Raw genomic sequence first — 144,179 nt, 5'->3', positions numbered from 1 at the left:
CCAACGTTCATTTTCAAGTTTTTGGTGTTGGAGACACAAGTAGAAATAGTTAGAAACCAATAACAGAAGATTTTAACAGACCACTCTCGTGGTCACGTACAAAATAAGCAGTAGTATGAAAGATTTGAACAGCGTACACATAAGGAAGATCAGATCTTGAGGGTAAACGCTGAAATGTACACGTCAATAAGGGAGAATCTTCCTTTCCTCTCAAGCACACCAGGAATCATTCATGAAAATTGAAGATCCACTATTTCAGAAATAACATATTAGGTTCCATAAAATAAAAAGAATACAAATGACAGTCTCAGCTCTTCTTGCAATAAAATAAGAAATAATCATAAAATAAAAAACAAGTCCTTCTCTCTGAAATTTAAAAACAACTCACTTGACAGTCTCAAGTGAAAATTAAAATATCAACCAAAGTTGCAGAATTCAAAAAACATTAGAGAAACTGCTACATATCAGAATGTCTGGGATATATAATTAAAGGGGGTCAGAGGACAATTCATCGCATTATATATTTATGTCAATAAAAATGATGCCATGAAACCAAATTCCCACCTCAAAAAAGTAGGAAAAAAACTAAGCAAAAACAAAGCAGAATAGAAATAATAAAGATAAAAGCATAATGAGTGAAATTCAAACCTAATACACATTTAAATTAATAAGTAAATCAAACTATTGTTTCCTTTTTTAAAAAAATCAACAGATAAACAAACCACTAGGTAATGTAATCAAGATTAAAAGGCTGGGGGTAGTGGGAATTGGGGAGAGGATACAAATACATAAAACAAGAAATGCCAAGTGGAAAATCATGAGTTAGTTCTAGGCACGTGGACTTTAATAAAATACTTGGGGAAGATCCAAGTGAAGACGTCCAGTAAACGTATGGACATAAACTCAGAAAACAGGTCCAGTCTGGAAATAGTGAGGGAGTGGGTGAGAGTCCCCAGGTGGGAAGACGATTGGCTGGCTATATTTCCTGTTTACTCTCAGGTCCATCCTCTGCCCCTTACCTGCTGACTATAGTTCAATTCCCAGGTGTCATATACTGCTAGCTTCTGCCTGGCTTCACCCAGTGAGAGACCCTGGAAGAGACAGGACAGAGAAGGGAAAAGTCAGGAGATTGATTCCTCTACCTCTGTTTGTAGTCACTTCTTTAACAGTGGCTGCAGCTCCTTCTGTGGCTCCAGCTCCCATGAGTAGCCCCGGCTCTGGAGCTTTGCTATTGCCACCTGCTCCATTATTCCTCCAGCCCAAGGAGGCATGGAGGTTATCTGTTATGCTACTCTCTGGGTTGCCTCAACTGCCCCCCACTTGACTTTGCAGCTCCCCCAACCCCTTTATAACCAGTTGCCCTTATTAACTCCTTCCATTGGGCTATCGGCATTGGTTCCATTGCCTGAGTGGAGCTTGTGTGTCAGCTTCTCACTGCTGAGCAAGAAGGGAAGAACGCAAAATGCAAATTGGGGAGCCCCAAGCTTCAAGGGTGAGACAGAAGGAAAGGAGTTTTTGAAGGAAATAGAAAAGGAGCCATCACCAAGGCAGGAAGAAAAAAAGAAGCTGCAGTTGTTTCCGTGATTCTTCTTGTTTCCTCCACAACAAATGTATATTTTAATTAGTGTCTCCCAGAAATACAATGTTGAGAGCCAAAGGAGTGTGGGGCAGGGAGAAATCCTGGGGATGCCTCCCAAACTCCTCCACAGGAATGTTTGTGTCTGCCAGCACCCAGGGCACTAGCTGTCTCTTAGAACAGGGACCGTCCGCCAGACATAATATTTAACTCAGTGGCTGGGGCGGGCTGTGTTTATAATCTTAATAACACACCAGCTTAACCAAGTCAGCCTTACTACCTTAGCTATCATTTAATTGCCTGTGGTTTATATCTTGCATATTCAGTGGTGATGTGATTGAAAACGTAACGATTGAGCCACTTAAGCAAGGAAAAAAAGAAGACAAATATTAGCACACATTGCATGAGAAACCCAGATTAAATAAAATAATTTTACATTTCATCAGACGTTTTTCCCCCCAAGCTACTGAATAAAGCTTGGGCACACATGCCACGAGGAAATTCTCTCCGATCTGAGCTTAACTGTGTGTTTTTTCCCCATCGATGGATTTGTATAGCTGTGCTTATAAAACCGGCTAATGAAATGTGGCTCATTAACCTGTATTTATCTGTGTGGAGTACCTGTTGATCCCTGATGTTTCTAGAATTGATTATCTCCTTCCAGGTGCATCTCAAAGAACCCTGGGCTGAGTAGACTTTAATGGATCTGTTGACATTTCCAAAGGATTTTAAATTCCAATCCCTCTTCCCTGGCCACCAGTCCCATCTATTTTGCTTGTTCCCTTGGGAGTTTCAAATTGCTTTATCTTTGCCCCCAAGCAGAAACTATGACCTAACAGGGAACTTTGACCTCCCCAGGGCTGCCCCGGAGCTTCTGCAGCCCATCAAAGTGGTATGGTGGTCTCAATGACAGATGGTACTTACTGCAGTCAGGAAGTGAGTAAAAATGAATTGTGCTTTCAGGAACTGTGCCATGTGGTCACTGAAGGAGGCAGAGCAGGTCCCATAAAAGGCAGAGCCCACGGGACACCCAGTGGCTCTGTCCGTTGCTGCCCACGCTTCCTGGGCAGTACCCAGGGCTGACTTGCTGGCTTAGCAGGTGGATGCTCCATGAGGCAGGGGCTCACTCTGCTTTAGCGCTCCCAGACCCTGGCCCATCGTAAGTGCTCATTACTCATTGAATGACTGAATTAATGAACCTTGAGTGGCACTAATTTAACATATTTAGAATGACAGTCCTAAATATAGGCTACAAACTTCCAAATACGAAAAGAATTAAAAATCATGTATGTCCCTGCCTTTTCTTTGGAGGTAAACACAGCGTCAAAACCAGCCTCTGGAATCAGACAGTCACTCCACATGTATAAAAGCATGGCTGAGTGGGTGACTTAGCATCTCCAGGACTTTGTTTCCTCGTCTATGAAGTGGGGATAATCATGGTAGGAACATTAGAGGGTTGTTGCAAGGGTTAGATAACATAATACATGTTATATATTAACAGGAGTAGCAGCTCTCAATACTGGGGGTGCCAAAAAAATGTGTACACCTGACTTGTATTCACCTTTTGTTATCTGTATATATTGAGTATTACAGTTTTTTCCTTTCTTAAAATGTGTATACATTTTTTGGCACCCTCTGTACATAAGTTATGGTACTTCCCTAGATTTGTTGAGGAGATAACACACACTCTTTAAAAAACTTTTTTAAAACAAAAGCTTAAAAAGCAAAAGAATGTTCCAAAGGATGCTTATTTAATTCAGAAATTAAAAGTATGCAGAATTAGCCCACTGCTGACGCTGCCAAAAAGGAAAAAATTGTGTCCATGAGCAAGTGACCCAGAACCATAATATTTTCACAACTGAAAAGTAAGACTATAACCTACCCCCTATGATTGTTTTTAAGATTAAGTGAGACATAAGACATCTGGTATCATTCCTGGCACGTACTAAGCACTCAATACATCTTAGTTCTTTTCACTTCCTTTAGTCAAACTCATATTCATAATAATCACTCTATAAATATGTAGAGAATAAAAACAGAATTCACCATTCAAGACACTTACCCTTAACCTGGACACAATCTAATTATTCACCATCCATTTTTCTTCCATAGACTCCAATTCAGCATGTAATTTTTGAGTAGCTGTTATGTTCCAAGTACGGTACTAGACAATTTTACATGTATCCTCCAAAAAAGCTGTGAGAGTCGATTTTCAATTATGCAGTTAGAAAGGCCTACATGGTTCTTTCTGTGTGTTATTCAACACGGGCCCATTTGCAATTAGGAACTCAAGAGTGACTTTTGGATGATGAGAAAGATCTCAGAGAATCTCAGACTTGAAAGAGAGAAGAAAAGATTGGAGGAAAGTGCAGTTGCCCTCCCTTTTTATCATGATCCATAGGGGCATTAATAAATGTGCCCTTTTTCATTCAAAAACCATTGATTAAGCCCCTGGCATTTATTATGTACCTGGCAATGGCTAAGCACTGGGCATATTGCACTAATCAAGAATGACAAGTTTTCCGCTCTCACAGAGCTTAATTTGGGGGCAGGAGACATCAAAAATGCATACAGAATTAAACAAGATAATCTCGATAGTGGGAAGTGTTATAAAGAAAATAAAACAGAATGAGGAAGAGCGCCCAAGGGTGGGGAATTACTTCAGGCATTTCACGGAAAGGAAGGCCTGCTAAAGGGTGCCATCTGGGCAGAGACCAAGAAGGAGCCAGCAATTTGATTCAGGCAGAAGAAAGGTTAGAATAAGGACCCTAAGGAAGGAAAGCAACTAGCATGGGATAAGAACACGTAAAGGGCCAAAATGGCCTGCAGAATGAGAAAGCATCATTTGTAACATGTCTGGATTTGTGACATGCCAACTCAAGAGATGTACGTGGTGACGGAAGTCAGGCTGTATCCATCATCACCCTCAAAGACCACCTTTCATGCAGTGTAACCGCCAGAGGCGCCTCAAGGCTCCTGGCAGGTTGTGTCCATCACCTCCCTTACCTCATATCCCACTGCCCTGCTCTCCTTTTCTCTCCACTGTAGCCACACTCTCCTCCTTGCTGCTCCGTTAGCATGTCAGGCAAACAACCACCGCAGGATCTTTGCACTTACTTTTCCTGATATCTGGAAATCCCGTCTCTGAGATACCCATCCACATGCCTCCCTCGTTTGCCTCCTTAGGTCACCACCCAAATGTCATGTTCTCCCTATTAGCTTGCCTAAGGGTCCATATGCTACTAGTCATGGATCTAAATTTCTCTAACACACTATTGGTTCATATTAAACCCTACAGACAAAATTCCAGGGTCTTTTTTCTTTTTCTTTTTCTTAGAGGAGCAAAATTTTGTATTAAAGTGAAAGTACAGCTCTCTTACGAGAGGGGTTACCTGACACTGGGATGCCCCAGGGTCTTTTTTCACATGAAAGACTGAACAGGTTGGTTAGCAGCCAGTCTTCCACTTTGATTTGAGGGGCTGGAAATAAAGTTAATGCACACGCCCATCATCTGGATTCCAGGCCTGCTCTTTGCTGTTCTTACATCTTCATTCTTTTCTTCAGCATCGTACGCCTTCCTCCAAGCAGAGTATTGGCCATAAATATGATGAGATCAAGTTCTCCTCTCTCTGCCAGATCCTCAAATGTGTGCAACTGGATAGACCAATGGCAAGATCCTTGGGACTCATTGCCAAGAGTTAATACACACTCTTCGGAGACAGGTTTTTCAATGGCTATGAAATCACCAAGTTTAATACCATTTATTTGCCATAAAGTCTCAAATATACTTTTCAAATCTTAGCTTTTTCTGGAGAGTCCACATTTGTTCATCACGCTGTTTATTTGATATTTTCACTTGGATATTAGGTAATCTCAAGCTCAACATGCCCACAAAACTCCCCATCTTTCCCACCACAGTAAAAGATGGTTCTGCCATTTTTCTCATGCCAAAGAGCTAGAAGTCACCCTGCTTCTTCGGTTTTCCTAATCCAGTTCAACCCATGATTAAGTTCTGGGGAATTCTGCCCCTAAAACATATCACAAATTCACCTCCTCTACCACCACTCTAGTCCAACATGGCAACTTCTTTCACCGAGAACAGCAGCCTCCCGGGCTCTCTACCTGTTGGGCCACTCCAACCCATTCCCAGCACAGCTACCAGTGTGATCAAAACAAAACAAAACAAATAAAATCCATATGATTATGTCACTTCCTTGCCTAAAATCCTTCAATGGCTTTCCTTGCACAATCAGATGAAATTCTAAATCCTTACCTTGGCCTCACAGCCCAACCTAACCTGAAGCCTGTCCCTGCCCTCATCTCCTTCCACTCTTCACCTAGAGGCTCATCTTAGCTTCTAGATCGTACCTTAAGTCTTTTTTTTTTTCCTTAGAGAGATCCTCCTTGAGCACCCAGTAGTCCATTCATTGCTCTCCATCACATCCTCCACTTGAAGTCCTTTCAGGGATGACATATTGACGTGTTATTGTTCATTTGTATATTGACAGTCCCCCTGACTAGAACGGAAGATCTCTGGGGACAGGTAACGTGTCTGACTTGTTTAGTGCTGTACTCCAGATCCTGGAAGAGCACATGTGATGTAGCAGGTTCTCAATAACCATTGATGGACGACAGAACACTGCTCAGCCGGCAGATGCCCACCTTGCACACAGCAGTATCACAAGAAACCAGGTCAAGGGAAGTTAAGATACACTAGTTTATTGCATTCCCTTGAACTTCCAGGCTAATAATCATTAAAAACAAAGTAGAAAGAAATGAAGTTATTTCTGCATAGCTTGTTAGCTCTTGGATCATTGCATTCTTTATTCAGTGCTCACTAACTAGCTGTTTATTAATCTATTTTTCCTTTATTGGTTTTCTTACATTACAAAAGCAATGCATGTTCATTGAAAAAAATTCTAATAACACAGAAGTGTGTAAAGAGAAAAAAACCTATGTCTGTCCTCTCCTCCTGTTCTTATTTCCCAGGTGTAACCTCTGTTAACAGCTTGATAAATAGCCTTCTTTTTTTCCTATGTATATACATGTGTGTGTGTGTGTGTGCGCGTGTGTGCGCGCGCATATAGTGAGAGAGAGAGAGAGCGCGAGAGAGACTCCTATGTATATGTAGCTTTAAGACAAAAATACGAGTGTGTATGTATATATACATTTTTCACTTACCATATGGTAGGCATTTTTCTATGTCCATACAGATTGAGCTACTATAATATATATTTAATGGTTAAGTAGAATTCCATTGCATTCATTAATTTATTTATTCAAAATATGCGTAATTATTTTATGAGCAAAGAAATAAAAATGTGAGATTATAGTTAAACAAAATTGCAAAATATTGATAGTTGTTATAGCCTGGTGATGGCACACGGATCTTATATTATTCATTCTACATTTACGTATATTTGATAGTTTTCATAATGGTTATATTTAAAAATAAATACTAAGCAAACCTCATATTAATGCTGAATTACTGAATGCTCTCCTCTGAGATCATGAACAAAATAAGGATGTCTGATATTACCACTTCTTATCAACATTGTAGTGAAGGTCCTGGGGACTCTAATAAGGCAAGAAAATAAAAGGTATAAGAAATAAAAACAGAAAGAAAGAAAATAGTAATTATTCATAGATGACATCATTTCTTATAAAGAAAATCCAAAAGAATCTACAAAGTGTTAGAATTAATCAGTGAATTTAACAAGGTCTCTGATTACAAGGTTGATACAAAAAGTTCAAGTGCATTACTATCTACCGGCAACAAAGAAAAAGAAAATGAATTTTTAAAAACCTACTGAAAACATCATATACTTAGGAATAAATACTGTGAAAGATATGTAAGCCTTCTACAGTGACAACTATACGACATTGAGAAAAATTAAAGAAAATCTCAAAACAATTACTTACTAAGCACCTTTATGCTGTATGTCAGAAACTGGTAGACTGAGGCTACAGTGATAAGTAAAAACAAGACACAATCCCTGTGCTCTTGAATTTGCTGTCTGGTGGATTGACCAATATTCATCTGATAACCATGCAAATTAATGTAATACTGCAAATGTGGAATGCGTTACAGGAAAAGGTAGAGATGGGATTTGACCTAATCAAAAGACAAGGGAAGAGTTCTCAAGCTCAGCTCTAAGGGAAGAAAATGAATTAAATCAATGCAGGGAAAAGAGCATTTCAACAAAAGGAACTGCTTGTGCAAAGAGAAAAAATGAACCATAATTAAATCAACCATTCTTGATATGTAATGTTTATTTAGGTCATGTGGTAGACTGTCTGCCAAAGAGACTGTAAAGATTCCCCTCCCTTGGGTTATACCCTACCATATAGTCTCTGAGTTAGGCCATACGACTTGCTTTGGCCAGTGGGATGACTGTAAATATTTATGCAAACAGAGACTTAAACAATGTTGTACACAGGATTTCTGTTTTTTGCTGCACGTAGAAACCTGAGACCACCATGTGAACAAGCTCAGGCTAGCCTGCTAGAGGATGAGAGACCACATGGAGCAGAGAACACCTGTCCCACCTGACTATCCAGCATGCAAACCTCCACACATGTGAGGGGGTGTGGACTCCTAGATCATCCAGCTGCAAGCCAAAACACCAGCCAACCTCAGATAGAAGAGCACCAAACAGAGACCAGGCAAGTCAGCAGTGAGCAGAAGAAACACCCAGCCAAATCAGAATTATGAGCTAAATAAAATGGTCATTGTTTTAGGCCACAACATTTTGGAGTAGTTGTTAGGCAGTAAAAGCTAACTGATGCAGGTGAACTGTAGTTGTTGGTCTTACAAGCAGTGCTTTAGGAAATGCCTTTGCATTTACATCTTGGTGCACCTGGCACAGACCAAGCCCCTAGTAATTCATACCATTATTGGCATTAAGATAAATGAGGAAGTTGCACAGATGAGGAAACTGAGATGCAGCTACATTGAACTGAAACACGAAACTCAGGCACGGGCAAGAGGATATTTGGAATTAGTATCCAGGTCTTCAAATCCCACTTCAACATTCATGTAAATCCATCATGGTCCTATCTTGCTCGTGGAGAAAAAGCAACACATTTTTCAAAGTCAAAAATCAAAAAAAGTTCAAATTCAGTTTGCTGGGTTACAAGCAGTCTACATTTTTTTTTCTTTAAAACTCGTCCCTTTAATCCTGACAACAAACCTGAGCTTGTCAGACTTTTAGGAAGAGCGTTCCAACAAGAAAGACCACTGGGTAGGCTGGCTCCAGTTTCAAAAGAGAAATGCAGTAGACAAGCATTTTTCCTGACCCGACTGGTCCGATAGTAGCCAAAATCACAAAGGGCCAAACAAAGATGATGAAGTCTCTTCAGCCGGAGATGGCAAAGTTTGTTTTGTTGTCCAGTCTGGGGAATTACCAAATACTGTTTTCCTGGAACCTGGAAGGAGACTTAGGCAGACAATATGAATTTCAGGAAAATATTTTTGCCATTAATTATGTCATAAGCAAAAGAGTAAAATAAACTGTTTATTATCACATATAAAATGCTTTTGATCAGTCAACTGAAAAACTAATTTCATTTTCTCATTACACTGCCTCAGGCATCCTTTAACGTCAATTTTTATTATAGCAAAAGCAAGGAAATTAAAATGATCAGTTACGGTGCAGAGAGAAACATTTGCTTCAGAATTTTTAAAAGTAAGAGTAATAAAACACTGAACCTCATTATCATTTATAATAATCACAAGTCATCTGGTGAGAGAGAAATTCTGCTCCAAGGATCTAGAGTACTGCCCTACCATCACTCTCTCCTTGAGTCCTTGGGACCCTCAGGGTTGGTCAGCACTAAAAGAGATGCTAGGGGTCCTGTCCACGTGTCTAGAAGAAATTGAATTTCCAGTCCAACTGGCTCAAAGTTTCACAGATGGCCCAGGGTGTAAGAGGGCTCCATTTCTATGCAGGGAAATTAAAGAAGAAAGCTATTCAGAGAACTGGGAAAGCATGGCCTTGGTCTCAATCCTTTGGCCCAACAGCTGATCTTGTGAAAAGAAACATGATTCAGTAAAAACCAAGACGTTAGAAGATGTGGTTTCCCAACTGGGCCCCACCCCTTACAAACTCTGTGATCATGAGTACCATTCACAGACTGAGTGTCCTGAGTTAATATTTATAAAGTGTAAACAAGGCTATGTATGTGAACGCACTTTGTAGAGTAATAATCAAAGCCTAGTTCATGATGGTTTTCAAGATAATTCTGTGGCTGGGTAGACTTGGTACTTGGTGGCTTCTAGTGGAGAATCCTTGACTGTGAAGAGAACTCTTGCTTTGTAGCTATAGGAAAAGGAAGCTACTCAGGTAGGAGGGGGACAGAAGAGGGAGGAAAAAGGCTTTGGCAAGGGGATGATGGCAGACCCTCATTGATGGCTGACCCTCAATGGTCAGATTGAATGACCTGGTTGAGGGTGCCATAGAAAGAGGAATAGGGAAAAACTGAAAAAGCTATGACTCCATGAGACTTGGGTGAACGTCCTGATCTAAGGCCAGGGTGACAGAGCTGTTTAGGGGCTGTGTCCTCTCTGACCCACTTCTACACACACACACACACACACACACACACACAATGCAGCCCTGGCAGTCAGATGCAGTTACATTTCACGGAACACAGACAATGATGCAAGCCTTGACAAGATGACGAAGGAAGAAGGAATTGAGAAGACTTGCTCTTCGGTACATATAACCTTCCCTGGCTTCCCCTCTCAAAGCTGGGAACGTCCTAAAAAGCTCAGACAGAGTTCCCTTATCATGACTGCTGTGGCTGGTAAGAGAGATGCATCTTAGCTTAAGCCAAGCAACCTGTCCACTCTGGTTGCCCCGTGGAGAGACCGCTATCCTAAGAGTCAGACAAACACCTCCATTTTCCCAAGCTGTCCAACAGAGCTCATTTTTGAGCAGGTGCATTCCAAGCAGATCTATATGGCAGGTAAAGAGACAAAACATGTCTCAAATAGACCTTACCCTCAGGGAGTCAAAAAACTCTAGCATGAAGCACCTTCAAGAGGATATAGAAAATACTGAGTGTGTGTGTGTGAGTGTGTGTGTGTGTGTGTGTGTGTGTGTGTGTGTTAGGAAGGACTGACAATGTATTGGGGGGCAGTAGGGGTGACAGCTTGAGGGTGTCTTCTCAGAGGTTCGGCGTAAAGAAGAATGAAGCATGCTCCAATATATAAGACCTTGTTGTTGATAAGTCTCCTTTGTCTAGTTTGTCCCCTCGTTTCCGAGAAATGTGTGTTGGGTGCATAAGCTTACTGACCTCTAACAAAGGCCTTGTGATGGGTCCGCATCCAGACGCTCCAACAGCAGGTGTCCTGCCTCTCTGTCGGCTTTCCTGGTACCAGCTCCATCCCCAGGCACACTGTCCCATCTGGCTGGTGACCAGGAGTTCCAATCTTGCATCCTTCTAGCATCAAGAGAAAGAGGGGTTCTCTTTTCTGACAGTTCAAAGAAAAGTTCTAGAGTGGCACATCTTTGACCCTGGATGGCCAGGCCTGGATCAGATGACCTTTCCTGCGGCTGAGGGAGGATGGTTCCTCAAGGAAAAGAAGGGGGCCCTTGCTAGAAAGGGATGGCATAGAGACAAAGTCAGCAGCTGGCTCCATAGCACCAACACCCATGCTTATGCCTCACCTTTTCCAAGCTTAGAAAGTTAGGGCTGCGTTTGGAGGAGGGAGGAGATCGGAGGGCAGATCCTAGATCTCCTCATGCCTGTGGCATTCAACAGGCGCACACAGGTACAGGGCGAGTCCAGGACAGCCCTGTTTTTCTCCAGCCAAGCTCACCCAGCCTGATGAAAAGGACGATTAATCCAGCTGCCTCTCAGGAATCCACCAGCCCATTTGGTAACCATCTGCACTCCTCATTCCACAGGGCTGCCCAAATTAAAGAGGCCTGTATTTGTTTTTTTGGAAAATGTTATGATTTTTCAAGTAAACAGTAGAAACTTTATAAAGCCATGAGATTTATTGAAACTGCCAAACTGTCTGGCCTTGATCAAACTGGTTGATGCTGGTTTCAATGTGTGCTCCGTTCTCTGCATTTTATTATTGTAAACAACAATTTTTATTTATTTTTACAGGACCAGAACGTCTCTTTATGTTTTTCACGTATTATTTTACTTGATCCCCCATCAAATCCACGTGTGGAACAAGAGTAAGTCCTATTGTCAGGCCTGGCTTGTGCACCGGGACAATGGCAACCTCTGCGGTTATGGGTTTCCTGAACTCAGCTTAGTGCCAGGAGTGTGGGTTTGGAGCCCAGCTCTTCAGGTTGAAAACTGTGTTCGTTCTGGGGTGGCCTGTTGTGCCTTGTTTCAGCTTACAATTGAAATACCACTCATACCCTTGGCCTCACCGATCACCAGTCCAATATTTAAAAGAAGGAATAAGTGAAAGAAGCAGTCGTTCATTATTCACACGTGAGATTTGTGCCACTTCTGACCTGGACAGCCAAGGTCATTATATTCCATTATAATCAACCAGTGGAGTTATTGCTTCTGTAGAAAAAAATACTGTTGGAAACACATGGGTAAGATACACAGATGAATAAGAAATACTACTCATCCTTATAAAGCGTGGTTCTAGTTGTGAACACAAGACAGACTTGAGAAAAAAATTATAGATACTTTTGCAAATGTTATAAAAATTGAGAAAGATCAGTGGATAGGTACACATTAAAAAGCTTGACACAAAAATAAATGAAAAAGTGGCCCTATACAATCCATGATAAAATTCCACACAAACTGTACGGAGGACAAAGGAGAAAAGGTTCAAAGCAAAGATAACATCTAAAAAACCACCCTTTAAAAGGCTTTCCTTGCCAAACCAAGCAAGTTAAATGACAGCAAATCACTTGAAGATCAGAGTTTTCCCCAAGACCAGGTCAAGACTTTGGTTCTCTTAAAAGCATCGTAAACCCTCCGCCTTAGGCCATTTATGAACAATTAGACATTATTTTTTTAACGATTAGTTAATGAGGTCCTAGGGTTCTCGAATTTGGAAGTGCATGGGCTTGTCATGTCTTTATTAGTGAATCATAAGCCTCAGGAGGATATAAACCTGTTTTCTACCTTTTCTTCCCCTCCTCACCATGCCTAGCAAGAGTGTGTATCCACAGCAAAAGCTAACTCCTATGAAACTGGTATTAAAATAAATCGAATTTAGCTAATGAGCTCTAAGTACATGGCGGCTTTAACCATGTCGTCTTTAGGGCAAACATTTCTTGAGAGGCTGGCATGACTTAGAACTAAATGGGGACCTTAGAGTGAATGGGAAACAGGCCACCACAAATTCAAGCTACTGCCAGCAGCAGGCTCTCATTTTTCCATCACATTGGGTTTTCCACCTAGCACCCGATGGAGCACCTGGAAAGAGGGAGAGATGAGTAGCTTGGCTGACCACAGGCTTAACTTTAGACCCTTGGGGTAAAGGATACCTTTAGTAACTCTCAGGGGCCTCTGTTCTATGCTTGGTGAACTTTCCTCGATGGCCATTTGAACCAAGAAGGGACCTCTTTCCCATGGACAGGCAATTCAAAAACAGAATTGAACACCAAGGTCTATGGGAAGATGCACCCGAATGGGAATTAGCCCACAGGATAAATAAAATAATTGGAATCTTTTTATTAAATTCCATGCTTCAGAAACTTTAGTTTTTTTCTCCGCCTCTACTCTGTAAATGCTTCCACTTGTGCTTGTAAGATCTGTGCTGAAACTACCTTAATAAATTATTTCTCTTCCGAGCAATGAGTTGATCCAGCCTTGTTTGGTACATCTGTTATAACATATCACAGCCTCCCATAATTACTCTTTTATTTAATTCTACACATTCTGATGAGCAGCATGTGTTCCAGGCAAGCACTAGAAGGGTGGTAAGTGTCCTTCATTCAAAAAGAGTTCTTCAGAACAGTATGAAGTGAAATTAAAGTAATTATTAAGTCATAGAAACTAAACACAACTCCAGTCAGCCAAAGGGCTGGCAAATAGCTAGCACACACAGGAATAAGTTTCAGAGCTTCTTTCTGAAATAATTCCTAGTATCTGCTTCTTGATAATGACACACAGTAAGTGAAGAGTCAGGAAAACAGAGTGGAGGACTGCTCTAAGATTTAAAAAGAGCCTTCTCCCAAACACGGATGGAAACTAGAGAAGCAGTAGTCTTAGAGAAGAAGTAATGTGTCTGATACTGTGGCTGGACAAGCTTGTCTTCTTTAGCCCATCTCTTTAGCTCTCATGAATATTCTGTGGGTCGAGCAGCTTTTAGTATAAAAGAGACCATTAAATTCAAGCTTTTCACCATTGCATCACTTGCACCAGAGTGCGTAATAGGGCAGAGGGCAATAGACTGAAATTAGATTGTAGCAGAACATGTGTACTGACCTTTTCTCAGAGCAGATCTATTTACTTTATGCAGCAGTTCAACTTGCAGGAAGTGATGTTCTTCTAGCTGGAGTAAAGGTTAAGAAACATGTGCATCTTAATTCATCTGGATTTCAACTCTGATCTAGTCTTCTGCTTACTACACAGACCAACATGTATTGGCGTCAACAAAACTGAGAAGGCAAAATTGTTTTGAAGTTAGTGATACATTGTCTCCTCTATCACTGAGTGCAATGTGTCTCCACGTAAGCATCAGTGTTAATAGTGCCTGGGCTCTTGTTAGAAATGCATGTTTTGAGACCCTATGCCAAAACTGTGGTGTCAGAAACTGTATTTCAATAAGCTGCCCCTGGTGACTCTGGTGCACACTAATGTTTGAGAACTGTGTGTGTGTGTGTGTGTGTGTGTGTGTGTGTGTGTGTGTGTGTGTGTTAACCCTCTGGGTGTTTTTAATGCACAGCCACTGATGTAGTTCATTGTTTCTGAAAAATGTGGAATGCAGCAGATATCACTGGTAACACATAAATAGATAAGTAGATAAGTCACTTTGGGTGGTCTGGGGGGTGTGATTTTAAATGGCACTGGAATGTAATTTTAAATAATATTGAATCCCTTAGTGAGAAAGTTAATCATTTTCAATCTATCTTACTTGCCTATTAGTATTAATAGGCGCCCTAACCTCTCTCTAACACTTGGTCATCTCCCTTTTAAATAAAAGCAGGTTAGGTCCCAGGCTCAGAATCTTTAGCATTTAACAGTATCAAGAAAGAATATGATTAATATCATTCAATTTTATTTGGGATGACCTTATAGGGTGCTATTTACCTCAAATAATACCAGTTTTCAATCTATGATACTGATATAAATTTTACTTTTAATTACATTTTTATGAAAGGAGAATATACCGATTTAAAAAGAAATACTAAGTGAATCATTCAAACAATATAGCAGAAATGACTCTCAGGAACTCACTTACAGGACAGGGAGAGAAGGCAATTTCTAGGGCACTACTTGGTCAGTACAGATTAAGCTTAATTTCCAACACAAGCTCAGCCTGTATCTCCAGGCCTTGACCTTCAGAAAAATGTCCTGAAGCGTGAGACATTTGCCATCAGTAAAGAAAAATTCCATTCTGGTTGCTACATAATTTGCTAAGATAGAAGAGTGACTCATACATTTTGGAACAATTTCTAATCACAACATTTGAAATCAAAAGTGTTCTGAATACCAAGAAAATAAAAATATCAAACATAGTTTATTAGTGAGACACAGTCAAGATGACAGACTAGGTAAATGCTGTACTCACCTCTCCCATGACCATCTCAAAATTACAACCAAACTACAGAAAAAATCATCATGGAGAATTTCCTGAAATCTAGCTGAACAGAAGTCCTATAACTGAGGATATATATTAGAAAAATATCTTGGTGGTTGTTACAAAATAGTCATTACAAAATGTTTAGCATAGTCAATAGTCAAAGTTTAGCATAGGGAATGTAGTCAACAATATTATAATTACTGTATATGGTGCCAGATGGGTACTAGATTTATCAGGGTGATCACTTCATCAGTTATATAAATGTCCAATCACTATGTTGTACACCTGAAACTAATATAATATTGTATGTTACCTGTAATTGAAAAGTAAAATGTTACTACGAAATAAAATAAAATAAAGAAAAAGAAAAAAGTACATTACTAAAAATTTGGATTAATTGAACTTGGGTTGGTCTTAAAAAAAACCTCATATTTTCTAATTTTTATAAAAGCAAGATGTTTTCCAATATAGCATCTGAAAAAAAAAAAAAAAAAAAAAAAAACAGAAAGAAGAAAATGCCACACCATTCATACTTATATCCCTAAAAGGGACTATTAAGATTTTGGGTCAATTTCCTTCTAGTCTTTTTTTCTCCATGACAATCTATGTACAATTTTGTGCATGATAGTGTAACTTTTCCTTTTATGCTTTAACGAGGATTTTATTGTGTGGATAATAAAAGAATAAATAAATGACTTTATCATAAAGGTTTCCATGTCCAAGTTTTCAGTATAAAATGTGTATCACTTAGGTTGCTTTTGGCTAACAAATAACAGAAAACCTAACTCACATTGGCCAAAACAATAAAGATATTTCTCATGCCACACAACAGAAAGCCCAAAGTAGAGGAGACAGCAAGATTTTGACCAGCTTAACAATGACATCAAGGATCTAGATTCCTTTTTTTTTTTTTTATAGGAGGGTGCAGCTCACAGCGGCCCATGTGGGGATCGAACCGACAACCTTGGTGTTATAAGCACAATGCTCTATCCAACTGAGCTAACCGGTCACCCCAAGGATCTAGATTCTTACATCTTCCCGGTGTGGGCTCCATCTCAGACAGGTACCAAGGGTTCAACAGTTCTAGGGATCCAGGTCAGCTTCCCATAGAAGAAGAAACCAGTCCCTTCCTTTAGATCTTTCTTTGGAAAGAGAAAACTTTCTGCAGAAATTTGTCCAACAGACTTCTTATGAGATGGAGTTGAATCTCATGCCCACTTCTGACGTAGTCACTGGTCAAGGAAAAGGGCTTACCTGGTTGATGTACAACAAGCACCTTGGGAGGAACGCATGTTGGTGAGACAACTGCCTTTCCTTCCAAAAAAGAAAAAGGAAAACAGATAGGGAAGTCTTTTTTAGTATATTGACATAGCAAATAGTGGTGCAATGTTTAAAGAAGATATTTAACATCGCTCAGTGGCTAATTGCTTTCACATAGTGCATAAAATCTAACCAGCCTTTGGATAACTTCAAGTTCCTCTGTTTTGTTCCACTCTGTTTCTCTAGGTTTATTTACTCACCATTTACAAGGTAATTTTACATTCTAATCTTCTTCCATGAACACGTTTTCCCCCAATGATGTCCTTGTAATCATGTTTTACTTCAACTCCTACTCCATAACTAACACCCTCACTCTCCTATATTTCTAGAACACCTCTTAGTTAAACAATTAAGTTTGTTGATTTACCTCCTATAGCATGTGTTACATTTGTCTAACATCTACTCCCCGCATCCGTCTACTGATGGTACCCCACATTTCCATAGAGATACATTGCTCCCCTCCTTTCAAACCACATGATTAATCTCTGCTCAACAGAGAATAAGGAAGGACCAGGCAGCTACAACAGCTACTTCAGGGATGGACTCATGACCCAGTCAGAGTCCACTGGGCTGAATTCAAGAACGTTCAGAACTATTTGGAAGACAGAATTTGCTTTTTGGTGGGGTTGCTGATGAGATTTAAAATCCTGATGCACATCTTGGCAGACATCTTGCTACCAAAGAGACAGCCTGCCTAGGAATGAAGTCAACACAAGGTAAAGCAGATGTAAATCAAGAGATGGAGAAGACAAGACCAAACTCAGAGAGCACCACTGGACACTTTGGACACTGCTACCTCTGGGTTTTTCAGACCTGAACTAAAGCATTCCCTTTTTTCACTTAAGCCAGTTTGAATTTGATTCCATCACTTACAACCAAGAGAGCGATGGCTAACATGGCTCCTCCTTCAGCAGTCTAATTCTGTTCATCGTTAAAGACTCAGTTCAAGTGCATTGCCATATTCTCCAAACAGTGTTCCCCATCCACCCTAGTCTTCACTTTCTCTCTTCTGAATATATAGCACCCAACCCATAAACAGTTCCATCTGCTTTATGGTCTTTTGTGTCCTTTTTTGAAAATGAGTTTTATCCTAAGTACAATATTGTATTGTTTCACAGGTCTTTAGTATTCATATCAAGACCTGAAACAGAGCTTAGCACATAGTAGGTACTCTCTAATTTATTGTATGACATTTCTAAAAAAAAAAAAAAAAAAAAAAAAAAAGACTTAGAGATGCTTGTAGCATTCTTGGAAAGGGACCAAGATGCTATTAGACTTTTTAAATATCATTTGTGAGTTTCTGTCATTTTTCTGCTGTGACTCAAGAGGACACACCTATTTCAGTCTCTGAGGGAAGTTCTCAAAAATAGAGACACCCAACCACAGCAAACTTCTACGTAAGTTGAAGAAACAAAGAAAAAAATATGAAGCCCAAAACATCACTCATTAAATTAATAGAGACCAAGATGAGAGATGAGTCATCAGGAATGACAGTCACATGAGTTTGCTGATACTGAAGCCCACATCAGGCAGAGTTAACTATCTACTCTTGGCAGTATTAGACAAGAGAAGCTTCCCCAAGAGTGAAAGGAGAAGCAGAGAAATTATACACCCTGTGAACAGCTCACTCCCAAGAGGAATAAAATCAGATAACAACCTACCATACCCAATTATTCCCCTCATATTTACAATCACCATGTCATTCTACCTCTTCCCAGGAAAGGGATGAGGCAGGAAAGACCAGAAGTGCCACATCTGAGGAGTTCCCTCCACTTTGAAGGAAACATCAAGGACAAGGAAGAATCATTCCCCTCCCTCAATACGTTTTCATAGACACTTACCTCAGTCATACCTGAGGAGCATGTGACTGATGCTTGCTGATGGTCTCGTCTTATATTCCTAGTAAGGAAGAAAATTCCCAGAGATTTTGTGGAAATGGTCTGAGACTGGGTGATACTACTGGGGAGAAGTAGACACAGTGTCACTTCATATGAAAAATTTCTCTTCTTTCATTATTTTAGTCCTGGCTTTTTCTCCTTCAAAGTTTGCTTTCTAGATCTTTCTTTTCTGTTTCTGGGAGTATGCTGAAGATGAATTTTATGCTTCAAGAAGAGAGTTGATGACTCATGGAAAGTGTAATTGACAAAGAATTGGCATGTTTTTCACTCTCTTTTCTTTCCCCCATCAACTGAGTAAGATTAGTGTCTTACATGGATTATTTTTTCAATAATAAGGAAGAGTATGTTGGCAACAAATATTGCAAAACAGCAACATCATAAGCTTGCTTAACCACCCAGTGGAAGATATTTTCAACTTGAAAAACTCTCTCTTGTTCCAGCAAACCAAGAACCTGAGTAACAATTACAACTGAAATCATTAAACATTAGCTTTTTTTTTTTTTCCCCTAGAAATCGAATCCCCTAGGATTCTTAGAAGGAAAATCAGAAACATTAGGGGAAGACCTTACATAATAACCTTTCTGTAAATCTTGGATGGCACAAATGATTTTGTGAGACATTTAAGTCAAATGTCATTAATCAGAAATGACAGTCTTTATTCACATATATTTGACTGAAGCTGCATAATTTTAGACTCCAATAGGTCTAGATAAATGACCCTAAGTATTATACTTTTTCAAATTGACAATGATTGATGATGGAGGAAGAAACCGAATGCTGAAAAGAGACCCTGAAGTAAACACTGAAAATCAGTCATGCTACTTTGAGGGGGGAAAAAGTTTGAGGATTTTCTTCTTCAAGATATTTCCTCTTCCTTAGAACCTCTATCTTTTTAATTTTCAGTTTAATCATTTGAGCATTGACATATTACAATGAAAATATCAATGTAAAGCTGAGATTGATTTAGTTAAGTTTGTTTAAATTGTCAGGAAGAGAAGATAATAATGACTAATAAAAATTTATCCACTCAACAAATATTTCCTGTGACTGTTACATACCAGGTACTAGTCTATATATAATATTCAGCAGAAACTAAGGTGAAAATAGTTTTAGTTCTTTGGGAGCTCACATTTTAGGGGAGATACACAGACAATATCTAAGTAGACAAATAAATGAGATCATTTCAGAGAGAGCTACACTGCACAAAGGAAATAAAATGGAGTGATTTAATAGAAAGTGATGTAGGAGAGGGATTTCATTTGAGAAGTCAAGGAAGGCCTCTCACAGGAGATGACATTTTAGCTGAATAGGAGCTAGTTTGTCAAAGAATGTATTATGCAGAGGGAGCAGCAAGTGCAAAGGCCCTGAGGCAGGGACAAACTTAGCACATGGAAAGAATAAAAGGGAGGCCAACATGATCTCTTCAGTAAGTAAGAAGAGAGTGGTAGTAAATCAAGACATCGAAGTAGTCAGGGCCCAGATTGGTGTGTTAGTCTATATAGGGTTTTAATAAAGCAGAAGGAGGAGTCAATCTCATTAAAAGAACATCTATCATTCATTGGACCCATAAGAGCAAGGCATTGAGGCTGACACACTACACTTACATTATTACACAACCTCCTTGCAAAGAAAGGGTTATCACTGTCTATTAAAGAAATAACAGATCTGAGCAAGATCACAGAGCTGGAAAGTAATAGAGGCAAGGTTCATATTCAAACTTTAGTTCATCTAGTTCCAAAGTCAAAACCTTACCACTACCCAACACTGAGTCCTATCATCTGTATTTTCTTATTGTCCCAGGCACATTAAAGGAATGAATACACATATATCCCGGGTTGTAATACATAAGAATGTTTATTAGTAGCAGATAGTGGGGTCATTCATAAGGTCCATCTCAAACGTTTTTGTGGGTTTTTTTTTTTTGCTTGATAATTGTTTGAGGCTACTTCTTACTAATTCTTCCTGGGGAATAGCTTCCCTAGATGACGTGAGTGGAGCCTTTGAGTTCTCAGGTGTTATCAAACAGCTATTCACTTGTTCATTCATTCATCTGTTTACCGAGAGGCCACTATGGTTGTAGATACTAAGGATATGATAGTGAATCAAAAAGAAAAATCCCTCTCCTCATGACGCTTACATTCCAATGGAGACATTATCTACGTGTCCTAATAAAACTGAAGTTCTCCACCAAAGCTTTCCACAATGCTGGTGTTCTTCCATTGCTACCATTTCTCTGCAAAAAAAAGACAAAAAGATATATGTGCTAACTACCCCAGGCATCATCATCACCATCATCAAGAAACACAAATAAATTAAGATAAAACACAATACCCCAACTCCTCACCTGATAAAAGCAGAATATAATACATAGCAAGATTGATGTATAAATTTTCCAACATCAGTTATAAATTAACATTTTTTAAGCATATACTATGGTCAAAAGTGCTACATAGGAAAAAAAGCTACAAAAATTAATCACATATAGCACCTGCCCTTTATGGGCGTACAGATCAACCAAGGATTGGGAAGAAAGAACCAAGATCAAGGTCTCAGGTAGTTTTTCTGTACTCAGCCTCATAAGTTTCACCCTATGCTTATACTGCTCAGTTTTTAGCCAAGGACTCAAGGTAACACCTATGCAAAGTGTGGGAGCTCTTTCAAGGAATACTCCCTCCTCTCCAGTACTCGGCCTAGGCCTCTCCAATCTCCAGTCTCTTTCTCCTCAAGTCAGTGACACTGCTTTGCTTTCATTCCGTTTCCCCACACTTTGCAGTAAGCCATAAGAGGCCTCAGGCAGAAAGTGTTGGGGATTGTTGGTCTCACCTCATTTGTCTCCCCTCTTTCAGAGATCACCGTCTTGTGCCATCTGTCGTCCAATGTCTGAAGCCATGATGCAGGGGGAGTTAGGTAGCAATTACTCTGTCATGGTCAGATGTGGAAGTCCAGCACCACTGATACCAGAGAACAGTTTGGAACACATGGCAAATAAGTTTTGACAGAAAAAGGTGCACAAAAGATCTCTCATCGGAAGCAGTATAAGCTTCTGGTTAGGAAAATGATCTTTGATGTCTGACCAATCGTGGTTCAAATGGTAGATCAGCATTTTGATGACCTTGGGGAACATGATTTATTATTAATCCCAACTCTTTCATGAGGTTAAAGTAAAGATCAAATGTGATAATGCACAGTACGCCCATAGTATAATACTAGCACAGAAAAAGAACTCAAAGAATATTCGTGAAAAAGAATGATGCAAATAACAACCGGGTAATGACTGAGTTAAAAAGTCTTGTGAGATGCTTCAAATAGCGAGAAAATAAAGAATCCTGCAGGCATACAAATGAAGAGCTTGGCACGGCACATAAAGGAGAGAGGACATCAAAAATTTTAAACTCCATCAGCTTTCCCACTGTTGCCTCTGACCTGGTGCTCATACCAGTAAAATATGACTCACATGATCTTTCGATGGCAGGAAAGTAAGAAACAAGAAAACAACCTGACAAAGAACGAGCAGCTGGCAAGCAGGAGCCACGTCTCGCTCACGCAGCACAACATCTTATTCGAGTGGGGATCCTGTACGCAGCATGGAATGTAAGAAGAGCATGTGAAAAACCACCATTCATTCGCTCAGTCAGTAAATGTTTAACGACCATCTACCCTACCTGACACTCCAGGTTGCCTTCCAACAGGTATTGTGATGCCCTTATCCATCCCCATGACAGATGCTACCAACGACCGATCCCTATTCTCCCAGGTTCCCTGGCAGCTGGGCACGGTCACGTGATCTGGATCTGATGTGAAAGACATTAATTTTCCCCTCCTTTCCTTCTTTGAATATTCTCACGTGAGGCCTTGATGCTGAGGGTACAATAGTCATATCAGGAATTTGAGGTGCCAAGTCTGAATGTGAAAGCCAAGAAACTGTAGACAGTGGGATGGATGAAGGGAAAGAGCTAGGATTCTACGTGCACTGTTAAACAACATGGCCAACCGTGGAACCACTGACCTCCAACCTCTTATTATGTGAGAGAAGTCAATGTCTTCATTTTTTAAGTCCAGTAAGAGTGGAATTTTCTCTACGTTTCAGATGCAATCATTTAGACACCACAGAGACTACCAAGATGTCAAGTCAGACACTCCCACGAGAACCTTACAACAGGAGGCTAAGAAATGTATACAAATAGCAAAAAAATTTAAATAAAGATTTTAAAAATGAATCACAGGTAAGAAGTAAAATGTCCAGCTGGGTAAGTCTTGGAAGTCTTCGCAAAATAAATAGACTTTAAGCTAAAATTCTGGTTGAACCTGTAACATAATTCATGCAAAGTAGAACCTAATAAGTGAAGTGTCTTAGAGAAGTATAACTTACTCAGTTTAAAGTTGGCAAAGGGAAAACAATATCCTTGGCACTCTTCAAGGCACTCTGGGACACAGGGAAAAAAATAAGATATGTCTCCGCCTTCAGGCAACTAGGCAACTTCAAACCTTTTTCTGGTGGTTATCAAATGTGAGCATTTCTGAAAGACGAAAGCACGTTAGTTTTCAAAATAAGATTATAAAAGTCTCTTTGCCTTGGACATGAGATCTGAGGAGCAAGGACAAGAGGACCTCCTGGGCAGTTTCCAAGAAAGGTTTGCCGGCATCTGGGGGGTGGGGAGGTTTCCTGGCTTGGCCTGTGGCACCTCAAGGGACTTCTCTGCCATCCGGTGGGATGAGCCCCACCTTCTGTAGTGAGCTGTGAATCTCAGGCTTGGGGAAGCTTTCTCCCAAACTTATTCCTTCAGTATTTTTTTTTACTGTATAATCCCATGTTCAGAACCAATGTTGAAAAATACCGGGGTAGTGATTATTAACAGTGGGGAGATAGGTAGATTTCTGGGCTTATGGAAATAGTCCATTTCTTCGTCAGGATTTTAGTTACACCAGTGTATTTGCTTTTCTCAAAAAAGTTGTTGAGCTGAATAAATGTCGTTTGGGCAACTTTTCAATATGTACATTATACTTCAAGTAAAAAGTTTTCTTAAAAAACAATGGTGTAAACTATGTAGGTAAACATAGACCCTTTAGAATAAGACTCCCTATCTTCTAGTCACTGAAAGGCTGAATGGTTTCAATGCCCTTCAATACTCTTTAGAGATCTGTTTATCCCTTGGTAGCCAGTCCCCCCAAAGTAGTTAATAATTATTTTACATTATACCTTCCTAGTTCAAATTACTGGACGGCTTCTTTCTCCTGACTGGGCCCTGATTACCCACACTATCTTATATCCCCACCCCAATATCCTGACTGGAGTATTGCATTGTTCACTAGGGTAATAAAAACGCTAAGTAGCAATCCAATTTTGTTTCATTAAGAGTTTCCTAGGTTCATTCGACCACAAGACCTTTGTACAGCTGAGTATCTGTTAGTCAAGTTCCTTACAGTACACCAGTATTCCACAGATCAGTGTGGGAAACGCTGCTTTGGGGACTCATGGCTAATCTAATTAATGCCTCCTAAGAAGGTGAAAGTGCTCACAGCCTCCAAAGACACTAATTTCAATTCAATATGTTATTGAGTATCTAAAGTGTTCAGGGCACAGCACCACTAGAAAGCTGACAACAAATGGAAATGTGAATATGAAAAAGGCCATAGGGAATTTTAGGATGCTGTGGAAAAAGAGAGGGGGGAGCAACCCATTTTGACAAGGGGAAGTATCAAGACAACATTTTTGGAAGCAGGGACTTATGAATTCAATCTTAGAGGATAAGCAGATTTTGAAAGATATGCATATAATGAAGTGGGAAAGGGGAGAAAAAAGCAGGCAGAGGAATAAAAGAGGAGTATTAGTCAGGACTCCCAGCTATGAGTGACAAAAACCCAACGCAATGACTTCAGTAGAAAAGGGAATTTATTAGCATGAATACCTGACAAGTCCAAATCATGCTGCTGGCACAGCTGCATCCAGAGGCCTAAGTCATGTCACCAGACTGAGATTTCCTCTTGAATCTGTTGGCTTCAAAAGTTAGTCTTGTTTACGAGTTCACAAGTGAAATCATTTAACACACGATAAATAGAAAAGGCTTAATTAACTCTAAGGTACACATCAACCTTGCCAGACTAGCAACAGCGCTGGGGTGGAGAAATCCATAAGCAGGGAGCTAAAGGCAGAATCACAACAGTAGAGACTTCAAGGATTGAAGCGTTTCAGAATTCCTGGGGTTAATTCCACTCTGGTATTTTGTGAGCAACATTAATTGATGGCACTGCGATGGGGAGAAGCATAGAGGTGACAGGAGGACAAGATGGCCCTGCATCCTGAAAATGGGTTCATATAGCGGATAGTAGACAACTGAGGTCTCATGCAAAGAGAGGGACATGTAACACTGTCCCACGTGAAAGGTCTTTCTCAATTTCTCTTTACCCAGGAGAGTTCCTATGAGATCAACACACAAAAACTGCCACAATGCCGATGGACCCTGGTGAGGAACTGCTTACAAGATGCCCACATGCTTAATATCATGACCGATTCTTGCTGATATACAGCCAACTCATTACCTGCCAAATATCCAGGCTGTGTTCTCCCGGCTGGACTTGATAGCAGGCTGCCAGTGTCAGAGGGGACAATAAGGCTGTCCAGGGTTGAGGAAGAAGAAGAAAGGATTGATATACGTATTTCAGTTACTCTATAGCACGTTATCTTGGGTCACCTAGAGTCATACTATCAGGCAAGTGCAAGCTGGTATTTTTAAGGAAATGTACAGTGACTTAGAATCCCATCCACTACCAGATACTGGGGAAGGGTTGGTGAAAGCTATTTGTAAGGTTTGGCTCTCAGGAACAGAGAAGAAAGTCCACCAGTGCTATAGAACTTGATTCAAGAAACTGATGTCTTTTTGCAGTTATCTCTTATGCTGGGACCCTAAAACATGCATGCATACATCCCTCTTATAAAAAGATTCCTTCTTACAAAGAATGTCCATTTTGGAAACCTGTGCTTGTCTCATTGCTATTAATTTGGAGTGCACTGGGTTGTAAATTTCCCCATGCTGATGACTGACGTTTCGCTGGAGATTTCTGGTTAAGTAAAAAAACTAGCCAAGTTACATGACCATTACAGTTTGACCCTTTGATAAGAATATCCATGGGCACTTATCAGACTCGCCTTACTTAAGTAGGTAGAAGCTACCTACCAATGCCTGGGAATTAAGAGACTTTGAACAAAAACAGAACTCACTGACTATGTGCTCGAGGAGAACGCATTTGACCTGCTGGCTTTTCTTGACCCGACTCTCAAACAGAGGATCATGGTGCTTTTCCAATTCAGCCACGTGTTTATCTCATGTATCAATGTTACATGCAAAGATGAACATTTATTCTCACACAAAAGAGATATTGATCAAGAAAGCCTGGGTCAGCGACCACTTTCTGAAAGTAAAATGATAGAAAGCAAAAGAAGACATCAGACATATAATAACAGGACACGTGGGTCTGCAAAAGCAAAAGCTACAGTTTGTCCATTTGCTTAAGGTGTCAGAGTCCCTCACTTATCATGTTTTTCTCCTTTCCAGGGCAAATGAACGTAGGGCATACCATAGTATGGAATCTTCTTCAACCAACTAATGGGCTTATTCCATCAGCCCAACTGCTTCCATATCCATTGGTAGCTCCTCCCCTCGGCTGATTTCAACATGTAATACCCTTTGGCTGATTGCTCAAGACACGGTATATTTCCAAATTCGTAACCTTTCATTGTAAATGATGAAAAACTAACTGGTCAATTTAAAGACAAAAGAGCACGTATTGGGCTTATTTATGGAATGACAAGTTGCAGACTCACAAGAACTTGGGAAGGAAAAACCAAGCTGACCATGGAGATGTCATAGTGAAATGCCTAGAGCTTCTCTAACAAGTGTTTCCCAAACCAACCTGGTATCAGGAATAATTTAACAGTGCTTGTTAAAACTCTGATGGCTGGGTCTAATCTAGACCTGCCAAATCTGAATTTTTCAGGGCATAGCCTGGATTCTACATACTTAACAGAAAAGACCAAGAAACACTGTAATGTGCTAACATTAATTACACTCCATGGACCCTCAGGTTTGGCTCCAGTTGACAAATTCCAGGGAGCGATAATTTGATTGGTTCACCCAGAGACAGGTGTCCCTGGGCCATCAGCTATGGCCAGAAGGGCTGTGTCAGAGAACCCTGTCCAATGTATCAGGAGGCAGTGCCGGAGAAGGAGAAATCATGGAGAGCAGGGCAACTACTGCTAAGCCATGCCTATTACCAATAAAATGAACTGTGTACAATTCATTATCAGGTCTTTATGATTCATTTAGAATCCTGAAATACTATATCAACATACTTTTTAATTGTGAAATATAACAGTGCTGGAAAATTGGAGGAAATATCCCACTGGCAAATTTGACCTGGATCAGGAGTTTGCACGGAACAAGTAGAAAGAAATCAAAACACAGTGCTGTGCAGTGACCAATGCAACATCTGGGACATCACTTATACTATGGGGGGCCAACCCTTCTCCCCAACCCTCTGTCCCCAAATTGGAGTCCATCCCTTTTGTGCTCTACATAAAGCATCCAGTCAGTGCACAAGCTTGGGAAAGCCCCAGCACCTCATTCTCAGCTGGCTTTGAAGGGTTACCTTCCACATCGTCCGTTCTTCCCCCAAGAGGCTCCATAGGGACTGATTTTGCCAAATGACGGCAGCTTTATAAACAGTCTTCTCTGTCCACAAGGTCTTAGTTACAGCAAACATTCAATAGGTGGTTTGCTGCAGGCATACTTTCAAATGCCAGAGAAGCATCTGACAGTGTTGGATGTTTGAAGGGCTATTGTTAGGAAGATTAAGTGTTGTCCCATATTCAATCACTCATTCAATAGCTATTCAATCATTTATTCACTAGCCACACAGGGAACTTAGTGAGAGGAGGCAAGTGAGGTCCGGGTATTTTGGTGGGTTTTGCAGAGAAGTTCTCTCCTTATTTTATACATAAAACCAAGGACAGAGAATCTGAACAACAGGCAGGTTATGGCCTCCCTTTGAGGGACAGGCATTGGAGTTCACTCTGGGCAATGTCTTCACTTAAAAAGCAGGCCGAGAACAAGAGTACACATTCCCAAAGCCACAAAATTGACTATGTTGGCACACACAAAAGGCAAGTTGCCTCTTTTCCCAGACTCATGGTGGATGCTTTATATCAGCCAACTCTGCGAATTTCCTTTGCAGAAAGTATTTTACGTGTACTATTAGTGCCACCCATCGTGCGCTCACTGTTCTTCTGGCAACAGTACGCAGGTTTCCCACAGGGAATCATCTCTCCCTGTTCTCAGTCCATGTACTTCTAGTGGAGCTGAATCCATCCTCTCCAGGGATGAACAGATGACCTGAGCCTAGCCAATCAGAACAGGGCATTACGCTAGTCCACAGTGATTGGCTTATGCTTGGGCACAAGACTCAATCAGAACCAACTTAACACAAGGAGACTTCATGGGATGGTGAGAGAGGAGTACATTCTCTTTTCTGCTGGCAAGGCCAGCAGTAGGATATGGTGAGCTGGTGCTTCCAAGAGTCAATGAGTAGATCCTGATGATGCACATGCCACAGTAGATGGCAGAGCAAAGGCAGGGAAAATGGGCCCTGATGGCTTGTTGGTGCTCTTGGCAGCAGCTGTGCCTGAGGCCAGTCCTGTCTCTGGATTTTTCAGTTATATGAGCAAATAAATTCCCTTATTTTCCCTAAGCCAATTTGACTTGGGTTTTTATCTCCTGCAATTGAGAGTTCTAATTAAAACAGAAATGAACAGAATAATGTATTTTATTAATTTTATTTCTTTAAAAACTACATTTTGAACACCCGCTGTGAGCTTCGAAAGAAGTAGAAGACATTGTCCTTTCACCAAAAGTTGTTTGGCCACTAAAGGAAGAGACAATGCTCAGACATACACGAGGTAGTCACTTCTACTTAAAGCAATAAAAAAAAGTTAAGTTTTGACAATCAAATGATATACAAAAGGGTTGAGGTGATGCAAAAAGAAAGATCAGTGTGGAAGGCAGAGGTTGGGTTTTTCTGGAGGTGAGATAAGCTGGGTCAGTGTTAAGTTTGGCATTTCTTTCCCCTTAGCCAGCTGGGCCTGGGCCAAAGGGTTTAAGCATAAGACAGCACTAAGAATACTAGTCAACTTTGCGATCCTTTTATGGGGCCCTTGGAAAACTGTCGTACAGGATGGCCCACGGGGTCTCAGCAATCACTTCCCACACAAGAACACAGGATATGGTGAGACCAAAAAGGAACACCCATGGAGCCATAGATAGGGGAGTCATACCACTATATTCTCGCTGGCGGCTGGGTTGGAGACGCAGGAAACAGGAGCCACACAATTCTCAACCCTCACTGCGCCGCTTGCAGGCTCAGCCACCATCTTCTTGCTAGCCCCCATTTTCCTGCTAGCGTAGCCACAGCAGTTACATTAGTGGCCAATGGCTCACTGGTTACAGCTGATGGCCATCCAATCACAGTTGGTGGCCACTTACTACCTGAGCCAGCACCTTTCTATGTGAGGCCGAGGGCCTGGAAACTGCTTTCTGGGGCTCTGTCCCCACAGAAACCCAACCAATTCAGCTTCCCCTTCTCACGTGCTCTTTAGTGAGTTGAGTTTGGGGAACTATCCCAATGCTCCCGAGGTCAGATCAGCTGGAGTCATTGCCATCCCCTGTGAATACTGTTGAAAACTGTACTACTCTTAAACCAAATGTCTTACCGACTTCACATGAAGATTATCTAGAAATGAGTCAATTAACTTCTTTAAGCGTCAGCTGTGGACCCAGCGCTTTCCTTGGTGGTGAGGGAATTCAAATGTTCGTGTACGAGACATGGGCCCTAGATTTCATGAGCTTTCAAGTCAGTAGAGACCTACACAACAAATCAGATAATCATTACGGGCTTATTTGTGTATTAACTGAAGTGCAGTGGTCCATTCAAGACCAGGGTGGCCAGAATGTCAGGTGATTCCAAAGGCTAGGTTTGCACCTTGGGCTATGAAAGTCCAATAGAGGGCCTTACAGAGGAACACTCAGTTTATCGTTGTGGATTATGCGGGGTTTACTGAAGAAGGTGTCTGAAAGTAATATTTGGAAGATACAGCCCAGAAGGATGGCGGATGCTCTGCTTCTACTTGTAAGAGCCCATCAGATGGGAAAACATGCCTGAAGTGCCATTGAAAGCGTTTGATGAGTTTGGCTGGCCTTCTCAAGTCTCATGGAAGATGGTTAATGAGATGTGAAGTCCCTGCATGTTGGACCCTGAACACATTTCTTCTTTCTAACCTTCCTAGCCTTGCCCTACTCATTCAAAACCAGCAATCAGGGCAATGATGGGACAAGCAACTGCAATGCAATTGCTTCAGGTACAGGAAGTCAAAAGCCTTCAAGGGCAAGTGACTTGCCCCTGCTGTGGCCATTTCCCTGAGTCACCTTACTCTCCCACATCCGAATGTCCATCCAAGACTGGAAATGCCATTACCTCTTCATAGCATCTCATCCTAGCAGATTGTGGAATGTCCTTCTTTGCCCAGGAGGAGTGGGTGGCTTGAGGATATGTATGTTCAGCCTACCTTTCGATGTGCCCAACAGCCTATTACAACTGTCACCAAACGGTTTTGTCATTACTTTTATCTATAATTTCCTAGATCTCCTTGCTTCTGCCCTTGCTGCTCTATAGCATATTCTCAACCCAGCATATTCTCAACCCAGCAGCCAGACTGATTTGTCTCAATAGAAGGCAGATGGTGTCATTCTGTCTGCTGTTCAAAATTCTCACTCCCTTCCTCCAAGTAAAAACCCCAATCCTAATAATGGCCTAGAAGAGCCTAGACCAGTGGTTCTCACGTGGACAGGAAATTAACAAACTCTAGGGTGGCTTAAAACAAAAACAATGTCTGTGCCACACCCCAAACCAACTACACCAATCACTGGAGCTGTTATTTATTTTTAAAGGTTCCCCACGTAGTTCTTTTTTATGTTATTGTTATTAGGGCACATTTTGTATACAAAACTACACAAAATAGCACACTGACCTCCTTGTATCCGTAACCCAGCCCCCACATCTCTCAGCCCGGGGCCAACGCTACTCCCCCCACATCCCATCCTCTCCCCCCATCAGGCACTGTTATGGAGCAAACCCCAGACATCACCGCATTCTATCCATAAATATTTCAGTATGCAGCTCAAAAAGTGGACTCTTTTTTTTCCCAACGTAACCACAATACTATCATCACACTTAATGAATGAACAGCTGCTGTGATCCATTGTGACGACGGAGAAGCGCCACCCTGCACAGCCTGCCTCCCCCTTTCCCACTTGGACCTCCTCTGCCTGCTCCCACGTTCACCACCCTCCAGCCATGCAGACAGCCTTGAGCCTCTGCACTCACCATTCCCGCTGCTGGATGCGCTTTGCCCAGATGGACACAGTTCTTCCCCTCAGCCACTGTCACTCTCTCAGGGAGGCTTTCCTTGACAACTCTCTTCACACTTGTAGTCCAGCCTCTCCCCACCCGTCCAGACCCTTTCTACCCCTTTCCTACTCCCTTTTATCCATTTCACTTTAGTAGATGCCCACATACTTGCTGAATTAATAAAACTATATCCCCCATTAGAACAGAACTCCATGACAGAAGGCACCACATAAACATTTGCAGAATAAATGCATAAGTGAATAACTCAACATTATTATTAATATTATACTTACATGTGCGCCAATGAGAGGCTAGGATAAAGCAAACAAAGTCAAATACATACTCTATCTCATAAAGCTTAGAGAAAAACCATAAAACTTGCAAATGAAAAGGTAAGAGTGATTAAGAAGTAATGTATTCACAGTGAGCTATTAAGGGAAGCGAGGGTGTAAGAAATAAAATTCTAAGCTCTCCACATCAGAAAGGACAACTGTTCTCTTTTATGAAATGTGCCTTGGGCTGCTTGGACCATCGAATAAACCAGGTTGGTAAAAAGCGGTACCATAGAGTCATAAAGAAACAGTTGCAATATATTGGTCAAGTTGAGCAGTACATATATACATCTGCATAGATTTCTACGTTCTACATAGAAGAAAAATAGTGTGACAGTCCAAGTCCAAGTAGGCAAAACCCTATGTGTCCTTGCTCGCGAAGCATCATATTCTTTTGCAGAACCTGATTCTGGAGTTCACTGTATATACTGCTGCCGTCATGGAGTCAGACACATTCTCCAGGCACAGGAAACAGCAGGACAGTGGCGAGTCTCTGAAAGTCTGGAGCTGCACACTCAGGCGGAAGACGGGAAGGCACTAAAGCCGTACTTCACTGCCTTCATCCTCCAGAGCCCGTGAGAGCCACTGGAAACAACCCCTCTGGAAACCATACCTAAAACATGCTTGAAACAGTAAGGATTGGCCTCTGACCTAACAATGGAGCGAACTCCTCACTCTTCCTGGCTGCTGAGGTCCAGACACCATGCTTGTTACCTGGCAGATAAATATGCAAGGGCACCGTCATTCTAGCAACAGGAGCTGGGCTTGCACGAGTCATAGTCTCCAGCCTGGCCCTCACTCCTCCACATTAGGAATCATGGGAATTAGAGGTATCCGGGCCGACAAGATGCTTCTCATTTCTCGGTGATGCACAGTGCACATTGGACCCCCACCACAACTGTAACAGGCTCATCGAAGCATAGCAATTACCTTTGAGAGCCACAGGTAACAGTGCCACCCACGAATGGAAGGAAGGGGGCCACAAGAGAGCTGCATTCATTCCAGGCCCATTACGTGTTTTAGAAAACAAGACTTTTGCTAAGGTCATTTGTTCTGAAATTTACATCCCATCCTCTGTTCCCTGCAAAAAGAGGTGCCGAGCCCATGAGCGCAGGCCTACTTTCTAAATGCAATTAAAAGGAAATGCAGTTTTGCTTAAAACTCTCAGGAGGATTTTCTTTTGGGTTGTTTTGTGGCTCAGGGGGTGATGGGGACACAGGCCCATCTTTTCTTCCTGTTAGAAGACATAAGCGTTTACGTACGTAATGATCGGAGGTCTACAGATTCACTCATTGCATCCAGAAACATTAAAATAAGCATTGTGTCCATGTACCCATTGCCACAATTTGGCCCAACAGAACTTCCCTTTGCTGGCTTGGAGGAAGCTGAAAAAAAATATGGGTCCCTTCCAAAGAAGACACATTTTCTTCTCGTTAATTGCTAAAATACTGCTCTCCACACCCACCCCTTCACTTGGGTAGCCTAGTGTAGCTGGCTCCTGAAGTCCCATGGGCACCTAGGAAGTAAGGGCAACTGGTTCTCCGAAGGATGCAAGGACTGGTGTTTTATCTTTGCAACTTTGCCAAACCTTGTATACGTTTGCAAACACTACAAAATATGTCCCGATGTTTACAGCATATGTCTCTTATTGTTAAGAACTATTGTGAAAGTATGAGCAGAGTCTATTTCTTAAAATATTTTTATATAATAGTTATGGCATCCAATTATACAATAGTAATTGTGAATAATTATACCAAACCCCAGTCTGTTTTATGACTACTTCTCACGCTGAGCTCATATACTCTATATAAACACCATCTGTATCAAACATAAAACTCTCAGAACACAGGCATACAGAATGCAGCTTATTAGTTCTGGGGCCAAGCAGTTTTGTGGCTGTTGCCCAGTCCCCCACCTCGTCCTCCCCAAACCACATGAACCCAGCGATTTCCTTCGTTCTGTTTCTTTGACTTAAGGCCTAGTTACCTGGACGTGCAGGCTCATTGCAGGAATCACGGCCCACGTGACCAGACCACTGCCTCACTTCTGCAGAGGTTTTGTTTAGTACTGAGTACGTTTAATCACTCCGCAGAGTTCGGTTCATTTCCTATACGTGCAGTTATAGGTTTCAGCGCGTGAAGTCAGCCAAGAGTGGTGCTTCTTGAATTTCTTTTGGGGAAACGCTGTCGAGGTGTTTGGGTACTAGGCTTTTCCTCTAGAAATCCCAAAATGAAGCTCTCCCCCTGAAGTGGCCCCTCCCTCTGTAAACGGTTTTAACAATGAAAGAGAAGAACAATTTAAAATGAGTCTGATGTCTGATCGGTTTGGGGTTAAAAAATGTAAAGCTCTATCGACAGTTACCTAACCTATTCAAGAGTCTGACCATCCCGTTGTGTTCAAAACGGGAACACAGGACGTATTTCGTCCCTAACAGGCTAATGAATTGTTCTTTGGCAATAAACAAACTTCAGGCACACCCTACAAATAAACAGAAATTTCTTCACAGGAATGAAGCCCGATTCAAGAAAGATAATTTGTGCCCGTTCTAAAAAGTGATTTGGCTTTGACCGGTTGCTTATGTCCAGCAGCTGACTGAGCACAAGAAAAGCAAATACCATCGCCATTTTTTTCACATATTTAAATCTTGAAGCATTTCCCTGATAATAGTCCCGATTACGTTGCTCAGGAAGATTTTAGGATGTAAGTGGTGAGAAGACACACTTTTTTTGGGGGGGTAAGAAATTTCTACCTCCAAATAGTGTAAGCGACCATGATTATGTTTTCTACATGTGAAAGGATAGAGCATTTCCCTTATGGAAGTAGATTCTGCTCTGCAAAGAACTTGGACTGTCCTTGCATTTGTTGGCCAAAATATTCTGAACATTACATTAAAAAGCTGCATGCTAGGTATGCCAGCATTTGGACACAATTTATAAAAATGTTATTATGGAGAAAGTGGGGTAAGTCCTTCCAGGTAACTGTCCAAACATGCAAAGATGGATGTCTTAATTTGGCATCCAAAAAAAGCACACAAAAGGTCAGACTATATGTAGGTAATTTCCTCAGATGCTATTATTTGTCCCCTGGGACTGCACATACTCAACACCAATTATAGAGGAGAGGCTTAAGAATGAGCAGAAAGGGTGAGGGGGGAACAGCAGGCCCGAATCATTTGGACCAAGATCCTGTATCAACTTTGCAAATTACCAATTAAGGCAGGTTTAGAACATGGCATCATTTTCGCTCATTGTGACAAACTGAAAATTAAGGCTCTCTCTGCATGTCACAGGGATGACATATAACAAGGAATGTTACCAAAAGAATCTTACTTGGTAATAATCTATCCTTAGACACAAGGCAAGCCGGCCAGAAAGAAAACATAGGCCAAAAATATGAAAATAAACTGAAGACCTGGAACTCCAAATAACCAGAACTCTGTTGACTCTGGGTAAGTCACTCAAACACCCTGCAAATGACAGGCCCCAAAGATTCATTCACCACAAGGCTCGTGCCTGGTCTTCTAGAGGAATATGGTAGAATTGTCACTCAGTTCTGTTCCATCTTAACAAGTGACTGTTTGCCAGGGAGCTTTAGCGCTTGGTTCATTTCAAGTAAAGACAATAATCAAGTCTCAGGGGAGGATTAGAGGCCCTCACCTCTGTATTTCCTTTGCCAAGTGGAGGCCTGTGGTAGGACACACCCCAGTTAGCAAGGAGTGGGGTCCAGGAAACGGAGCAGTGACTCAGGAAGCTGTACCAGGGTCACAACTGTGAGATCCCCAAGGAGATGCGTTCCCTCCATCGTCACTGACTCCCCCTGCTCAATAGTGATTCACCGCATTCCTTAAATAATGCAAACAAGACACACCTACCTGATGTTCACCCATCTGAATCTTCCTTAAAACCTTTTCTTTTTTTTTTTTTTCCTTTTTAAACATGTAGAGCAATATCATGCTGTAGCACTTTTGTGGCACCTCCAGCCCTAGCAGTGAAACACCACAAGTCAAAGCTGTTTGCCTGAATACAAAATAATTAGAGAGACCTTGTTAGAGAAAACAACCAGACTGGTAAGTATTCACACCGAAAAATGGGCCATGTGGCATTACGCCCCATTGAGGACATGGGTTAGGTGGCATTCTCTCTGGTTTACTGCCTGACGAACCATGAGGAAAACATGGATTATTCTCCCTGGTATTATGGTGGATTTCTGTCATCTATATCACGTACTTAACCACACATATTTATTCACATATCCCATATACAAATATGATAAATATAAATATGTCAAATATATATGCCATACGTATACAAGTTTTAGGAGGTAAATGAAACAACAGGAGACCTAGAGTGAGAAAATTTTCATTCCACTTCTGACTGTGCCTCCTATAAGCAAAGAGATAGTAGAAGAAGGCACAAGTCTGTGCCTCAGTTTCCTAATTTGTTACACGAGGTTAACTCCTGCCCTATCTAGAGAAGGCACGGAATGAGGTCATCTACAGAAAACTGCTTTGAAAAGTACACAGCATCACGCAAATGCTGGGGATAATGAGGTACTCTACAAAAGAGCATTATTCCTTTGCTAAGAAGTGTACACCCACATTCACGTTTTCTATCTGTGAAGGTCCTTCTTTGAAATTAAATTGAGACCATAACCAACAGCCCTCCCAGTGCTGCCTGAGGTTTATACTCAGCAACAAAGCAAGGGCTTCTTTTCATCATTCATCACATTTGAGTTCAAGCACCGAGAGGTACTTTTTACCAGTGGTGAAAATAGCTTTCTTTTCACAGCAGAAACCCAGAAAATGATCTCCCTCTTGATGCTAATGTACGGATAAGGCTTATTCTACAGTTGGCACCAAAATGGCCTTGATTTGGCTTTGTCGACAGTGTGTTCTTGCACCAGGAAGACGGGAGCGATGAGAGAGAGAGCACGAAGCTTCATTTATGCATGAGAATAATTCAAATAGAGATACATTTTCAAACGGGAATCTTGTTCCACTTTTCTTTCAGCTTTTAGTGCCAGCTGGATCCTCCGTGCTCGAAAGTAAGTTAAAATCCTTCCTGCATTCAGTCAACCCTGATCATACCTTCCTTCCTCAGATAGCTTCAGTGTGTTCTGAGTTAAGCGCAAGTCCCCAGCCAGGCATGTAAGACTCCAAACTTCCTTTCTAGCACTTTCTTCTGCTCACCTCCCCCGAAGTACCATCCATTTGCTGTTCTCTGCTGCTGTGGATGGTGCGTGTGCTTTCAACATGGATGGGTTTTGTCCTGCTGCCTTGTCTGAAGGTATTTTCTACTTCTACAAGCATATGACTTGCATCTCAGCCTACTGCAATCCTACCCAAACTTCAAGGCACATCTTAAATGCCATTAATTCCATGCAGCTTTCCCTAACACCCTTATCCAATTCCAACCTCTTCCCTTTCCAAATAGATTTTAATTTCCTCAGATTATTAAAAAAAAAAAAAAAAAGAAAGAAACCACAACCACCACCCACATTTGTTTGTGTCTTTTGTTGGCACACTAATCATTCTGTCTGGTGGGTACATCTCCCCTTTGCAATAAAAAAATGAAGGCTCCTTAAGTTAAGGGTGGCTTATTTTTTTGAGTATCCATTATGGAAAATTTCAAACATAAACAAAGTAAACAGAAGGCCTTGTTTATTTTTGCATCTCCTTTGGGACCTATCACAGTGTTTTGCATGTAGCAGAAGTAAATTTAAGTAATTAGGGCCTGAGGCAAATGGAGCTGTCTGTCTGCATATGTAACTCCATGTTTCCTGGATGGTTAAGCTTTTCCTTGGTTACATATTGGCACACACATCCCACACACCTGTAGGATCAGTCAACATGGGTTAAATAAATCCTGTCACCAACTTTAAAATTCAGGGAACGTGTTTATCCTTAAGGTTACTTCAGATCGTCAGCAAAGCTAACTATATTTGAGGGGATGAGGTGAACAAAAAAAAATGTATACAATTAAAAATATTTTCTAAGAGAATTCTAATCTGGTTGTACATCTCTGCAGGGTTCCTAGTTAGACACATTTCTTTCAAGTGTGCAAATTTTGATAGATAACCTACAAATCTGAGGGCTCTTTACACGTATGAGAATTAGTTTCTCTTTATCTTATATTATTAACTGATACAAATATCATTGAGATGCCCTCCCCTTCCTGAAACCTCAAACTCAGATTCTTAAGTCTACTATTTTAGACACTTTTCAAATTTGAGATTAGTTAGACCATTTTTCACTCTGCGTGTGTGTGTGTGTGTGTGTGTGTGTGTGTGTGTGTGTCTACTTTGGGGAGAAATGAAATCCTTAAAGCAAACCAGAATTCGAGAGTGAAAGATTACATGCCCAAGCTGTGTCATATCCAATTAACTCAAATTGACTGTACACTGCATTATTCGGTTAGTGCATGGAAGATCAATAAATATGGGGAAAATCCACCCAGCTCCCCACTTTCCCATCCGATTCCAGTCGGTCTGAGGCGGATCATGCTACTGTGATATGTGTGCCACAGCCCAGGCAGGCAGGTGGTGCATAGACACCATTCAAAGTTGGCCTATTCAATCCCAACTCCTCTAACGCGCCATTCATGCATAGCAAAACACCATCTGGTCCTATTTTGCCTCCAGCAATCACAGCTGACCAAAAACGATAATAACAGCTGTTGCAAAACAAAAGCCAAACAAAGGGGGGGGGGGGGGGAGAAGGAAAGGTTAGACTGAAGTCCAGTGCTGAAAAATGCTCCATGAAGTGAGAAATGGGAGCGACCATTCAGATGTCCGAAGCCCACTGAATGCGCACAGCGGACTTCTCCTTAAACTTGAGATATTAATCCATCTGTCTCGAAAGCCTTCAAACCTCTGTCAGGTGGTAATACATTGCAGACATTATGCTTTACGGAGGCATTTAAGCTTTTGTGCTTGGTGTCGGGAACTAAGGACCCCAAGTCAGCTAAAAAGGAAAACTCCTTATGTTCTTTCATCATAAGCCAGTACAGGTTAATGTAAACGAAGAGAACATATTTAGCCAGAGTAATAAAATAATGTGCACGCGGCGGGGGGAGAGAAAAGGTATGTGTGATGGCAGTAGAGGGTGCGGAGAGCTTTCTTTATGACCGTAGAACACTTAAGAGGGAAGGCATTTAGGCCATTGAGGCAGCCCACTAATCAGATACTACATTTCTCACAAATTTTTCATTATCCTGATTTATTTCTGACCTGTAACAAAAAAGTACACCAAGCACTTACTATATCTCCACGGTAGGAATCAGAGTCACACGTATAAGATGAAATACAAGTCGATCCCTAATGTTCTTTAGCGAATCCTGCGAAAAATCATTTGGCACCAAGGTTGGGGGAATTCTTTTCATGATTTAAGCCTTTTGACGTTTTATAGTTTTGCCTGATGATTAATTTTTGAAACCGTAGTAATTGAACTATTTTTTCTCTTGAAATTGACCATCAGTGGCTTAGCAGCATTTAATCAAATGTGCTAAAACGCAAGATTTATAAAATCATTTAAGAGATGTTACAACACCTGCTTCTAACTGCAAACAGTTGAAAACAGACTTCACTTGCAATTAAGCCTTATCACTAGTGACATTTTTTTCCCAAGCAATACTTCATGGGTTTTCAAAATGACAATTACAGAACTAATACACAATTACTGTCACATGTAGTTTAGCAATTAATTTTGAAGACATTTGTCTAAAGGTTTCACAACAGAATATAAAATGGTTCTTATTGTTATGTGATGTTAGTTTCAATTCACAGAAAATCTTTTACCATCAGCTCTGATTCTGATGGGCCTGATGCGAGCAGATCATTTCTTTGTGGACTACAATCGTCCCCTTGTCGATGTGATTAGGCATCATTCAATGGCTGTTTGAACACTGATAGCTGTCAACTAATGCATCTTATGAAAAGCTTCAATTTAGACATAAATTTTTCTACAGCAAGAAATCTATAAATTTATAATTAGAATCCCTTGCTGTTCAATATTTGTACATAATACAGAGTAAGAGAGGATTATGAAATATTGAAAGCTGAATTCATTATTCATAGCCCAGAACATACAGTAAATATTCTTCGCCATACAACTTTGAGGAATCCATATTCCATTGTTTTTGAATGTCTTACACACGGTAATTACGGACGCTACTATTCACACCCTCATTTTTTCCAGATTAGGATTCTGGTCAGGGTTGACACTTGCTGTTTTTAATTTTCATTTTATCATAAGCAGTTTAAGACTGTTGCCAGTGGTAATTTGCAATTTTTATCAAGACCTCTTCATTATAGCTTCTGACACGACAGATGCTGTAATTAATCATGCAAGACAACTGGGGATAGTGGTCACACTGTCCTCAAAGACCAGCCACTAAGAGCAAGAAAAGGGGGGAAGACACGGGCACTGAAATAATTATTTTGGCTTGAGAATTAGCATTCACCATCAGTTTTAACAGCAATAAGAACACAACGCCAGCTAGTCCCAGCCCCAAAGAGAAGACAATTGCTTTTCCCTCTATACTTACCTTGTCACTTGCACCTCAACAAAAAAGCTAATTATAAAAATATTTCCAACAGCTCTGTTTTTGTTTTTTGTTTTTTTAAGGGCCCTGGTTTGGGGCCATGCCATCCAAATTCTCAACTATGAATATCATATGTCCCACTGAAGATGGAAGACAATCTTGGCCTCCAATGAAAGTTGGTATGTGGCATACTTCCCCATCTGACATGTATTCAAGGAACCAAAAGTGAAATGTGACATAGCATTTTATTTGAAAAGTGAACAGTTTCCTGGTTGTTGCATCAAAATACAGTCCACAGTTTGTACTGAAATGTGTTTATTCTATAGCAAGATAAAAGCATTTTTGTTTTAGTTAAGCAAAATACAAACAACTTAATTGCTGCTATCGTAACTCATAAAAAAGTATAAAACAGCATAAAAACACAATAAGCAATGTAGCAATGAATGGTTCATGTCACCAGTGTTTACGTTAAAGCCTCATTTATGAAAACTTTACATCACATGATATGAAAACTTACAACTTTGAAAGAAAATATTTACATTGATTATTCAGATGTGGTGCGCCTTTTAAATATTCTACCAGTATTATTACATCATAATAAAAACTCTTGCTTTTTTTAAATCTTAACTTTTGTAATAACCGTTTTCATTTAAGTTCATTTCCCTTTTAAAAATACAGTGTTTTTATTTTTCGAAACTTGTCACTCAAAACACAGAATATAATATTCACATTCTTTTCTTCTAATTGGAATGAATATAATGGGCTAACAGTGGTCATAGATATTGTTACGACAGATACGGTGGTTCGATTTGGAGAAGCCATGGGTAAAAAGTGGAAATGAGTCAATAATTGAAGCTAATCACTTGCTTTTTTTTTTTTTTTTTTCCTGGAGAGATTTTGGGGGGAAAAAAAAATAAGACCTTTGGCAAAAGTCTGTGATTTACATTATTTTTTTTTTTATGACAAAAAAATGCCATCAACTATTCATGTCATACAAATGTTTGTATGAAACTGGATCTTCATATTTCAGGTAGTTACAACTGTGCTTTTTATGTTTAGGGTTTCGGAAGTTCAAACAGGCTCGAAGTGCGGTTTAGTCACTTCTGGAGAAATAAGGCCATTTTCTATGACTCAAGAGAGGCCAGTTTATAGTCATCAGTATGTCCCAGGATTCATGAAACAGTTTGATTCACATATTGTAGGTATAGCCTGAATAAATAAAAAAGGCATCACATAAAAGAGCACAGCTTTTCTTGTTTAAAAACAAAGTGGTTTCGAGTCAGCTAGAAGATGATGCTCAGCTACATGGTAGTTCTTATCGCCTATCTAATAGACACTCGAGAGGACCATGTGATCTGTCACACATGTCTGCGGAACCAGCGCCAACTCACATGTCTCAGCCCCAGAAGGCTGACCCTCCACTCGCCTCCATACACACCAATCCGTCTGCCACGCGCGTCTTCAGAAAATACTGACCTGTGACAACACTTGAGTCTGTGTCTGAGACTGTATTTGCGACTGGTGCTGCTGAGACGCTGGCGGGGGGCTCCCGATGGCGGGGATGGGAGACGTCATCTGCGGGGTGACGGGGGAGTGCTGCCGAGGAGAAGGCTGCGACGGACGCTGCATGTGCTGCAGCTGTTGCAGCTGGAGCTGTTGCTGTAGCTGCTGCTGCAGCTGCTGCTGGCTGATTTGCTGCTGCAGCTGCTGCTGCTGCTGCTGCAGGTGCTGCTGCATGTGGTGCTGAAAATGCTGCTGCTGCAGCTGCTGCTGCATCTGCTGCTGCTGCATCTGGTGCTGCATCTGCTGCTGCTGCATCTGTTGCATCTGCTGCTGCTGCATCTGCTGCTGCTGGCTTTGCACGGAAGGGCTCACCTGGGTAGACGGTGCTGCGCCCACCAGGGTCGTGCCCATGGAGCTGATAAGTGGAGTCCCAATGTTCGATGGCATGTTGGCTGCAATGGTGACCGATGTGACAATTTGGTTCATGGGCAGTCTCATTGTTAAAGGCTTGGGAGCGATTGACCTAGGGAGCGACTGTTGCAGAGTCTGAGGTGATGCCGACACCGTGCCGTGTTGAGACAGAGGAGGGTTGAGAAGGAGGGAGGATGTCAGATTGGTGGACGCCAGGGTCTGCTGAACAGAACGAATGGTCTGGGCTTCTGCTGATTCAGCAGCAGCCTGAATTAGGGAGAGAAGAGTCCAGAATATTAAAATATACATGGATTTAAAATACTGAAGTATTTTTAAGTATCGTAAATTGCTTAGGAAAATGGCCCCCGCTGTTCATGCTTCCCTGGGCACAAGCCCTTTGTCACGTGACATCTTAGCTCTTCCCAGAGCAGAATCAAATTCCCCATGTCTGGAATCTGGGCTGGCCTTGTCCCATTGCTCTGGTCAATAGAATACGGTGAAAGTGAGGTCTCAAGAGGTCTTGCACCCCACCTTCTCCCCTATCTCTCTCTCAACTTACCACCGCCACATGTGTGATGACAGACATGTGGCCCAGGTACCCCACACAAGAGCCAGCTCACTACCACATATGTGAATGAGTCCAGCCCCATGCCCCCACCCCCCATCTCCAGACTGACCGATGAGCAGAACCACTGATCCTGCCCCATTGGGCCTGGATGTGGAGTACCAGCCAGCTCACGGGCACTCTCTGAGATAAATCCTTATTTGTTTATTTTAAGTCACTGGGCTTGGTAGCTGCTTGTTACCCAGCACTACTGTAGCAAGATAACTGATACATAGTAAAGCAACGATTTTTCGGCATTTAAGTCTAAACTAACCTTGCCCCCAAGTATCAACAACAGAGAACAGACTGCCTGAGTTCAAATCTACGTCTGTGACTTAACTTTGTGACTTTGGGCACGTTCATTCACTCACTTGTTCCTCAGTTTCCTTATCTACAAAATAGGGTTTTTATGGTATTTACCTTGTGTAGAGTGTGTGAGAATTAAATTAACTCATTTGTGTGAGGCATTCAGACCAGTGCCTGCCCATGGGAAGCCTTAATAGATGTTAGCTCATTTTATTCATGAAGCCCTACTACCACAAAACTACTGCTACTACTAGAAAACTTCAAAGCCCTGGATTTGCGTGATTAGTTATAACAGTGCTCACTTGAATATAAGAAACACATAACTGAATTCCTTAGAGATAGTTTACTAAATATTTTCAAAGATGCCCAGAATTTATCAAAGCAGTCATAGATAAGTGGAGAATTCCAACACTCATTTGACTGAATAACCTATTATAAGATAAACAACATGGAGAAAAACTACCTATTACATTTTGCACTAAAAACACACAATGACCTCCACAAGTATATATATTTACTAACGCAATAGTGATTGGAATGAGTCCTCTGAAAGACAATTTTTTCTTATTTTTCACAAAACTAGGCAGTTTAGGAGGGGGGAATGGGAGCAGATGGAGGCACCAAGCTGATATCCACTCTCTTGAAATATTTATTTCTAGATTTTTAGTACTCAGATTTATAAAATCTTCTATTAGAAAGAACCTGAGAAGTGACCTTACATGGAGAGTCACTCAATGTAGGAAACGCCATAGCTGACGGTTTCTATTTAAACACATGCTACGACTGAAGATTAAGCTTCTGGTAATTTTTTTGGTGGCTGTGAAGATTAAAAGTGATAGTTGAGTCACATCATGAGAGACTGAATCCTCAGCTCTGAATAAGAGGTGTGAGTTATGTGCACATATGATGCAACCCACTTGTTATTTCTACCGTGGAGGCTGCCATCCTGCTCCCTGTAGCCTCACTCCGGGGATGAATCCTTCAATCGAAGGCACAGAGATGAAACTGAGGTGTCCCTCTCTTATGACGGCCTTCACATTTGAGGACCCACATCCCATGCTTCCCAAATCCTTACTTCCCTCATTCTTTCAATATGGGAACGTGATTTAATTTTCAGTCTTCCTTATCATGGAGGCAACAGTTGGTCACCATTCCTCTTTCCACTGTGGGCTCTCAAAACAGAACTAGATCTTCAGATGTGGGCTAATCAGCGCGCTGCACAATTAGATGCGGCTTCTTGTGTGGTCGCCGTAGGAGCAGCTCTTTCAGACTTCCGGTTCAGGGTGAAATTATTCTCAACCTCTAGCTCCAGGGCTCTTCTCGCTGCCTGCCAGACCTCTGAATAGAAATTCAGGATACCCTCAAACTGCACTGGCTCAAAGAAAATGCAATAAAGAAACAAACACTATTTTAGATTTATTCTTTGAACATCCCATCCTGTTGATGTTTTGGAGTCACTGCATTCCATCCAGAAATATTTCTGAATCCTGTTTTTAGGCTCCAATGTATAACTTTTAAGGTTTCTCTTCTAAGTCGGTCATAGGCTTGCTGAGGCCAGGCATGGGGGCTGTTTCCTTAGTGCCTTCTGAGTTACCAGCTGTTGGCTTAACTGCACGGATGGTCAGTTATTTGTGTCTAATGCACAAAGATCACCTCCACCTGCTTCTGGGTAAATGAATGAATCAATGATCCACTTAAGAAGTACATGCACATCGTTCCTGTATTCGCATCACTCTATTTAATTAGCCATCAACTACACCTCAATTCTTAATATCTGTAGTCCACACATTCAGTTGTTTTCTGCCAGTGACAAATCTGAAGCCAGAATCGGGAGAGTATCTTTCAGTGTCTGCCTTGCAGAGTCTCAAAAAAAGGTTTTTCTATTGACCTGATGTTTTCTCTTTTTAACGAAGTGGAAAGTGTCCTACGAGCTGTCAAAACCAGGAGGCCCTGTCTTGATCTGATTCTGAGCAGCTGCCCATGGTAAATCTTAATGTAAAGAAGAAACAACTCAGGGGAAGAAGAGAAAAAGGGGTAAACCTATTTAAAACAGCTTTGCCAGCAACAGAGACGGAGCCTGGGGGCCCTTTGTGGTACTTCAGGCAACAGCAATGACAGTGGAACGGAATCTCTGTTTGCCAGAGGAAATACATCAAGAGAAAACCATTAGCTCAAACTACCCTCCCCAAAGCCTCTCTAAATCATTGGAAAGCTAAAGACAAAGTTAATTAAATGTTAAAATAATATAATGTAATGGCTCAGGTTCCTTTGGATCAAGGTAATAATAATCTACAGTGACATTTGCTTTGGGACGCTGGTGCATTTTACAATACATCAGGGTCCGCTGTATACTCTATGTATAATACATATACATGTCTTTTTTCTTCAGTATTAGAGCATAATTTTATTTTAAATAATCATGAAGTTTATTTATTTATATGATGTGGAACAGTTTGGTCAAAAATGCAATATCCCCTATTGCAATAATGTAAACGCGGGAGAATTTATCACAGGATGTCCAAAAATGCCTGACAAATGTGCCCCCAGTTTACACGGAGGAATGAACACACATCTCAGGCCCTGATGAAAAGAAAGAATAAGAGGCTATTTAAAATTTGCCCAGATAGCTTCAGCACACCATCTACAGAGATCAGTGAATCTTTTGGAAACAGTTTTGATTTCGCAGCTTAAATGAACACATTTCTCACGCCATCATGCCAGTAATCTCGGATGGAAGCAAATCAATGTATGAGTTGTTCAAGGTGCTTGTTTGGTCAACTCTAAGGGGCGTTGCTTTTATGGGTTCAGTGCTCCAGGGCTGTTTTCAACATGGTGACTCTCAGTGACACTCCTGCCCCTACCCGGGTTTACCTTAGAAACAAGGCTGGCCCTGTACGCGGCCAGGGCTTTCAGGTACTCCTTTTTGGCAGCTTCTGTTTTCCTTTTATACACCTATTAAAAGACCACAATCAGCACCACCTTTAGCATACAAATTCTGAGCCATAAAATAACTGTTGCACAATTTAGGTCACAACGTAACTCACATAAAATGTACGTCTCCGTGGCTTTGATTTTTAAATGAAACACATACACACACACCCCAAAACAAAACATCGAAACCCAGCCACCTCCACTGGAGCACAATTTTGATGTTTACTGTTGCAAATGAGAGAAAGATTTCAGGTCCTAGCATAGATTTCTTGAGTCACAGCTGAGGGCCTCATGCTAAGGCAGTAAACAAGGTAGCAAAAAGAATAAAATTTGCTGCAAATGGTTTCAATTATAGAAAGTAATGAGTTTTTCTCCATCAATGTCTTCTTTCCCTCACACACATTTCTAAACTGTGCCCAATCAGAGAATTAGAATTAAACCACCACCACCACCACCAATTGGTAGTGTGTGAAGACAGAAAAGATGGAGGCCTTTCGACCTTGGTTTTCTTTCAGAGAAGCAAAAAGTCAGAAATAGTAAAAGATGGGAGATTTCTGTTAGTGAGACCAATGAGTTACATAAATACCTCCCAGTATATTAAACATGATGTAGGTTTCCTTTTCTAACAGTGGTGTGATGGCTGGTTGTTAGACCAAGCAGTTATCGTTCTCTCCAGAGTTTAAAAGTTAGATACAGCACTTAGTGTGCTCCTTAGGAGTCCGTCTCTGGGATAAGAAAATCAGTCTCTACATACGGCAACTCGCTCACTACAATCAAACAAGCAAATTCTGTCGTTGCACCATCCCAACAAAACCAGCTACCGCGTTTCCCCGAAAATAAGACCTAGCCAGACAATCAGCTCTACTGCATCTTTTGGAGCAAAGATTAATATAAAACCCAGTCTTATTTTACTGTAATATAAGACTGGGTATAGTATAATATAATATAATATAATATAATATAATATAAGATAATATAAGATAATATAATACCAAGTCTTATATTAATTTTTGCTCCAAAAGACACACTAGAGCTGATTGTCTGGCTAGGTCTTATTTTTGGGGAAACATGGTAGTAAAATGAGTTCTTGGTTTGTTAAAAAAAAAAATCAAGGGTTTTCCTCTCTTCAATCGTGAAACAGTTATTCTGTTATTACACATATGGGCCTATTCTTCTGAGGATATGTAAAGTTAACTCCTATTAATGGTCATTGGAGTTTCATTCAAGGAGGAAGGGGAGGACTGACCCCCAAGGAAGCCATTTTTTTCTGCACTGTATGGAGTCACATGGGGAAGGAGAGGAGACCAGGCCCTAAGCAAGTATCTCTCACTAGCATGGCTCATCTCTCACTACCTCTCACACTGCCAAGCTTTCAAATGAACGGAATAAAATTTCAAATGCCCGGTGACAATAATGAGACACGCAGAGGCGGCTTCAAAGTTTGGAAACCCACTAGGATAGCGCAAGAGTTCAGAAAGATGATCAAAGAAAAGGCAGGCAGGATGGACCTAATCGCTTTGTAGTGCCTTTTTTGAACAAAAGGGGAAAAATTCCACACGACTTAAAATGAAAAGATGATCACTAAAGTTGATACTTGCAGGATACCGCCTGAGTTTCCTCCAACTCTCCTCTGAATGGGTTGTGAACCCTTAAGGAGACTGAAAATCCCTATCACCGGAGAGTGGTTTGAGTTTATGTATTTGTGCTTTCTAATTCCATAGCTTACAAAGGCTTTCGTGAGAGGTGGTCATAGTAAGTGAATGTATTCACTCAGAAAAGGTGTTAGGAACACTGGTAACTTTTTTTTTTTTTACTTTTTTTTTTTTACTGATAACGTTTTAATATGTGGCCATGATGGATCGTTGCCTTACCTGCTTTTGTTCTTCTCCAAGACTGTCCCACATAGATGCTACAATTTTTGAGACCTCTCCAAAGGTTGCATTGGGATTTTGACCTTTAATTGCAGCCTGTGTGTCTCTGAAAAATAGGGCATATGCTGACACTGGCTTCTGGGGCTCGTTGGGATCTTTCTTTTTCTTTTTCTTTGGAGTCTTGGGCTTCTTGCCAGAATCTGGAGCAGCTCTTTTCTCTCCGATGGCCTGCAAAGTACGAAGAAAAATTCACTGCCTGGAATGTATTTGCAGAGAATGCAGTAAGACTGACTCAGGTCCGCAATTGTTCTGCTAAGGTTTTATGAAGCTTCATCAACAGACGAATCACCACCCAAAGTGGGGGAGGGGTGGATTTGCTTAGAGTTAACTGGACAGCAGAGATCAGCATTTAGAACATTGATTAATGAGACTCAGAAGTATCTTCAATACATTCACAACATATGCTCTAAGTAGCAATTATGAGTAATGAAAAGCAGAACACTGTACCAGCAATGCTGTGTGTGTGTGTGTGTGTGTGTGTGTATATATATATATATATATATATATATATATATATATATATATGTGCTAGGCTACACATGTACACATAAACAAAACATTTTACATCTTCAGAGGTTTTAGAAATAAACTTAAATAATATTCAGGAGGTTGAGCACATTCACATATTTTAAATAAGGTCCCCTGCCACAGTCACATGCCCTATGCATGATTGGCCCAAATTGATTTCTTGAGGCTGATTTTTTTATTTGACTAGAATATGACTTTGCTAATGGGTCTCCAGAAACTCAAATGGAAATTACTGACAACCCCTACGCTTGAACAATAAGGGTGCAAGCTTCATTTTCTAAAATAATAACTTTCTAAAGAATAGAACAAGAAATGTAAAAATGTAAAAATTCCTTTAACTGGAGATAGAAAGGACTTTGATACCTTTCACAAAACTGAAAACCTGTAACGGAGCAACGGTTGATATTTAAACTCACCAAGGCTGAAAACAAGCTACTTATCACATACGGTAAGCAAGCCTACCCAGAAGAATACTACCGGAGAGACACTCACTCATACTCAGAACATGTGCTCGGTGAGATCCACGCCACAGAAATGATATGAGGACCGCGTTCCAACCATATGTACAACTGAGCTCCAGACTCACGTGCTACCATCATCTGATTTCAATGATCATATAACGTACTTATCAGAGAAGCAGGGGAGATGATTTATCAACCTTGTTTCACCCCCCTAGGTTATAATATGACTATATTGAAGATAATTTTGCAGCTAACTTCATCAAGAACCTTGAAGTGTTTGACAAAATCTGTTTTAAAAGCCAGCCTTGGGCAAGATCAACAGAGATAGATTCGAGTTACTAACAGATTGGCTTTTAATGGCTTTGAGTCTTAAATCCTAATTCAAATTTTCTAAGAGTATCATTACTTTCTGAATGAGGGTCATTTGGAACTTAATCCAATTACTAAAATTCCTAGGGAGGAAATGGGTAACTTGTCTTTGAGAGCTGGGAACCCGCAAGGTGTTGGGAAACCACTAGTCTACTTCCAAGTGGACTTATTTTTTGTACGATTTTAGTGATAACAACGTCCATACTTTATACGAATAGTTTACATACTTCAGAGGGTGTTAAGCCATATGCCATCTCTCCTCCAAAACGCCACCTTTCCTAACTCACACAATTAATTTAATTTTATAGACCGCATAGTCTTTTTTTCTAAATTCTCAGCAGAAGTGAGACTTGTTTCATATTAATTAATGAATTTGAACGTGCAAAGGAGTCAGATGCCTTGCAGTTAGAGCTTCAACTGGAGTCAAGCTTTTCTTTAATGAAAAAATATTAAGCCACAAGGGAGAACACACACACACGGGTTTTTCTAATTGAGTCAAACACCTATATTCTTTTCATGGAAGAATAAAATTTGGTACTGTTTGCACCAGCAACAATAATCTAACCAATGACAACATGAAAGTAATTTCAGGGCAGCTTTTTTCCAAATGAGAGGAGTTCAAGTTCATTCTCTGTAAAAAAAAACAAAACAACAAAACGGAAAAAAACATTCCAATGTTGATAACCTTTGGCATCTTTCTTGGATAAACCTGACTTGCCCTAATCATCATTACCTCTTAAGAACAAACGAGAAATGAAGATGCTCTCAGTTTAAACCAAAGCTTAGAATTAATTCTCCTAAAGAAACTTTTGTGTAGTTGACTCAAAAGGGTTGGGAAAGGTGGAGAAATTGCTTTTCCCAAAAGAGACCTGATCAACGATAAAATGAACCTTCCTTTCTCAGCTAAGTTGCTTAAAAGATAACAAATTGGATTCCTTGTCTTTACATAAAACCTACACCCTCGCTCAACATGGAGCCGGCTCAGGAATCGCAGACAAGCTTCTGTGTAGAAGTGCCAACTTTCAGATTGGCGCAGAGGTAAGTATTCAGCTCAGTGGGAATGTGACTGAAACGGAAAGTGTCCCTCTGAGTTGCGTAATGACCATCTACAACTTAGCTGTGCCTTACTCGTATCCCTTGAGTTTCTTTAGTCATTATTTCTCACGTCACCTCATGGAGGTCCTTGTCAGAGTGAGCGGAGATTGTTAGTGCCTTCGCCCAGGGGGTGCTACCATGATGCCACAGCCCAAACTGTCCTTGAAATCCCTACAACATGGCTCTCACCGCCCTGGCTCCTCTCAGTCTTCTCTAGCTCCTCTTCTTCCACTTGCTAGTTAGAAATAAATGACGTGCAGGGTTCTGGGCTTTACTTGCTCCTTGCACACTCTGAGAAATCCTGACTCCTTCCCTGCCTTCATATCTATGTGCGGATGGTCCCAAGTCTATAGTTTCACCTCCAATGAACTGAGTTTAGCCTCAAGAATACGCACTTCAAATCCAACCCATACCAAGCCAAACTCTTACCGTCCTCCTGGGGAAACACAACACTCCTCTCTTCCTGGGTTGCCTTCTCAGTGACTGATTTCCATACTGACTCTCAAACTAAAACCCCATTTATCTTCTACTTCTTTCAAATTCCAGTGGATCACCAAACCTTAATGATTCTCCTTCTTAAATGTCTCACTAATCTGGTACCTCCTGTCCATTTCTTTGCTAAAGGGAAATACTTCATTAAAAAAAAAAAAAAAGTCTTCTAATTGGTTTCCTTTTCTCCAGTCTCTCTCTTTGTAATGCATTCTATATACAGCCAAGGTTCTCTTTCCAAAGAATAGATTTGCTTACGCCATCCCTCTATGCAAATAATCAGCTATCAACTACCAACAGGAGAAACCACATTTCCGCCATTTCTTTCTTCAACTCTAGTTCCTTTCCTTGCCCATGTCAAACTATTCATGATACCCATCGATTGACATGCACTTCCATCGCTCCCTGTACCAGAATGGCGGACCGTCTCTTCTGCCGCAGAAACTTTTATGTATCCTCTTAGACCTAATTCAAATATCACCTTCCCAATAAAGTCTTCCTCAGATCACTCTCCCAAGCAGAATCGATTACAACCTCAGCAGAGCAGATACATCAATTATACCACTAATCACATCTGCCTCTAGTTTTCAACATTGCTATTCATTCCCAGTGGGGAGCCCCATGGGTAGTAATTCTCTTATAAACCCTGGTATCGCCAGAACCAAGGAAAATGCCAAGCACAGAGTAGGCGTACAACACATAATTAACGAATAAGGAATGAGTAATTATGTACCCAGAATAAAGAACTTTAATGAACAGAACGCTTTTCTTGGCATTCAGAAAAACCATGCCTGCAACTAAATTTTTATTTCAAACTATGTGCATTTAAATAATATACATTTCCCAAGACAAAAGCGAAGGTGTGAAACGATCAGAACTTATGAAGTGACAAAACATCATCCAAGGTGCAAGGCTGTCAAAGTGGCCGCAGTTCAGCCAAGTCACTGGATGAAACTCACCCACGTGGACATTAATTTTGAACCAGAGCAGTTTAGGAATCCTGGAAAGTCAACTGCAAGCCTTCCCTTTCACAGATGAGGAAAACTAGGCGTATACAAGAGTTAAAGGACTTGCTCAGTGCCTTACAACTCGTCGGAGAATTTCCAGTTGAATACACATTACACAGAGAATAAATAAGTAAAAAGAGTGAAGAAAACAACTAAACCATCATAAATTTAAATGCTATTCCAAATCCATGAAGAAAAAGGTAATACCATAAATGAAGTTCAAAGACATGAGCACGGGGTGACCCCACATTCTCAGGATGATGAACTTACTCTGCTGGATTCATCAGCATCCTCTTCATTGATGGAGCTAGAAGGGGAGGGGGTCGCCGATTTGCTCGCTGGAGGTGAAGGAGAAGTGTGGGGCAGGCTGGCACCTCCCAAATTCAGCCCCAGTTGGGCACTGAGCTGAGACTGGTTGATGGTGGTGAGCTGAGCAGGAGGCATGACCCCAGAGCGAGCAGCATCGGTCATGTGGACAATGGACCTCATGATCAAGGAGGGGTCCTGCCGGTACTGCGACACTTGTGCGTGGCTCTGATCCTAAAAAGGCAACAGGGAGGGAGGGAAACTCTTTTAATTTTCCCAAATATCAATGGACTTATGAGGACTAGGGGGTGGGCAAAATGGGTGAAGGGGGTCAAAAGGTACCAACTACCAACTTGCAGTTATAAAATAAACATGTCACGGGGATGTAATGTACAGGCATGGTGGCTACAGTTAATAATACGGTGTTGTATATTTGAAAGAAGCTAAGAGAGTAGATCTTCAAAGTCTTCATCACAGAAAAAGCAACTTTTTTAAAACTATGTATGGGGACTGATGTTAACTAGACTTATTATGGTGATCATTTCACAATATATACAAATATCAAATCATTACGTTGTACACCTGAAGCTAATATAATGCCATATGCCACGTATACTGAAATTTTTAAGAAATCAATGAAATTCTAATGTGAGCAGCTCCTTCGATGGGTTTGATCTGTTGCAATTTTGATAGGTCTGACCTATCCCAGGAGGATGATCTTCATGAATTTATTAACTATAAGGACTCATGATCACAAGTTGAGAGGTCAAAAGCACGAGGCCCAAATTATCCAGCCTAGTTGGTCTATTTCAGGATAGAACTGTCACTGACTTTATGTCAGGGAACGGTCATATGACTTTAAAATAATAAGCCTATTGGCAAAGGAAAGATAAACTTCCAACTCTTGCTTCTTCCTGAGGAAACCGATGAGAAGGAAAGCGTGAAAGCAGAGGTCCAACCCTTTCAGGCTCCCCAGTTGGTTTGCCTTCCTCCTCACACAAACAGTTCTAGTCCCATCACCCTTTACCCAGCTCTTAGGGGAGGAGAACCAGGTCTCTGTTTTCTCCTTCCAGGAATGCACGTGACCTAAGCAGACAGGATGGGCTGGGCAAGCACTGAGCAAACATCTGTTTGCCTCAGGGCACCTTTTCTGCAAACCCCCGCTGTGGTTAACCGTTTAGTCATTCCCATTCTGAATTACAATGTCAATGGCATCTGGAAGTCATTCAATGTCTTTAGGATTGGATATCCCTTTTTTCATCTTAAACCTGCTGTGTTTTCTTTTGTTCAACCCACCATGATTTAATGTACTAATGGATTTTTTAAAAAATATGTATAAAGAGGAGGTACAGATAATCAGAATTAGCTTCTCTGAAAGGTACTGCAGCCACTTCAAAAGTAGCCTTCTGTTTTTGGCAGTCATATAAAAGGCTTTAGATTTATTGCTTCTTTTCTTCTAATTCCAAAAATAAAAAAATAAAAATGAAGACATGCTTTTCAAACGACTTACTTTAAGACTTGTCATTTAAAGTGAGTCTGTGATTTTATTGAAACCAAATTCTCTTGACTCACAGTGACCCAGAATCTAATTTTATACACAAGCCTATGAATTCTTAACTGTTCCACATTTGAGTCTTTCTGATAAGTCTTCTTTTTGCTCTTTAAAGATACGAATTATAAATAACTAAATTGGAACATTTGGTTTCATAATAGTAAGTATGTAAATGCCACTAAATAAGAAGCCATAGCTATCAAAAGGAAACTAGTTAAATAAATTACGATCTACCACCCTACAAAGCTTATTTGAAGCTTTTTCAATAATGAATTAGATTTATGTGTATTGACCTAGAGCAGGGTTTCTCAATCTTGGGTCTATTAACATTTTGGACCAGACAAGTCTTTGTTGTGGGGGATGTTCTTTGCATTGTAGGTTGTTTATAGCAACCCTGGCCACCACCTTCCTGATGCCAGTAGCAACCACCCTCTCCCCACCAGTCATGACAATCAAAAATATCTCCAGACAGTGCCCCCAAAGGGGCAAAATTGCTCTCGGTTGAGAACCACTGATTAGAGTCATATGCAAGACACAATAAGTGAAAAAGCAAGTTGCAAAATAATTATAGAGTACAGCCTCTTTTTGTTTAAAAAGAAAAGTGTACATTCAAACTCTTAACAACGGTTATATTATAAGGGGTAAGATTGGAGGAGTAAGGAGGGGAGCATCTTAACTTTTTCCATGTACAAAACCATAAAAAAATAAAATAAATAAACTAAAACACTTTAGTCAGGAAAAACTAAAAAAAAGATATACAAGTAGTTAAAACAGTCCATAGTTGCTAAGACTGAATACTAAATATATAAATTTTCCATTTCTTAATAATTTCTGAGTTTATCAATTTGCCTGTGGAATCCTGGAGAGATGTGTTACACATATCAGAACAATCCCACTTTTCCTGGTCTTTCTGACCACAATCTCGTCCACTATTCTTAAAATGTTACATTCTATTGTCAGGCATCTCTCGCAGACTTGTGTCACAAAAGTGGATTTTACATGATCATTTTTTATTAGCATTCTACTATACATTTAGCTATTTCTCTTAAAAAATGTGAGCTGCCTGTCCACTCTTCCACGTTCTTTTAAAGTTCCACCATTGCTTGCTTACGTCACTTCCATCCCCCAATTACTGGGAATTAAGCTGTCTTATTCTTATATATATTACATGCCTTTCAGAATGCTTTCTAAAAGTCCTTGCAGATGTATTTAGATCTAAAGATGTAAAAATATCTGCAAGCAACTTCCAGAGTACATTTAAATGAAGCTTTTTAATTCTGCCTGCATAATGATAAATTAGTTAACTGGCATGGCCGTAAAATATGATTTACACAGCTTTCTCATTAAGTTATTTTGCTCTTTTACTCTAAGGAGTATCAGCACGTATAGATACTGGGTTGACTCATCCCACACCGAGAGCATTTCAGATGGATCTCACGGTCAAACAAGAAGCCAAGAACTTAGTTTTCTTGGCTTCACCAGCTCTTCCTGAATTTCACCTGCAATTGATGCCTGTGTGATGGACTTGGTTGCTTGTGAGTTCCTGTTGACAAACAGCCAGGTTCACTGTACTAAAAAGGAACATTTATTGTATGTTACTACCATGTTTCCCCGAAAATAAGACCTAACCAGAAAATAAATCCTAGCATAATTTTTAAGGATGACATCCCCTGAACATAAACCCTAGTGCGTCTTTTGGAGCAAAAATTAATATAAGACCTGGTCGTATTTTCGGGAAACACGGTATGTGCCAGGATTTGTGCTAAGCTTAAGATACATTTTCTAAGCAAATCTTCTAAATAGCTTCCAGAATTAGATGCTATTATACCCATTCTTAGGTGAGAGTGAGCCTCAGGGGCCACAAAGCTAGTGATATCAGTGGGAAACTGGTGCAGTAGGGAGCCCTAGGGGCTCAGTGGCCAGGGCACGTATTCACGGAGAGAGATGAAGGTGTCTCTGGGATCTCCACTGCCACCACTTCCCTTTAACAAACGCAACTCCATTTTCACTTGTTTTATAAATTGAGATTCATCATTAACATTCACCTTAAAAAGGAAGGAAAGGAAAGGAAAGGAAAGGAAAGGAAAGGAAAGGAAAGGAAAGGAAAGGAAAGGAAAGGAAAGGAATCTGTGAAGAAAATAAATAGGTTATACAGACAAAAACAATTTTGTGGGAGGGTACTACCTTTGATTGGGTCGGTAGCAAAGCTCTCTCAGAGATGACAGTTGAGCTGATATCTAAAGAATGAGGAAGAGCCAACCACCCAACAAGGGGAAAGTATGTTCCAGGCAGAGGGAACAGCATGTGCAAAGTCTGGGGAGGGAGAGAGCGTGGCATGCGTGAGAAATGGGGAGGAGGCTAACACAGATGAGAGTGGGTAGGCCAGGTGAGGAATGACATGTAATGGGATTGCAGAGGTGGGAGTGGGCCAGATCATGCATAGGAGGGAAATCACTAGACACTTTCCACTGAGCTGAGGTGTAAAGGGGAGTGGAAGCTAACAAAGCCAGAAAAGAGGAAATAGCATCCCAGGCAGAGAAAAAGAACATGTGCAAAGGCCCGGGGCATGAGGACACCATGGATAAGGAAAGCAGATCCAGTGTCACTGGGTCGGGAAGAGCAAGGCTGCCTATGATGCCAGAGAGGCAAGTAACCATCAGAAAGCGACACGTAGTAGTCCATTCTCAGAAGTCTGGATTTCAGTCAGTGTAGAAGGATGCCTGCCATCGAGAGTTGAAAGGCTTGGTATATATCTAGTGGGGGTTATTCATTACAATAAATATTAACTGATCATACCTCACAGGCAACCCATGTAAATCAATTGTGGACAATGTGATTTAACTAGAAGTAAATACAAATACAAATATAACATAGCCTAACATCTCAGCCTGTGTTTTAAAGAGTACCCAAGGATTAGTTTTTACAATCAGGGAAGGGCACGGAATGGGAAGGATGGACTTCTAAAGGGAAGTGCCACGCCTTCTCTTTGCCAGCACGCACCCATCACCAAGGCGTAATAGCTGTGGACGTCTTGGTGGGAGGAGTGTTCAGCTTTTCTCTCTACCTGGTCAAAGAGCCTGTTTGTCTTTTCTAAAAAAGAAAAAACCAGGAAACCAAGGAATGGCTATTTCTGGCAGTGGTCCTTCATTGCCTTAAATTGCTTTAAACTATTATTGAAGCTATTATTGAACATTAATCATTTGAGTGCACTGTGAAGATACACATTGCTTTATATTAATAAAGGAAACTTTAGATCACTAGAATAAACGGAAAACTGGGGTCACCCGTGATCAATGGAGGTCAAATAAATATCAAGGGGGAAAAAAATAATACCATTAGAGCCATCTATAGTGGGGCCCTGCCTGAGGCTCTGATTTAAAACCGACAAAAGAGAGACAGGTGTGAAGGACTTCTTAGGCCCAAATTGAGACTTCCTCCTGGACTTAATCGAGATGGAAAAAGAACTGCAAGGTGAGAAATGCCCTTACTGTGTGAATCGCTGTAGTACCTGACCAGGTCCACACTCTACATAAAGATACAGCGGGGCCTTGGGGGGTGGGAAGGAGAATGGATAGAGTTTGGTCTTATTTCCTAAGCCAAGAAAACTCAACCTCCTGTATATATTTTAAGTATGTTTCACTCATTCTTTCAGGCCGTCTTCTCCATGGCCTCCTCTCGGAGGGTGAACGAACCCCCTCTCGCTTCCACCCCTGGCGTTGATCTTTGAGCTGCCTACTTAGAAACTCATAATTACACATCCTCTGTACTGTGGTGTGGTGGTTTTTCTTTTGCAAATACTAGCTAGGAGCTTTCAAATTGATTTTTTATTTTAAATAGCACCCATTATCTTTCTCTCTTATCTATTTTTCTCATTATAATAGTGCTTACTTCCATCTGGGCTGATCTTATCATAAAATTTAAAAAAAATCTAACATACAAATGGGTTTAATGTACCTTCCACCTACTTTTACAAATAACCATTGTCTATCACAATCCCATGTTAGGTTTTCATAATAGAAGATAATATCTGATTAAGGAACAAATAACCCAAACGTCTTAAAGAGTGTGACTAAGTACATTTTCACTGTGCTGTTTTTTAATCAATACTTCTTGAGAAATGGAGTAATTAAACAATTATCAGTAATAAAAATTGCTTTATGTTAATAAATACCAGAGAACTACAAATATGAAATTCAGGCCAATAATTTTATGCTCAATTATTAAGTTATGTTCAATAGCCGTGTTAAGATTTTATTTCCAAATTAACAACAATCAATAGTTATGCCTAACCACTATATTCTAAACCCCAATAGACCTTGAAACAAATGTTGTTACGCCAAATGCATACCAATGATAATTACAGACCTACATACCACAAACTTTAACTTCATCAAAATATCTGCACCGAAATAGATAATTTTTACTTAATAACTACTCTCAGGGTTATAATCAAACATACCTACATGTGAACGTTTTGTGAAAAACAGTCTTCCCAAAAGTTAATTAATAGTTTCTTAACAAAATAAAATTTTCAAGAGTTTATAATAAAACACTTAATGGTATTTTACTCATATGCCCTGTAACTCCTTTGTTCTATCAAGAAGTCAGCGCCATGCTTATTTTATTCAGTCCTAAATTAAAAATTTAAAGAGGACTTCCATTTTTACTGCTGTTTATATTTTAAACTCCCACTCCTCCATTTTTATTTAGTAGTCAAGGTATGCTCTTAATAACAAATATTCTTTCACTGTCCTTTCATTTATTCACATACTTAACAAATAAAATATTAATTGAAAGCCTAGTGTATTCCACCCCAGACACTGTTCCAGACCGGCTGATGACAGCAGCAAGGGAGACAGGCTAGGGCAGAAGATAAACCATTAAACAAGCAAAGGAGACCATTTCAAAGGCTACCAAGTGCTGTGAGCAAGAGGAAATGGGGCAATGTTAAGATAAAGCTCATCCCTCTGAAGAAATGTGTGTTACCGTGCCAGCTTTAGTTGGGAATTTAAGTGATGTAAAATGGCGTCTCTACAGTCCTAGAACCACTGGCAAGTACTGGTAATACCTAGTGTAATAGGTAACTACTTACAGAATATACATGTTGAAAACAAGATCCAGGGGGAAAAAATCACAGCATGATTTTCTAATAACACTTTTCCTTGTATGCTATAAATACATCAAGCAAGTAATCACGCGTCGGTCGCACTGCACAATAGCTAATCAGGTTTAGTAGAAGTTTGGAACACACCCCTACTTTAATAGATGACCCTAAAGTTAACTCAACCTGAAAGACAACACTTATAGGATCAGGGTCAGTAGGTGTTTACAGGCCAAGAATAAAGAATAGTTCTTTTAAGTTATGTATGGTACAAGGCTATTTGCTCTACTAAGAAAGGCAGCTCGTAAAAATGTCCATGGCTTGGGCATTTGGGCCACACAGTTATCAAGTTACAGTAACAGCTAAATTCAAGTTGACTTTTGATGATAAGCATCTTTAAAGCAGTAATCAGACTGTGAATTTGTGTAGTACATGGAAGAGGTGCTGGTAATCAAGAAATGACTTTATAAATAGGATAAGCAGTCTCTATTATTAGGAACAATACATAGCACATAGTAGGTGCTCAGGTAATAGTTGCTGAAAGTCAATACAGTTTGAGTTTTATAATTTGGACTTTGAACAGATAGGTCCCAGTCCATTCAGACTGAGATGTTTGTTTACATAAGGCATGCTTTTTCTATTGTTAACTTACAATAACAATATTTTTTGGCCATAACATGACCAAAGAGAAGTATTGCTGAAGTCATCCTTCAATGTGTATGGGAAGTTGTTAGTTCCCCCCCAACGGCTAATGGTAATCATACTAGGGAATTCAGCTCTGCAGACTCTATTGACAAGGGCAATGAACAAGTTCATAACAATAATAAGGGCTTGTTTTAATAGAACGTTCCATGCATTAAACACATTAATGACCCATGAAATAACTGTTTTAGCTGCAACACATTAAGCAACATTACTAAAGCAATGCATTAATTGAAAGTCTGCTATTTCTCTTAATGCAAGATTTTAAAAAGTATAAAAATGGGATGCCAGTCATTTTGTAAAAACAAAAATAATTCAACTTCAAAATTAGAGCCATACCAAGCAATTGTATGGAAAATAAAAACTTCTAACATAAGCCTGGTAATTTTAGATGTATTATTTTTACATAGTCCCATATTTTTTTCTGGTTAAAAAATGCTATCTGCCTAGATGATGACTTAGGAATCTTAGGAGTATTTTAATACCTTGTAATTTTCTTCTCTGTATGCTTATTTTCTATGGGACTTTTTTCTCTTTTTTTCTTAACAAGTACTGAGACTACCATACCCAAACATACCTCTCTTACTTCCATTTTTTTCAATTTTCTCATACTATGTTTGATATTACTAGAGGACCAATGTAGCATTTTCTATAAATATGTGCTATCACAATTAAATCCAAAGCATATCAAACAGAAAATGTCAGTCCTCTAAACATGAACTATAATGTATGAAGAAAAAGTATGTGAATTATCAGTGTGTTTTATAAATTCTCTTTTGGGGGGCATACAAAATATCAGACTAGAGACAATTATTTTACTGTCTGTTTCTTGGCTATCAAACAGAATTTTGAAATTCATCAAAGCTAACCTTCTGTTATGTACAACAGGCTAAGCTGAAAAGAATGTTAACAAGTTCAATTTTCATTCAATCAGCACTACTGCTCTCTGAAATGTTTCATTGCAGGAAAGAAATAAAAATAATCTATATGGTAATTATGAGGATGAATCCCCCAGTAACTTTCAGCTACATGAAAGGTCAGTTCTATTCAAGATATTTTATCAGTCCCCTGCACATACTCCTGTCCTGTCATTTTAAATCTGAACAGCATTTTATTTTCCCATTTACAGCTACCTACAGAATTAAGTACTTAAGCCAAATAAGAAAAAAAAAAAAAAAAAAAAAGAAATGTTGAATGCTGGCAAAGGCTATAATAGCATAGAGATAAATCGTTCAGCTGCTCTCTCTCAAGCCTCTAGGGCTGCAGATTTTTCTTCTCCTGGTGCACTGTGGGTATTCAAAACTTGTTCAACATGATTTCATTTCATTTCAGGCACTGCCTGAGAAAACTAAATTACAGAATCAATCATACAGAAGGTCAGAGTGAGACTTCATTACAAGTATTGCATGCTTGCATGAATATCTTTCATTTATGACTGACCCAATATGTCACAATAGCTGTCTAGTAAAAATAATCCACTTTCTGAAATTGATGTACTACTGATGTCAATGCTACTTGGGCAGATTATAGAGAGGTGTTAAAAAAAAAAAAAAACCTTTTGGTGCGCTCAATGTAGATTTTTCAGATTGCAGTCTTTTGTAGATTAAAATAATTTCCAGATGATCATCTACACTGACAATAAGGCTTAGAGGTAAGGAATTTGTAACCAATTTCTATTTGCCCACCACACACCGCTTTAAAAGACAAGTACCCACAACAAGCAAATCAAGGTTGTTCTTTGAAGTCACAAATGCATCCACTTTCACTTTTTCAACAATTCGCTTTTGTATACTAGAGCATTATTTGCATATTTGGAAATGTGAATGCTAATCATCATTGGGCTCGTGTTTTTTTAATCCCTTTTGGTTCCTGCTTTTTTGTTTTTAAATATAAGGGCATAAATGTACGGAAGATAAACACGTTGTGCTGGTTGCCAACAGAAACGCAGCTACTCAGTAATGTGACAAACTGTCATTCTTTCTAAAGGAAAACCAATGAAGCTCCGAAGTAAAGCTGGTTCAATACAACATAAACAAGCTGGCTTTTCTTCTTATATGATGGTCTTAATTCGCCATAGCCATCCTTAACAGACAGTCATACGCTGCTAGATACTAAAACGTCTCACTTGCATAAGGTATAAAACAGCCATACAAACTGGGAAGCCGAATGCATGATGTATAAAGTAGTATTTATTATTTTTCTGGTGACCTTCCTGAGGGAAATCTCCCAGGAGCTGCCGAGGAACATTACGATGTAGCCAGCCAACTCGGTCCCCACAGGGAGATATAGAAGAACCTTGACATAACCTATTTTTAACCATGCCTCTGGCGATTCTGAATTCAAGTTTATAGGTGAACATGTCAGGTAGTACATAGAACAAAGCCAACGACACGTTGTATTCATCATAATTCTGTCCTAGTACATTTTATTTTTTCCAACATTTGTGATTTAAAATCCCATGACATTTCTTCAAGGTGAAATTCCACTAGAATTTTCAACAAGCTGAGTTTGTTTCAAGCCAAAACAAATATCATTCAGGTTCAGCAAAACTTCAGAAAGGCATCAATAAATGGGATGAGGTCCATGTAAATACCACGACAACAGTCTGCACTTAGCTAAAGTACTTATACTTTTAAAAATCAATGAAATAATTCAACTGCTTTAGTGATTAGCAATACATTACAAAAGCAGCATTAAAAATTGAGTCCTCTCCCAACGCCAGTCCGTGAAAGCACTGTTCTTTAAGTGTATGTGAATATCATAATTATTTTATGATTCCATCTTTAGTTCTTTCCAATATAGTAAATTCAATTGACCATGAAATGAAATTTCATAGTCAAAATGCCTCCTTTACACTTTTTTATAGCAGCAATAACAGTTTTATAGCTTTAAGGCAAGGTAATTCATCAGATGTTTAATTTAAAGGCAGATTCTTATATTATTAATAAATATTTACCAATTTAATAAAGTACACATTTTAGCATGCATTATATGGTCTTTTAACTATTTCCACAACTTTAATGAGCCTCGCTGAGTAGCTATGAATAATGGTGAACCCTGGCAAACTCCCTTGGTGACTAAACACCCTCTTTATTTTTATTGTTTTCCAGGCACAACATTGCAAGCCTGATTGTAGAGCAACAAGACAGAACCCTCCTCTCCAGTGTCAAAGGGACAAAAATGTAAGAGACAGTCCACAGGAAACAATTATTTGTGATGGTGGGGAACGTTTATGAATACTTAATGACCCTTTCCCGACTGTTGGCTGCATTCTTTACCTACAAAAAAGTAAAAATAAAAACCCTGGTATTCAGCTCAAACACAAAAGATCACAGGCAAAGAAAATTATGTTTCCGCAATCCTATTTGGGACAGTGTTCTTATATTTCAGAGAGCACACAGACTCTCTGCACGCTAATCCACTACATATTTTGCAATCGTCTGTTGTTATCTTGGGAAATTAACAATGAAACCAGTAAACATCACTGGTGTGGTCCTAATATGCAGAGAAATATGTAAACAAGCAACAGGATTTATTTATTTTTTTTATACCAACACATCTGTTTCATTTTATCAGGGTTAAAAAAAAAAAGCCCTATAAACTATTAATCTTGTTTTAAAATGTCTGCTTAGTACCTCACCTAGGTAGACGCAAATCCTTTACATATGATGAAAAAAAAACAAAAAAACAAAACAGAACAAAACCATCCCAGCAGAAGAGTTTAAAATACTTAAGTAGATTTACTCTGGTGATTGCTGACTATAATTGCACACTAAGAAAAATAGAACCAAAATTATTGCATTAGTAATCTTGGCTCTCTGGAGTACCTTAGTCGATGTTTACAACAATAAATAAGACAATTAGGTATGTTTCACACAATCACCCGCTCTGTATTTTCCTCTGCTGGTTATAAGCAATTATTCGTTTTCCCTTTCTCTGTATCACAGTTTGATATTTCATTTGAGGTAGGAACAGACTGTGTATCATAAACATTACGTTATAATCCAACAAATGCAAAAGACCTAGACACCTGATAAGGGCTCCCATTTCTAAAATCTCGTCTGGGCAAACTTTCAACTCAAGGACACTACACCTCCTTGTTAAATCAAAGGCAAGGAAGGGAAGACTGGCTAGTTCCACACCAATGAATCAGACTCCTTAAAAATCATTTCAAACAGGAAGGTCTTGCTGGGTTATCCTCTTTCATGTGACTGTCAACCAACCCAACACTCTCTTGTCCAATACCAGGGGGCGATCTAGTAGTACCTGGGTTCACAGGGCACTGGAAAGAACAACCCCATGTCCACAGGTAGACAGGCATGAGCATGTTTCAGAACTGGAACTCTCAGATCTTTACCGTCAGGAGTGCAAAGGATAAAGAAAACTTTGAAGCAATCAGTTTGCTGCCTACCATATGCAACCCACTGCTATGGAGCACGCCATCTTGTTCCACGAGATTTCTTGAGATTGTAATGGAAGGAAGATCCAGGCTCTGAGGGGGAAACTGGGGTGTGAATTCACTTCCCTGGGAAGGCACCGGATCGCTGAGGCCTTGGAAGGGTAGAAGTACATCCGGCATGCCCAGGGCGGGGTCTGACTCTGGAGGAGGCGTGATCGGGGGTATTTCAAACTCTTCATCCCCGAGGCTTGGTGTATGGAATGTCTGCTAAAAGGAAACAAAATACAGATATCTTCATATTCTGTTTCTATATCTTATTTCTCCCTGGAGGGGAAAAGAAAGATTTTGCATGAAAACACGACATAGCTAGGCCAAATATTTATTTCTCAAATGAAAACGTCTTAAACACAGATTTCCATATATAAAGTTTTGCTGATCATTCTGATTAAAGATTTAAGTCTCATTATCATATGGTTTTAATGGAGTATCAGTATTAACAGTTTTTTAATGCGTACTTAATTAGCAACATCTGTCTTTGTTGTTAGTTGGAGCATCAGTGACATTAGATTTGGCTATATAACAAATTGCCACTTTATTGATATGTTAGTGAAACAGCTCAAACCGCTTACATTATCCACATGCTCCATAAAATGCTGGCGATTTTGTGGTGCACACACACAACATTAATCCAGAAGTGAGCATTGCACATATTTACTTTCTGTCACAACATATAAAACAAGTCATATTAAATTTGTGGCTTGCTTTTTAAATTTCCTTATTGGTGTATTCCCAAGTACAATGAGTGCTGCTATGGAAAGTGTTACTGTTTGTAATACAACATTTTACATAAGGCCTAATATCAGAGCAAGATATTAAAAGGTTCCAGTGCTTTTATTTAAACTGTAAGGAGAGTGATTTTCTTTTATATGATTTTAATATTTATCAGAATACTGTCTGCCAGTCTTCAACTTTGAAAGACTATCTATAGAACGAGCATAGAGATATACTGATATAGATAAACTGACTCCACTAATGTTCCCTTATGAGTTATTTCTCAAGACCTAAGAGTAAATAACGCACTGCTTTCTTCACTGCTACTTAGATTCTTAAAGACAGTGTTTTAAAATATAGCCTTTTGATGTAAATCAGGGCTGCTTTCTTCAACCCCACTAAACCATCTTTCTTAAACTAGAACTTAGACTTTCTTTGGGGGGGCGGGGGGTGGAGGGTGTTGAAGCCGAGGATATTCTCTTTGGCAGGGTGAAGGGGTTGTGGGCCACTAAGATATTTTTCATTCCTAGCTCAGAGGTTCAAAGTTATAGTTCATTGATTATTAATAATATTTTTTGAAGAATGAATTGGTACAAGATAATTTGAATCTGCTATAATTGGTTAGGATAACTAATTTAGAGCTCAAAATCATCATCCTTCAAACTATTAATTGATGATATAATTTAATAACCACTTGAGAGAAAAGAGAAACAAACTGAAGGAAAAAAAAAAAAAAAGAAAGCAACATTTCTTGCATACACAACCTATCAACTGTTATTTTTATCTCACCAAAAATAAAGAGGTCACCAGCTCAGTCCAAGCTATGGGACTCAAGACGACTGAGTATCTTGAGGATCTTAGCAGATTGAATATATACAAAACGTTATAGCACATTTGAAAGCTAGAATGAAATATTAGATTTTCTGACATATTTATTCTAATAACGACCCCTCAAAAGATGTGGATTTCTTACAATGGTACCCCGAGTTCTCAAACACAAAGGGATGAATTGGCTGCAAACATGGTTGGCTAATGAACGTAACCCTATGGCTGCATTTGCCGTTATTTTGGCACTAATGTGGTCTAGTAACAGATGCAACTGTAATTTGTGACTCATTTGCTACCCCATTACTGCTTAATGAAATCTAACATATCACATTAACAATACGGGTAAACACTCATTCTTGATATGTGGCATTTGGCTGTTTTCATTACCACTGTAATTAACACTTGAAATATTATTTCAATAAATATTTAAAGTACTTTAAAAATGGTCAGGGTAATCATGACATAGACAGAAAACACAAAGCAAATGTGTGAATTTCAATCTCAGAGTATCCTCGTCCCCGTAGTGTTATCTATAGTGCAATATCTGTGTGAAGGGAATTGGTTTCAGGCACAATTTCGACTTTACGGCATCGAACCTAAACTCTTCCTGAATTAGTTTGCACTCATTAAAATGTTAAAAAACCAAATAAATTTAATTTTAATGCAGTGACTGGGAAATTAGGCACATGCTATAATGTAGTACATTAACATACTTGGGCTTTATTTTTTGTTCCAGAAAAGATGTACAGTGAAATCATTACACAAGGTTACCTCTTAAACTCTTAACAAAAACACATCTTATGCTAGGCAGTCAAAATTAAGAAGGTTTTCATTTTTATTTTTGTTAAGGAATAGAGGAGACATCTTACATATAATACATCCCTGTGGTATAATTTTTTAGAAGACTAATTAATTTTAGGTTAGAATTTCGTATATTATTATATCAGAACCTGATAAAACAATACAAGTATATTACAATATATAACCAAAGAAATGCTAAAATCTTAAACCACTTTCAAAGAGAGATAATATGTTAAAGACCAACTTAAACCTTTCTTAGAGAAAAAGGTAACCAAAACACTGGTTATCTGAGATTATAAAAATAAACATGTATAGCGTCAACAACAAAAATATTGACTTTTGCACACTATGCCATATGACCATCAGATTAATCATTTAGAGTTTCTATGATTACTTCTTACAGATATTGACTTTTCAGTGTTTACCCGGAACATGTTAAAGTAGTATGTACATGGTTAAATACCATCTGTACTGAAATGTTCAAAACATTTGTTCCTTTTGATAAAAATGCAAATCTAGAGAACTGTTGTATCAACATATAACAGCCAATGTCTGACACGGTGAATTATCACAGCTGGAATTAAATTGTCTCTGAGCAGCTGCTGGCAGTAGAGCTTTCATCAATGTTTGATTCAAATGTAGGGAAAAAAATCCTACAGAATGAAACATCATGTTGTCCGTACAGATGGGGTTTGTGTTCATTATCACAAACAACACAGCAGCCAGTGCCAAACAATTTTCCCTTATCTAGGCTGTCTTCTTGGTTAGAGAGAGGATGGTCACTGTAAAAATGATTCATCCACGACCACCACCCTTAATTCTGGGTCCCCCATTTTTTCTAATAATTTCTCAAAGTTAATTTCTTTCATACCACTTGCTTCCGTATACCAAGATCATGCAGGAAGCCAGTATGATTTTTCATTCTCTGGGGTCAAGCTAGCTAGTTCGGTTTCCTGTATTTGAACGTATTTGGAAAATGAAGACTTTTTATTACAACAACGGCCAAGAGGAAATGTTCCATTTGGACCAATTTCACTTCTGTTTGTTCTTGTTTTAAAATCTTAAATCTCACACAGTCTTACCATTTTTAGGAGACCATTTTTTGATCTAATCAAGATCGAGGTTTTTCTGGCGGGCAGGCCAATGAGACGTAAGTCAGTAAGTACGGAATTCAGTAAAAACAGCAGCAAGGTGTTTGTTCCATTTGCACTGGTAAACTAGACAAACACAGAGCCCACGTGGTGCTGCCTTTATAAACATTCCATTATCCAGACTTCCTGGCTATGGCCAGATCTTGGGGCATGTCCATTCACTCATTCATTCAATACTAATTGAGCACCTACTATGTGCAAGGCACTCTACTAGGCTGTGGGGATCTAACAAAAACCAACACTCCTTTTATATCACTCCCACTGAAGATCCGAGAAACTATGTAATATTGCTCTGCTACATTTGTTTCCCAAACATGGCAACTTAATGAAATTATTCCCCAGAGCTATGTGAAGCTAAAATTATCTATTAAGTCATTTCCATCTTAGTTTCCAAAATAGCCACTTACCTGCTTGGATAACAATATAGTTTGGATAGATAGAATTGATATACTTTCTTATATGTTTACTTTTGTTTGTGTGTATATTTCTTTTCATCAAGGGATGTGTGTAAATTACTAACGTTCGTAACAGCTTATGGACAAGTGATAAAGACGTGTTAAGTTATTTTCTTTTCCAATGGGTTTTTGTTCTTATTTCTCCTCCAAAGTCATTACCTTGTGCCGCATGAGAGATAAATTTGATACTCTGCTTTTCCCGACAAGCCTTTTAAATGATCTAAATAACACACGGAACATGAGCAGACACCTCAAGACAGACACCTACCTCACTGGCTGCAAAGAAAGCGTTGTTTGCCTCGGCCATATTCATGTAGTTATTATTATTTCCAAACTGAAAGAAAACAGATTGTTTTAGGTTAATATGCAGCATGATAAAGCGTTTTGGTGGTTTACTAAATACTTGATGGGATGTGGAAAGAATGCTGGTGTTGAGATATAAAGAGTGGTTTTACTCAGACCAAATGTGAACTGTGACAGAGGTTTCCAAGCACCGTGCTAGACTACACTGTCGGCTGGTTCCCTGAGAAAAATAAAGCACAAAGTTAAGCTACCTCGATAATTCTAGAAAATGGTGTTGTTTCTCATCAAGACTAATAGCAAAGGGAGACAATTACAAACATTTGGCCAATTGGTCACTAGCGGGTATTGTTTATTGAACTGGCAATTGTCAGAGGTTAGAAGAAAAAGAGTTTCCCCCCAAAATCACCTTGACACATTTTTAGAGCACGCTGGGATCTCATAGCTTACTTTTCAAGAACAGGTGTCACAAGTGTGGGTAGGTTAAAATGTGAATTAAAGGGAATAGAATGCAATTCCTAGGACTCAAATTCTATTTTCTAGTGAATGGGGTGTGGCATGAATATAAATAAATAATAAGACTAAAGAATATTTTTTAAATCTCCAGAGTTTCAAGCGATATCTATATCCATCAGAGCTGTTGAAAATAGTGATACTTAATCTCTCAATGTAACATTAAGTGCAAAGAGGTTTAAAAAATAAGCGAGATCCTATGAACACAGCAATTTTTATTTAATTCCCTCACACAATAGCCCATTCATGCTATCACAAATAAGACTGTATCAGCATTTCAGACATAAGCTCTTTACTTCTGGAGACCTGTTATCAAAATGTAAAACTTGGATTTGGGCAGAAATGTATTTTCAGTTTCGGATGGTATAAGTAGGCACGTTTTGTTGCTTTAAACATTCAGTTATCCGTCTGGCAATATGAAAAGGCTCTGTGAACATAACGATCTGGGGCTATATTATTTTCATGATTTTTAAAATGGTAAAAGAATGCCCTCCTTTTTATAAAGTGTATGATTTCCTTACTTTAATGCATCAAATAACACCTAGGTTTGGTCTCCAACAGGTGAAATGTATACATCCATTCGCTAATATAAAAAGAGCTAGTAATTATTTCAAGTACAAGGCACAATTTTCCCAAGGAGATACGTACAAATATAGGCTAGAATGTAGATACAGACACATTGCTATGGAAGACCCATGTAAATCCTCTCAGTAAACCCGCCAACACTTTTCCGGGGGGCTCTGAGCCCTGTAGGACTCTTGTACGATTGACATGCTACACGTTATCATGTCAGGGATCCAAGAAATAAGCAGGATTTATACGAAAGACTCTAATGGTTCCAGAGCGCTGCTATGGTCCACAGAAGGAAAATCCCACCGTGCAAAGCGACACCTCAATACACAACCACACAATGAGCCCTCAGATTCATTTGGATAAATATCTTTATAAGGATTTCTGAAAGATGTATTTGTTAGCGCTTAAGAAAGACCTTTATCTGGTTTCTCTGAAGGCATGTGGTATCAAAAGCAAGTGGTGATGGTTTCACAAACGTATACTTATCTCCAAACTATCAAGTTGTATACATTAAGCACATACTGTTCTTTCTATGTCCGTCAGACCTCAATAAAGTGGTTTAAAAATCATTTTAAAACTTAAAGAAAAATACACGTAAGCAGGTGCACACACACACATATGGGCAAACATACACAAATATATTTTCACCATGTTTCTACAATGTTAAATATATGCAAGAAAAAGTATAGGTTTCTGTCTTGGAATTTTTGATGAATTAATGACCCTAGAATTAAAATCTCAGACCTCCATTCCGAATGTTCTTTATAAATATTTATGAGAACTTGGGTCACGTTGTGTGTTTCATGCACCAGTCCTGGCTCCCCAAACCACCCGACAGCCTGTATCACAACTTTAACGTTATTTAAATGCAGGTTTTGTTGGGGAATTAGAAATCCATTTAAGGCAAACAGCTCATTATCACAGAGTATTTTTTTTTAAAGATTAAACTCACTTATTATCTAATAGCACCTAAAACAACAAAGAAAAATAAAATGGCTATTAAACTAAGGGCCTAAACAATTCAAAAAACAAATTAAGCTTAGAGTGAAATAGGAACTGGGTTAGAAATCCTCTTCTGAACAGTTAGTATGCGAATGTAATTACTGAAGAAACTACAGCTAATCAGCTGTGAATTGTATCCATTAATTAGTATTTGCCCTGGAGACATGAGAAAAATCAGTAACACTGGCACTGCGAGGATGAGCCACACCACAGTGGCACAGCGTTTCATCAGGCAGGTGGCTCCAGTGGTCCACGTAATTTGAAAAGCTCTCACCTGAAGTCCTGAGCAGGAATCGCAAAGCACTCCTTGCCGATGTTTTGTATCTACATAAGGTCTTAATTAATGGCTTTTAATTTGGAAACACTTGACGAACAGACAGGAACAGTTATAAATCATTTCAATGAGAAGCAAAGGTTTCTATTCTGTTTTAGGTAAAATATCTCCTCTACAAAGATGGCTTCAAGTGTTGATGTTTGCAGGCAACCGTCTCCCTCCTGCACAGGTGGCCGGGCCCCTGATTTAAGGCAGGAGGGCAGTCACATAAAATACAGGATGCCCAGTTAAATTTGACTGTCAAGTAAACAACTTTTTTTTTTAGCATAAGTATATCCCATGCCCTGTTTGGGATATACTTATACAAAAAAAAAAAAAAAAAAAAGAAAGAAAGAAAGAAAGAAAGAAAGAAAGAAAGAAAGAAAGAAAGAAAGAAAGAAAGAAAGAAAAGTATTCTTTATTTATCTGTGATTCAAATTTAATTGTGTGTTGCGTATTTTTATTTGATAAATCTGGCCACACTGCTGTGGTGGTTACCCTGATCCAGATGAAAGAGTTGCCACTTTCCATCTGATGTACCTTATCTAGTAATGCTAGCTTTTAAAATTTTATTTTACTTACTTTCAAGTCTGACCTATGAATCCTATTTTGCTTGTTTGTGTAAGGAACAGACCTAATTCTGAGAGAAAAAGTGATCCTTTGGGGGTAGATCTCTAATATAATGACCTCAGGACAATTAACTTTAACCGAATTGTGTACAATTAAATTTACTTCATGTTCTAAGAGACAGTGACATCGGTAAACACATTATATTACAAAAAAAAACCCCTTGGTCCTCGAGATCCACAAGGGAAGGGGCCTTTCCTGGGTTCAGCACTGTCTCCCCCAGAACTATCAATGCCTGGCGTATTATAAGGAGGGAGGGAGAAATCCCATTTTAACCCCAGTGTTTCATAATCACCCATCGTACCTGGAGTAATTTTATCACCTACGTTTCTATGATGAGAGTGATGATGATGATGATGATTATTCAGTGAAGCCCTCTACATATATTAACTTTCTAAACTGTGAATAAATGTAATTTATTTTCCCAACAACCAGCTACATAAACGTAATTATAATACTGTCCCCATTTTATAGCTTAACAGACTGACGCTTCTAAAGGTCAAGCTACTTGCCCCAAATCAGATACAAACATGGAAGTCTAATGTCCCTCCTGCTTCACAATCTTTATCACTTATATTCCAATAGCCACAAAAACTCGAATATTTCACTCAGTGATCAATGCCATTTTTATAACTTTATGTTTATCAATCTTAATGCAAAGCTAGAATTTCCCAGAGGGTATCTCAAGGCACCAAGGTCTAGTGAAGATGCTACTCACGGAAAGGGCTCCACACCCAGTAAGTTTAGCAAAGGCTGCACATGAATGCCCTCTCTGATGAGTCACAATGACGGCCACAAAGTTAAAGGCTCTGAGAAGTCCTGCAGTGCATTCTTCAGCAAATATTTATGTGCCTACTATGTGCAAGGCATTACGCTAGACACTGGAGACAAAAGAGTGAAACAGATGACAACGTTCCTACTTAGATGGAGCTTACATTTTTCTTTCAGTGGGAGACAGCAACGTACTCCCCGCCACACACCCCGCAAGAAAAAATTGCTGTGGAATACTTCCTTTTGTTTCTCCCACAACACCTTGGGGGAACACACTTTGGGAAACTTCATACCAAACTCTTTATTGACAATATTCTTTTCCCTGCATCCTTATAGAAGCTGGTAACCTAATTTTGTACCATGGTGAAGTTTAGGCATTTTCTGAATCAATTAAATAAGAATTTCTACATTACACATTCTAAGTCACCTTAACACGGCCTATTTCCAAACTCTCTAGATGGTAACTCTTCCACTAATGTTCCTTCAAATACCATCTAGTCAACCATATAAGGTTCTTCTATGCGATCTGAAGAGTCAAAACAAAATATTTCAAATAAACTAAATAAAGAGCAGGTGAAACAAAGAGTCAACTATCCTGAAGAACATGTAAAAACATTATGAAAGAAATAGGACAATTCCAACTGTTTTAAAGACCATATACATATATGGGGACATGGTCAGAGAGAGACAGGGGTATTTATGAGGTGCACTGGTGGTGACCGGTCCTTTCCACTTTGATAGGCTCTAACAGATGCGATGCTCAAAGATATAACCCCAAGAGATATCATTATAAGGCAGAATGAAATTACTCTGTGTGGCAAACTTCTGTATCTTAATAATTTCACAAAAGAACCTCTTCATTACACTTGGAGGTAGATTTACTTTGGCTACTTGATGAGTAATTATAGCTTTGGCAAATACAACTTACGAAGGACATCAATTAAAAAGCAGTGCAGGATTAAAAAAAAAAATTATTAAAGACCATCGTGTCTGTGGCCTGTCTAACTGTGTGAAGTGCCAAAGCAAATTAATGGAGATTGTTAAGTCCAGCTCGTCCAGCAAAAGGCTTGGAAGAAAGGGGAACAGCACAGACAATAACCCATCTGTAATCACGAGACGAATACTTCAGCTTGATGAGTCCACACAACATCATTTTCGCTGAAATTATTTTGACACCCATGTGAAGAATTGTATAGGCTTCTAATAAAGCAGCATTCACTACAGGGTATCAAACAGCTAAACGGCATAAATGTAATCCTTAAAAAAAAAAAAAAAGAAGAAGATAATCTTTCGAATTCTCTTCTCTTTTTTTCCCATTAGATTTGTTAGCAGACACCATCCAATTTGATGCCTCAGTAAGGACATCTGTCAAGTTGCTTACATAAATGAACTGTGCCATCATGGACCGGGTGTGCCAAGCACGGTCACGTGATGGAGACGATGGCACTGCAGAGTTCACACACTCTCAAAGGCTCTGGGAACAGCCTCGTGGAAAAGAACTTACCAGAGAAGATCAAGTTTTAACCATTGTCAGCAGTGGCAATCCGTTCCAAGGCTGAAGGCCCAAAAGAGTGAACAGAAGCCCAATAGGCCATATGATAATAATACTGATTATCAGGATGGGTCTGTGAGTTAGTGAATAAAGACGGTCGATGCCAGAGTTAGCAGTTCAGCCATGGTCTGGACACAAAAACCTGCCAACAATGGACTCTGTGGTATAATTAGCAGAGCACCACACACACACAAATTTCGCTAATTATGTATATACAATGATATAGGGAGAATTACGCACACACGTGCAATTATATACATATACATATATACATATGCACGCTTGCATTAACAGATTCAAATACAAGATTTTTTTAAAGAAAATAAACCTTACAAAATATTATTTGCCTTCCCACATGCTAAGAATTCCTAGATAATTATCTTGTGAGTACCAGACTCATATACAACTGCCCACAGCACTTTCCCTTGGGTGTCAGGGAGGCAACTCAGACATAGGAGCAAAACTAAACTCCCCCAAACCCACCGCATTCACAGCCTTCTCCTTCCCCAGCTCCTTTGATGGGGAACTCACTCGGTTCCGCCGACTCAGGCCAAAACTCATGCTTGGATCCACTTTTTCTCTCTCCCTTCCTCCATCAAATCTTAGCTCACCTTTCCAATTATACCCAAAGCTGGCCACTTGTCACCACCTTCACCGGACTCACCCAGGACCAAGGCTTGCATCTCCTGCTGGATCGCTGCTGCAGGCTCCCAGCAAGTCGCAGCTCCGCCACGCTCCCCACACCATAATCGATTCTCAGCACAGAGCCAAAGCGATCCTTTGAAAATCTGCATCAGATCACATCGCTCCTGCTCAGAGCTTTCCAACGGCTTCCTAGTCACTCAGGGAACAAGCCCAAATCCTTGCAATGGCCCTCTTTTTTCTGACTCTTGGCCAACATTCTCCCTCCTGCTCATGTTACTCTAACCTGCTGGCCTCCTAACTGTTCTTCCAACACCCCAGACACATCCCCACCTCAGGACCTCTGCACTAGCTGTTTCCTGTGCCCGGACTGTCATCCCTCCAAACGTCCCTGTGGCTTGCTCACTCCCTTCCTTTTGAGTCTTTCCTCAACTGTCACCTTCTGACAACCCCATAAAATTTCTTTGCAGCCCTCCGACACCTCCAATACTTCCTCTCCCTCTTCCCCTACTCAATTTTTCCCATAACATTTTCCAACATAACATTTGTCTTTCTCCCCCACCCCCCACACACACTAGAATGTACATTGAATGAGAATAAAAACGTGCTGTCTGTTGTTTACACTTATGTCCCAGTGTCAAAAAAGACTATTTAATAAATAGTAACGTTCAGTAACTCTCCACTGAATGAACAAATGAATTAAATTTCAAATGCGAAATGATGGTATGCAGAATTGTCCTCCAAGCCAAGCAGGGCACAGTATAAGCACTTGAAATTCAAGTGAAAAGGAGAAACCAAGCATTCATCACCTTGGGTCCCTCCACAAACCACATCTATGGGGGAAAAATGGTAATAGGAAGAGTAATACATTCTAATAAAATTAATATTTTAAATGCTAGAGATACTTAGCTTTTAAAAAAAATGCTTTATTCTAGAAAATGCACTAATTCTTTTATAGAAAAGAGAGAGGCCTAGACAGGCGGGGCTGAGGTATTCAGGGTGGGGGCCTTCCGTGGTTGAAAACAAGTTTCTCGATGAACTCCGATTCGGGGCTGTGGGCAAAGAGCTGAGAGAAGAGAACACCAACAACCTAACATCCATGGGGCAAGACTTTGAGTTTTACACTTGACAACTGTGTTTCTTTTATCCAACTTAAAATATTCTGTTTTTAAAATTGTTTTGCTTTCTAGTCTAGGTCAGAGCTTCTCAGAGTACAGCGCGGAGAAGACTATACTTCTCAGAATAACCAGATGCCCACTAAAAACGCAGATGACCTGATTCCCATCCTGGATTCGCTAAGTCAGAATCTCTAGGCCGGAGGGTCGAAAAACCTGTATGTTTTTAACCAGCGTCTCAGGAACTCTAAAACACACTGATACTTGAAAAGTAGGTGCCTAGTTCATTTCAGACTAATGTGTTGGAAAACGTTTTAACACTTCAACCTCTCCATATACCTGATGATAATTTGACTGAAGGCTGAGGCAGCGCCAGGTGCTATAGGAAAACGTGATTGCTCATTTGCGAGGTGACCGTCAGGCCCCTGTCCTCCCCTCACGACCAGGAGGGAGGACGGGACCGTCCTAAGCTGGACCACGTAGGGAACGCAAGTTCCACAGTTAGATTTTTCAACAAGTTCTGTGGACCCACAGAAGGAACAACAATGCCTAAACATATGGATTCTACCCAAACAGGGAGGCCTTTGGATTTTCCTGATCTGGACACATTCGAGTCTGTGAATCGCATAACCATCTGGACTAGTCAGAAGTGGCAAGAAAAAAAAAAAAACCAACTGCACTTGTTTAATATCAGAAAACAAATATAAGTAGAGGAGAGGACGGAGCTTCCCAAATCAGGTTTTCTCTTTAGCAAAACACGGAGCCAACTTTGGGTTTGGCCCAGCCACCAAGCATGACCGGTGTTCTGAGACTGGGAAGAGGCAGTCCTGGTTTTCCTTAAACACACACACTGAAGACGCCAACGGGAACACATACGCTGAGAAGTGGTCACACCTTCTGTCTAATTCCGGTTTATCTCCCCGCTCCCACCCAAAAGCCTTCCCAGCACTTCAGTGAGTAGTCATTAGATGCTAATTAATAGAATATATTGGGGGGATATATCTACCTCTCTGAAGACATCAAGAAGTAGTGGTGGAAGATATGATTATTGCTTTTAAGAGATGACAACTCAATCAGGGTGATGGGGCACAAACATTTATCAACCTAAGGACCAAGTCAGTGAGTAACACGCACACAGGGTCTGCACGTTTAGGCGGAGGAATCAAAAGGAATGGCCATTCTGAGTAACAAGTCTTGAACCAAGGAAGAAGGCAGGAGGAGCAGACATCCCAGGCAGGACTAAGTATGCACAGGCTTTGCTCACAGAACAGAGAGCAATGTGACTACAGGAGAGGGAGCCAGGTGTCGAGAGAAGGGAGATAAGCTGGGAGAAGGGTAGGTAGCCAGGCTCCTGAGCGACCTGAAGTCTAATCTGAATATTTTGAAATGCCCTCAACGGGAAGGTCCTTGAGGGATTTTGTTGGGAGGGGGAGGGGGAGGGGGAGGGGAGGGGAGGGGAGGGGAGGGGAGGGGAGGGGAGGGGGAGGGGGAGGGGGAGGGGAGGGGAGGGGAGGGCGGGAGAGAGATGCACACTTGAGCACATTGATAGTCTGAGGTGTACAAGGTTAGTATTGAAAAGACTGGAAGCAAAGAGACCAGGTAAGAACACGTCAAGGCTGGCACAAGGTTGCAGGTGTCTAGATGGGGCAGAGGCAATACTAGGAAGAGAGAAATACAGAGAGGAATTCATCACGAGTCAAACTAAACTGGCTTTGAACTCCAATCCCACCAAACTAGTTGTGGATGGTGGCCAAGTTACCTCACTTGTCTAAAGGACAAGTTCAAGTTCCAGCTGAGCTACTGGCTAGCCACATAATTGTGCATGAGCTGGTCCCCTCTCTGCTTCAGTTCCCCCATCCAGAACACGGGGAGAAGAAGAGCATTTGCCTCATCCTGGCGGTTTTGAGGACTAAATGGGTTAGTGCACAGAAAGCCACCATTTCTATCTGCCCCAAAGGCCAAGGTCACATTTCCAAGTGAGTCTTGTAGAAACCAAAACAGACCAAGCCTATCCTTTTTATAACCTGCTATGGCTTATATGACAGCAGAGGAGAGTTTTACTACTTAAAGAACTCTGATGGCTTCCCAATGATATTGACGCGTAGAGTAAAACTCAAACCCCTGTCCATGAACTACAAGTTCCCACAGGATCTGGCTGCCTGTTCCTAACCCAAGTCCCTCCTAAGAGGGCCATCCTCACCCACTAAGCTGCAGGCACACAGCTGTGGCTGTTTCGCATTCCCTTCTCTGCGCCATCGCGCCCACTGTCTTCCTGCCTGGACCACTCTGCCCTCCATCCTTAGTTTATGTAGGTCTCTACTTTACACGCCCTCCTCAGAGAGGACGCCCAGATTACCTAGCTCACTTGACACGCACGCTCCATGCTCAGTCTTTTGTCCGTTTCCCTGCTTTAGATCCCTACAGAAGACTTGTCACTGTCCAACTTCATTGCATTTAGCTGTCTATCCCTTTACTGTCTGTGGTGTCACTAGAATGGAGAGTCTATGATGACCAGAAATTTTGTCGGGTTCAGTGTGGTTTCCTCTGGCCCTCGGACAATGGCTGGCCATGGTAGGTAGGTGCGCAGTCTGTAGCCAATAAATGCATCAGTGAGTGAATGAGCTGGAACTCCAAGTTCAAATCCCAGCTCTGCCACTTACAAGCTGAGTATCATCAGGGAAGTTGCTTCATGTGACCTCTCGGAACTTCTGTTTCCTCAGTTCTAAGGAGGAAAGGGGAGAACTGTGTAGGATGGGACTGTGGAAGGCGAGGAAACACAACACAAGTCCCCAGGAAAGAGTCTCACATGAAAGAGGCACTTGATAACTGTCAGAAACATTGTGAGTGCAGAGCCTGAGAAGGTAGGAATTTGATAATCTGGGAAAAATAAACGAGCCATTGAAACATTTCATGTCATATTTACTCTGGTAGAGAAAACTACTTGGGCAAAGGCCTAATGTCATAAATTGGGCCGGGCAGACCAAGAGATGGGGACACATACTTTCTTGGCAGAAAGAACAGAGGGAGGGCTGAAATGAGAGCCAGCAAGTACAGACGAAATTTTGGAGCGGTTTAGCTCCAACACACTGTGTGGATAAAAGGCGATTTACATTTGCACATGTGTTTAAGTAGAGGAAAGGCTCAACACAGAGAAGAAGATCAGCTGACAATAAGCAGAAGATTGAGAGTATATCTTCCAGACGGTAAGAATATTGCCTACTCTGTGTGTCTAGTGCATTTGGCAAAGTGTAGGCGTCTTTTATAATGACAGCAACTTGTAAAATAGATGTGATTGGTCTGTTTTGGTTTCTTGAAGATCAGTGAAATGATCGCTAAGAGTAGCCATTAGTCTGGATGGAAACAGTGGCTCCTTTCTTTGATGTCACTGTAAGAATCAGAAGGACCCAAAAGATCGGACACTGACATGCACATTTCCATTACTAGCAGTACAGCACTTGGGTTTAGAAAGGACTGTATCTCATGACAAATTCTAATACTGCCCAGAAGAACAACTCACTCTCACTGGTCATGGGCACTTTAGTGTGAATTCATTCATAGTAGGTAGATCCACTGAGGCACACAGTAGGTATCATCTACAAGGGTGCTCAGAAAACAACTCTTTGGAAATGCCGTCTTTGGCATCACCTTGACCTCCCCTGACTGGACTCGATTCTCCTCCTCCAAGCTCCAAGGCAACTTGTCTGTCACTCTACACTGTGCTGACATGACCTGCTCCCGTGTCTGTGTCCCTTGAGAGCAGAGGCTGTATGTGCCTCATGGGCCATCGTAGCACTGTGGCCTGACACACAGTAGGTACCCAACTGATAAGGCAATGGCCTCAGATCAGTCTCAGGGGTACCTGCAACTGGCAGCTTCACTGTGGTTAAAGGCATTTATTTTTCTGTGCACATGACTCAGTCCAAATCAAATTCAGATGAACCACTGTTATGGTTTGCCAAAGTAGGCCAAGCCTTAAAACAACATAGAAATAGAAAGTCATAGAAGATAAAATCTGAGTTATTTTCCTCGTACTGCCAGACTTTGCAGTTCATGCTGCAATCAAATGACTAAGGACCTTAGAGACTTTCTGCTGAAAAGAAACTTTCGGGTCTCTAATGATGTGACATTCTTTATAGCAAGTCCCTTTAGTAAGTCTCCTGGGCCTTACTTCTTGCACAACCATATGAAATTTCAAATGTAAAGAAGGAACAACAAATGAAGAGAAAATGCACCTCAGTATTTGTAAATGAAAACATTTAAGCGAATTAAAACATTTCTGTAGTTCAGTAACCAAACTCTACAAACCAATAGTAAAATACACGTTCTCCAATTTCAATCAATCCCTCTATGATTTGGAATGAATTCCATCAAAACATCAACAACCTCTAATATTGTCTCCTATTCTTTGGTCTCTAAAGTATAACATTTAATGCTGTTGAACCACATCGTGCTCAGGTGCCCAAAACAAATATACTACTATATACATGCAGGTAAAGTTATAGATATACATATATAACTATAGAGGTATATAGATCAGTGATTCTCAACTAGGGGCAATTTTGCTCCCCCCGGGGACATTTGAAAATGTCTAGAGAGATTTCATTGTTGTGACTAGTAGGTGCTTCTGGCACCTAGTGAGTAAAGCTCAGGGATGTTGCTAAACATCCCACAATGCACAGAGCAGCTCCCACAACAAAGAACTATGCTGTCCAAAATGTCAGTCGTGCCGACACTGAGGACTCGAATACACTCAGCATAAACAAAAGATAAAGTATTTTCAAATAAATATTACAGGATTACTGCTTCTACACGACCCAAATACAGTCGGTGTTCTTTCACGAAGGGAGCATTACGCTGACTTTGGTTATATCTACTTATAAGATTGCTGTCTGCAATCAGGGATTATCTTAAATGTGTTTCAAATATGTATCAACTAGTTGGTTAGGGGCTATGAAGCTTTCCATTTATGTAACTACTCCATTGCTCTTTTTCTGCTGAGAATAAGTCAAGAAATAGACACAGTTTAACATGTTTTTCTATGGTGAACATTATTTTAAAAGGATCAACAAACTTGTAAATTCTTCCTGAAGAATTATAAGTGACTTAATATGTTTATTTTCCAATCTCAGTCATAATTGGTAAACCCAATACTGGAAACCTGCTTAACTCACAAATCAGCAATGATAAGAAGTTCCCAAGAGTATAGAATATATAATCAGTTCAATCAAACAGGATTACATTATGAGGTCTATTCATGTCTATTAATTCACATCTATCAATTCTAAAAGTATCTGAACTAGTCTCAGATAACTTGATAAGAAATTATAAGAAGACGCGACACCACTGGTATTGTTCTGGCTGTCGAAACATGCCAGGGCTGTGTTTTACACCCTACTGGTAAGGAGCTTTTGCTCGCATTGCAAGAATATCTTGATTACATATATTTTCTATGATTTTAATGATTGCCCGAATTCTGTCGGGACAAGTTTTTACCAGCTGGGTGATCGGACAGCTTTCATCAGTTCTCTGCACCTTACCAGTTATGTTCATTTATCTAAATTCTTTTACTATGTAGGAAAGGGCTCATAGGAGAGTCTAAATCCCATTTTTGATAAGGTCTTGGGGCAAGAGGGAGGGAAATTACATTCCTCCCAACCAACTGCTCTGAAATTTGTAACTTAAGAGTTTTATATCTTGCACTTACTTTGAAAAGAAGGCTCCCTGCCCCCAGACCTATATTCTAATTAGCTCGAGAACGAGACTAACAATTTCTTAAACACAACCATAAAACACAATCCCTTCAAAGTAGGGGCTGTTGGCTTTCATCTTGAAGACAAATAATGGAATTCACTCAAGATGTCACTGTTAATCTGGTGTATAACTCAAATTTATTTTAGCATTTTATATAAAATAACCATGAATTTAAGTATTCCTAAATAAGGGAGGCATTTTATTCTTAGAATCCGAAACAGCCATTGTATACTAATACATTCAAGATTACCTTAACATTTCCTTGCATGAATTTTAAAAGATGTGATTATACAGCAATTTGTAAGCAGCTCTTCTTAAATCACATATCAAATTTTACGCACTTCAGCAAAAACCAAATTCTGTTCCAGAAGAGTGACTCAACAATAGGAAGGCAAATTCTATCAAGTTGTAAATGCAAAAGTGACCAAAAAGAAGATAAAACAGATGCAAAAAAAAAATCTTAAAACAATCACAAAAGGATATAAATGAGGTTACCTTTTACGCTAACGACAGACAGTATGTGAATACAATCTAAAAACTTACTAACCTTCTCAATACGCTGCAGATAAAATGCAACTTATTGGGGGAGAAAATGGCTTAGAAACTTAAAAAGAAAAAAAAAAAGCAAACTACTGGCTTTAAAGTAAGATGTTAGCACCTTATTTACGGAGACTCTTACACAAAGTGCACATATTACCAACCTATGCTGCCTCCATCCATTCCTCGATTTTTTTTTTTCTCATAGCTACTGGTGGAAGAATATATATGGCACAAAGGAAAAATTACTCTACATTCCACAGTGCTGGTTAATAACAGAGGGAAAAGTAAGATCCATCATAAAGCCTATCTATAAATTACGTTGGCTATAATAAAAATAAGTTAGAGGTATGATTTTTTTTTAAAGAACTGCAGCTGCCTTCCTATGAAGATTAATATTGAAAATAAACCCTGGATAATAGGGCCCCTGGGAGAAGTAACAGATTCCATGAGGGATGTCCGTCTGGCACAGGACATAAGCGGCTCCCTTCTTCAGTTTCTTCTAAATACGTCATATCCAAAGTAAGTGCTCACAGACAGACCACGTCCTCAGAAACTACGCATGTCACCCAAACTATTTCTCCTTCATGTTTCATGACATTAATAAGATTGTAAAGAGGTGAAACTATCCTAATGCACAACTGGAAAAAAAAAATGCATATAAAAGGAAAACTGTCAACATAAAAGATCGGATTTCTCCATGAGAAAATAAACCCTCCAGAGATAACAGGAAATATATGAAGTCCAGCTTCTTGACCCTGGCGTTGACCAGAAGAGAGGAGCTGAGAAAACACCACGTGCTCACCTCATTCCAGTACTGAACAATCATGAACTCCCTTTCATGTGCCTTTTGAAAGCAAGAGCTAAAAGGAAACCCTCGTGTACCTAACCATTAACAGACTGACGCTTCTAAAGGTCAAGCTACTTGCCCCTGTTCAGATACATGGAAGTCTGACGTCCCTCCTGCTTCACAAGCTTTATCACTTATATTCCAACAGCCACAAAAACTTGAATATTTCACTCAGTGATCAATTCAATTGTATACCTTTATGTTTATCAATCTTACGCAAAGCTAGGATTTCACTGTTGGACAAAAGTTTTAAAAGTTGTTTCCCTTACCGGGCAGGGCAGTTTTTAATACAAGAAAAGTAACTGTACCAAAGAGACAAGAGATCGTTTCTGATGGCAAAACCTGAGGTTGATGCTTTGACCTGGTCATCTGGAACTGTACCAAGTATTGCTTTGTGACAAATACTGACCAAAGAATCCTCACCCTGGTCCCGAAAATCTGAATGATGGAAGGTCCAGATAAAAACATGGAGTTTTACAAAGTAGTAAGGTCAGAAAACAGAACTTGGACACTATACACAATGTAATAAACATATTTTTAATGGATCCTGAAGTTCATCAAAACTTATGGACTCCAAGAGTGGAGAGATGCTTCATTAACTAAACAAGGTCTTTCCAAGAGTTTTATTACATCAAATATAAATATTCTAGAAAGTTGGGAAGTCTCAAATTTGTTGGTTTTATTGTAAACAATTCTGAAGTGGTTTTAATGACATAGGAAAATGGTCATGGTATAATAGAAAACCATGATTCAAAACCAGATACACCATGATGTAATTTTTTTCTTTTGTTTTTCTATGCTTTCAAAATTAGCACCTACTTGTTCTGTAATAAGAAGAAAAAAATGAAATGGAACTCTTCAAGAAGTGTTTCCTTAATCTCTCTCAGCATGTAAGTAAATAAAAATCCTGGAAATAAAAAACAGCAATAGTCAATTTTGACTGTCCATTCATTTACTCATTAATACAACAAACATATTCTGATACCATCTCTGTACCAAGCAGTGTGCTCAAGTATTGAGAATATAACCATGAGCCAAAGAAGATGGTCGCTGCCTTCATGGAGCACATAGCCCTGAGCAGGGAAATAAGATAGCAATCAAACGATTACAAAAATATGTAAAACATCACCTGTGAAGCATACCACGAAAAAGGACACACGATGCAGAATGGGTTAGAATAGGTGCGGGTAGACCAGAAGGAAAATACTGTAACAGACCAGATGAGAGATGATAGTAGCATGAATCAAGGTGGTAATCATGGATGGGGGAGTGAAGATGGTGACAGATTCCAGGGATGTTTTTCCCCCCTGCATGTGATGTTGAGTTTAGAGAGGTAAGAGAGAAGGGGCTGCCAAGGAAGATGGCCAGGAGGTTTGGAGCACTGTATAAGTGGATAAACAGCAATGGTTTTCATTGAATCAGGGGAAGCTGAACAGAATTGGATTTGGGGATGGGTGGTGGGCTAGATCATGGGTACCTTTCAAATGTGTTGGGACTGAGACACTGAGAGACGTCTATAGTTTATGGGAAGGTCTGGAATAGAGCGCCCTTTTTTGTAAGAATCATGGGTGATGTTCAATAAAACCATTCACGTGAAGGAGATTTGGGAAAGGAGAACCTACAGGGGCGGACTTCCAGCAGAATCTCGAGAAACCCAGTATTTAATCACCAGGATGGTGGCCCAGCCATGGAACCTACAAAGAGTGGCCTTCCTGATGTCAAGAGAAGGCTGCATTAAGAGACAGAGCAGTCATTCTAAAGACGGCCAAGATTTGGAAGTTGAGGTATCTCTTGGGTTTAGGGACTCCAAGACACTCTGCCATTCACAAAAGGCACAGACTAGACATACGAGGGAGGGTGATACCAGCTGGCCTCAAGGAGTTGCGGAGACAAGACAGACAGACATGCAACGACATGGAACCACATCCACAGATTCTCAACTACGCAGCTCCAGTTTCGGTGGGAGGACAGAAAAGTAGAGCAAAAGGGAAGGCTGCAGCTAAGGAAGAATTACATACATAAAGAAAATGTGGTGAACACTCATATATGAACTTGATTTATTATGAGAGAAAACAATAATAAGCATATAAATTATCCCTCATAATAGATAAGCAGAGTCTAAAAACGTCTGCAGAGGAAAATTCTTTAGAACAAATGACAAAAAATTTTTTCTTATAACAAAGCAGAAGATGCATCTTTTGGGATTAGTGAAAAGGCTTCATTTGCCAATGAATTATACGCTGTACGTCCAAGACGCCGTGCCCACTTCTCTACCTCACATCCCTCCCCATCACATCTGCTCAAGGGCCACCAGAGCAGCTGAGTCATAGATGACCAAGAAGAAAAAAGAGAAACCCCTTTCATCACAAGTGGAGACAAAAGGGGGGGAAATTAGCTTTCCCTGCTATGAAATGTGGCATATTAAAAGGTATTTATAGATTAACTTCACCTTAAGACTTAATTTTAACATAGGGATAGTTCAAAATTAAACATACATGTATTGAATAAGGAACACCTCCTGTCTCCAATTTTATTCACTCACACCCTGTAAGTATGAGAAATTATCCAGGTGTGTTCAGAAGAAAATGACACCTACTAGAAGAAACGGGTAAAAGGATTGCTTCTGTCTCGGGGACACAACAAATTTATAAGCCTGAAGCTGCCATCGTTACATGTCTTCTCAATATTGCTTTAAATACAAGAGAATCAGACTAGATTTTTATACTTGAAGTTAATGCATGAAATAGTAACTGGAAATTTCTAATAAAATTTGAAACCATTTCTCATAAAGCAATTTGGTTTTGATAAATATTGATGTTGGGGCACTTTGAAACTGACAGATTTGTCTACAAAGCAATGTGAAGTCTGCAATTTTTGGAATAATCAAAAATGTAATGACTAATCAGGAAAAGTGAATTTTTCCCTCTGATTTTGATATGTATAAAGACTGAAATTCACATCCACACGGAATCTTTGCCCTTTCATCTGAGGTCTTGTCAGCTCTATTCAGCAAGCCAGAGATAAACTTCCAGACCTCCAAACTTGAAAACGAGTAACTAACTGATTATACTTTCTCTCTCTCTATGGCCTTCTGGTATACATTTTGTTTCTTGAACACGTGCATCCCACATTTTCCCAGGCTATCTCCTCCACCTGAAATGCTGCTTCTTTCTACCTCCATTCCAACACACCCCTGCCCCCAGCTAGTGGCCTCCAGTTGAAATTCCATGCATTCATCAACAAGCAATGCAAACACCTCCTCTCCTGCAGGAACCTTCCTAAGCTGGGCCACCAGAGTTGCTGTCTCCTTCTCTGGGATCTTCAAAGCCCTTCCTTCCCATCTCTTTTATGGCTGTCAGCATGTGCTGATAATAATGAATTCTTCCTATGCTTTATCCTACCACCCACATCCCCACCCCCACCCCATCGGAAGCTTCCAGGCAAGGACCATCCAGTCCCCTATGACTCCCTTGCAGGACTAGCTCCATACAATGCTTTATCCACAGAAGAAACACGTAAGTGTTTGGATTTAATTTTTCATTCTCATATGAACTTTCTTTTTAGTGCAAGAGGAAATACGGACTGAAGAGAAAGAAAATAAAGGTCACAAGAGTAAGACATAAGGAAAAGGCATTCAAATCTTGACATTATATGACTTGGGTTCCAGGCAATCGACCCCACAAAATTGCCTGCAAATCTACAATTGATTCATTTATTCAATTAACGCGTATGAGCCTTCATTATGAAATAAACACACACACACACACACACACACACACACACACACACACACACAGAGGATTGATAAGCCTTGGAGACATCACACCAAAAATATGTATCTCCATATGCATGAAGTCTTTTTTTAAATTGAAGTATAATTGACACACAACATCCTATTAGTTTCAGGTGTACGTCATAGTGATTCAATATTTATACACCACAAAATGTTCACCACAATAAGTCTAGTTACCATCTGTCATCATACAAAGTTATTACATTATTATTGACTATATTCCCAATGCTCGACATTACATCCCCCTGACTTATTTACGTTATAACTGGAAGTTTGTACCTCTTAATCCCCTTCACCTATCTTGCTTGCCCTTTACCAATAGGTCTGATCTCTTTATTATTAGGTTTTGGATCTCAGCCGAGCTGCTGCGAGACCAGCAATGCCTTATAGCTCTTCCTACCCACTTCCCACAGTTCTGCTGAACCCCTTCGCTTCCCCTCCAGCTGTCTGCTCCAATCCTCACCCATTCCTCCACTAAAGAAGTTTGTCCCTTACCAAGAAGTGGAATTCAACTGTTACCCCCAAACCAGCACCTTAAATCACGCCTTCCCTTCCTGTGCCAGAAAATGTGTTCTTCCACCTCTACGTGAAATCTTACTCCCGTCTAGACTTGGTTCTATCATTTTACCTCTCATTTGATTTTTCAACTCTCCCCACTCCACAGCTTCCTTCCTCAACTTAAACATGTTCAAATCCCACCTGTCCTTAGGGAGAGGCGAGAGCAAAGTCCACTGAGGTCCTCTCAGATTAATCTCACCCCTCTCCCCCATCCCACTAACCAAGGTTCCATTTCCAAACCTGATCATTCCATTCACTGCTAACCCTTCTGCAATCTAGTCTCCCTCTAGTTAGTGAACTGCTGTCAGGTCTACTGTAGACTCCTAATTTCCAAATCCGACAGACACTTAACTGTAGTGTCTCTGTTTGTCTGAAATGATCACTTTTCCTCCGGTGACACTTTCAACCATTCTCTTTTTGAAGGAGTATTTTCATTTGGAAACGGTTACTCTCAGCCAGTTTTCTTATCCCCCAGAAGACGTCTGTTTCTTTTTTAACACGTGCTCTGATAATGTATTGTGTCGGATGCATCACCACCAACACTCTCCAGTCTAAATATCTGTCATTGCACGGAGTTGCAAATTTCCATCTCCTTCTGCGTATTACCAGGGATGCCTTACCAACTGCTCAAATTCAATGAATCCATGCAGAGCTTATCTTTCCCAATCTCTAACACGTTCCTCTCAAGTAACCCATCACTGTCTGTTAAATTTCCCACCCAAAACATCACCTTTGATCCTCTCTCATCCTCCACATAAGGCCGTTCAGCTCTGCCAACGACACACACACACCTCTCACACCACTTCTAATGGCACTGCCAATCCTACCAACTCTTAGAATCCAGGTTCTCCCTCTAATCCGTCTTCTACACTGGGTCTAGTTATCTCTCCATATACCTGTTAAATAACATTATTATACTGCCAACAAAATTTGGAAAATACTAAAATGTATGACTAACAGAAAAAGCATTTCACACCTCACCCCCAGTACGGTCGTACAATACTTTGGCACTTTTTCCCATCTTTTTTTGTTTGTTTGTTTTTCTTCTCTGCAGTATATATAATCTTTTAAAAAGTGTATACAATTAATACACCTTTTAAATGTAAAGCTATCCCCACCACCATTTTCCTCACCGTTACCTTCTAAGAAGTGATTTTTAATAAATGCACAGTATGCTAACGCATGGCTACAGCATAATTTACTTCATCCGTTCTCAGTAGGGTTAGCCTTCCAAAATGAAGGCTTAAAATCCTTCAAGGGTGACCACAGCTTACTGATTACAAACTCCTTTACTCAGCAGGGGAAAAAGGCCATTCACAAGTTGACACCACCTTATCTTCCCAGCCTCATTCCTTTCCTTTCCTCTCTGGACTGTCAACCTCTCTCCTTCTGCTCCCATGATCCTTCACTTCTTGGTTCCTCCAGTCCCTTTCCTAGAAGTGTCCTTTCCTTTTACTGTTCAGTGGTGACAGGCCTTGCTGCTGAAATGCCCAGGCTGTCTTTCACACTGAACCTAATTGCTTTCTTCATCCTTCTCCCTAATTAGACTGCGAGCCCCTCCAGGAGACACATCTCAAGACTCATAGCCGCCCCTCAAATTTGTGTTCAATAAATAGAAACAATGATTTTTCATTTGGGTGTGTCCCCAGATGAGGACTTACTGTGTATTACCAATAACAAGGGCTCAGATTTATTGTGCGCTAAGTATGCACCATATATGTTTGAGTTTCAGAGGGGCAATTTTACATGGATTGGGGTAATCGTTGGAAGAACATGTCCTGCCCGTTGCCTGTAAACGTCTCCAAGGAATTGCATTCCTTTTGGCTCACTGTTTTGTTCTGAGTATTAAAACACACCACGTGGGGCACAGTAGGTACTAAATAAATGCTTCCTGCATAGATGAATAAATGACTCCGTGCGGTCATTAGCTGTGTAATCCTACCCTTTGAGAGTGGAAATGAGCCCAAGCACTTTGGCGGGGAAAGCGTTCACATCAAAAACCAGAAGACGACGTTGTCAGTATTTTTCAATGTCCCGTAATCATTTTCCTGGAGGTTGATCCACTGTCATGGAAGAAGGCGCCCACATGTCAAACCATGCCTGGGGCCACGGGCCACGATGCCAGGAGCGTGAGGAAGGTTGGGTTCTGAAGGGCTCCCATCTGAACGGTTCCATTAGGCCCCCCTGACATGACAAAGGCTGATGTTGAAATATTACTCCTTAGTTGTTCCTAGCTTTCTAAATTAGATTTACTTCTCAAAATGCATCAAACTCACGTTGGCAATATTTTGAAAACTTTTTAATGGAGCTATTGTTGTCAGTCGCTTTGAAAACTACGAAAAGAAAATCCTGAACGTTCTATTTGGAATGTTCATGAGAAACTGAATTTTCATGTGCTGTATCTGGGACCCAAGACAGATGGCCAATCAAAATTAAGTCATTCTTCCCCTTTCCAATGGAGTCAGGGCTCCCAATGTTGCCAGGTGTTGGCGGCGATGATAAGAAAAATAAAAGGCCATATCTTTGCTTCTGATTTGCAAGATGATGAAAAGCATCTTTGCTTTTTTTCCCCTCAAGAGTAGATTCTTTCAACTTCCAATTTTGTTTCCATGAGACACAAGGTAGATCAGACAACCCAACTGGGGGGAAAAAAAAAAAAAAGTCCAGCCCAGTTTTCGTTCTGAGAACAGTCAGATGAAAAGAATATTTCTGAAGTCAAAACAGGTGGGCTTTTCCGCTTTATACTTACCAGTGAAAACAAACATGTACTTTGTACTTTCACTGAACACGGAACAAGTGGACAGAGCAGAGCGTCCTTCTGCTTTGTTCATACACCTGCGAAGGACTCCCAGCCTACAAAAGGAACAGGCATCTGAAACCTGTGACTTATAACTGAGCAAAGGGACCAGGCTCTCGGGAACAGCATTCCAAATGACTTATGCAGAATAATGAGCAAGAGAGAAACCGACGTAAGGTCACGTTACAAAATACTTGCCTTTGGATGCATGCTCACACACCCAGCCACCCACACCCTCCCTCCCACATGGCCTCCAGCCTTCTTCTTCTTGGAAACCAGGTCTTTGGAAAAGTGAGAGCTACCCCTTTTATTCAAGTTCAGCATATCCCTAAAGTGGACCATGAAATAAAGTGGTGAGTTCCCAGGAAAGGTTAAAAAAGAAATGTATAAATAAACTACTGGGGGATGAAAAGAAATAAAGCCCACTTTATACCAAATATCATCTGAAGAGAATGACTTACCGGCAAGAACAAAGACAGATGATAGGTTATAAATATTTGACAACCCTAAACACGCTCTTTTGTCCTTCCCAACCCTTTTTCTTACGAGAAAAGTTCCTCTGTGTCTTCTTTATGTTCATCCCAGTTTATCTCAGAATCTCCTTAAACACTGTGCCTCGTTTAGAGGATGTGCCTTCGTCATCCAAACACCCAGGGCCTTTGCTTCCACCTCTTGAAACCTCACCATTCCTACAAAATCTCCCTCTTTAATTGGAAGAAAGGTAATTATTTCCCAAACTCCTATCTGTTTAAGCGCAGAATTATCCAGAAGCTCTTCCGTCATTGTCACACTCCTTACATTCAACGTCAACACTTCAGATGCCTTTTCAGTGTTTATAGCTCTCCCTGCGGGCCAACGCTCTTTAAACATTTATCTTCACCAATATTGAAAGGCTTGAATTTTCTATCTTAGGAAAGCAGATATTTTCTGACTGGTGATCCAAAACTCCCCTATAACCCTTCCACCCACAGTTTTAAGAATAATTTTATAATCTCTTCTTCCAACTCCCAAAAGAATCCTCTAATACTGGCAAACAAATCTGCTTGTCATTTGTGGCAGCTCCAGCTAATTACTTTCTAAAAGTCACACTCCTCTTTCCAAGGCTGAGAATGACTGGCTGTTTCCTTTAATCCCCTTGCATTTTGGTGGGGCCATGCAACTAGCTCTCACCAATGCAACGTGAGCAGAAAAGATGTGTTACTCTGGGGCCAAAGCAGCTGAGATGCAAGTGTGGCTTCTCCACCTCCTATATCCCCTTCTACCTCAACTGGTTGCTGGCACTTAAAAGACAGCAGAGCCTCTGCCAGCCCCGGTTCACTGTCAACCAGACCAACCTTGAGCCGTACAGGTGAACAAGAAATACACATCTATTATGTTTACCTTATTCTACATTTGGGGTCTATTTGTTACAGCTGTCAGGCCATTCTAATTGGGCCACCATGTCCCACTGACTCATTTCTATTTCTCGTAGCTTTTGGAGCCATCTCAATGGTTCCACATTACTTGGATCACACTGTGTCCTGCTGTCCTTCCAATCTCTGCTCAAATCCATCTCTCTAATAAATCATCTTCTCAACACACATTGTTTTTGTTACATTCACTTGGTTACATCACGCTTTCAATCCCTCTATCAATAAATACTCAGTACTCTTGCATCAGAAGCAAAGTTATTTTGCCAACCTGATTATATGGTTCTTTGTTGTTTTAGGTTTTGTTTTGTTTTAGTTTGCTTGCTTTCCTGTGACAAACCATCCACCTGTGTCGTACGTATGCCAGTGGGTACAGGAGCTTATGCCAAATGGCCAACAGGGTTTAATTAGTTCATTTATGACAACACCCTCCTCAGCACCACACAGGGAGGGGTGGTTAATAGATCTTCCAGGAAGAAGTCATTCTCCTAAAAATAGGAATACTGCCTGCCGTGGTTGAAAAGGGCATGGGTTTGCAGTATGGGGGACCTGGGTTCAAATCGCACCCCCCAGCTGGTGTTATGTAAGCTCTTTATAAACTCCTTAAATCCTCTAAGCTCCAATTTCCTCATCTGGAGGACGGCGATAATACCAAGGCTGACCTTGTGAAGTTTCGTTGCCTATCAGCTCATGAGACGGGTGAAGAGACCCAACCCCTTTGACCTTTAAGACATCATATGGGCTTCAAAGGAGTCGGGTTCGGGAAGTACTTTTGGAAACAGATCTTCCCTTCTCCTCAAAATACAATTCCCTGAAGCTTTATTTTGTCCTCAAAATTCTTCTCTTCAGAAGATATGGCGAACAGCCATGTGACTGCCAACTAACAATCATCAAGTAATTTGCTAGTGACAGGAAAGTGAGTACTAAAGGTACAAATCTGGACCAGAATTTCCAGGGCTCATTAGCTGTAAAGCAGCTAAACAGATAGGCCATAGTAATAGTAACATTGATTGGTATTTGGGGTACCCGCCCCCTCGATCATAACCCAATGAGGCAAGTATTACTTTCTCCCCAAGAGCCGATTCTCAGAGAAGTTTAGCATCTTATGCAAAAGTCACACACACACACACACACACACACACACACACACACACACACAGACACACAGTGGGCAGAGGATTTGAAGCCAGTCTGTCTGATGCCAGATGGTTGCTCTTAATGACCACTGCAGTATATACACGCCCCTGCCCCTCCAGAGCACAGCTGGCACACATCTCATCTTTAGATTCTTGCAGCAAGGCACTTGCTCCTCAAATTTTCCCCCAAAATTCATCTAGAAATTCTCCAAATTTTCGTGAGGGGGAGGGCACAAGATTCTCTATACATGTCTATTTCGGTGCAACTTGAGTATTACATTTTCTTCCATTGACTCTCACTAGAATTTTGGTATGAGAAACTCTGAAAACAACTGCCACCCCATCATCAACAATGACCAAATATCACCGTCATGAACTCCAGGCCGAAGAAAAGAGGCTCTGTATCCAGTTTTACTAAATGCTGTGCACAAAAGAGTATCAAATTCTACCTATGACTTTCTCTCATTCTTTTCTGACTAAAGACTTAAAAGCCCACATAGCATAGGAACTGGGAGCTTTAAAAAAATGTAAAATACCATATAATCAAGATTGTTTAAATGTATAAAACTGTCAAGTAGATTATCCTTTCTGCAATTCAAATGAGCCTTTGGGAGACAGAATGAACTCAGGGCAAACAAGAGCTTAACTTTCGAAGACAAAGAGTTGGCTTATATCAAGTTGACACTTCCAGATAAGATACTGCATTATACCAGGTTATACTCGCAATAATAATTTTTGATTGGCATATCATTTGCCGCTAACTACTGCTCGGCTTCCACGGAGCACACGCAACATACTATCAACTGTTATGAAAGATGTCTTTGTATTGTTCAATATTTACGGGGTGCGTTATTTTAGAAATGCTCGAGTTGGCATAAGTTAAAAAAAAAAACAGGCATTAAAACATTTCAGATCAAAACGATCCCCTTTGCCTCACAAAAGAAGTACTTTCTAAAGACAGGTGACAATTCTGTTCAGAAATTTTCACACCAAGGCTAAGTAAATATTCAGCGGTAAAAACGGAATTGCTTTGTTCAGCTGCACAAACAGATTTCTACATCGCCTCTATTTGCGTATTCCTGAATATCCTCTTTCAGATCCCACTTTTATGGGGAGCAAAATCAATTTTCTTTTGGACAAAAAAGTGAGATCTGGTCTAATGATTTTAATCTTTTAAATAAACATGAACTGAACTTGGAGCACAAGCTTTTCCCTTAAGAAAAGATCTTTGTTGTTCAGAAAGATCTCTTTCAACCTATGAACATTCATGCCAGCAACAAACTAACCTGGAAAAAGAAATGAAAAATACGCATCTATACCCATGTTCTTTGAAAAGAAACAGCAAATGTTAAAAAAAACAAAACCTTACAACCAAATGATCCTGCCCCAAATGTAGACTGATGTTACGTTTAATTTTTGAAGCAAATTAGGTTCCCCAATTCAATTTTAAACAAATAGAAAATGAGAAACAGAAAAGTATAACATAAAACTTTTATTGCTACTTTGCTAAAAAAAGCACACTCATGTTTATGAAATAGAGTCTCCCTTAGCTTCAAAAGGGGAATTATTCTAAAATTCGGCAATACTACAGAATCCCCACAAACACCAGCCCAGTGCAGCTTTTTCCAGGCCTGTTTCAGCCCTGCTAATAGTTATTGTTTGTACAACTGTAACTAAGTACATTACCAACCAGTTGTTCAATCTATATAAATTTAAGAAACACACATTGCCAAGGAGTGACTCATATATCAGTCTATTATATGCTACAGGGCTGACTGTATTAAACAAATCACTCTGCCTACAGCTGAAGAATAGAAGCTATATACAGAGCAGAGGTTATTGTCTAATTTAAATCTTGGCTCGCTTCCCAGTGCTGTACAAGATTCCAATTTGTGGAAATGTTGCTCTTTGCTACTGCCAGAAAGGCTGCAGAAAATGGTATTGGGAGCCTTCCAGAAATATGTCTGCAAAATGCCAATCAACAAGTCACTAAAGATTAACAGTATGACTGTACCAAATTAATTTAAATTATAGAAACATATGGCTAGGATGTTTGCTTTGCACTTAAGACAACACCTACCTCACAAAGAGCTAGGTTTGTTCCACAGCATAAAATAATATCCCAGGGTTCAGATTCCTGCAAAATGTGAACATCAGCTAATAAATCGGAGCTAGATGCCCTTGCAGAGCCAATCTTTTTGCCTGTTTAGGGTCTTATCTTTAATATATTCAAAACATATGGGAAAACACTTTTTATAACAAGGTATTTTTCTCCCACAAAGACATAAAGAAAAAAAATCAACATTATTCAGCGACTGAAAACAATTTGCTCTATAATGTGAAGAAAATTCTAGCTTTATTGAGATTCACCGTAGAACCCAGAGGATGATGCAATCTACTGCACATTATTCCCAACTCTAAAATATGATACTGGGCTACGAATTTAATATATAGCCAAGAGAAATTCACCAATTATGTGGCCAAATCATGAAAATCAAAAGACAACACAATTTATACCCTGCCAGCTGCTCTCAATACATATTATATTCATGCTGCCTCCCCATTATTTTCATGGGAATCTTTAATATATACAATCATGTCATCAGCCAAAAGGGGGGAAATCAATGGCACTTCAAACTGTAGTTATGCATTAGTGTATGCTGTATTTCAACTGAGTAGGAAGGGAACTGTTTTATGTTTCTCTCCACTGCTTTTCTATTATTGCCTAGCTAATGGAAATACATCAAACAAATGTTCTACAAGAGCAATAAATATTAAAGTTGACCTATCCATCTGGGAGAAATGAGAACAATACTGCTCACTTTTAGCCCAAATATGACACTGATAAATGAAGCGATGAGATTCCATCACACTTTCAACAACCTGGGCTGGGAGCCCCCGCGTGATCCTGGTACCAACAATTTTCTTCATTCATCTTCATTAAGCAGTCACTTGACCTGCCTCCCAACATCCCTGTCAAATCAGCACCTTTGGGGGGCTTGTACTTTCTAACAACGTAGCCTCCATGTGCTCTTTATGGTTTATTTTATCTTATTTTTTTAATATTTTTAAAAAGCGAGAAGCCCTTGATGAGCATGAAAGAGGGTGCCAACAATTACCCCAGTAGCAAAGAGACATCAAATGTTACTCATGATTAAAAGGGAAACCATAGTATAAAACTGGTCCACACAGCCTCCTGCTCGCATCACTCCGGTGGCAGGGAAGGCCTCCGAGTGTGCCAACAAGCACCCCCCCTGAGCCCTAAAATGACAATTACGTATTCAAATGAAGGATAGATGGGGGCCTTATCACAGATGTAGGAATGCTTTCCATTTCCGTTCTCAATCACAGTTTCAAGTGAGCTGGAACAAGAAAGGAGAACATTCTTACCCTAGCACAATGAGCGAGTTTCATCACACTAGCAGCTTTACATTACAGCCCCATTATTTTCTATTTCAACAGCATAATAAGAGAGGTGCTGATTTGATTATTCCATAATAGTGAAAATGAATACCAGCGCAATATAAAATTGCTATTATAACACAAAGCTACTAATATGATTCACAAGGCCCCCTGGAAATTAGGTTTTATAACTATGATCACAGGGGGAAAATTAGAAAGCCAGCAGGCAAGAAAGGAACTAGGTGCCGCCACGCCAGTCTTAGTGACACAGACAGCTGTTCAGACGAAGCAAGCGGCATTAACTTTGGACAGACACGCAGAACCCGGTCCTTGGGAATTATCTGAAGGGTATTCCTTTCGTTTCTCTTCATGGCATGTGTTCCAAATAGTCATGATGTTAACTAAAGTCACGTGTGAGTGCAGTACTATCGCAAGTTTTTTGATGAGAGAGAGAGACAGAGAGAGACACATGCCAAGAGGAAGTATGAAGAACCTGTAACTTCTGGAACCAGATTTTTAGGACCAGACTGATCCTAAAAATCCACAAAAAACAAACTAATGAAGTAAAACTGCTGAGAGTTTTAGTCAAAGTCCCTCTTCTATCCCCATCCTCCACCCCAAATAAAAAGGATGTAAGCCTTTCTAACCAATTTCTAAACCAATCTCCTCCCTAGGAGTCTTAAAGGGTCTAAGACCCACCTCAGGATACTCTCCGCCGGCAGAGTACACACCTGGACTCGTGGTTCTACTGAGCTGAACATATGCTTTCCCTATGGCTTCAAACACAGACCTGTCCAGACAGGTGGAAGGTAAGCAGAGAAATGGCTGAACAACTCTAGGGTCAGCCCAGGTAGGAGGTACGAATGCAGGGCCCTTCATGAAAGCTCTGCCCAAGTCAGTTCTGTCAGGTTCTGACAGTGGACAAGATGTCTGAGACAGACAGAAAACCAAGGAAGCTTCAATCTTTGGCCTAAACATAAGCGTCACTGGCTCCAATGTGACCACTGTGAATTTCTACTCTGATCCAAAGTAAAAAGGGACACTTTACGTAGGCCAGAAGTTTTCCATCTCTGCAAAGACACAGAAAAGGGTTTGCTGATCAGTGATCCTCTCCAAAGAAAAGCGATCGTGCTGTATTTAAGAGATTAAAAAACTTCCTAATGTTTAGCCAGCAAAGGAAGCCACATCGCATCCAATTTTACCCTATATCTGCACTTTTCCTATTCTGTGTTTAAACATCTCAGGAATTGAAGAAAGCGACTCTATGGCTTGAACACTAATGAAGGAGTATATCCCACGCACATCACCTCGTGGCAGAGCCTCACAATCAACAAATACCCTGCTAACTGACCAGTGTTGGTACTACCTCATCAGCATTTGGTCATATGAACCGACAGTATCACCCAGGGATGTTTAAAAAAATTTTGGAGAACACTAAACTGCAGCCATGTTTCTTAAGCTGGGTCCCATAGGAGCACGTGTAAGAGTTGTGAAGGCTACAACCTATGCTCTTACTAGGTATCAAGGGCTGATCTCCAAAACCTCCAACTACTGTCACTGCATTCTGCTTTCTCACTTTCCTTGTATGCCAATGTGTCTTAATAACAACAGGTAATATTTACTGAGCACCTGCTGCATGCTAGGCATTATGCTAATCACATCCCATTAATTATCTAATGTGTCCTTATAAGGTAGGAACTATCACATTTCATAAAATCTAAGACGCCACTGATTGTAAGACACAATCTAACTACATGTTAAAATATGAAAAAATGTGGGCCTTAGTCAGTGAAATGTGACGTTATTATTGCAATCCCCATTTACTGCGAAAGCAGCAAAGTTCAGACCGGTTAAGTAACTTGTTCACAATCACACAGCAAGAAAGTCCGGACTCAAACGAAGAACGATTTAGCTCTGAAATCTTAAATTTTAAGTAAGTAGTTTCTAACTATTTTTTTATTACATGCCTCTAGTAAAGGTGCTCATATAAATATCAGTTAATACTTTCATATTACTTACCATTGCATCAAGCAGTTCAGAACCCTTTCCATATGCTAACTCATTAATTCCTCACCACAACCAATGAAACAGGTGCCATTCTCCAGGGGACTTTGGCCCAGGACATGTGGTGAAACACACTGGTGAGCTCCTGAGTACACTCTGGAGCCAGCGAACTCACTCTGAAAACATAGGCACCCACCTCCAACACAGGCAGATTTACTGATTTATGAATTGTATACATAATTACCCCCATTCGGATATATTATGCATATTTCAGAAACATATCAAAAATTATACTAAGAAAGGATGATAGAAAACGGAATTACTAATATTTTCTTCTCCAATCCCAAAGGCTGCCGTTGTGGACCATCCTGGGGAAAACAACTGCCCTCGGCCACTCATCTAAACAGATTCTTTGGACAACCCTCCCTATCTAGAAGGATCTGTATGAGACAACCATGTCACCAACTAAGGCCCCCTCTGTCTTCCTTCCTGGGGTAGCATGGCCTCTTCTCACCATCCTGCAATTACTCGACAGAAGAAAGCAACAGAAAAGGGAGGAAGGATAGATATCATAGTTTCCTGTAATCGGAATACCTACCAAATAAAAGTTGGGCCGTTATCAGTAAGGGAGAACAGTGGCCACACCTCTCCAGGTGGCTTATCAATGCATGGCTTCAGGGACACTGCAACTCTGTTTTTCCTGAAAGTTCCTTTCAACCCTACAACAGACAAACTGTTCAGCATTCCCTGAGTGCCTGCTGTTCGCCAGCCTGTGTACAGTACCAGGAACACAAAAATAAAAGCTACAACCATTCAGGAATAAGATTGCAAAGTAAAATACAGCAGGACAATCTCACATGGGTGAGGAAAGCCACACTCTTCCATGCTTCAAGTTTAATTCGCGTTTCTAAAATGTCTTCCCTGATACTAGCTGGAAAAAGCCAGTTTCCAGCAAGATAAGCAGCAATAAATATTATGCAAGTCAAACCTACTAGAAAAGGAAACAATTTGCAGTCAAAATGTAAAAGTCTACTCTCAACAAAATGCACAGATTGAGGAAACATTTCAACAGCAAAGAAGAGAAATTACCATTGATCCAGGCTGCCATGTCTAATGAAAAGCAGTCAAGTTTTTAAGAAAATCTTTAGTATTGAGATTGAAAAAAAAAAAAATTAATTACACTGTACTGAAAATGAAGAATTCGAGAAAAACCTCTCAAATATAACTTTTGACAAAACTAAGAGCAGAGGAAGTATTTTACAGCTATGACAAAAATTTGAGGGACCAAAAAGAATTCCTAAATGATATTCTAAAGACTGAACCTCATTAACTCAGTTTCTGGAAATTTCAAAACATTGTCCAATAATATTGCTTCTTGCATTAAGGATAACACCGGCTTGCTGGTAAGTATAACACTACTACTACCACTAATGATGGTATTTTCACGTGTTACTTTAAATCAGGGGTTGGCAAACTTTTTCTTAATAGACCAGAGAGTAAATATTTCAGGCTCTGTGGACCATCTGGTCTCTGTTGCCAACTATTCAGCTTTGTCTGCTATAGTAAGAGGCAACCATAGAAGATAGGCAGTACATAAATGAATGAGCATGGCTGTGTGCCAATAAAACTTTATTTACAAAAACAGGTACCTGACCCATGGGCCATAGTTCACTGATGCCTGGTTTAAATTAATATTTGTATCTACTTAATTTTTTTTTTTAAAGACTCATGTTTATTGGAGCCTTTCCACCACAAAAATTATATTTGTTCATTAATGCAATTTAGTAAATTTTAAAATGCAGAATGAAGAAAGAGCCTTGGGCTATGAAGTCAAGCATGGCTGGGTCCCAGAACTCTGGGCAAGCGACCTACCATTTCTAGATTTCAGTTTTGTCATCTGTAAAGTGGAGAAGATGACCTCATGGGGTCATTCATTGTGAGGCCCAGACAAGGGAATGGACATAAAGCGCCAGCCTTCCGCACACCCCATCACAACTACTGCTGCCAACTTCCTTCTGCCTGATCGCTAACGATATTACCAAAATACCCAGCACAGTGGCAATATAAGTAGGTACTCATATTAAATGAATGAGCAAATTAAAGAATGGAAGGAGAGAGGGAGATGGCAAAATTTTACCTTAGTTTCCAAAGTAAATTATAATCGGAACCTTCTAAGGTTTTTATTAAAAAAAAAAAAAAAAAGGCAGCAGAAAGTAATAGTGACTATTTAAACTGTATTGATAAGTTTTCTAGAGAAAATTCTAGAGAATTTGTTTTTCAACAACTCCCACAGAACAATAAAAAGTAAACAAAAAGAGCTGTTATTTTACAGCATTACTTGAACCAAAGGATGTGCTTCTGGGAACAACACACATATTGTAAATTAACCAGTTTCAATACAATAAAACAGTACTCTAAGAACAAACGTGTCAGATAATTACACATCACTCCAAAGCCGGCTTTATTGCTGTTTTTAAAATCAAGTAGTCATACTCTGGTATTTGTTCTCCAACAGAATCACCACTTTCATATTCACTACAGCATGAGATGAGATATTTAATAAATAATAGGTCATGAAAATCCAGGGATTAAGTAGTTTCTTTCAGCAAAATTGAAAATGAGGGCAACATATGCCAACCGCTTCTAGTTGTGCAACAGTTTTTCTGGCTGGGAAAAGATGAAAAGACACAGTATAAAGAAACTCAGGCTTGAAAATGAAGAGAAATGAGAAATGTGTGTGTGCATGAGGCCCCACATCCACACGAATGGAGAGTCTAGTCCTGTCGACGAGCTCTCCTGCTCACCTGACATTCCAAAGCACAGGTGAGATTCAAAAGCACGGCAGAGATGGGGCTTGTTTCACTGAGAGGATAAAGAAGGCTGTTTAACACTCACTGGGATGGACAAGTAAAGCACCAAGCAGGAGAGACGGCAAGTCAAGGCGAGGGACTCGATCTAGGGAAACGGAGAGTGGAGATGAGACAAGTGCCCTAGGACAGCAGTCTCGGGTGATGCGTTAAAAGAAGAGCAACTTTTAAAGAGGCAACATAGTCCAAATCAGGTAAGGAGAACAAAATGTGGAAAAGAAAAAAGCCAGGCTAGAATACCTGCATCTTCCCAGCTCACTACTCTCATTTTGGTCATCGGTGCAATGAAGATATAACGATTCATTTATGCCACCAGTCGTTCTGCTTTTGATTAACCTTTCAGTCATATAACAACAGTCATGTGGCTAACCCATTTCTTAGGAGGGATTACTTGGTTGCCTGTTTCTTTAGTTATAATAAACTCTGAATACCAGGGCCTCCAAAGTAAGCATTAAAGAAGTTCATTGACAATCTGGAAGTATAGGAATAACTGCAGATTATGCTAGACACTGTATGTAACTAGATTGGCTTTCATGAAGCTGATGGCTGAATTTTGCCACAAAAAATTACTAACGTCTTTGGCATCCAGAGAAGGGTCTCACGGATAAGCCCCAAGTTCCTCCTGGAGAATGCAAACCAGTCAGAATCACATTCAATGAGCTAATCATTTTATATCACAAGAATTAAGAATCTCTAGGGATGTAAAGTGCAGTATAGGGAATATAGTCAATAATATTGAAATAACAATGTATAATGCCAGGTGGGTACTACACTAGTCAGGGGGATCACTTCGTAAATTATATAAATGTCTGACCATGATGCTGTGCACCTGAAACTAATATAATACTGAATGTCAACTGTAATTGAAAATTTTTAAAAATTAAAGAAAAATCTCTAGGAAAAGTCTTGAGTTTTAGCTAAACCTATGTGAAATCTCAGTGATGAATTTTATTAATGTAGCTCCTAATTGATACTCCTAGTCAAGATTACAATCACTGTAGAAGAAGGATCTTGAAATTAAACTATAAACTTATTTTATCTACATCCAAGAATTTTGGGAATGGCTCAATAAAAACTCTTCTCAGGCTAAAAACAATGCACACTGTGCTTCTCGGTTTCGAGTCTTACTAGGCACATGCCTGAAACACAAAATGCTCAAGCACCATTCCCCAAGAGCTACCAGAGGTCTAGCTACCAAAAGACAAGAACCAACAGGAAAGTCCAAGGGGGAAAAGAGTGAACAAGAAAGAAGGTAAGAATTCAAAACACAGTCATCATCGCCTTCATCCCAACCCAACCCACCCAGTGAGGTACTGACTAGACTGCAGACAGATCAGAGACATTTTGAAAAGGCTGCAGGCACAACGCAAAGGCCTTATGGGTTCTTGGTCCTTGGAGGTGAAGAGTTGGGGAGACCTCCAACGAGATACCACGTACAATCATTTTAAAGATTCAAAAACATGATTAGATCACACATTACCATTCTCCTTAGAACTCTGACTCTCCTCTTTAGAACGTCCTTCTAAATGTACTTCATCTAAGAAGAGTTCGCATTTATAATGTAGTATGGTTTGTGCCAAATTCTAAAAGGAGGTTATCATGGAGGCTAGTGGATTTAAGTAGCTGGACACGTCGGTCAGAATCACCCAGAGATCTGAATTCTGTTCAAACTGGTCCAAGCTTCCGACAAAGCAGTCAGGGACTCTCAAGGTGATGAGACTCATACAATTGATTGATATTCCAGGTTGAAATGTGTGACACCTCATTTTGTTAACTGGGGTACACAGATACCTAAGAAATACATTAAAATGTTCCAAAGTTACGGAATGAAGTTGATAGTTCCCCAGAAAATCAATTTTATTCAAAGAATGGGGGAAGAGAGGAAGGCATGACTTTTGTATGATCGCAAACATGGAGATGCCAGGTAAAGGAATGCAAAATCTGCATTAAAAAAATAAAACTAGAGGCATTAAGGAACTGCAGAAAGCTAAGTGGCTTTGAAGATGCGTTTTCCGCCTTCTTGGACATCGGGTCTGTGATCGTTTAGAAAGGTGAACCTTGAATCACTGAAGTCTTCATTTCAACTTGTTTGTACATATTTGAATAAGCAAAATAAGCCACAAATAAGGAAAGAAATCTTTAGCAAAATATGTCAAAAACCATTTTTAAGGAAAATGATATGACATATCCTCAATTACTTCCACACTAATAGAGCAAATGAGACCTTGTTGCAACCGAGACAGCTAGACGGTTCACCAGCAGCTCTGCTGGAGTGATCCAAGAAAATTCAGCCAGGGTTCTCGTTCTTGCTGCACCTGCTCAAACCAGCACAGTTTGATCTGGAAATACGGCCTCAATATGTGTCACCAGGATTTCCGTCAGTACAAGGAGGATATAGGCTTCATTAAGTTGGACTAAGTGAACTTCCATGAATGAATCATTCAAGATGTCTACCTTACTACAGAAACAATGTCAGCTCTTTGTACATAAAATAAATAAAAAAGACGTCAATTGAAAAAAAAAAGAAAAGAGCATGAATGCCCTGGATAAACCAAACTATCGCTTAGTGCACAAGTGGTACTAACGGCCAGAAGTTATATACGGAGAAATGAAATACGTTAGATAATTTATACAGTTTACCTATGATCTCAGTTACACTTTACTAGGGCTAATACTGTCTTTTTTTTTTTTTTTTTTCTTTTCTGTTTGGTATCTGCATTGTATCATTTGAAAATAATGACTTCCAATCATGTTAGGTGGCAGTAGAAAGCCCAAGAAGGAATGAACGTCAACCAGATAACTCAGCTATGTCACAAGGGAGCTCTGGACTTCGCATAACTCTAACAATATGATGAAAGAATTTCAGGTTTGATTCATTACTGAACATGTTTAATATTTGATCAAAAATAATGAGCACTTTTGACTAAGCACTGTAAGCTAAGACACATGCTACTGTAGCAGAACTATAAGTCTCCATTATAAGAGATAAGTTGTCCTTTGATTTAATCAGAGAATGAATTCACCACACAAATATCTAGAAACTTTATGATGAAGGCTGATTTGGAGGCAATGTCAAACCCAGATGCATTCTGGGTGCAAGTATATGGTAGCACAACCATTCTGGAAACCAGTTCAGCATTACCTAGCCAAGCACATGCCCTACCCTAAACCCGTGACCTCCACTTGTATGAGAACACATGAGAGGGACTCTTGCATGTAGCACTGGGGTACAGACACGGGATGTCTGCAGGATTCTACTAGCAAACTGTTGATGACAAATGTCCACCGACAGAAATGGTACCTTCATACAATGGAGTAGCGGACAGCAGTGAAAACAAAAGAAGTACAGCCACGTTCATCAACTCAGACGAACAGCAGAATAATATTGAGGAGGGAAAGCAAGTCAGAAAAGAAAGTGTACACTACAATTCCATTTACTAAAGACATCAGAAGTATGCAAAATTGAACTATACATTGTTGAAGGGGAGGTAGCTGTGTGGGAAAACTTAAAAATCAAGAGAATGATAAATATAAAATTCAGGCAAGTGACTCCTTCTGGGGATGGGGATGGAGGGAGTTGGAATTGAAAAGGACAATGGGGGCCTTCAACATTATTGATAACTTTCAATTTAGTTGATTGTTGGGTCGGTGGGTGATTGTTCTATCATTATTCTTTAAGGGTTCTCACTACTTAGACAATTGTATGTAAAATACATTTTGTAATTTAAATTCACATGTAGAGCTATATATACAGATATATACACTATTGCATATGTAACAATTAAGAGGTTTAAAATGTGAGAAGAGTGAATGACACTATCAAAAATGACTGCTATTGCTAAAGTAATTCCAAAAGAAGCATTGGAGTATTTTCCAGAAATCCTGGTTTTTGTGATGTTCTTTCAATAGGATAATAAAGTTTAGAAAAGTTCCACTTTGTGTATCTTTCTCCTAAGCAGCAAACATGAATAAATGTTTACTTGGAACGATCTCTATAACTCTGCTTGAAGCTAATTTTGCAAGTAAAGCTATTTATATAGCGTCATCATGGGGTTTGAATGCTTATCGTTGCAGTTTTATTACAAAGAACATCCAAAAGATTTCTTTTCAAGCTAGAAAAAAAACAGTACTATAATAAGGTATTTTAGATTAGTGGGTAAAAATACTCCTTTTAGAGAACATAATATAATTAGTTTCTATTCCAAGTATGTCAGTGTGCACTGTTAACCTTTGAAACTATACATGAACCTTTTAATTAGTATGTTATCTTTGGTACAATTAATGACTTGTACCTCATGTTACAGGCAAATTAAAGTTTTCCCACTAAAACTAAATTCTTCACTGTAGTTCTAAAAGGATTTTGCCATTTAAATGAAATTTTAACATGCAGACCTCTTGCTCCCAAAACACATTAAGCCATTTTTTTCCCAAGCTAGGCAGGATTTTGCTATCAACATTCTTTCAAATATTTTACCTAAGACAGAGAATCTCATATTAAATTCAATTTCACACTTGCCAATCACACGCACTTACAATTCCTCCAGAAAATGCAATGTGGCCTCATGTGTAGGTGCGCGTATGTGTGCACACACAAATACTCATAATGCTTAAGTACATACAAGCACATTAACTGCTCAGCATTGGTCAAAACAAACAGACTTAGCACACCATCTTATTATATATTGAATATAATGTTTGACATTAGCAGTTGTACTAATACAATTAACCTTTACACTTCAATTGGCAAGTCCTAGATCGAAGATCCACAGTAGTAGTTCTCAGGCCAGTGTACGATGTTCAGTAATGGTATTTGCAAGATAAAATCTAAAAGGACCCCCTCCATCCCAAGCCTCTCAAAAACCAGAGAGATTTTATGGGAGGGGTGGGAAGGGTAGTGGTGAGGACGGAACTTCCAAGTACAAAATCAGCTGTATTCCTCCAATGCCTGGAAACACACTTCCTTCCCCTGTACCTCAAAAAATATGGTTCATTTCCAAGAAATATGAGCCTTACTAAAAAAAGATGCCGCTTACAAGTTAAAATGCAAGGTCCTTTTCTACCTGACTTTCCTTCCTCTCTTACGACAAGTATGGATAATCTCAAAATATTTGTGTCCATAAAATGATCACACTAAAGTGATGGGTGAGACATAAAATATTAAAGAAGAGAAAGGAATACGTAGGACGGGGTCTTAGAAAATTAGAATAGGTGTGTGGAGCAGAAACACATATAAAAAATGTATGTTAGAAAATAAAAAATAGACTTAGTAATGCTGGACTTAAATTGGAAATAACTATTTGAACTCAGGACCTTACCCCCAAAAAATGTTTTTTTTCAGTTCTGTCCCTAAAGTGACCAAACAGGGGAGTCATATCTTTTTTCCGGAGGCATTTGAATGGAACAGCATTCAAATTTTAGACGCTAATGCTATTCTCTAGTAAAAGAACTCAGAGGTCCGCGAAGAACAGATCCACGTGCTGGGACAGAAGAACACAGAGTTCAACTGGAACCTCTTGTGGTTCTCAGAAAATACAAGTGTTTGCTTTCAGGGATGTCTGGGGGTGACGCCGAGAGTACCAAGAAGGAAGCTTAAGGAGACTCCCACTGGTCACGCTGTGACCCTCCAAGCAACAACAGGAGAATATGAATCATAATTAATTAGAACAAGTGCATCCTATAAAAAGCTCTGAATTCAGGCCACTAAAATGGAGAAGGGAATGTAAAGGACACCGAAAAAAGGTATCTGTAATACCAAAGAACCATGAGTCTAAGAAGGTATTTGAAAGTAAATCTGAAGAGGCGACGTGTTCACAGATTTGGAGGCCCTGCTTCTCCTCCTGTCACGCACGTGCTTCTTTATAAAGTTAGCACAGATCTGCATTTTTCAGTACAGATGGAAAGAATGTAGGAAAGAATGGACATGGGAACTCCGAGCAACTCAAAGAGTTCCAGAGAAGTAAGAACTATTCCAAGAAAACATGAGGGAGCCCAGCAACAGTGGGATGAGTGAGCCGTAAGGCCTTGAGAAATTCAAAAACTATTAGTCTATATTCCAATGACTAAAAAAGTTTAGCGTACTTAAAAAAAAAAAAGTCAGCATAAAATGGTCTTTGACTTTATAATTTCAAAGAACACTTAAACCCAAACAAGACAGCTACTGTCAAACATTTTTAAAATGTTACCCCTCCCACAGTATATGTAGAGGATGAAATGGGAGATAACATACGGAAACTGACAAGCCCTGTGGCTTGTATTTGATTGTATGTGGTGGTTCATTTTTAAGATAGTTTGACCATTAAAAGATATTTTTTATTACCATACCCCAGAAATCAGGACACATTCTGGGAAAGACACAGAACTATTGGCCCAAATCGATTTTCTTTCAACTGAATTACAGGGATAAAAATGTGCCTCAGAAATAGTTGCCCAAGTGCCAGGGAGGTTTTTTTTTAAGGAAAAACTACAAAGCTGACACATGGTGTCCAACTCCCTCAAAGTGATTACTATCCAAAATATTCTATAACCCAGAACTTTACTCAGGGTATTTCAACCATCACGAGCCTCTGTCTCTCCTATGTACCCAGAGTATAGTTACTGCTCTATATGTTGATTTATACAACAAATGCCATATTTATTATTGTACGAGTATGTCAGGTATCATTGTTGTGCTTAAAATGCAGCTGGCAACAAAAAAGACCAAGGTCCCTGATGCGTGGAGAGAGGCAAAGATAGAGGACAATAAATAATTTCACATGAAAATATAGTAAGATCATGTGACTTCAAAAAACTTGAGTGGAAAGGCTACTTCTGAGTGGACAGAAAGGCTTCTCAGAGGAGGTGACATTTTGAGCTGAGACATAAACGATGAGAAGGACCTGGCCTTACCAAGAGCTGGGGAAAGCATTCCTTGCAGAAGAAAAGGACCAGTGGAAAAGCCCTGGGTTAGGAATGTGCCTGACATTTAGAAGAAAAACACAAATGTCAAAGCCAGGGGGCATCAGGACTTGGGCTTCGACAGGAAGGAAGGAACGTCGAGAACCTGGTGTGAGCAAGGTGGCTAAAAATAAATCATGTCACTTCCCATTCAAGTGTTTATCAATTTTCTTTTTGCAATTCCAAAAACTATGTATGTACGTAATACCGTGTTTCCCCGAAAATAAGACCTAGCCGGACAATCGGCTCTAATGCGTCTTTTGGAGCAAAAATTAATATAAGACCTGGTTTTATTTTACTGCAATATAAAACCGGGTCTTATGTAATATAAGACCCGGTCTTATATTAATTTTTGCTCCAAAGACGCATTAGAGCCGATTGTCCGGCTAGGTCTTATTTTGGGGGAAACGCGGTATCATATCGTGTACCATAGTACTGGGTCACAAGGAAAAAATGGCCAATTTGCAAACAGATAGCAACCAAGTCTTTTAGGGGCTTAAGAAAAAAGAGGTGGAGACACCAACACAAAAGGCTGACTAAATCAGCGCCTTACCCAAAGAACACTATGCTGTCGAAAAGGCAACTGGTTCTCCATTTTCACTCATGCCCAAGAGAGCCATCACAATCAGTAGCACCATCTTTCAAACAACAGGAAATACAATGTTACCTCTGTGTTCTAGAAACATTTCGTGTTATGATAACTGGAGATGTATGGCATATTCATCACAAAGATGATTAATAACTGTTTCTTCAGAAATATCTAGGACCAGGCCCATACTTCCTAAACATTCATATAATTAAAATGGTTGCAAGGGTAAAGGCATAAGTGAAAATTACAAAGGATGAGACAGAAATTGAAAATACACTGAAAACTATTTCTCTTGTACGTAAAATGGGATAATACATGCAAAGCTCCAAGCAGAGTACCTGAAATCCTATAAGGGTTCAGGAAATGTTAGTTCTTTTCCAAAATAAAAGTGGCATGACTTTTCGGTGATGCTTCTATTCTGGTTCTAAGACTAACTCTACTGAGTAAAAGCAGAATGACCCAGAATTGCGATGGAAAAGACAATCTAAAATTGAAAAATCTAAAATTCAGAACTTTTAAAATAAGTGGAATTTCACTACTTATTTGATTCATTAAGTACTTAAAAGGAGGGCAGAGACTGCACATATATTTTCCTAGATATTTTACATACATTAAATTTTATAATGGACCTGAGGCGGTATTACTATGAGTAGCTCCTTATTTCTGAAGAAATCATGGTTCAGAGATATTAAATAACGTAAACAAAGGCACAAAGCTAATAAATGGCAATTGCAGGCGTCAAATTGAGGGTTTTTTTTAGGCTCCAAGCCCATGTTTTCCACTAAATCCAACTGCCTCTCAAATATGTAAGTTTAACAAATGTCAAATTATTGGGGCCTAAATAGATATCTTTTTTTATTAAACACTGATGTCACCCCCTGTGTTTCTGGGTGTCCCCTCAGTCATAAATCAAGAACCAATGCTTACCAATTTACCTCCACATGACTGGTTTTGTCCAAGAAGCGACTGGTACTTAACCACTAAACTACTCATAGCATACTTCGTTCATCTTTCAGGCAGCCATTTAAAACAAGGAAAATAGGTATTGTTTTCTCAAAATCAGTGTAACAGCTGAGATAAGAACAGTTCGAGCAAGTTCAATAGAGCCAGAAATAGACAGAAGGCTTGCAAAGACTGTCATGGTATTAGTATATTGGAAGAAGACCAGTCGGTTATGAATCTAAGAAGAGGTATTTATATGGGAAATGGGAATTACCTTGGAGGAGGAGGCAAGCCCTAGAAAAAGGGAAAGAACATATAACTTGATAAAAGAGCTAACTTTATTTAAAAAAAAAAAAAAAAACCCAAGAGGATACAAGTCCCATGAGAGCAAAGCTCTGGTCTGTCTTGTTTTGTCCCATGGTAGATACTCAACAGGCAATTGAAACAAATGGATAACTTAAAAGCATAGCTATAAGAATTCACACACAAAAAATATGTTTTAAGTGGGGAGAGGCATGTGTCCCTGTCCTTGGTCCTGAATAACTGCATTGGTCCAGCTTTGATATGATGGTTTCCTAATCCCAGTTCGCTGGTATCCAAATTATACCAGTTTTTCTCTCAATTTTCATATTTTTGAAATAAAAGGAGTGATTTTTCTTTCAAGCTGTAGACCAAATCATTCCGTGATTTCTGTTCTGAGTTTGCATAGCTGATTGCATATACTTTTGACCGTTCTATCATGCTTGACACTTATAAATATTTTCCCTACTCCCTTTGGAAAGTTGGGAGTTACGTGTTTCTCATCCTCCCCTGATGTCATGCTTTAGTTTAAAAATAACAGTCATTATCACTCAATTATTCAGTGATCAAGTGTAACACTAGGTGCAAACAAAAGTTCTGACAACATTAAAACATGTCCTTGTTGCAGTAAAGGATTTAAGAGTGTGGCATTTATGAAGTGAGTGGTTCATGTTACTCTCTGAATTTGAAGGGGGTAAAACAGAATGGAATAAGCTGCGGGTTTTTTTTCTTACTGTCCTTATTTTGGTATTTTTCATGGTATTAAGGATAGCTAGCAAAATATGTTACTTAGCTTTCCATTTTCTTCACTGTTCACACTGGTATAATTAAAATCTAGAATGTTCTCTTAATTAGTTTACAATCAGTCTTCTGAACCAATAAGTCTAAAATATCAATAGCATGACCACTTTGGGTTTTTCCTCTTTTCTTTCCTACTTATAATTCATATGTACGTGAATCTGCATACACACACCACACACATATACACACAAATATACACACACATAAAGCTTTTAACTCAAAGAATTATATATTGCAAAACTAAAGGGACAATTGAGCTAATCTGCTCCAAATCTTGATATTGTAGATGACCTCAAATGTAAAATTACTTTCAAATTTCACAGATACCCAACATGATCATCAATATAATACTTAAGATAATCAACCAAAGATTAACATTAACATATTTAGATTAAAAAATCATCTTGTTTAATATTTTTTAGCAATTTTCAAATTTCAGGAACTAGGTCTATATAGCCCTGTGGTTTTAACTAACATTATAAAAGACGGATTACAATATTTTCCCCATATAAAAATAGAATGAAATATAAATGAAAAATTTTAATTCCAGGAGAAAGAGACCTGCATGCATTACTTGTATGCTTCTAGAATAGTCTTCCTCATTCATCAACAACAACGAAGGAGAAAAGTTGACTATAGAGCAAATTATACTTATTGTCTACGTAACAAATCATTTGCGGCATTTAGAAGTCTTTTTCACTACTTGATATAAAGTTTTTACTCAAATTTTTCACATTTCCTCTTTCTTTTTTCCAACATTACCAATATGCAGCTAGATTGAAAAAAAGAAAACATATGTGCTAACCATGAAGGTTTACCAATATGGATATGTTTATATATCCATATAAACATTTGCATATTTATTGGTTTAACTTAGTTGCCTAAACATGAATGCATGTCATAAACATCATGTAAACTCAGAGCAGACCAGTGGTTGAGGGTGAGCTGTGCAAAGAGGCACAAGGAAATGTCCTGAGGTGATGGAAATGATCTGTATCGTGGAGGTAGTTGTCACACAACTGTACATATTTGTCAGAAATTAAAATTAGCAAATTTTATTATATGTAAATAATATCCAAGAACTCTGACCACACACACACACACACACACACACACACACACACAACCCTGATGTACCATGACACCTAAGAATAATTTCTATAGAGAATCTCCCTAGAACATCATGTACATGTAATTATATATGACCCAACATAACATTACAAAGAATGCATAAACAGTGATTCTCTTATAAAACTACACATGCACACACATACTATGTGTTAAGGCACAAAAAGTTACAAAAATTAGGTTAGACACCCTAATACAGAGCAGAAAACAGATTTCCTACCCTGCCCTAACAACTCCTTACCAATGCTCTGTCTAATTTAGGACAGAATTAGGGAATGTCCAGGAGTGTCTTAACTCACTGACTCTAAATACTACCACTCAAAGATGGCCCTGGTTCCGGACACTTCAGTCTAGTCTCACTTGACTCTCCAAGACTTTGACCAGGAAAGATGAGTGGCTCACCTCCACCTATTTTTCTACATTTACACTGGAAAGAATTAGCAGAGAAAGAAATTCAAACACTGGGAGGAGAAGAGTGGAGTGGCAAAAAGCCAAGATGGTTTGCTGGGGCAAACCCTCCTCTCATGGCACTAATAGCTAGGTCCCCTCTCCTTGGTCGTGCCCTGGCCAGCCCCTAGGAGTATCTACGAATAGAGAAGAGAAAATTAATAATGACAAATGCAACCTGTGAAATAATTTATGAAGGATAAAATAGTAGCGCCGGGGAGCTGTGAAAGTACAGACAGGCTTACATGTATCTTACCTACACATCCAGTATTTAAAATTCTAACTGTCCTCTACTCTGCCATCACACCAACAAAATGAATAAATGCGGAATACTGCAATCTTTTCAGTCAAGTTAAACACTCCAAGACCACTTTGAAAACTCACAGGAAAACACAAAATTAGGAACAAAACAATACTTTAAAAATATAAACTATAGCGAGTATGAAAAAGTTTCTATTTAGCCCATCTCCTAAACCCCCAAGCAAAGCAGACACAAATTTCTGCTTCCCAAAAAATGTTTTTGCAACTGTGTAATACATGTACTTTCAATTTTATTTAATAAAATGTAGGGCAAAGGGAAAAACAAGTGCCTCTACAGATGGAGGGGGCTAAAGACATATAACACCTCTGACAATGCCCAATTCCTGCCACCCTTTTGGAATCTACAGTGTCCCTAACGTCCTGCATTTTAAATAGTGCTAAATATTTGGAGTCTAAAAGGATGCAGTTTGTTACTTTGCACGGTAACACATCCTCAAACACTATTTCAGGCTAGTTTTGAAGAACTGCAATTGATATCTTTTCCATATATACTTAACCTCCTACAGATTTATTTGATTCTCAATAATTACTATTCTCTGGTAAAAGGCATATGTTATTACAGTGCATTGCACCCCCACAAGCTGTCGGTTCGGTGTATTTTAATAAATCTCTGCCAGAGCTGTATAAATTTGATCCTGTTTAAATTTAATAAGGATCAGAATATATCAAAGCACAAATACCCATGGGAGAAATAGATATTTTGCATAGTTATTGAATGGCCTATTCAGGGATATAATATGTAAGACCCAGACCATCAACCTTGAATTAAAAAGAGAGATTAATGTGTTCAAAGCTGGCTACTTGTTAAATAACATATGAAATTAGTATTTAATAAAACGTCTTCTCTCTACTGCTACTAATAGTATCAATCCTAACACAGCTTTACTATCAATAGCCCCATACAGAATTCTAATATTTACAAGAATTGTTAGCAACATATTTCTCAAAGCTCTACATTTACTTTGATAATAAGCGATACTTTACGGCACAGAGATGAAAAGTCGCTTATAGTAATTTAGAATTGGGTGCTTAATGTCCATCTGAATAATATAAATAAAACCGAACATCTACTTTACTTGATGTATTTCTCATAGATTTCAAGCATGATGAACAAGGAACTGCTTTTCCAAACGTTTTCATCCATAATAGGCTGTTTCTGACTTGATTCGTATTTCAACGACCATTAATAGTCTGTGGTTGAGTAAATCATTTCAATTTTTTTTCTGCCAACATTTGCACGTGCTTGTAAACACCAAGGACAATGACTAATGAGCCTGGATTTAGAAGCTGGAAGAAAACACAAAAGGGCAAAATGTCAGTTATCAGGAAATCCTCCCTCTAAGTGAGGAGGACTTCGGGGACGACGATTGTCAGGAAGATCAAAGAGAAACGGTATCACTCAAGGCATGTAAAACCAACCTCTTCTAGCACTAAACGTCCTTGGCAGATGGATGGGCCAAACTGTCTTGAGTTATCTACAAATATTCTGGAGGCTACAAATTGGTTAAGGCCCATGAAATCTTCATTAGCACATGCATGTTATACTGAAATCTACACCTCCTTATTCTCAACCGCTTTCATTTGATTTAAAGTAGAAATGTAAGGGCTAGTTTGTTCACCACACAAACTGATAAAACACAGGATCAGTTGGCCCACCAAGATCCATTAGCCAACCTTACCGGAAGGTTAGGTCCTATTATCAGATAGGTGGTTATCACAGAACCAAGGCTCCCTGAGGGGCGTCGCCCCCAATCACCCCTCACTATACCCTCGGTGAGCATGGCATCTTTCTTCTCTTCCTCTTCTGTCTCTTCTGCCCCTCTGCGGGATCAAACTGGGTGAAAGACATGAATCCTACCTGAGCAAAATAAGGAATGGATGTGAGGATTGGGGCAGTGAGCCATTTTTCACACTGAGAAGACAAGCTTTACCACCAGCAGCCACTTAGTAAAATGACCTACAAATATAATACAAGGCTCCAATGGCCACCAGAAAACTGGAATGTAAATGCAGATATCACACGTCAGATAGGCCCATCTTATGAAGTACTGGTATGTAAAATCCAAACATAAAAAGCAGATCTGTAAGAGTAATTAGTGCATTTTTAAAAATCCCAAGACAGTATCTCTAAATCCATTTGAAACCTTGTTCTTGGTGGAATGTCTTCAGTTTTCCAATAAATGTAGTGTAATTTATTATACTATAACTTTTGTGAGAAGCTTTTATTTTAAAAGATCAGGTTTAGCAACAGTACTAGCACCTTATCTTATGCAAAACACAGTTATAACAAACAGAGAGGCAACCACTGCCAACTGTTTATAGCGAGCGAAAGCTGAGAAACTCCATTAGATGTTATGTTTGTTCTCTACACGTCAATATACTTGCCTCAAATGACAGCTCTTCACCCTAGATCAGTGTCTGGCAAATGTCAATGATTTGTATACCACCTTGATAAAATTTGCCATTTAAAGCTGGCCCACATTCTTCCTTAGCCAAAATATTGGGGCCAGGTGTGTTTTGCAACAGAGTTTTTAAGATTTAGAAAAGTAATACAGTGCATGTTCCATCTATTACAAAATACCTCTAGTGGACTGGGACAGCACCCCATAATCAAACACACAGATATTTCTGCAGCAAAATATCTGAATATCACACAAAGGGACACAGATACAGAACAAAAACAGGCTTGTGTGAGTTCAGTTCAGGTTTTGCTACAAATGTGTTGCCATAAACTTACTGTGTTTTTAAAACTGTTTTTCAGAACTTTTAGCATTTGGCAATTATGGATAAGGTATTGTGAACTTTTGATTCTCTTTTAATACAGTCATTTGAGTAAAAAAAAAATTGTGGATTTTTTTTCATGAACAAAACAAAACTTTATATCATACGTAGAAAATCAGTATTCCTTGCCATAGAATATAACCACCAAAAGAAATACAATAACAGCAGAACAATCTATTGAATTCTAGCAAACTGCTAGCTACAGAAGGGTTTGTAACTGAGACCTGCATTCTTTCCCCCTCTCTTTTTCTCTCCAACTCTCTCTCTTCCTCCCTCCCATCTCCCTGTTTCTCTCCCTCTGCCTTTGCATCTCCCTCTCAATTTCTCTGTAGAAAAAAAGAGATAAGGAAACATTAGGTGTTAAAGATATACTGGCACCAATCAAGCTGAGATTTTTCTCATTGATATAATAAGCGACTGAAAGGGAAAAAGAAATGCAGTGCTTTCTATGTAATTCAGTATGGTTTAATGACCTAGTCTTTGTAGCCGAAAATCAAATCACATGGTACCAATGGGAAAAGCTCACCCCCACCACGTAGCTCCCGCTAGTCCTCACCAACTCAGAGACTTGGCTCGAGTCTCTGGCAGCCCACGTTTCCTGTTAGACATTTGAAAACACAGAGGCCTTCGGTATCCAGCTGAAACATATAAGACTACAGGGGTCCAGGAAGTGCTTCATTCATTTTACATACAACTCATTTTATGTCTATTAAATAAGTTTTGCATTTGCCTGTGGCTGTCTGTGCAGAAGACACTGATCACCAGAGTACTGAATGAAGTATGACAGCAGAGATCCACTGTACGTACACGGCTCCAGTGGATGCAAGGACACTCTCTCCAATGGTTCCAGTTCCCTTCAGAAGTCTTGGGCTGGTTCAGAGCAGTGGTGCTCAAACGGAGCTCTCCAGACAGCAGCAGCAGCATCTCCTGGAAGTGTGTTAAGACTGCAAATCTTTGGGCCCCACCCTAGCTCAACTGAATCAGAAACTCTGGGTGTGGGGCCCAGCAATCTGGATTTTAACAAGCCTTCCAGGTGATTCTAATGCTACTCATTAAAATCTGAGAAGCACAGGGGGTCAGGAGCAAAGGCTCTGGAACCAGCCTGTCGGATTTCAATCCCAGATCTATCACCTCCTAGCCTGTGACTCTAAATGAATTATTTAATCTAGACATGCCTCCATTTCATCCTCTGTAAAGCGGCATATTGATAGTACTTACCTTTTAGAGTTGTTGAGGATTAAACTTATTAATACATGCACAATGCTTAGTGCGGTTCTTGAAAGTAATCCACAAATATTAATATTATTCTATGTATGTTACATAAAACATTCACTCACACAGCTAACAATGATATTTGTTTTCTCCAAACAATGAAGACAGTAACTGGGTTCTTCATTTAGCAGTTCAGATTAAGGTTCAGAGGCCTTATCCCCTATTGAGTTGGAAGCCCAGGTCTACTTCAGCAGAGGCAGCCAAATGACAGCCCCCAGGCCACATGCAATCCTTAGATAGTTTCAAATCAGTTGCCAACATTTAAAAACTGAAAAATATCAGAGTCACAATTTCTGGTTCCCCCTGAAAAATCTGGAGCTCAGACAACACTGGGCTACATCTCCCTGGAGCTACTGTTGGCCAGAGTGCAGTTGCAGCCACTCTTTACAGGGACCCAAGTTCTGTTCCCCACGGCCCCCAGTCGGCTGCAGTAATGTGTCATCTTCCCCATGTCTATGACACATGAGTTTGTGAACTCTGTCCTCCTGCAAACTCCAAGCGCCTCAAGTGAGCTCTCTGCTCATAGGATGACCAACCATCCAGGTCTGCCTGAGACTGAGGGGGTTCCCAGGACATGGGTTTTTCATGCTAAAACTAGGAGAGTCCCAGGGAACCCAGGATGAGTTGGTCACCCTATTCTATCCAGGCAGATGGCTCCCAAATTCCAGGTGTGTCTCCTGATAGTCCACTCTCCAACTACCATGGGCAATACTTCCCTTGCAACTCCCACTTTTGCCTCAAAACAACCATTTTCCTTCATTCATGTATTCTGCAAATACTCTGCAAATGCCTCTAATAGATGGCACACTTCTGGACAACAGGGATAAAACAATGAAGAAAAGAGCCAAAAACATCTGCTCTCACAAGGTTATGTTCTAGCCTGGCAGAGACGGGCCATTGATAAAATAAATATAGCATATGTTTTAACACCAAGCACCTGGAGGAAAAAACGAAGGAGAGAAGGGGGATGGAAAATATTGGGAAAAGAGTAGAGGGGCCAATTTAAGATAGAGTGGTCATAAGAGACCCTCCTAAGAAAAGGACATTGTGAAGAAAAGACCTTAAGAAAAAATGAGGACGTGCAACATGAAAATCCCTGAAGATATAGGGTTTAGGGCAGAGAGAAGTAAACGAAAGGCCGTGAGGTGGCAGTGTGCCTGGAGTCGCCCAGTGATAAGAAGGACGCAGGTGTGCGGCGACAGTGGAGTGAATCAGGCCTAGGAGATGAGATCAGAGACCAGGGCGGGCACCGAGGTGAGGCTGTGCAGGCTGCCATCGGGACGTGGACTTTCACTGGGAATGAATCAGAGCCACTGGAGCGCTCTGAGCAGAGACGCAGCAGCGCTGGTGGGACCGCGCTCAGTTATTTTTCTAGAATAGTCACCAACATACACTTTTTCCTTTGTAAGTCAGTCAGTTCGAGGAAACTAGATCCCACTCCTATCATTTTAGCACCCTTCCCCTTAAAGACAGGAACCACATTTACACCACTGGGTCTTTTGGCAACAAAGACTGACGTCGAATCCAACAGTAAAACAAGAAAGCCTTCAGTTCATCTACTGGGATTTATGTACTGCAGGCTAATACGCTATTTCACTGGAATATTTGTGTTTATGAAGACATTCTGATGAACGAGACTATTTTTTTCCGTTCATGAAATTTTCAACATAAAAGAGCACTGGATTCCTATTTTGAAATCCATTGTGCCATTTTTATTCTGCCTGTATTTTAATATAGCATCAATATTTAACTACTCATTAAATGAAGTGTGACTTTTATAGTGAAAATGTCAGTCTTTGCAGTTCATTAAATTCATTTAAAGTATAGCTGCTTGATATTTTTTTTTTCCTGTTAGAATAAAAGGACTCAGAATTGAAGGCATAAACTTTAAATTTAAGCATGTGTTTTCTTCAGAATTAACATTCAGGATCTGTAACATTATTCATGAGACGGAGGGGCTGTTTGCATCTTCCTGTATTTCACTTAGTGACTGTCACCCTTACAGAGTATAGAGCTGTTTATCACAGTTGGTTATGACCAGGGGAATGTCACTGTGGACATTAAGATGTCATAAGCTATTATGAATCTCTGGAATTCTGTGTGTAGTATTAAAAAAACATTATCTTGAACTACGGCATCAGAAAAAAAAATAAGCCCTGGAAGATGTGAAACTTAATAACTCACTGAATCCGACAGGGCCTAAAGGTGGTCTCTTTCAGTTTTTAAAACTAATTCTGATAAGACTGCCTGAAAGAAAAAGGATATATTAAAGATGGAATTTGAGAAATGAATTCAAATGAATTTTTTAGATGTTTGCAACTCTTTCTTCCTAAAATTACCATGATTTACATACATGGAGCAGTAAATGCAAATGATTTCCAATCACCTCAGGGACGCGCATCCGTGATTACAATGTCTCGTGGTGAGATTTCAGAAGATGTCACTGAACAAGACATAAAGGGAATGAACATTTTCATGCCCTTCCTCTTCCCAGGGGGACTCAACTCCCGTGACAAGAACGGGTCATTCCTCTTTCTTCTCGTCTCCCCCACCCACCCCTCACACCAGTTCCAGCCACCTTCACCTTCCAAAACAGACACCTAAGCATGACCCCCCGGGGTGCAGGCTGAGCTTCCAAGTGCTTAAAAGATAGAGCCCAAACTCTGAAGCGTGATGGCCTCAACTCTCCTCTGAGCACCCCCATTTTCTGCCTTTTCGTGACTCCATGCCCTTGCGATGCTGTTTCCTCACCCTGTTAAGGTAAAATTCCACCCAAGTTTCTACAGCTGGAGCGATCATTGTAAGAAGACACTTCTACTTGGCTCAATGCTGGGTTCAAAAATCTAAAAGGCAAGATATTTGAGGAAAACAAGGTTTGGGGGTTTGTTGTTTGTTAATAAAGTTACAGGACCTGACAATCCCATGCTTTATATGGGCTGACCGCACTGTACCTAATCAGATACAGTAAATAAAATAACTCAAGAATCTTTCTGATGAATGTAAAGGTGGATGATGGGGGCGGGCGGGGGGAGGTAGTATCTATGTGTTTGTAATGATGAAATGATCTACTTGAATAAGTTTGTGTGGCTGTTTCTCTTTTTCTTTTGTCCTTTTCCCTGCAGCCTGCCTCCTGGAAAGGGAACAGAAAGAAAACTTACCTGGAGTCCATAACACCTACCTAAATTACTAAGACAGCAGAGCACATGTAAAATAAAGTAGTAACTCAAATCCTACTTCCGGCATCTGGCCACCTGCTTAGAAGCATGCATCTTGCCACTGGTAACTTTACCAGCTACACCTACCTGGTAAACACTAATTTCAAATCCGTGGCTACTGCCAAGCATTTATGAATTTATCTCATTGCTTCTATGCTATCAGAGAGAGTAGAGGGGTGAACTACAAAGGCAGTAACTAAAGGAGGACGTCTTCTTATGCCTCAGCTCCTTTCCAATACCAGGAAGTCCATCTGAGTCCCTTGGGGCAGGTGTGTGTGTGCACACGTGCGCGCGCGCGCGCACACACACACACACACACACACACCCCTCCAACATTCCCAATATTTTTATATTTTGCCCACTCACTCCCTTCCCTGTTATAGATAAGGGCAGTAATGCAGTAATACAAACCTGCCAAGTAAACCCAAAAGAGAAACAAAAAATATGCAATACATTCCATTGAAAGATACCCACAATTGAATTATTTGTTCCTTTCTTTAAATAGTAAAATTATTGGTCTGCCCATAAAGAACTAACTGCTCATTTGTTTTCATTTAGATCTTCCAGAATTGGCTCTACAGAAACTTCCCCTGTTGTCCAAAGTAGCTACATTTTACAAGAATTTCCCACTGCCTCTCATTTCCCACATTCCCCAACATTCCCATTGGCTTAAGTATTTCTCATACTTTTCTGCCTAAATTTGTAGCTCTCAAGTTTAATTACTCCAGAACAATCCAGTCATCGACAACCAACTGAAAGAGTATGGAATTTTTCCTCCATAAATCTATTCATTGAGATTCTACCGAGCCTGGACTGTCCAGGGAAAGATTCAATAATCAGGGGAGAAATGAGTTGCAGAAACTCAAAGAGAACAGAATAGCCAAGGCAGGAGATTACAAAGCCAGGAGACGAGGGCTCACTGAATTAAACATTCTTAAGCAGACTTACATACATAATGAATTGGTCAATTCTGTCCAATGTTTCTGAAAGAGATTACCTTTCCGACAAGTCAAATGAGTGTTCAAGGATGGTAGCGCGGATGGATTCCCGAACAAAATAAGTGTTAATCACTTTATCTCCCCCAATCTTTTTTGTGAAGAAGAGCAACTTTTCATTTCCATAAAGCCTTGAAATCGCTGGCTGGCTGGGGGGCTGGGGGGTGGGGGAGGGCTGGTTAGAGGGTGCAGACAATGAAGTCTCTGAAAAGGGGGATTTCCTGACAATAAAACCCTGATCAGAGGCAGAGAGGGGACACTGTTGTCTGCAGCTCTCCCCCTTCCCTTTGGGAATTCCAGGCATGGCAGAGAGGGGAGGGACAGAGTGACAACTGCTTTGGGAAGGATCCAGCAGGTAGGTAAGCTTTGAGATTTACTGCTTGGGAAATGCTGGACCACAGCAATACATTTTCTTGGAATTTGTTCTTTTAAACACATTGCCACAGGCTTCCTTAAGACCTCCTGTGAACTGTTCAAAACAAATTTGTCAAGTAATCAGCCTGTAACATCTTTAAGCAAAGGACACTGAATATTAGCATGAAGTCTCAAAACTAGTTATGTACGGAGATGTTCCTACACTCCAGGTTCAGGGCTGGGTCCCGAGCAGCGAGCAAAACAGACATGGCAGCTGCTGTCTGCAAGTCACGGTGTAGAAGGCCAAAACGATTTCCTAAACTTCTACGGGCCCCCTGCCACACACAGTAGCCATTCTATAAATATTTGAGGAATGAATGAATGAATGAAGAAAAGAATTCTGAGCTTGGGATTCATGTGACTCAAGACTTAAAAAAAAAAAAAAAATTAGCAAATATACTGCGAAGAACCAAACACATGGAAGAATCAACTTGAGTGTGTCCCCACAAAATCAGAAGAAATGGGACAAGACACAGAAACCCTTGACATCTAGACCCTATCTATTACTCTAACACGATCACGGCACAGCTCCAGTCATTGGTGGTGTTTTAACAATTCATCCCAAGTCGCTTGGGACTTAGTTCAGGCACCTAGAGACATAGGTGGGCCCTAATAAGCCAATTCCCCAGTTCAGGGACAATTATTCCCTCTAATGAACAAAGATCTTTTCTTCTCAGTCCACACAACCACACAGCTTTAGTAAATTCAAAAGATATTTTACTAACCAGAGAGATGGCCAAACAGAAAGAAGGAACAAAGAAAAACAGTTGGCACGTGACAAAGCAGGTGCCTCCTTCCCTGGCGACCATCTATACTACTCAAAATGGACGCTGGCCTTCTTAGCTATTCTGAGGAACACACAGGGATAGAGGCTCCTTTTAGCTCCATCGGGCCCTAGAGAAATAACTGTCCTATATTTAGGTAGATGCCCTTTGTAACAAAGAAGTAACTCATCCCTGTTAGCACTTTCTAAATGACAAAACCAGAAAGTTTTCCAAAATATTCCTCCAACTCAGTGGCTCTCAACTGAGGGCAATTCTGCCGCCAAGGGGATATTTGGCAATGTCTAGAGACACTTTTGGTTGTCATAAAAGTAGGGGTGCTACTGGCATCTAGTGGGTAGAGCCAAGGCTGCTGCTAAACATCCTACAACGAACAGGACAGCCTACAACAAAGATTTATCCGGCCCAAAATATCAATAATGCCGAGGTTGAGAAACCCTGCTCAAGTTATACATGAAAAACAGAGGGTCCATCCATCAATGCTCAACTCAAGGTGCGAAGTCCTCCCAAAAGTTCTGTTAAAATATCAGGATATTCTGAGGTGAGGGTCTTCACCTACAGCCTGTGTTCAGCAATCTATCCATATGTTAAGAAACTTACCTGAGCTTAGGATAATAACAATATCTTGGAATGAAAAATGATGACCATCGCTAACATTCTTGAAGTGCTTAGTATACAAAGAGAGAGTCAATACTAATGTTGTAAATACTCTTATTATTCTCTACACGGTGCGCTTACTTATCACACACGATAATCCTATGGAGTGGGTGGGTTTATAAGCCCTTAGAATGTAATTGCTATGGAGCAGGACTTTGCCTGCTTTGTTCACCACAGTCTACGCAGAAGCCAGGAGAGTAGAATCCCCATTTATTGCTGAGGACACTGAGAAGTACAGGCACATGCTGGAGATCGCGGAGCTCGTAAGTGGTGGAAAGTGGTTCACAGGTACTTCTACCCTCATACCCTGCCAGCCTGCCAACTGCTGAATCTCTGGAGTCACTGAAATCCATTAGACTGCTTGGGTCTAATCTTAGTTAAACAGACCAACAACCACCTAAGTTGGAATGAGTCAGGCTGCTTTCCAAAGTTACCAAAATAAAGTTTTCTGCTTTTCAGGAAGCTGATTAAACAAAACAGTGTCCCCAAGACTATGCTAAAGGATGTCTGCATTGCCATGAGTCACTTGAAAGCAAGCTAAGAAGGTGCCTGGTTTTACAAGAGGTTATCTGCTTCTCTTAATTTGGGTAGGGCTCATGCTGGTCCCAGGCAGGCTTCCCCAAGCCAAGATGGCAGCGGTTTCTCAAAGGACAAAGTTCCTGGGTAAGTGTAAAAACTCTTTCCAACCACAAGGGAACCAGATCATTGGGACACATGTGTGGACCAGTCAGCACTAGACAACTGGTCCGAAGGACCCCCAATGCCAGGTTAATCTTAGCACAGTCTTCAGGTGAAATTAAAACCACATCTACTCAACTAAGATGGATGCCAATTATGGCATAACGTGAATTTTCAGGAACCCATACTTCTTAAATGGTCAGAGAGTTAAACCACTGACTTAAAGGCTTGGGAGTGTACCAATTTCCCTACTTTCATCATTTCAATAGATTCCATAATTCTGAGGGAAATATCCTATATAATTTACACAAACTCTAGTAAGTGCTTTGAATTCAGAATTATATTCATCCCTATGAAAAGACCAAAAGGGGGAGGGATAAGAGTTTGTTTTTAAGTTTTACAATATTGACACAACATGAAGACTTTTACTGTGGAAACTTCTTTTGTAGAAAGATATGAAAAGTATCCTTGACACTATACAAACACACTCATTGCCCTTGTAAGTACTTTGAGTGTTTATTCATAACCTACATTTCTCCACACAAGAATTGGGGTTGACTTTTAAAAGTATATTTGATTCTAGAAAGAGGGGTATATGTATAAGAATCAAGGCGAAGAAAAAATAATATTAAGAATGAAAGAAAGCCAAGGGGACCAGCATATATAACCTACTGTGTTGGACAATTACCAAATGCGTTTCACGTTGGACTCCAAGCTTCTTGGCAGCCAACACGAAGAACGAAAAACAAGAATAACAAGATGAATAATACCTATAAAACTAAGTGAATTTTTTTTTCTTCTCTTCCTGATACAGTAACCTAAGATTTTCTGGTAAATCCTCATAAAAAGGACACTATGATATGTAATGAGCTATATGCTAAACAGAACCTCAAGAAAAGACATCCGCAAAATTTACTCATGATTGCCCTCAACGCAAAGTAATGCCCTAAGAGTGTGCAAATTCAGGAAATGAAAGACACCCCATGAAGGTAACTGTGGAGTGAGGTGCAAACAATGCGTAACCCTGAGCATTCACATTACATTAGGTTATCAGGATAAATGCAAGCACCACATCTTCTTCAGGCCATTCGCCATAAATACATCATTTCTCACAACAGAGTTTTTAATCAGGACTGAGCAGCTGACTTCAGGATCCTAATTTCTGATAAGAAACTAAAGGACAAAAATTCTGTGTCAACAGTTAAGCAGGATGGCAAAATTTATCATCAGAAAGCAATTCCCCAGAAAGCTGAATATATGGATTGTGCTACAATGGGAAATGTTAGCTAGCAACTGTGACCAAGCAGAGGTGTTGTCTGTTGTCTACAGTATCTGTTAACTTAGGTTTGAATTAGCCACAATTGAAAAAATACATACTTCTCTTTTTCCTCTCTTTCTCCATAACTGGACAGTTTTGTCTCTCTCCCTTATGTAAGAACCTTCTAGATCACTCTCATCCATTGTCACTCTTCTTATCTCCTGTTATCAGTATTCTTACTCTTCTTATTCGTCTGTCAGAATTCCTTTAACTTGATTTGTTTCTCCTTCACTTGGGTTCCGCCTTGAACTTCCACAAGTGTCTCCCTAATAAGCATGAAATGTGGAGGGAGCAACTGCTAACTGCAACCCACCGTCTTACACTAGCTTGGGCGCCAGTATTCTCAGAGTTTAACTATGAAGAGGTCAGATGATCAAAGTGGTATATACCATACCTAGCGCTTTCTAGGAATCTAGAATTGAGATAAGCCATCAAAAACGAATATGTAGTATATGATTTTAGCCCGTTCACAATTAGAAACCTGTTAAGCCAAAGCCAGATTGGAGAGGACATTAGAAAAATTATTAATGCAGACAGAGCAAGACTATTATGCCACCAAGAGAGTTATTTATTATGAACAAACTGGGCTTTGAGGGACAGGGGAAATAGCTATTTCAAATTAATATTTTCAAAACAACTATGTTCAGGCAATTGTACAAAAATATTAAGACAGGCAATCCTACTTTGTGACACTGATCTATAACCACTGCAATGACCCAGGGCAGAAGCTCTAATGTTTAAGAAAACTTACCAGCTTTCTTCTAAGGAATTTTGTTTTGGCTCAATGTGGTAACGTTGATACTCGGTAGGGAGGGTCTTCAATGTCAAATTGAGGACAGCAATTTATCCTAGAAGTCAGTGCTCCCACTACTATGCACATACATTAACTTAAGTGGTACATAAACTTAAAAATGTTTAAATTATGCATTTATTATATGGGTAATTTGTATATGTTGCAAGGGAGAAGGTTGCCTTACACAATAGTGATATAAATTATAAAGTGGGTCAATGTAAAAAATAAATAAATAATAATACCAGTGACAGGTAGATAAGGCCAAAATGAAGATGGCAAGTGTGAGAAAGCACTGCTATGAACAAAGATGAACCATTGGAAGTGGCTTTAGAGGAGAATGTCGGCTTACACTGATATTCTTTTGAGGATTAAACCAGAAGTGAAGCCTAGATTGGCCGGAGGTGGGAGAAATTTAGAGTCAATGAGGAAACTGACTACAGCGGAGGCCTAGGCTAGGATGCTGGCAGTGGAAAGAAAGAAGACAGAATCAAGAGCAATCATTAGAAGGAAAAATGAAGACGACGTGAAGACTCGTTGCCTTAAGGGAATGAAAAAGGCCAACTAATCAAAACTAATTTTTTGCATCTGGAAATGATGGAGGCCCTGAGATAAATGGTGAAAGCATGATGAGGAACTTTGGGGGTAGAAAGGATGCAGGTTGCCATATGGCTTACGTTGGACTTGAACTGACGGCAGACAGTGAAGTGGTGATATCCCATAGAGGACTACAATCTAGAACATAAGAGACCAAGGCACAGTTGAAGATTTGAGTGTTGGGTAGATTACAAAAATGGCCACAATTCTTCATACCTCCCTGTACTCATGCTTCTTTGTAATGTGGTGTTGCAGCTCTTCCCTTCAAGAAATGGAATCTATTTCCTCTGCCCTTGACCTTGGGCTGGTCTTGTGACTTGCTCTGGGCAGCAGAATGTGAACAGTGTGACCTCTTAGCCTGTGCTCAAGGGCTCTTGTGTACTGCTCAGAATGCTGCCATCATGAGGGCTCTGTGGCACATCGCAGCATGCTAGAGGTGACAGAGGGGACCCAGGTGACAGCCAGCCAACCTCCAGCAGCAAAGCCTCCTAGCCAACCTGCAGTAGGCTGAAAACACATCAGGGAACCCAGGAAAGAGAACGATAACTTGTCCACTGCACTGACTCCAGCCTAAGTTGCTGACGGGCCGAATCATGAGCAAAACATGGGTTTTTGTTTTAAGCCACAAAGTTTAATTTGTTACCCAGCAATAGATAACTGATACAAACAACATCAGCACAGGAACAGCTAAAGGCAGGAAACAAGATCCACTTACAAAGTGAAAAAAAATACAGAGGCAAAAGAGCAAGGAGCCAAGCTTTGGGAGGATATTCCCCACGGCTGGGAAGAAGAGGGAAAGCAGCAGACACGATGACAGAGCAAAAGCAATCAAAGCATCCAAATATTCGTATACAATATTAGGGAACCAAGGACACGGGCGCCTGGGGAGACAGAGGGATGAGGTAGGGATAGGAGATTTCAAGGAGTCATCAGAGAAGTGTAACCCCAGGGCTCAGAGCAGTAGCTGGCCTAATGTGCATGAGTGAATGAAGTCTGATCTGGCAAGGCAGCGCTCACTGGAGAAGAGTGAAGATATTAGGTTGGTGCAAACGTAGCTGCGGTTTTTGCAATTTTTTTAACTAAACCGCAATTACTTTTGCACCAACCTAATAGTTTCGGTAATCCAACAAGGAATGGAAGTAAGCAACAGGGTGTTAAGGAGGGCCCGACCGGGGAAGACATGGAACCCAGGCAAAGACTTCTTGTTTGAGGAGCTGTTCAGAGACATGTTAAAGGGGTCCACGGAGTAGACTAAAGTGTAAATGTGGACAGTCCTCTCTCTCCACTCACAACTGCCAGTGTGGCCAGCAACCAGAAGCCTCAGCATCACCTGGGGGGAACGTGCTAGCAATGCCACCTGTAGGGCCCACCCCAGACCTGCCCATCTGTCTTTTATCCAGATCCCCAGCTGACTTGTTTGAGAAGCACATCCAAGTTTGAGAAGCTCTGCTCTGTGAGGTACAGAGACTTGGAACGAAAGACCATTTAACTTCATCTTGAGAAAGTCATTCTGTTTTGAATTCCCTCTCAAGCCACCAGATAAAATCAGAGACAAAGTCTCAGTTTGGTGCTAACCCATCTTTGACACTTCCCCAACACTTGCAAACCCCCCGTTTTCAACAGAGAGCAGAGCTTGGGCAAGCAAGGTTTCCAGTGAGTTTTCAATAAGACTATTTCCCCCGGTATTTATTTTCAGAGTTTATTTTCCTATGGATGGAAAGTGATAGAATTTTCCATGTGAGGTCATCTTAATTTCACATTACATAAGGGCAAATAGTTGAGTCAAACAAAAATATGAAGCATGTTACGTGGATAAAATGAGATAGCAAAAGCTGTGACCAGTGAGGTGGCACTCAACAAACTTAAGATTGGAAAATCTGTGGGAGAGTTCAGAAGACATCTACACATATAGAAAGTAGAAAGGAACCTAGCAGGCAAGCTGAGAGTTGTCTGTAGAACCCAGAATACTCAGAAAGGGATAAACACTGTTGGAAGGATTTATGCCAGATTAGAACTACTCTCTCTACGTCTGGACATAAAGAGAGAACTCGTTCCTAGACAAGTGAGGAAGATAATACCATCATTCCTCATGAAGTAAAAGACCCGAGTTCCCTTCTAAGCATGAGAGTGGGGCTGGTTTGACTGCAACTTGAAAAGACGGAAGAGTTGGACTATCCATTGTGGAGAATGACCAAGAGAAAAAAACAGGTGAATTAAAGGATTCTGTGGCAAGGGCCCAGGTGTGTTCAGACAGCATTCATTTTTAGTAAGGAAACGGGACAGTTTTCAGTTATCCTAAGGTTTAAAAATGAGACAGACTTGAAAGGCTGAGCCAAAAATATGCAGCAAAAGGAAAGGGGCCTGAGGATGTTGGGTGGTGGGTGAGGACAGCGGCCATGGCTTTGCAGCCTGAGGCTACATATAGAGTCAAGGGTTAACGAAAGGGGCCAGCGGATCAAGTGAGGGGAAAAGGCCAAAAGGACTGAAGATTTCTGAATGAAAATTTAGTGGACATAGGGATATGAGGAATGAGACGTAAGTTGGGTTTGATCGAAAAAGGATCGATTAAAAAAAAATCTAGTTTAGAAAATGTTGACTAGTGCTCAAAACTTTGTTACCAACACTTAAGACATGAGAAACGGTAGTATAAAAATTCAAGAGGTATTTTGAAAAGAAGAGAAATTTGGGTCTAAAATATAAGTACGCAATTAAAATTAGGGCATAAGATTTGCAGCTCCTGCGAGGAAGAATATAAATCATTGGGTATTTTAAGCACGCCCCAAATAAAACCCCAAAATTGAAGAAAGGGCTGAAAAGATATCACAGTATACCACCAAAAGAGGGCCCTCCAAGGAGTAAATGAAGGCTAAAATATTTTTTTATTTGTCAATTACAGTTGACATTCAATATTATTTTATATTACTTTCAGGTGTACAGCATAGTAGTCAGACATATATATAATTTACGAAGTGATCCCCCGTTAAGTCTAGTACCCACCTGGCACTGTACACAGTTATTACAATATTATGGACTATATTCCCTGTGCTGTACTTCACATCCCGTGACTATGTTGTAACTACCAATTTGTACTTCGTCATACCTTCACCTTTTTCACCCAGCTCCCCAACCTACCTCCCATCTGGCAACCATCAGTTTGTTCCCTGTATCTCTGAGTCTCTTTCTGGAAAACTAAAATACTGAATGAAGTTTATCAAAATATGACACCATAGTTTGTAGACAACATTTCAAACCTAGAGATACCCAAGAAGGGCTTCTCAGACCTCAGCCATCACTCACCCACATGCTCCTGCTAAACTACTTGCTGTCCCTGCCTATCCACTCACCCCTTTTTCCACAGTACCTGAGTGTTTCCCTGGGCACATGACCAGCCATAATAGAGTCTACACTTCCTGAGGACCTTACCATCATAGAACTGGCCATGTGTCTCAGTTCTGGCCAGTGAGAAATAAGCAAGCATCATGTGGCAGCTTCTGGAAGCTCCCTTTACAATTGACCACTTTTCCTCCTTCCTTCCTCCTGGCTGGACCATGGGTAATGACTCATGCCCTACCTTGGACCACAAGCACAAGAGGCACATGAAAGCCGGAGGGAACTTGGCTCCCAGATGTCTCTGCAGCTACCACAGCAGCCCTGGACTACTTACATCTAGACATTGTTGGGGAAAAGACAGGTGAACATCTACCTCACTTAAGCCATTGCTAATCAAGTTACTGTTTTCTGTTTCTTGTAGGTGAACCCTAACTGACACACTCTTTGCCTGCATCCAATAAATAGTCTTGCCTTTTTTGACCATTTCTTCGCCGACCTGAACACTTGAATTGTGAACAGTCACTTCAATAGCTCCTTCATTTGATTCCCTCAACCCCCATTCTTCTCTCCCTCCGGCCTAGGCAAGACCCACCACCAACCTGAAGGCTGAGAAAAAGATCTTTGGAGAAAGAGCTCCAAACAGAGGGAGCAGCAAGTACAAAAGGATGGGATGAAAGCTGGTGTAATAAGACACACAAAGCAAGGGTGGAGGAGAGTAGTGGCGAGAAATAAAGTGGAAGTAGGCGAGGACAGATAGAGCTTGGGCTTGGCAATCAACTGCCACACCCATTCTATTCTCTCTCTCTCTCTCTCTCTCTCTCTCTCTCTCTCTCTCTCCCCCCCTCCCTTTCTCCTTCCCTCTCTGTCTCTCTCTCCCTTCACCCCCCTTACCCCCACCATCTTTTCTACTGAATCTTCAGCCATCCTCTCTTTCTGCCCTATTATCTCAACGAAAGGGTTAGCAAGATTTCACTTCAAGTCCAACTCCCCATTATCTACAGCCATCATTTCAACACCCACTGACCAGCCTATCAATCATTCCATCACTCTCTTCTTGTGTCTCTACTTTTCCCTCAAACATTCTCAAGTACTGTCTTGATAATATCTTCTCATTAGCAGCCCCGACATTCAAACTGTCATCCACACACACCCACACAAACTTGCACACACACATACCTGTAGGGACACACATATACACATGCACACACAAATGTATGTACACACACATACATACACACACTTTACTAGTACCTACTAAATAAAACTTCAGATCTTTCACCAGATGTTGTAGTGCCTTCACAATTGGGTCTCAACCAACCACATCTCCCACCAGATAAAACTTCTATGCAGAGGAAAACTCATCTCGACACATTGTCCCATTGGGACCATCCTGCATAGGTGTCTAACGGGACTTTGCTAGGGTGTCATGCTCATGCAGAACCCCTGCCTGGAATTCCCTCTCCCTTTCTCTCTTCTCTAAAATCCCATTCGAACTCCTTCTGAGAGTTCTTTTACCCGATCACACCATCCCTCAGGGAACTTCTCCCTCAACCAATCTGTTCCTGGAGCACTTTCACCTACAGCGGTCGCTAGCTTCAGCCCAGCAACATCTCTCTTACACACACGACACACACATGCACACATGCATATACATGCACACACGTGCACACACTTCAGGAACACTCACCTATGCCCATCTGCTCCCCTACCAAACTAGAGGTCCCGTAAGTCAGACCACATGTCATGCCAGCCCCTAACAAAAAGTACATTCCTAATAAGTAATAAGTAATGATTAGGATATCTGCATTAAATAAGCACAGGCTACTTCTGCTTCCCACCAGGCAGTAGCACAGACAACTCAGATCCTCAGAAATCTGCAAAATCGCCAAGCTTCACTTCATTTAGCCGTTTAAATGGACTTCTTCCCCTCCCCCTTCCCACTTTCCCTCACCGTGACATCAGCTTTGCACTCTTCCTCTGAGGAGCCACCAATCAGCCCAGGTGGTTTGGATGAGGATGACAGTCCCCACTCTGACTCCCGACAGGGCTATGTGACTTCAGGCCTGGGCATGGGATCTGAGTTTGTCCAATGGGACTAGATCCAGAGAAGGTACTAGAACAAGTGGCAAAGCAAATCTCTCCCTTTTGGGGAGGCTGAGCTGTGGGGCTGTGACTTGGAGCTGCTACTGGACATCTTCCTGCCACCTGAGTCGCATCTGACTGATAAAGAAAAGCCGCCAGAGGAAAGCAGAGCTAATGCAAGAAAGTCTTGATAACCCCGAAACTCTGGATCCAGCTACCATGTTTCCCTGAAAATAAGACCTAGCCGGACAATCAGCTCTCAAGCGTCTTTTGGAGCAAAAATTAATATCAGACCCGGTCTAATTTTACTATAATATAAGACCCGGTCTTATATAATATAGTATAATATAATATAATATAATATAATATAATATAATATAATATAATATAATATAATATAATATAATATCTGGGTCTTACATTAATTTTTGCTCCAAAAGATGCATTAGAACTCATTGTCCGGTTAGGTCTTATTTTCGGGGCAAACAGGGTATGTCTGAAACATTAAGTCACAATCTCTTTTTATATTTAACTCAGTTTGAAGACGTTTTACGACTTGCAGTGAAAAGGATTTTCATTAATAACAGCAGTTTTAACCACTTCTCCATTGAACATTTTTATTAGAATTTTTTAAATAAGCCAAATGATAAGAGCTGAGCTTCTCGTTAAAGATACAGGCATAAAGGGGCAGCAAAACGGACCTCCTGAGCATGCTTTTTAAGGGCTCAATATTTCTAGACTTCACTCATGCTTTTAACAAGAAAATCAACTTCCAACCAATCACATATACGTCATAAGAGTTTTCTAATCAGGTTAGCATTTGGGACTTCTACTTCCTACCTGTAGATTTTTCCAAAAAAGCATAAAACTTTGATTATTCTACAGTACATCAAAATCGTTTGCTCATTACAATTAGCGACAGAAATTGCTGGACAATCTCACAATATGGTACAGTTACTTCCACTGCCTCAATTTAAAATATTAAAAAACTTGCTCCCATCACCAAAATTAATATAATTTTATATAGACAATTTAGTCAATGTAGAAAAGGCCATATTGAATTCTATCTCCTCCAAAAGAATGAGTCTATATCATTCAAATATGTATTTAGAATGAAATCCAAATACTTCCTGGCATTGGTTAATCTGTTTAACTTATGGATTATCAAAGACATTCAAATTATTCTTTTATAAACAAAGTAAAATTAAATTAAGATTAACGACAGAATATTAGGCATATAAGGGGCATTTTCCAATGGCTGGTGCGTTTTACACAAACATAGAACATATTTAAGAAAACATGGTCTCCCTGAGGAAGGGATTAAGGGTACAAACCTAGGAAACAAAGAAAATAAAATGATCTACTACAAAGGAAGGAGATAAAACCTGTCAGAAGCTCATGCAGACAGATTTTTTTGTTTTGGCTTTTAAAAAAAAAAAAAATAGTTGGATCCGCCTTCAAAGCATATTAAACTTATAAACATACTTAACAAAAATCCTGTCCTTTATTAACCACACTCAAACCAGATTCTCCAAGACACTTATGACATCACTAACAGGTCACAAAATCCAATTTGAAACTGCACCTCTTACACAAACAAAAAGCATGAAATGTTTTAATTCATAAGTGGCTGACACGGTTTTAAATTACATTATTGCCAATTTTGCATCATTCCTATTTAATAACAACCATTCAAGAATGTCTTTCCAAAAAACTATTAAGACAAAAGTATATATCACCACCCCCCCACCACACACACACACACACACATACACCCTTATAATGAATGGTATAGTAGGATTTCCAAATTTCTGAGTTCTACGTATTATTTCATAACTAGCAAACACCAACCAAACCTCAAGACTAAGAGTGTGTATCCTTTGCAACTTCTGCCTGCTCACTCTTGGAGGAGTCACGTCCATGTTCGCTACTTTACTGCATACAAACAGGAAGACTCTGACTTTGGTTCTTCAGCCCTGAGCTCTCTCGAGTTCACGGGCACTGGTGCACGTGCCTACTTGATGTCTCTGTGGACCTATTCCACCAAAATAGTCAAAATCAGCATATCTTTCCTTCAAAACCTGCTTCTCCTCTGACATCTCTGATTTTGTTCAAGATCCTACCATTCATCCAGCACCCTTGTTCAACTGAGTCATCTCTGCCTCCACTTTCTCCCTCCCTACACGACAGATGCTCTGTTCTGAGCCTTCTTCTTTCACATTCACATTCACGTCCCCTTGGTTCAAAGTCATTCTCACACCTTCAGTTCGACTGGGTAATGGCATCCTTCTTGGTCCCCGACCTCCTTTTGAGACCTACACTATTCCCATCAAAAGGTCAGAGCCAACTTCACAAAGTACAGCCCCAGCCAAACTACTGGCCCACTCAAAATTCTTAAAATATGGGGTGGCTGGTTGGCTCAGTTGGTTAGAGCGTGGTGCTGATAACACCAAGGTTGTCGGTTCGATCCCCGCATGGACCACTCTGAGCTGTGCTCTCCTTAAAAAACAACAACATAAATCTTCAAATGTGCTCAGTAGTACACACTGTTGGTTTTCTTTCCAACAGTCTTCTGCCTTGCTACCAGAGCACAACATGCGTCAGTTATGCTCTTGTGACATTATGCCCAGCCCCAGCAGATGACAGAAGGTTGGTCTAAGTAGATGACAGCAATCTCCTCCTTCTTTGTCAGTGATTATCCGAGGGTGAACATGTGATTCATTTCTGATCAATAAGATAGTCTAGTGGAAATGTTTCCAAGGAAGCTTTTCTTTCTTGATAAAGAGGCACAGAGAAGAAAGTGCTCTTTTGCTGTCATTCCCATCCCCACCACTCCCTTGCTTCCCGTTTTACACGTCATCATGGGAGGATGTGACGCCTAGATCTACAGTAGCCACCTGTGACTGAGAGACTGCTGAAATGCCAATGGCAGAATAAAAAGAAAAGCACAGAGGGTCCTTGAAGACAAAAGTGAATCATCCAAACTATCCCGAGACTGCCTCCCAAAAGGCTTGTCAGTAAACAAATGTCCCTCCATTTTATGCCACTGTTTGTTGGGCAGTCTGTTACCTGCAGCCCAAATCATTCTAACTGATAAACTTACAAAGAAGAAACTCTTGTCCTTACCACTGACAGCCCTCTGTGACGTGCTGCTCACAGCATATTATCAGCACCACCTGGGAGCGCCCCCTGACCTGCGATGCAGTCTCCTCTCGGGGTAACAACAACGCTGCCACAGAAAGCGCTCCAGGTGGTCCGTGTGCGTGCTCAAGTCTGAGAAACACAGCTCTTTAATACAATCACAAATGACTTTGTTTTTCCATTTCATCCACTAACTTACATACCATGAGGAACACTTGGTCTCTATTTCTCCAATAACCGTGACCTATTTTCACTAGGTTTGAGCATCTGTTGCTCGTTTAATTTCATCTCTTCTTAATCAATGTTTTCAAACTTGGAGCATCCAGGGACCTAAGAGGAATACAGAGGGCTCAACAGGAGAAACAGGGAATGAAGACGACCACGGTGCAGTGTGGAGTACACGGCCATCTGAAGGGCAACCAGCAGAGGTTGCCAATGTGGGGGACAGATCCAGTACTGCCAAATACATGATTATTTCTAAAGAAAAGCTGGAAACCCGGATTTATATGCAAAAATGTTTAGATACAGATGACGAATTGAATTTTTAAAAATATTGTGACAATTAAGTCCTCAGGTGGATTCAGCATCCCCCTGAGAGTTTGTGACCTCACGTAGATTAGTTCTTGAAATACCTACACATACTTTGAGTGTTGTAGCCACAGACATGCATTGGCTTCATCCACAATAACTAGAATTAACTTTCTTTGGCTAACGGTATGCTAGTCTCCACTGCGCATGAGATTTTCATAAATATTCCACTGGTCTGGAATATAGACCTCCATTAACGGCAGCAGGACTCTTTCATCCACATCATTATATATGTCTGCCCTTAGACCTACAACCTTCTCAAGGGCCTACAAAAATGTTTAAAATGTGAGAAAAAAACTAGCTGGCCACACAACACACACACTACAAAATGAAAATCAACAGATGTTTAATTACATTTCTATAAAATGCAAACGGAAGTCAACTAATCAACTCAGAGATGGATCATATCGTGATGTTAAATGCAGGGTGTGGATGCATGTTGAATGTCAGATACGATGTCGAGGGGAGCCCCCACTCAACACTGCTTCCTTAGAACCTGCCAAAGTCCTCGAATGGCCCTACGTGCCAAGCTGGAACCAACCTTTCTGCCACAAATCTTGGTTACAGCATCACACACTTCTCTCCCTGCTTCTCCAGCGCCTTGAGGTTGCTCACTCCAAAGCAGGACCCTCAGCCTCAAACAAGCTTTCCAATGATGGCTGCACAGTGACATCACCTGGGGAGCTTCTAAAAACACTGCTGCCCGGGTCCCATCCCAAAGAATCTGACGAAAGTGGTCTGGGGAAAGGCAGCTCACGAGTATCCTTAACAAGCTTCCTCCCACACAGCCAGGGCAAAAGAGTAGCCAGAGCTGAGAACCCCCTGTTCTAGAAGCATCTTTGCAAAACACTCTGAAACAGTAATCTCTCCCGTTATTCTATCTTGTTAACTAGATTTTCTTTCTACCGCCGGAGCTTGCAACAAAGGCAGGTCATCAGGTGGTCTGATTATCTAGAACAGGAGTCAGCCAACTTTTCCTGTAAAGGGGCAAATAGTAAATGTTTTAAGGCTTTGCAGGCCATTCAGTCTGCCACAACTACTCAACTCTGTCACCGTGGCATGAAAGCAACCACAGAAACACATAAACAAATGAGTGGGGCCATGTTCCAATAGACTTTATTTTATGGACACAAATGTGAGTTTCACATAATCTTCAGTCATGCAATATTATTCTTCTTTTGACTTATTTCAACCATTTGAAAAACTGTAAAAACCATTAACTCACAGACCATATAAGAACTAGAAGCTGGCTTGACATGACCCATGGGCTGCAGTCTGCCAACGCCTGACCCAGAACTGTGACACTGAGACCATAAAATTAGCCCATGATGGAATCCAAATTATCATATTAGAACTACATTGAAAGTGGTCAAATGCTACTTCCTCCACTCACTCAACTGTCCACACAGTTGCACATGGCAGTGGGACTGTGTGTATAGTTGAATATAAACCATTAATGACTTATTAAAAAATGATTTTGAGGGGCGGCCGGATGGCTCAGTTGGTTAGAGCATGAGCTCTGAACAACAGGGTTGCCAGTTCGATTCCCACATGGGCCAGTGAGCTGCGCCCTCCACAACTAGGTTGAAGACAACAAGTTGCCGCTGAGCTGCCAGAGGGGCAGCCAGATGGCTCAGTTGGTTAAAGCGCGAGCTCTCAACAACAAGGTTGCCGGTTCAATTCCCGCATGGGATAGTGGGCTGCAGCCCCTGCAACTAAAGATTGAAAACGGCAACTGGACTTGGAGCTGAGCTGTGCCCTCCACAACTAGATTGAAGGACAATGACTTGGAGCCGATGGGCCCTGGGGAAACACACTATTCCCCAATAAAATTTTATTCCCCAATTTTTTTAAAAAAGAATCACACCATTGTATCCTAGACATTTTAAAAAAATGATTTTGAATCCTCGCCTGCATATGAGTTTGTCTCAGACAAAAGTGGCAAACATGCAGTATACAAGCATGTTTTGAGGGGCCTACGTAATGATTTCAATTACATGTTAATTTGCTGCGAACATTTAAAACTCAGATTATTTCACCTAAAAATCCAGATTATCATTCTCTTGAATAAATAATTGCAAAATGTGGGCCCAAATGTTGGCACAGCAACCACAAACTACTGCTGGACAAGACCCCTCACTGTAAACCAGGCACGCTACCCACTAGACCACACACCCTCTCTGCATGTAGGTTAACTAGCTGTCCCTACAGACTATTGAGTGTATGACCCCTGGTCTAAAGTCCTTAGAAAAATCTCATTTCTCTTTCACAATATGGCTTCAACGTCTTCTTTAAAGACCTGACATGGGAAACTATTGAAATCTCTCAGTCTGCCCTCAAAATTCAACACCCCCATACTCCAGACCCTAGAAATGAAATCATTAGTTATCATGTGTCAAGTTTGCAAGGTATCAACCTAAAAAGAGTTTCAATCAAATCCCCTTCTCAACCACAGTCTCCAAGAAGAGAGACAAATGACAAATGACCCTTCAGGTTCTCTTACGCTTCAAGCTGGCCAAGATAGAGGCTCAATGAGGTGGACTGAAAGAACTCACATCAGAAAGTCTTAATTAAGCAGAGTGATCAATAATACATAATAACTAGAAAGCAAGGTTTGGGACTAATGGGTAAAAACAACACAGGACTATTCTACATAGAGTAAGATGTCTATAGCCATATTTTGAAAAAGGAGGAAAAACATGAGAGTATGCAGAAAAGGCCAGTAACTAGTGTTTAGTCCAAGTTCATTATTAACCCACTGTGTAATTTCACCTTACACCCACATTAAATACAATAGTTTATCTTAGGATGGCAGACTTCTGACTACATGCCTATTAATACGCTGCATATTATCTTTTTACTGATGAAAAGACAAATTGAACCCAGGAAAAGAAAAATTCCAGATATATGGGTAATGTCACCAATTAATTCACTAGAGTGACACAAGCCTTTTTGTAAAAAAATATTTAAAATGAGAATATGTTAGTTTAATTTGTTATCCACATCAGAAAAAGAACTGTTCAAACAGCAGATTTTCCATTGGAAAATAAAATGGAAATTAGCCCTTGGAAAACAGAGATGACTTTAAGTTTATACATCAGTGGCTGGTTCATGAATTATTAACTGATTTTAATGATCTTGGCTATATTTTATTTGAAGTTATTCTCCTACTTGCAAGGACTTTTGAACCCTCAAAACTCTTTCATCCATTCTCCATAGACACTTTCATGAGCACTGACATTTAAAAAGGATCCATATACTCACGAATGTAAAGATAATACACAAGCAAATAATTTATACAAAGGACTCTGGTCATTTGTTAAAGAGAGAAATGAATGAAACCCTATTATTCACGGTTTGTAAATAAATTTAAAGATAAGCACTAACTTTTCACTTGTTAAACCTGGAGCGGAGGGTTCTGTATTTCTTCTAAGTTTCCCAGATGGTCATTAAAACAAGAAAGGGCAGAAACTCACTGTCTATGAAATCCATCATTTCCCATCCAGAAAGATAATACATATCGTCAAGTTAAGTCTTAAAGAGGTTAACAATCACAGGTACTTTCAAATAACACAAAGGCATGTCTTTGTATGCTAGTTTTTACATTTTCAATATAAACCTATACTGAATAGCACCACTTCAGACACACAAGTTAGCTGTGAAAAAAAAATGCTATAAGCCTTTAATTAGCACTTGCCGTTTTATACCCATAAATACTTCCTCTTCTACTCCATTCTCCCTATAAAGAAAAATTATGGGGAATAAAATTCAGTTTTTCACTCCTGAAATTAAGAGTAGGAAAATATAGTTTTGTGGCTCCATTTAAAGACCATTTTTTTTATTTGCAAGGAAGTAAATGCAAACATCCCTTAAAATTAATGCAATCTGATTTCTACCAATATTGAGCGTTGTGTCTAACTTTTATAAGTTGGGTACAGACAGCACTTATGACGACCAGAGTGCTGAATTACTAAGAAATCAAGTTATTTCAGGCAAATAGCTGCATTCAGAAGATATGACAGCTAACTAACTTCCTTCCTTACTGAAGTTGAATAAACAATGTGTTTTCTAGCTTTCTATACCCTCCCTGAAATAAATGTTCTGAGTTTAAATGGACTCAAATAGCCTTTCTCAAAAAATAAAAAGAGACACACACAAAACACCCACAATTTCCTCTGGTCCCTTGAAGTACCCTTGGGATCCTAGTGAACAGAGATTTGCCACGCATTGCAGTGACTGGATTAGTACAAAAGGTTTCTATTTGGGTGTCATTCTAGTGCCGCTGATCTTAAATCAGAAAAAGTAGTTACATTAGGCAAGGTAATGGCTTCCAAAAATAAGAGCCTGCCCAGTTATGCAAGGCTTGCATCCACAAGGCTAAGTTGTAAGGAGATAAATAATACCCCACTGGAACAATTAGATGGAGTCTCAGAAACGCTACATACTTAATTAGGCTGCCTGAGTCCCTAACGGAGCACACATGGGGGACTTTTTAAAGCATTTAATAACCCGAGTAAATCCAAAATCAGAGGACAGACACTAAACGTTAACTCTGGCTACAGGGCCCTTTCTCCCTTCTCTTTCAGTGCTTAACGTATCACTCCTGGAATTTTGAGAGCATGATCACCCCCCACCACCACCAAAGGGTTAAAATACACTGAATAAGGCCCCTTCCTTACACACTTGTGGGGAGGCCCCTCTATGCCCGGCACCGAGCCGGTGGATGACGACACAGGGGTGAGGAAGACAGACCCTAATGGTCTTTCACAAACTTTAGCACTGGAGTTGGGAACGGAGTATAAAAACAGGCAGACAGGAACAGGAGCCTCTGATAAGCCACGGGGCACAGCAAAGGGCTCCTCACTCCCCATACAATTCCTCCTCTTCCTGTTATTTATTCATTAATTTTGTAAGACACCTTTCTTTCAGGAGGCTCCTTATTTCCTCCTCAGCTATCCAAGCAATCATCAACAAACTACGATTTGAAAGAAGAGCGGGGGGGAAGGAGGAGCAGAGGGTGGGAAGGAGAAAGAAAAGCCACATTCGAAAGGCACAAGCCATCCGGCCCACCGCTCTTTATCTATCGCCCTCGGGGTGATGTGTCTTCCCAAGCTTGGCCCCGGGGGCTTCGGAAAGGGTAGTGCACGCGAGTCAGCGCCGCCCTGGCCCAACGGCTGCGGCTCCCGCACCGACTCGCCGCTCCCAGCTGCGCCGGCCACCCTGCTGAGATTCACCTTCCGCCACCTGAAACGTTCGGTCCTGCAAGTCGCGCAGAGAGTGGTGGAGGAGGTGGGGTGACCAGGGCGTGGCGTGGAGGTCTCCAACCCTGATCTTCCCCGAAGGAAAAACTTACCCCTTTCCCCCAAAAATGAAAGAAGCCACTTGTGCTAACAGGGACGGGTGGGTACCTCCGTCCCGCGGTCCAAAGCGCCCTGCGAGAGGGCAGCAAAGGCCACCTGAGGGGGTCCCACCACTCCCCGCCCCCCCATCCAGGGCACACTCAAAAGTTCGTTCCTTTCCTTCCCTAAGCGGCCGGGGATCCAGTTCTCGAATCCATGGGGTGAGTGGGGTGAGGTAAGATGGACTTGCGAGTGGGGCGGCGAGGTCACCGGATCACGACAGCTGGGACTCCCGCGCACCCCCCAAGGGGCTGCGATCGTGTTTACTAATAACAACAACAAAGAATCACACGCAAGTCCCCTCTTTCAGTCTCGGGCTGCTCTTCACTTCTTTGGGGCAGCGAAGGAGAGTCGGCGGGGTGGGGGTGGGGGCATAGTGGGGGGAGAGGCGGAGGGCTGAGGCACAGAGGGGAGCGCCCGCGGAGGGACAAAAGGGGGGTGGGAAGGGGGCAGGAAGAGTAGAGGACTAGAGTTGGTCCGAAACGAAGGCGCAAAGGGAGAAAGGAGTGGAGAGGGGAGGAAAGAGGGAAAAGAAAAGTGCAGGAGGCGCTGAGCTGGAGTGCGGGGCGCGCCCGGGATAGGGAGGTGGCCCCCGCCCCGCCGCCCCCCGGCCCCAGCCCGGCCGGGTCACCTTGCTGTAGCCGTAGTACCCCAGGCACTGCGCGAAGTCCAGGCCGGCGGGGTCCCCGGCCGCTGCGGGGTAGAACCTCACATCCATGCCGGAGCCGGGCCCGGGGCCGGAGACTGAGGCTGGGGCTCGCCGGGGCGGGTGCCCGCCTCCTCGCAGCCGCTAGATCCACCGTCGGGGGAGCCTGGCTGGGGTTGCCCGGGGGCGGCGCGCGGGAGTCCGGGCCGGAGGGGCGCTGCGATCCGAGCCCGAGGAGCCCGGGAGCTGCGGCCGCTGCACACAAAGGCGCGGCCACGCGAGCCGCGGGAGAGCGGGAGGCGGCCCGGGGGACGCGCCCCGCCGGGGCACCGAGGCAGCGCTGCGCGCGGGCCGGGCGCCTATGGCGCGGGGCGCGGCGCGGGGAGCCGGGGCGGCGTGGAGAGCTCAGGTGCGCCGGGCGAGGCTGGGACGGCGGCGGCGGCGGCGGCTGGCCCCGCTCCTCCTCCTCCTCCCGGGGCGAACTGAGGAGAGGAGCCGCGGAGACAAGGGGCCCGGCCCCTCCCCTCTTTCTCCCCCTCCTGCCTCCGCCGCCGGTCCCCTCCCCGCGCCGCCGCCGCTCCGCCCCTCCCACCGCGGGCAGCTGGCGCGCCGCCTGCCCCGCCGGTGCGCTCCACCGCCCGGACCGCCTCCGGGCGCGCCCGCCCCGCCCCGCCCGGCCCCTGCCCCGCGCGGCCCCTTGCCGCTCACCCCGCGCCTCCCGCAGCCCGCGCCTTCCCCATCGCCCGCGCCTTGGCCTCCCCCTCTCCCGGGCCCCTCTCCTTCCCACGTCGCCCCCCTTCCCTCTCCGGTCCTCTTTGTCCCCGCTGCCTCGGAGCGCTCCTCGCTCCCCTCCTTTTCTCGGCCGCTGCCAGCCCCGTGCCCCGTGTGGCCCTCCCTCCGCCTTTGCGACCACCGCTTCTCTCGGCCCCCAGCTCCTGCCACCCGCATCCGCACGCCGTCCGCTCCCATCCCATCCCTTCCCATGGGATTCCTTTCCTCGTCCCACTGCCTTCCTCGTGGGTGCCCGTCTCCGGTTCCCTCTACCCTACTCCCCGCCTAACCCCACGAATGTCCCGCGTTTGGAGGCACCTAACCCAGCAGCCAACCTGCACGCGTGTGTCCCGGCAGCCGGGACCCCATGTACACCTGTACTGTTTTCCAGAAGGGGTGTTTGGGGCCTGACCTTTCACAGGTAGGCAGACTTGAAGCTTCCCGGGTTAAGCCTCGTGTCGTTTCCCTTCGTATTTTCTTTTCTCTTGTTTGTATTCGAAAGGCATTTGAGTAACTGGATCTAGGCGGATCATTCACTGCTCTCAGAGAAAATGTCCCCGTTTTCCTAAAAGGTTCTGGGTGATTAACTTCCTCACACTGCACTCACCCACCCCTCTTTATTTCTTTCTGTTTCTTTAAGCTACATCTTCCCCCTCCCCTCGGATTTATTGCCTCGGGTTAATTTGAGAGTTTGGCCCTCAGCCTTGGCGAAGGAAGGGACTTCCATACTAACCGAGGACGTTAGGAAAAGGCTTTGAGATTGCCCTGTTAGGGTCTTAGCCAGTCTCCCCTGAATGTGCAAATTATTTTGAGCTGAAAGCAATTAAAGCCCAACAAACTCAGGAAGAGTTTTTTTTTTCCTCATCCTCACCTTCCTAAAGAGATTCGGATGGGAAAAGAAAGAAATGCTTCAGGAAGGGAACCTTAGCATAACCACCTTAGCACATATGAATTAAGTGGGGCAGACAGGGAAGATCCTAGCAAAAATCTGTTCCTATGTCCCATTGTTTCTGGGTGGCCCTGCAGGAATCCACCAAATGTTTGCCTACCTCCCCCTCCTTAGTCCAAAATGACATACATGTATACCCCATTTTGCCTCACTGTCTTTGGAATGTTCATGCTTGTGTGAATTCCCCCTGTGCATGTATTAAAATTTGATTTCCTCCTGTTATTCTGCAGTATGTTGTTTGAATTATTCGACCAGCCAGAAGAACTGAAAGGAGTTAGGGGAAAGTGTCCCCCGCCACAGCCCCCTCCCCAATTTGGTGATCTAGGAGCTACTTGAACTGGAAGGGTAAAATTCAAAAACAATTTAGCGAACACTAACACTTTTGTCCCTGATCACATTTTGCTAGCCCCGGGCCTGAACTTTTTCACACAGGCATCACCTGGGTTTCTTTTCATTTCTTCTGTTCTCCAAAGTAGGCACTTGGGCTTGGTGACACCTGTGTGTTTACCTTCTCCCAACATTATTTCTGGAAGCAAGCAGGAAAAAATAAACTTCAATTAGGTGAAAGTTTGTGTATTTGCTTTTCTTGTAGCAGGAGACGGCATGAGAGAGCAGTGTGTATTCAGGAAAGGAACAACTACGCGCATTGTCCCTGGGTTGACACTGATCCACCCCCCTCCCGAAAAAGCTTTGGTCTCCTCTCCTGAGCCTCCATTTAACGCTGACAACCCAGCGGTGCTCCCTAATGGCCCAGCGGGTTGCACAAATTGGCAGTGAGCTGAGATATTATCAGGACAACACCCCATTGAGCAGGTTCTTGAAACGCAGAAGTGGAGGCCCTTTCTCTGGGCCACTGGGCGCCTGTGGCCTTTCCACCAATCAGAGCTGTAGGTTGCAGTGGCCACCTGTTGTCTCGCAAGAGAACATCTTTTAAGTTTCACTATTAGTATTTAACAATGGCGTAGAGTGCGGCATCTGGCCACAGGAGAGGAGCAGCCTGCAGATCGGAGGTACCAGAAAAGAAACTCGGTTTTTCCAGAGAGGAGCCCCAAGGACTGGGAAGCAGAGTTCTTCCTTGCACACTCACATTCCTCACCTTCTGCTCGGTCTGTCACGCATCTGGAACGATCTGGGCTTGATTACAGAGGATGAAGGAAGGGATAATCAAAGTTACGGAGAGACTAAACCTGACGTTGTAATCAGACCGCGAGGATCAGGAATACAAATATTCACAGTGGAAACCCCACTAGCTGCAAGATCCGGAATTGCATGTAGGTTTCTGTGTTGCACTGAGCGCTGGGCTGTGGAGCCCAGAAACTGAAGGGAGACTCCAGGAAGCTCCCAGGAGTTAGGAATACTGGGTCAGGACCAGTACCACCTCCTGGCCATTGTTTTGGAAAAGCCTTACTCTTAAAACCTCCCTCCCTGTTCGGATGTAAATGCCTTTAAGAAGAAACAGTTTTCATCAGTGAACATTTGATGGTGATGATGATGATGATGATTTAGGAGTAGACCTTCAATAAGGAGACAAGAGACAGGAAACTTCTTTCATCCAAAGATATACGTATATGTTAAGGCACTTAGAATGCAAAAATCACTAGAACAGAAGCAGGTCATTTGAGAAGGCTGCGGACTTGTCCCACAGTCACTCTGCATGCACTCTGCAGCTATTTTGGGGGTGTCTGTCTTGTGCCAGACACTGCCTTGTGCCAGCATCCACGCACACACGTGCACACACACGCCCTGTCTCATCCAGTCACCGGGAGATCCTGCCATGACACAGCGACTGCTGCTATCCAGAGAAACAATCCTGATAAACAAATGCACTTATACGCAGGGATGCTGGGCCCTGTGCCTCCCTGGTATTTGTAAAATAAAGCTCAAGGCAGGGGTAGGACGTGCTGCTCCAAAGCTTGAGCTGGATCATGGCTGGATCCAAAGAACTTTGGACCATTCTTGGTACTGAAGTGGTTTGCAATAAACAACTATTAATTTAAGAAAGGAAAACATGGGAATGAAGAACAGAAAGAAGGGAGGGAGGGAAAAAGAGAAAGGGGCAGGGGAGAGACAATGCTTTAATAGATAATATCTTCCTGGGGGACCTGGTTATGGTAAAATTGGAGAAGAGCCAACCCAGGACCTCTGATTCCGATATGCACAGATGAACCCAGGATGGGGAAGGGGTGAAGGGGGCCTGTTGCACTCGCTGTTTTAGATTCTTCGTAGGCATTAAAGCTAGAATT

At 40.7% G+C, this 144,179-nt stretch overlaps 1 protein-coding gene and 1 long non-coding RNA gene across 5 annotated transcripts; both read right to left on the bottom strand.

Moving 5' to 3' along the window:
* Positions 1-13,870: 13,870 nt before the first annotated feature.
* LOC141567687 (uncharacterized) lies at positions 13,871-18,792 on the bottom strand. Its single transcript, XR_012490508.2, has 3 exons — positions 18,476-18,792; positions 16,569-16,628; positions 13,871-14,063 (listed from the first exon to the last, which is right to left on the bottom strand). It is a non-coding gene; the product is annotated as an uncharacterized LOC141567687 (long non-coding RNA).
* A 21,291-nt stretch (positions 18,793-40,083) lies between these two features.
* On the bottom strand, positions 40,084-142,133 carry TOX3 (TOX high mobility group box family member 3). Of its 4 annotated transcripts, none has more exons than XM_074314895.2 (7): positions 141,400-142,133; positions 67,827-67,892; positions 63,565-63,816; positions 51,763-52,032; positions 47,484-47,711; positions 45,553-45,633; positions 40,084-42,038 (listed from the first exon to the last, which is right to left on the bottom strand). In XM_074314895.2, the coding sequence occupies exons 2-7, from the start codon at positions 67,869-67,871 to the stop codon at positions 41,319-41,321; spliced, it is 1,596 nt and encodes a 531-aa protein (XP_074170996.1). In that variant the 5' UTR covers positions 67,872-67,892; positions 141,400-142,133; the 3' UTR covers positions 40,084-41,318. The 4 variants fall into 4 exon arrangements, with proteins under 4 accessions (XP_074170996.1, XP_074170994.1, XP_074170992.1 ...); XM_074314893.2 differs by having other exon boundaries at positions 63,565-63,819; positions 141,400-142,131; XM_074314891.2 differs by lacking the exon at positions 141,400-142,133 and adding an exon at positions 140,202-140,700 and having other exon boundaries at positions 63,565-63,819.
* Between the last annotated feature and the right edge of the window lie 2,046 nt (positions 142,134-144,179).

The sequence above is a fragment of the Rhinolophus sinicus genome, chromosome 8 (assembly GCF_057876585.1).
Source record: "Rhinolophus sinicus isolate RSI-liver-muscle chromosome 8, RSI-T2T, whole genome shotgun sequence".
Classification (NCBI taxonomy): Eukaryota; Metazoa; Chordata; class Mammalia; order Chiroptera; family Rhinolophidae; genus Rhinolophus; species Rhinolophus sinicus.
Note: the sequence above shows the minus strand (reverse complement) of the source record. Positions and strands in the feature narration are given on the sequence as shown.

What these genes read in the sequence shown, in the direction of transcription:
- TOX3 (XM_074314891.2), bottom strand. Translation starts at nt 140,288, where the DNA reads ATGGATGTGAGGTTCTACCCCGCAGCGGCCGGGGACCCCGCCGGCCTG. An exon ending in ATAGCAGTGGGTTGCATATG is followed by an intron (nt 52,033 to 63,564) that starts GTAGGCAGCAAA and finishes TTGCCTTTTTAG; the next exon opens with GATCAGAGCCACGCACAAGT. An exon ending in TTGGAGAAGAACAAAAGCAG is followed by an intron (nt 45,634 to 47,483) that starts GTAAGGCAACGA and finishes GTCTTTTAATAG; the next exon opens with GTGTATAAAAGGAAAACAGA.